Below are 144179 nucleotides of genomic sequence, written 5' to 3' on the forward strand. Positions count from 1 at the left end.
CATTGATTCCTGAGTTTACGGCTTTGCTTACAAAGACCAACAATAACCAGAAAACTCAGCCACATCAGAGGACAGATAGCGTACATAACAGGGGCTTTAGGAAAACAAATACCTACAATATTCTAAATTAAATGTAAGTTAAGTGAAAGTGATCAAAATCCCACAGCTCCAGTCTCAATTGAATGAATAACGTATGGAAATAGGCTTGTTTAACGGAACATGCTATATCTAAATAAGGGTTTACTTACATTTGTTGGTCTTCTCAGTCTATTTGATCGTTTCGGTATTTTATGATCAACTGACCAGGTCGGTTGGTTCTTTTATACTAAACTTTGGTCTCCTAGATTGTTTTGGAACATCCTTATCAGAGCCCACATTATGGTGAAGTTGGCCATTAGGCGTAGCCGACTTTTAATGTTGTGTCATCCCGTGTGATAAGTTTCCTGTGTGAGGAACTAAATAGATATCGGGCAGTTATTAATTTGTTTTCCCTTATAAGGTGTTTGGGTCTGTGGGACCTGTTTTCAGTTTTTAGCTTTATAAAAGTGATACAAATAATTAATTTTTTGAACTAAGATTCATTGGCTTTGGCTCATTTTCTGTGAGGAACATAAATCAGAAAACATTTTCAATGACCCCCCCCTGTATACCCCCCCATCACATTTATATTACACACAGGGTGTTCGGGTCCAGTGGACCCGGAGCTAGTTTAAGTGTGGAAATCATAGGTTCTGTGCACCCTCATTTTCCCTTCTTCCTCTATGTGTGTGTGTGTGTGTGTGTGTGTGTGTGTGTGTGTGTGTGTGTGTGTGTGTGTGTGTGTGTGTGTGTGTGTGTGTGTGTGTGTGTGAGAGAGAAGGAAAGAGTAAAGCAGGTGAATGGGCCCTTGGTGTGAGCACCCACAGTGTGCACCCACTGTTCCCGCACAAGGTTGCAAAATTGGAGCACCCAACACTATCTACACCCATATTCCCACACATTTCACCCTCTGTCTTGCGGGAACCAAGCTTGGGGACCTGACACTATAAAAAAGCTCTGTCAGCGTGGTTCCATACCACAACTGATCAAGATGGCAAAGCGATTCTCTGTTCAGACTGCCTTACAGTTGATATTTGAAGAGACAGAGGGTTTTGATGGTGATGCAGAGGAAATAGTTTCAGAAAGTGAGGATAACATTTCTGTGTCTGACACCGAGTTTGAAGAGGAGGATGAGCATCAGCCAGCTCCGAAACGTAAAAGAGCCTCAGGACTAGCCCTTCAGCAGCCAGGACAAGCCTGCGAGCAGCCAGCCCCAGGACCAGCCCGCGATTAGCCAGCCCCAGGACCAACCCGCGAGCAGCCAGGCCCAGAACCAACCCGCAAGCAGCCAGCCCCAGGACCAACCCGTAAGCAGCCAGCCCCAGGACCAACCCGCAAGCAGCCAGCCCCAGGACCAACCCGCAAGCAGCCAGCCCCAGGAACAACCCGCAAGCAGCCAGCCCCAGGACCAACCCCGCAAGCAGCCAGATGTAGGACCAGCCAGTCAGCCAAAAAGAAACGCGGTGAAGTGTGTGGACCCATGATGGAAAGAAAAACACAATATACATGCAACCAGTGCAAAAAATACATATGCAATACACACACAGTGAGACTCTGCCCCTCATGTGTGGTATAGACTGATATACGTATAATGGCCGTGTTCAAAGGCTTTAATGTGTTGTTCAGACAGATGTTATTGAGTATGTTACAATTTCTAATGATGTTGATTATTTCCCAGTTAGGCCTGTTTTATGAGGCATTTCCTTATTTTGTTGCATTTTAATACAAAAAGAAACAAAAACGAGTGGCACCACGATTCATAAATATGATTTAACAAAGGTAAAGTGAACAAATTTAACATATGTGTTGTTTATATTACTTGCAATTGGGATGAAGTAACCATCTGGTGAGTATTTAAAAAAAAAAGCTTGATTATGTTGAATTAAAAGGCAATGACCCAGCAGCACCTCCTGTGTAACAAAAAAACAAACACCCTATGAGGGTTAAAGTCTGCAATAGTAATCACATTTTGATAATGAGTGATTTGGCTTCACGTAACAATCTGGATGAAACATAAACAGAAAAACCTTAATCAAAACAAAGGTTAAAATCAAACCAACAGAGGAGGGCATCAGAGAGAAAGGATGACAAACCAGCAGAACAGTTCACCAAATAACATGACCATCCCGAGAGAGCAAGATCGTCAGTCTAAAAACAGTCATGGAATGAGGGAAACACCCCACCAGAAGCAGATTTTATGAGTCTAAGCAAGTAACTTTTAAATGTTTTAATGGAGAAAAAAAGACCAAATCGTTACACTGTGATATCAGAGGAATGACAGGAAACAGAGGATCAATTCTACAAACAGCACAAGGTAACAATATCACACTGTCATCCTTCAATGAAAACCTTTTTATTCAACACATCACATCTCATCAAGAACAGCATCAAGCACTCTGGCAGAGTTCTCAACAACATCCTCACCGAAACAAACCTGGTAATCATCAACAAACCCAACCCCCACCACAGCTCCTCCTCCACTGACATCCTGGCCCTCATGCTCTGTACCCCAGACCTCGGCAGCCAAACAGTCACTTTTTCTGAAGGCCAAGAAAACACGCCAACTACAACAGCTGTATCCATGTATCAATAAGTACACAAGGACACTGTATAGTGTGATATTGATATTAAAGATGCTTCGATGTGATTCTCCCGGCATGACGTTCCCGTGGCCACCAACGTCCTATGATATAAATGAGATTGAAGCAAAATCTAATTTCCTGGATAATAGATGCAAATGAAGAACCAAAACCTGCCTGTTATGTTGGTATTCCAGATGATATGAACCTTAGAATTACATCTATTTGTCAAGACATCATGTATCTTGAGTTGAGTTTTCAGGGTCTGAAACAGATACCTAAATCATTATGTCTTGGTCTTACCATTCGCCATTTGACAGTTTAATCACAAATTGTGTTACGTCTAAATAGACAAGGACATTGGGCAGCATGAGACACAGTTGTCGGTCTAGACCAGGGGTCACCAACCTTTTTGAACAAGAGAATTACTTGAAGGGTACTACCAAGTAATACGAAGGGCTACTTGTTTGATACAAACTTCCTGAAAGTTATTCAACATGACAAATGGTTAATGTTTAACAAGTTTCATGAATATTGTACCTTCCTAATGGTAATGGCAGCCTACCTATCTTTATAACTTTTGGTCCCAAATAATCCGGTAAAAATAAATAATAATAATAATAATAATAACACAAACAAACCCCCCTTAAGGGGGGTTTCCAACTTGCTGTGGTTGAAATTGTCCTGCGAGTGAGACGCAGCGACTGCAGTTACCAGAGGTTGGTTATCTCGGACACCAAACGTCTCTGGCCGGTGAATTGATATGATAAACTATAGAAGAATGTGTATATCCTTAATCTAAAAATTCAATCCCATGTCATAATTACATTGTGTATGATGTTTTAATCCCAAACCTCCAACCTGGGATTCATTACATTAAAGTTTATTAAATGGGCAGCATGATCAGGAGGTAGAGTGGGTTGGCTGGCAACCGGAAGGTTGTAACATTTTAACTAGCTTGTATCTTAACATGACCTGCTGACCGCTGCAATGCTGGCCAGACAGTATCTTACTATCTATGACCCTCCCAAAACCTCTCCCACACGTGCCACCCAGCCAGTCAAGATATGCTAGTTGACGTCACAGCGACACAGCCAGTTAGAGTGGACAGAACACTGTTATTGAGTTATTTCAATTCAGTGATGTGCAGGGTGAAGTAGGACGGGCCCAACAAGGAGAGAGTAAAGGATACCCTGACTTTTGTCTGGGTATCCTATACTCTTGCACCGGCCTATTTTATAAAAATATTGATTTTGCGGCATCCTCAGGAGTTGGAGCCGGTTGGCTGGTAAGCGGAAGGTTGCTAGTTCGATCCCCTAGCTCCTCTGAGGGTTGAGGTGGTCCCGAGCAAGACCCCTCTCCCTTACTGCTCCCGACGAGCTGGCTGTCGCCTTGCATGGCTGACACCGCCGTCGGTGAGTGAATGTGTGCAGAGATTGGTGAATTTTAGGCAATACTGTAAAGCGCTTTGACTGGCTACTAGTTAGAAAAGCGCTACATTAATGCAGTCCATTTACCATTTTTATTTTAGCACAATCAAAATCATTAAAAAACTTCTCGATTAGACTAGACTACTTGAAGAGATAAAACATTATACCATTATGTCCCTGTTATTATAAATTATAGAACAATGCATTTGTATGTGTATTAACAGCTAAAAGATGAAATAAACATTCTACAACAAAGAATGTATATTCAACATGACAAATGGTTAATGTTTAACAAGTTTCATGAATATTGTACCTTCCTAATGGTAATGGCAGCCTACCTATCTTTATAACTTTTGGTCCCAAATAATCCGGTAAAAATAAATAATAATATTAATAATAATAATAATAACATAAACAAACCCCCCTTAAGGGGGGTTTCCAACTTGCTGTGGTTGAAATTGTCCTGCGAGTGAGACGCAGCGACTGCAGTTACTAGAGGTTGGTTATCTCGGACACCAAACGTCTCTGGCCGGTGAATTGATATGATAAACTATAGAAGAATGTGTATATCCTTAATCTAAAAATTCAATCCCATGTCATAATTACATTGTGTATGATGTTTTAATCCCAAACCTCCAACCTGGGATTCATTACATTAAAGTTTATTAAATGGGCAGCATGATCAGGAGGTAGAGTGGGTTGGCTGGCAACCGGAAGGTTGTAACATTTTAACTAGCTTGTATCTTAACATGACCTGCTGACCGCTGCAATGCTGGCCAGACAGTATCTTACTATCTATGACCCTCCCAAAACCTCTCCCACACGTGCCACCCAGCCAGTCAAGATATGCTAGTTGACGTCACAGCGACACAGCCAGTTAGAGTGGACAGAACACTGTTATTGAGTTATTTCAATTCAGTGATGTGCAGGGTGAAGTAGGACGGGCCCAACAAGGAGAGAGTAAAGGATACCCTGACTTTTGTCTGGGTATCCTATACTCTTGCACCGGCCTATTTTATAAAAATATTGATTTTGCGGCATCCTCAGGAGTTGGAGCCGGTTGGCTGGTAAGCGGAAGGTTGCTAGTTCGATCCCCTAGCTCCTCTGAGGGTTGAGGTGGTCCTGAGCAAGACCCCTCTCCCTTACTGCTCCCGACGAGCTGGCTGTCGCCTTGCATGGCTGACACCGCCGTCGGTGAGTGAATGTGTGCAGAGATTGGTGAATTTTAGGCAATACTGTAAAGCGCTTTGACTGGCTACTAGTTAGAAAAGCGCTACATTAATGCAGTCCATTTACCATTTTTATTTTAGCACAATCAAAATCATTAAAAAACTTCTCGATTAGACTAGACTACTTGAAGAGATAAAACATTATACCATTATGTCCCTGTTATTATAAATTATAGAACAATGCATTTGTATGTGTATTAACAGCTAAAAGATGAAATAAACATTCTACAACAAAGGGGATCTCTATTTTATTGTTTCTTCCATGTGGAATAAATTCACGCTTATAAGGGAAAAACGTGAAAATGTCTCATAATATTTACATTTTAAAGTCCAACTTTATGCAGTCATTTTTTGACCTTGCATGAACGTATTTATATCAAATGAGAACGTGTGGCAGAGTGCTCAGTCATTATACAGCATTTGAAAGAAAAAAAGGTTTTATCCTTATTACTGTAGAGTGAGATAGACAGGTAGGTATGGTACCGGTATATATAAAAAGGTAAAAGAAATAGAGGGGAAGACCTGCAGCAAAGGACCACGGGCATGGTACGCACTCTACACAGAGAACCACGAGGAGGGGGACCCTGAAATACCCTTTTAAACCATAACAGTCATATTGATCATATTCCATTCAGTCCAACAGTCTGCTTCAGTCCACCTCCTCGATGGTGGGCCCCTGGGAGCCAGCTCTGGCCTGCTCTCCACAGCTGCCTGCTGGCACTCCCCCCTGGTACAGCCTGGAGATGATGGGTTACACAGCTTCTCCAACTCCTTCAGCTGGCGTTGGTACTCCTCTTTCTCCGCTAGCTGGTTGTTCTCCAGCCAGAGGATGGCCTGCTCACACTTCTCCTCCACCTTCTCCCTCTCCTCCTCACTCACTCTGTCCTTCAGGTTGTCCTCCCGCAGGCTGCTCTTCATGTTGAAGGTGTAGGACTCCAGGGCGTTCATGGCCGCTATATTCTCCCTCTGTTGCTCGTCTTCAGGGTATATAAAAATGTATATTAAAATAATCTGTTAGTCGATTATAATATTAGTCATAGAGCAGGTTATATCAGACACCAAAACAACTCTGGCCGGTGAATAGATATTATGATAAACAATGCAAGAATGTGTATATCCTTAATCAAACAGTTTAATCCCATGGCATAATTACATTGTGTATGATGTTTTAATCCCAAACCTCCAACCTGGAATTCATTACATTAAAGTTTATTAAATGGGCAGCATGATCAGGAGGTGGAGCGGGTTGGCTGGCAACCGGAAGGTTGTAACACTTTAACTAGCTTGTTTTTTAAAATGAGCTGGTGACCGCTGCAATGCTGGCCAGACTGTATCTTACCATCTATGACCCTCCCAAAACCTCTGCCACCCAGCCAGTCAAGATATGCTAGTTCACGTCACAGCGACACAAACAGTTAGAGTGGACAGAACACTGTTATTGAGTTATTTCAATTCAGTGATGTGAATGGTGAGGTAGGACGGGCCCAACAAGGACACATCTTCCACAGAGTAAAGGATACCCTGACTTTTGTCAGGGTACCCTTTACTCTTGCACCAGCCTATTTTATAAAAATATTGATATGGCGGCATCCTCAGGAGTTGGAGCCGGTTGGCTGGTTTTTGATTTGATTTGATTTGATTTAAATTTATTTCGAACATGTAAAAGAAAACAAAAAATATATATCATACACAAATTATTGATGTTAAACAAAATAGAAAGCATAATTCGATACATAAATGATAAATACTTGATAATTGTAACATGTTCGAAAAGGGGTGGGAAGAAGTTTACACTTATTTAATCCCATCCCTTCTCCGTAATTCATTGAAATTAACATTCCTTAGTCATAATAATTATTAACATTTTCATTTATTAATAAATATATATATATATATATATATATATATATATACATACACACATTATATATATATATATATATATATATATATATATATATATATTATTCCGTAACGTTGGCTTGTAAGCGGAGGGTTGCTAGTTCGATCCCCTAGCTCAGTCATACTCAAGTAGCGGCCCGCGGGCCTTTTGTGGCCCGCGGGGTGTCTATTAATGGCCCTCGAGCTGTTTTGAAAAGTTTTTTAATTATAAAAAAAAAAAAAAAATCGTACTGGGCGCTCTTATTTTGAAACCGCGCGCCGCGATCTCAATACGAGGCTGGGGGTTGCAACGATAAACAGATAGCACTCCAGCCCACAGACCGCTCCAGCCCTCCCAAACTCGAGGCAGACAGTCCATCTCAGCAGCAGTCAAGGCCGATTTAGGGTCGTTTTAGACGCAGAGACGTAAGCACGTAATTTACACAAGGGACTTGTTTTAGACAAGTTTTGATTTACGGTTCCTTTAAGGTTCCTTAAGGATTGCGCGTGTTGCAAGGGGATTCTCCGCCAGAACAGTAGGGGGAGCAACGAACGAATCTGTGGGCGTGGAAGTGGAAATCGCTGGCTTGTTTATATTTATAATTATCATAATTCGTTCTTGTGTTTTCTTCTTCTCCTTCTTCAAAATTCTTCATTCGCTTCTTTCACAGCCTTTTAAAAATGGCGCTATTATGCTGTAAAACCGGAAATGTGAGACTCCTGAAAGGATGTGGTTAGCTGGCCAATCACAGTCTTTGCGAGCTGCGTAGGGCCGTAGTGTTTTAGTCGCATAGTCAGGAATTTTGGCCGACGCACTTAAGCACGTAAGGGGGGATATTTTACCGCGCAAGGGGGGGTTATGTATCTTACGTGCTTACGCGTTACGTCTAAAACAGAGCATATATCGGCCTCAGTCACACGTATACCGACCGGCCCCTTGAGTCACTGAAAAAAAATTTTGTGGCCCCTCATCATTTCTACTTGAGTACCCCTGCCCTAGCTCCTCCTAGCTGAGGGTTGAGGTGGTCCTGAGCAAGACCCCTCTCTGTCTGTTGCCTTACATGGTTGACACCGCCGTCGGTGAGTGAATGTGTGCAGAGATTGGTGAATTTTAGACAATACTGTAAAGCGCTTTGACTGGCTACTAGTTAGAAAAGCGCTACATAAATGCAGTCCATTTACCATTTTATTTTAGCACAATCAAAATCATCATTATAAACTTCTCGATTAGACTAGACTACTTGAAGAGGTAAAACATTATACCATTATGTTCCTGTTATAATAAGTTATAGAACAATGAATTTGTATGTTTATTAACAGCTACAAGATAAAATAAACATTCTACAACAAAAGGGATCTCTATTTTATTGCTTCTGTAATGTGGAATAAATTCACGCTTATAAGGGAAAAACGGGAAAATGTCTCATAATCTATCCTTTTCTTTTTTTGCAATATTCCACTCAGTCCAACTTTATGCAGTCATTTTGTGACCTTGCATGAACGTATTTATTTTTACATAGCAAGGGCAAATCTGGTGTAAAATGGATTTGGGATATGTTTGGTATGATAACAAGTTGGACCGTTCGTTTAGGAGCACAAAAAACGTATGTAGAAGACGCATTCTTCAGTTGGCTGTTTTTAGCCGATTCTATCAAAACGCTATAAACTTGGAACGATAGGGGCATGTGTTATGGTAAAAACTAAATCGCTATTTTAAACCACTTAAAAGGCTAGAAGTAGAATATAGAAGTTAGATAACTTTGTAAGTGTACAGATTGTTTATTAAAAAGGACATTTTATACACACAATACTATCAGTAGATCATATAAAATGTCCTTTTTAATAAATATCTGTACACTTACAAAGTTACCAATGCCTCGTTTTAGATGTTTAGACCCTTATTATACTACCAAAGAAGTGTCGGGCTACTTCTAGCCTTTTAAATGGTTTATAATAGCGATTTAGTTTTTACCATAATGCCCCCATCGTTCCAAGTTTATAGTGTTTTGTTAGAATCGGCTAAAAACAGCCAACTGAAGAATGCCTCTATACACTTTTTTGCTCCCAAACGAACATCCCAACTCGTTACCATATTAAACATATCCCATATCCCAGATTTTACACCGGATTTGTCCTTTAATGGTACGTGCTCTACGCGGAGAACCACGGGGGCCCCAAGAAATACCATTTTAATCAGTCATATTGATCATATTCCATTCAGTCCAACAGTCTGCTTCAGTCCACCTCCTCGATGGTGGGCCCCTGGGGGCCAGCTCTGGCCTGCTCTCCACAGCTGGTGGGAGTGCCACAACGTGACACTGGGGATCAGAGTGAGCGCTACCTCGGGAGTCATCCTGCTGATGGTGGGAACGTCGTAGCCAGAGTTGATGAAGTTCCCCGTGTACTGCTCCAACTGGAACTCCCTCAGCCACAGGTAGATCGCCTCCGCATCCTGGGGGAGAGAGAGACAGACGCACAGGTTGAGAGCAAGACAGGCAGAAGGACATACAGATCGACAGATGACAAATGGAAAGGAAGGTGGGCGGACGGACAGACAGACAAGACAGACGCACAGAGAGGCATACAGACAGACATGCACATGGCGAGGCAGACGCAGACAGACAGATTGCTATGCAGACAGACAGACAGATTGAGAGGCAGCCAGACATGCAGAATATATATTAACAATCAATTATTACACAATATACACAATATTATTCTGTACACCTTATTACTTAGGCAATACTCAGTCGGGAGGTAACCAATACTTGACAAACTGCTGTGTGAAGCCCTGCTCTGGCGCCCTCTGGTGGTCCACAGGCTGCCTGCGTGGCGTTCCTGCTGCACTAAAGAACAATCCGTATTTTTAAATTTTTTTAATATTATTAGTCACACGCGCATTAGCAAACTGGAGCAGAAGTCTGTGGTAGCCGTTAACTGCTTTGAGTCAAGGCATCCTCAAGTGTGAAACACGTAACAAATAACAATGTCATTAAAATATACAGATAAAGGATATGCAGGGGATATAGATGAGCTATATGGGAGTTTACAGATACAATATAAGTGTTAGAAATTAGAGTTATGTCTTCATAATAGAAACATTAATAAAGAAATTAACATAATGTTGACAGTTGCAATAGTTACAACATTTAAATAATAATGTAATCTGTAAAAAAAAGTATGTTGAAGTCGAACACACACACACACACACACACACACACACACACACACACACACACACACACACACACACACACACACACACACACACACACACACACACACACACACACACACACACACACACACACACACACACACACACACATTGGCTCAGTCGAAGGGGCTGTTCCTGACCGAAACAAGAAACGTAACTTACTGAATGATATAGGCTCCATACGCCCTGTCACCATACAGGAAATTGAGAGATAACTGATAACTAGTCCTCCAGCGGCATAGGCCTACCAAGTTTAAAACAATGAACACACAAAGCATTTTTAATTTAAAGCAAACCCGTAAATAATATAAATAATATAACCATGACCAAAGTCACGAGGACGCCAGCGCGTGGTAGAGTTGAGGAAAGCCCTATTGACTATTTCCTTTAAGGGACGTTGTGGACTCATTTAAACTTTAGTGTAAAATGTGTATTTTGTGTATTTTAGTTAGTGTAAACATTTTAATGTCCTGATTGTTATTAATAAACTATTTCAACTTGCCCTTGGTTTCTGGCTCCTCCTTTGTTATTCACTGTTGCTTTCCACCCGATCAGAAGGAATCCTGTAGGTTGTCTTCGCCCCATTTTCCCCCAACCTCCTACATATGTTTCTCAGTTTTATTCAAAGGGAGTTATTAAATGGAGAACCCTATCCAGAAGGGTGTCGGGGGAATCCAGACGGAACAGCGCCTCCCCGAGTGCCCCCGAGGCAATGACCCCCTCATGTGTGGGAGGTTATTCTTCATGCTCAGTGTGTATGATCATGGCAAGCTGCATATTTATAGGCATAAGGAATAGAGAACCAGATCAATAGTTGTTTTATTTCTAAAGATGGAACTTGGAATCTACCTGATTTATCTTAAATATCAACCACATTGAGTGTGTGAGCAGACGGAAGTGTAATCTCTTTAAAGTGTGAGTTAATAACTAACAAACTCAAACGTCAAACCCCATTTTAATGCCGGATCAATGTAAACAAATTGCATTCCCACTGAGAATATGTCAGCCATGTTTGTTTTTGAAAACAGAAACTTGACAGTCACATGACGTGGACACAGGCCTATATAAAATAATGGGCCCAAAAAAATGACGCTGGATTAGTTATGTTATAATAACTCTAGTTCTATGATTGTAGGCATAGCCGTATAGGCTTCACCTTATGGGGCGTTTCCCATGCGCGTGCTCGCACATAAAACTAGTTATAATAACATAACTATTGTTTCCCGCTACCAACGTAGGACCTACATTTTGGTGTGAGGCGGGGTTATTAAAGCATGTTCCTAACTACATGGGCCTCATCCATCACCATCATCAAGTTAGTCTAAAATTACAAACACACAAAGTACATAATATCTATATAAAAAATGCTTTTATTGAGAGTGCCTTACTTGTGTGAAACGTGTGAAATCCTGAAACAATCTTAATTTGTCTTGGAAACTGCCAGGAGGGTCATGTTTTAAGCTGGTGGTATATGAAGGAGCGTTGAATGGATAGAATGTAAAACGGATACAATGATGATCAGAAAAAGTGACGGGGTTAATGGATGAAATTCTAACATCAATACCCCTAGTAAAAACTAAATCCAGCATATTTCCATTCTTATGGGTGGGACGTTTCACATGCCAATCAAAATCATCAAAAAGCCTGAGGAAATTTGGAGGGTGCCAGAATATAATTTCCCCGTCAACCCCAAATCGCTTTTTTGAAAAATTAAAATCCCCAACTATAATGATTTGAGCATATCTTCGACGTATAATGGTCAACATTTTTTCAAACTCATAATAGAAATCTAATCTACTAGCACGTGGCCGCCGATAGACAGTCACCATGAGTATGTTTTCAGGCTGTTTGATCAATGCTAAGTATTCAAAAGATGTAACAAACTTCCATTTACCTGTCTCCGATAATGAATATTTCTTAGAATAAATAACGGCGAGCCCACCCCTTGTGATACTCCCTTGTCTATTTTTGTGCTGAGAGATGAAACCAATTGGACAAGAGTCGTACAAGTCTTGGATATTTTTAACATCACGCCACGTTTCAGTTAAAAATATAATGCTAATATTTTTAGAAATCAAACATTTCAAACCAGAAATATCAATTATAGATCGAAGATTCAAAAGTGCCATTGTCATCGGTTTTGGTCTTTCCCCCCCCAGGAACAGCTTGGAGATGATGGGGTTACACAGCTTCTCAAACTCCTTCAGCTGGTGTTGGTACTCTTTCTCCGCTAGCTGGTTGTTCTCCAGCCTGAGGATGGCCTGCTCACACTTCTCATCCACCCTCTCCCTCTCCTCCTCACTCACTTTGTCCATCGGGTTGACCTCCCGCAGGCTGCTCTTCATGTTGAAGGCGTAGGACTCCAGGGCGTTCTTGGCTGCCATCATCTTCCTCTGTTGCTTGTCTTCTACTTTGTATTGGTCTGCTTCCTCCAGCATCTTCTCGATGTCTTCCTTTCTCAGGCGGCCCTTATTGGTGATGGTGATTGGTTCGCCCGTGCTCTTGTCCACAGCAGACACGTTCAGAGTGCCGTCTGCGTCGATGTCGAAGGTCACCTCGATCTGAGGTACCCCTCTCGAAGCGGGCGGGATCCTCGACAGCTCCAACATGCCCAGCAGGTTGTTGTCCTTGGTCATGGCTCTCTCTCCTTCAAAGACCTCGATCATGACCCTGTGCTGGTTGTTGTTGTAGATGATGAGGGCCATGGTCTGTTTGGTGGGGACGTTGGTGTTCCGTTGGATCAGGGGCGTCATGACTCCTCCGGCCGTCTCGACGCCCAGGGTTAGGGCTGTCTTGCCAGGGGATAGGACTCTCCTGCCAGGGTTGGGGTAGGCAGCCTGCATGGTGGCCTGCATGGCAGCACTGTAAGCCTTGGATGAGTATGGGAGTATGGGGATAGCTGTATGGGAGTTTACAGTTAAATGATAAGTGTTAGAAATTATTATTAGTTATGTCTTCATCATAGCAACATTTTTGAAGAAATAAAAATAAAGTTGACGATTCCAATAGTAGCAACATTTAAATAATAATGTAATCTGTAAAAAAGTATGTTATAATCTATAATCGAATAATGCAGTTTTATATGTCATTCAATATTATATATTAATATTTTTTTTTAAATAAAACGTTTCTTTACCTTTAAAGGCACCCAGTGCAACTTTCGAGGCTTAAAAATAAACATTCAATTTCTAGTCTTTTTTACACGTAGTAAGTTTCAATAACTCCATACCATTACATACCGACATTCAAGCAGCAAAGATGAGACGTCGTTGTGTGGTGAGAACTGATAGAAAATCGATAACAACAATGCCGCCATTTTCTTTATTTTTTGTAACCTACAATAAATAAAGCAGGCTTCCAGTCAATGGAAAAATGGCTTCTCCCCACTGGCGATTGTTGTTGTTTACGATTTTCTATCAGTTCTCACCACACAACGACGTCTCATCTTTGCTCCTTGAATGTCGATATGTAATGGTATGGAGTTATTGAAACTTACTACGTGTAAAAAAGACTAGAAATTGAATGTTTATTTTTCATTGAATGTTTACATAAAGTTGCACTGGGTGACTTTAACGTTTTCCATATTATTGTTGCGAGTTAGATGGAATATTTGTATATATATAACACATTGTTTATGTCACTTTAATTATCTGATCTAATAAAAGTATTTTCAGATGCTTGCAGAAATAGGTCTTATATGATATGTATAGAAACTGCGGATTTGAATCTGCCGAGATCGTTGGGAAGAAGAAATGTAAATTGAATGTTTTGAACTGAAATAAAATACAATCTTGTAAATTCATATTTTGTTTGTGTGGCCGAGGTTCTGCTTCAACAAAATGGGAATGGAGGAAATGTACAAACCTTACTGCATTATCACATTCAAAAACATTTTATAAAACCCACACACATTTGTAAACTAAAATATGTTGAGCAGTAGATCTCCCTTGAGACTTAATAATTCTAAAATGTGATGTTATTTCCCCACTTAGGGTTCATCTGACCCTTAATAAACTATGCTGTTAGGGATATGTGTGTTTTTGTGAAAAAGCAGGGCCTGGATAGTGGCTCAGAAGAATGACTGCGCCCTCATACAATATATAATAGGACTAAATTAAGAATTATATTTCCATGCTTTAGGTATGTGAAGTGTATAGGGCAATGTGGAGGATCACATTTTATTTTTGTTTCCAGTTTCTGGCAATAGTTGATGGTGTCTATAACGTTTGGCACGTCTTAGTCTTTTCTTTGATTTTTCAGTTTACTGCGGGAAATTATGCTGTGAATCCATATTGATTAAGTGGCAGTTATGGTATGGAAACTATGGTATGGGAATGGGACACAACCATAATAACTATGGTATTACTACTCTACTATGGGACCCGGCGATACAACGGCGGTGCGGTGAGAACGGTGGGAGAAAGAATACAAATGGGAGCTAAAATTTTACTTATTTTGTGTGTTTCTTTGTTGTCTTTTATTTTTTTATTTCATCTATTAATAATCAATTGATAATCATTAATTGATTAATAATCATGTTTTTTATTGCTTGCATGTTCGAAATAAGACAATCAATCAATCAATCAAAACTGTTGAACCCATTGGAGCCGATCACGAGCCTCACCAAGCCGCAGCAGTAGCCAACTGACATAACAGAGCGACGGGTGGTGGTCGTGGAGAGGCGGAGAAAGCGCTGATTTTCGGACAAGCGGAGGAGGGACTGACGAGAGCACGTCACCGAGGACGCCAGCGGAGTTTTGGAGTTCAGGCGAAGATTACCCTGTAGACTATTTCCTTTAAAGGACGTTGTGGACTTATTTTACATTTCGTATTTTAGTTGTTCCAAATATTTTAATATCCTCCTGATTATTAATTAACTGTTTAAACATGCCCGTGGTATCTGGCTCTTCCTTGGTTATTCACGTTGCTTTCCACCCGATCAGAAGGAATCCTTTAGGACTTCATCATCCCTTTTCCCCCCATCCTCCTTATATGTTTCTCGGTTTTACTCAAAGGGAGTTATTAAATGGAGAACCCTATCCAGAAAGGGGTCGGGGAAATCCAGACGGAACAGCGCCTCCCCGAGTGCCCCCGAGGCAATGACCCCCTCATGCGTGAGAGTTTATTCTTCATGCTCAGTGTGTATGATCATGGCAAGCTGCATATTTATAGGCATAAGGAATATTGAACCAGATCAATAGTTGTTTAATTTCTAAAAACAGAATGTGGAATCGTCCTGAATTGCCTCAATTATCAAACACATTGAGTGTGTGAGCAGTCGGAAGTGTATTCTCTTTAAAGTTTGTGTTAATAACTAACAAACTCAAACGTCAAGCACCATTCTGATGCTGGATCTACGTGAACAAATTTCATTTTCCACTGAGAATATGTCAGACATGTTTGCTTTTGCAAACAGAAACTTGACAGTCACTTGACGTGGACGCAATCCTATAGAAAATAATGGGCCAAAAAAAACATATAGGCGACTACGTTTGCCGCTGTGGACCAACAGTTATACCACATTGTGATGTGAGGCTGCCGGGTTGTTAAAGCTGGTTCCTATACATGGGCCTCATCCCTCACCATCGTCAGGAAGTGAGTCAAAAACATGTTAGACAAAGTAGAATATTTAAAACATTGTTGTGCTTCCTACTTTACAACTTTAAAACATGAAATGGGTGTAATATTTCAATGGTTTTATTCATTTATATTAATTATTGTATTTTTGTACACTTACAATGGTTCATTTTGTTGGAGAGAATGTGCTTCACAGAACGGTGCTTTGGTAAAATATGAAAACTAGAAATGTTAATGATTTATGGTAAAGGATGTGTACAAAACGTATTCAAAATTAAAAGTTGTATTTTTGATGGAAGAAACAAAATATGGTTACATTAGTTTACATTAATATTGAGGGCATTTAGCAGACTCTTTTATTCAAAGTGACGGACAATAAGTACATTTGTCAGAAGAAAACTGTTACTGTTTACTTTTCCTTCGTCGTCTCTCTGCTTCTTTCAAATGCTTTTAGAATCTTAAGCCTTGGAGAGTGCCAGCAAGGTCATCTGCAAAGCCTGTGGTGAATAGAGGAAGGGTATTTGGATTGGTGAAACAGATACAATGATGATCAGAAAAAGAGGCGTGGTCAATGGATGCAATTCTAACATCAATACCCCTAGTAAAAACTAAATTTAGTGTATTTCCTTTCTCGTAGGTGATCTTTCACATGCTGAAAACAATTTTGATCATTAAAAAGCTTCAGGAAGGTTCTGTTTGGACAGGAAAATTGAAATCTTAAACTAGAATGATTTGATCATATTTGGGACATAGAGTATATTGGACGACAGTTCTCTAAACTGCTATCCCCAAACTGGCATAGGGGATAGCAGTATGGGAGGTAACAGTTAAAAGGTAAGTGTTAGAAATTAGAGTTGTGTCTTCATAATAGCAACATTTATCAAGATTATTACAATTATTAAAATAATTTTGACAGTTGAAATAGTAACAGTTTGGGCTTACCAGGTTCGTACTGAGTCCCCCATTGCCAGATCCGACTCACCACCAGACGGTGGTCGGTGTTCAGTTCCGCCTCACTCTCCACCCGAGTGTACAAAACATGTGGCCTCAGATTGGATGATACGATCACGAAATCGGTCATCGATTTTTGGGTTGGGTTACCAGGCCTATTTTTATGGTACCAGGTATATTGGTCAGCACTCATATGTTGGAACATGGTGTTTGTTATAAACAATTCATTTTTGGCACAGAAGTCTAAAAACCGACGACCGCTTATGTCTTCCTCAGGGGGGCCGTACCCCCCAATCACGCCTGGCCATCGGGCAGCATTTCGGCCCACGTGGGCGTTGAAGTCTCCCAGCAGAACTACGTAGTCCCCTACTGGAACCGTACGCATGACTTCTTGCAGGGTCTCCAAGAAGGGTGGGTACTTTGTACCTTTGTACCGTCCATACGCACAAACAACTGTCAGAGTTCCCCCCCCCCATCACCCTTAGGCGTAGGGAGGCGACCCTCTCGTCCACCGGGATAAACTCCAACACCGTGGCTCTCAGCCGGGGATTTATGAGTATCCCCACACCCATGCAACTCACGCCCTCGGCGACTCCGGAGAAGAATAGAGTCCAACCCCTATTCAGGGTTTTGGAACCGCAGCTGCGATGGCGCGTAGAGGTAAGCCCAACCAGATCTAAATTGTAGCGCTCCACCTGCCTCACAAGCTCCTGTTCCTTTTCCCAGAGTGTCCTGACGTTCCACGTCCCCAGAGTCAGCTGCTGCCTCGGGTCCATTGGGCTCCAGAGTTGGGCAGGGTCTCTCCTCCTCATGCTCGATTGTTCATTTGTGAACTATTCTTAATCTAACAGGGGCAATAGGAAAACAAATACATCCAATATTCTAAATGAAATGTAAGTTCAGTGAATGTGATCAAAATCGCACAGCTCCAGTCTCAAGTGGATGAATAACGTATGGAAATAGGCTTGTTTAACAAAACATGGTATACATCGAAATAAGGGTTTACTTACATTTGTTGGTCTTCTCAGTCTTGTTGATCGTTTCGGTCTTCTTATGGTCAACTGACCTGGTTGGTTGGTTCTTTTATACTAAACTTTGGTCTCCTAGATTGTTTTGGAACATCCTTATCAGAGCCCACATTATGGTGAAGTTGGCCATTAGGCGTAGCCGTCTTTTAATGTTGTGTCATCCCGTGTGATAAGTTTCCTGTGTGAGGAACTAAATAGAGAGCAGGGCCGAGCTCTCTGAGTGGCCAACGACGTGCGTCGCGACCTAGGTCGCATTGGTCGCGACGTAGGTCGCATTGGTCGCCTCCCCGAGTGCCCCCGAGGCAATGACCCCCTCATGTTTGAGAGGTTATTCTTCATGCTCAGTGTGTATGATCATGCTGCATATTTATGGGAATAAAGAACCAGATCAATAGCTTTTTATTGTTTTAATAAAATCTGCGATATTTCAACGACAAGCTGGTGGAAGAGATACATTTAGCCGTCTAGCCCCATAGACCCCCATTCAATCTGCACTCATGCGATCACCCCCAGTGGAAGTATAATGGAACTGCAACGAAGTTCGATACAATGGGGCTCAATAGAGAGTGTCAAGTCTCTCCGTAGACGGGCTCTGGTTATGCTACATTTTGGTGAGGCGGGGTTGTTAAAGCAAGCAGTTTCCTAACTACATTGGCCTGATCCATCGCCATCGTCAGGAAGTTAGTCTAAAGCATTTTACACAAAGTATATAAAATATATTTAAAAAAGATTCAGCTTGAAAAGACTTTACAACTTTAAAACATAAAATGCTTGTAATCTTTTGATGGTTTGATTGTACTTTAATGCTTTACCCTGGTTAATTTTGTTGAGAATTTGCTTGAAATACTGGTTCTTGGGAACCAGATTTTTTTCTAAGTTAAGGTAAAAGATGTGTACAAAACGTAAAAAGCTATATTTTTGACAGGTTGTTTAATGTTATGTTATGTATGTATGTATGTTGCTTTAATTTATGAGAAGCACATTGTATTACCACTGTATGGAAGAATACACTTGCCCTTATCTAGAGCTGGTTTACCAGTACACAACGTTTAAAACTGAGCAAAGTTGATGCAAACAGATGGTTACAATGTCAATCAATAGTAAAATATGTGATATATGATGTTTGACTCATTTATATTGAGTAAAACTTTCATGTTCCGCCATGTTCATGTGCGTCACTACGTCACCAACTGGGAAACTGTTATCAAAATCTGGCCCCAGTTGCCTAACGTAAGTAGAATCATAATAGCGACATGAGGTGTCGTTCACAAGAACTGTCTATGTGTGTCTCCCTCTCTCTCGCTCTCGCTCTCGCTCTCGCTCTCGCTCTCTCTCTCTCTCTCTCTCTCTCGCGCTCTCGCTCTCGCTCTCTCTCTCTCTCTCTCTCTCTCGCTCTCGCTCTCGCTCTCGCTCTCTCTCTCTCGCTCTCGCTCTCGCTCTCGCTCTCTCGCTCTCTCTCTCTCTCCATCCCTCTCAATATTCCTTAAGTCCATTTCGCTGAATTGTTGAACTAAGGTTAAAGGGAGGGTATTCTGATTTTTGGTAAAATGGATGCACTTATGATCACAACGAGGGACGGGGTGAATGGATGTAATTCTTACATCAATACCCCTAGTAAAAACTAAATCCAGAGTATTTCCTTGTTTGTGGGTGGATTCTTTCACATGCTGCAAAAAATTTAGATCATCAAAAAGCTTCAGGAATGGTGCTACTTGTATAGGGAAATTAAAATCCCCGACTATAATGATCTTATCATGTTTGGGACATATGCTGGACAACATTTCTCTAAACTGAGAATAGAAGTCTAATCGACTGCCTTCGGGACGATAGACAGTCACAGTAAGTAGGTCTTCAGGCTGTTTGATCATCAATGCTAAGTATTCAAAAGTTGAAAAATCACCAAAGTCAAGTTGCTCCGATGCTGAAAATCTCTCCAAATGAATAACGGCGACCCCACCCCCTTGTTTAACTGGTCTATTGACGTAATGATAGGTGAAACCATTTGGACAAGACTTGCTCAACGTATTGTCAGCAGTAACTTTTTTAAGCCAGGTTTCAGTTAAAAACATAAAGCTAATATTATTTTTAGAAATCAAATCTTTCAAATGATCGATTTTATCAGAGAGGGATCGAATATTCAAAAGTGCAAACTTTATCATCATGGGAATGAGGGGTATACACAGCTTCTTCAATTCCTTCAGCTGGTGTTGGTACTCCTCCTTCTCCGCAAGCTGGTTGTTCTCCAGCCAGAGGATGGCCTGCTCACACTTCTCCTCCACCTTCTTCCTGTCCTCCTCACTCACTCTGTCCTTCAGGTTGCTATGCCTTCATAATAGCAACATTTTTGAAGAAATTAAAATAATGTTGACGGTTCCAATAGTAGCAACATTTAAATAATAATGTAACATGTTAAAAAGTATGTTATAATCTAATAATGCAGTTTTATATGTATTTTTTACGTCATTCAATATTTTTTTTTAAATAAAACGTTTCTTTACCTTTAAGCCTACAATAATCTTTCAAGATTGTCTGAAGATGGCCTGCTCACACTTCTCCTCGGCCTTCTTCCTGTCCTCCCTCACTCTGTCCTTCAGGTTGCTATGTCTTCCTAATAGCAACATTTTTGAAGAAATTAAAATAAAGTTGACGGTTCCAATAGTAGCAACATTTAAATAATAATGTAACATGTTAAAAAGTATGTTATAATCCATTATAATCTAATAATGCAGTTTTATATGTATGTTTTACGTCATTCAATAATTTTTTTTAGATAAAACGTTTCTTTACCTTTAAGCCTACAATAATCTTTCAAGATTGTCTGAAGATTAAAAGGACTTTATCGACATTGACATATTAGGCATACATTCAAATTGCCATTGCATAAAATGTCAAATAAGATACAGCATGAGATACAAAACAATACTATAAATTAATTTTCTTGATGAAAATCTTCATGTAACTATTAAGTAATCAATGTCCTTTTCCCCACAATCTCAATTTCTGTACCAGACAAGGCACTCCCATGTTAGGTATGTGTCATCTCTTTCATGACCGTGTGTGCCAGTAAGTTTCCACTCTTCTGTGTACATGTCCATTTAACTTCACTCTTATTTGTTGGCACTGAAACTCTCAGTGCCGGTTCTAAAGCTGTGGACGATAACTGTTTTGACTATTGAGTCTTCATGCCAGGGGCAGGATCTTCCCTTGAACAAACTGTATGTATGTATATATATTGTGTATCTAAATACTCTTTGAATCGTTCTGATACTGCCTTAAGTCACATTGATTCCTGAGCTTACGGCTTTGCTTACAAAGACCAACAATAACCAGAAAACTCGACCACATCAGAGGAAAGATTGCGTACGGCTATAGGAAAACAAATACCTCCACTATTCTAAATTAAATTTAAGTTAAGTGAAAGTGATCAAAATCCCACAGCTCCAGTCTCAATTGAATGAATAACGTATGGAAATAGGCTTGTTTAACGAAACACGGTATATCGAAATAAGGGTTTACTTACATTTGTTGGTCTGATGATGGTGGAGGCTTTGAAGTCTATTTGATCGTTTCGGTCTTCTTATGGTCAACTGACCTGGTTGGTTGGTTCTTTTATACTAAACCTTGGTCTTGGAAAATCCTAATTAGCGCCCACATAAGGGTGACGTAGTACATAAGGCGTAGCCGTCTTTTAATGCTGTGTCATCCCGTGTGATATGTTTCTCCCGTGTGAGGAACTAAATAGATATCGTGCAGTTATTAATTTGTTTCTTAAAGTCCGCGATAGTGATCACATTTTGATAATGAGTGATTTTGCTTCACGTAACAATCTGGATGAAACATAAACAGAATAACCTTAATCAAAATAAAGGTTAAAATCAAACCAACAGAGGAGAGCATCAGAGAGAAAGAATGACGAACCAGTAGAACAGGTTCACCACATCGCCTGACCATCCCAAGAAGGCCAGATCGTCGTCTAAAAACAGTCATGGAATGAGGGATAGACCGCACCAGCAACACATTTGACCTCTTTAAGCATGTTTAAAGAAACTTTTAAACGTTGTAATGGGGAAAAAAAAAACACATTTTTACACTGAGATATCAGAGGAATGACAGGAAACAGAGGATCAATTCCAAACAATACAAGAAAACAATATCACAATGTTATTCTTCAATGAAACCCTTTTTATTCAACATTTTAGCAGTGGAGGAGTGGTGGAAGTCCAAAAACAACATCACATTTTTCACTTATCATCCTCAATCTCACAGACAATGAATCAATAAACACACACACGAGCACAAACATTAATAACAATCATCATACAGCCACCATCTACTGCCCCCCTGGAACCGCCCCTCATCACATCTCATCAAGAACAGCACCAAGCCCTCTGGCAGAGTACTCAACAACATCCTCACCGAAACCAACCTGGTCATCATCAACAAACCCACCCTCCACCACAGCTCCTCCTCCACTGACATCCTATCCTGGCCCTCATGCTCTGTACCCCAGACCTCGGCAGAAAAATATTAACTTATTCTGTAGGCAAAGAAAACACGCTATAGTGCGGCATTGATATTAAAGATGCTTCTATGTTATTCTCCTGTCGTTCCCGTGGCCACCAACGTCCTATGATTTAAATGAGACTGCAGCAAAATCTCTTGTGCGACTTGAACTGTACAATCTGATTTCCTGGATAATAGATGCAAATGAAGAACCAAAACCTGCCTGTTATGTTGGTATTACAGATGATTTGAACCTTAAAGTGACATCTATTTGTCAATATATCATGTATCTTGAGTATAAGGGCCTGAGACAGACACCTAAATCCTTGTGTCTTGGTCTAACTGTTCGCCTTTTAACAGGTTCATCACAAATGGTGTCACGTCTAAATAGACAAGGACAGTGGGTAGCAAGAGACACAGTTATTGGTCTAGACCAGGGGTCACCAACCTCACCAAAAGCTGAGTAATACGAAGGGTTACTTGTTTGATACAAACTTCCTGAAAAACAAAGTTGCACGGTTCATCTTTAATGATAATAATATTAATAACAATACATTGAACATTTCTGAACATTAAAAATCGCATCTACGTCAATGCAAGTACTATTGCTTCAAACATCATAACAGTTGTGACTCCATGGTTACGAGTGCTATTTTTAGAACATGTCCTGCGGGTAGGGATGCACAGAAACCATCACCGATACCAAATGCAACCATTGGACTAGGGCCCGATACTGTGCTCATGTACTCGTAAAACTGCTCCGATATTACGCAACGTGACGTGAAGTTAAAGAGCCAGTGAACTCAAAACGTTTTTTGATTTTTTTAAGCGTAGTAATTTGCCCTATACGATCGTCAACATAGTAATATATGCCATCTTATCACTGTTACTGAAATAAGTCCCAAATTTAGAGAACAAAGGGTAACTGTCTGTGCAGCAGTTGACTGCAGCGTCCAAGCTTTTTGGGAACTTATTGCCTACCCACTACGGTGCGTGTGGATAGTAAAGCTCTGTTTGAGCAGCGATTTAATTAATACACGCGTGCGTCCGAGGGTTAGGCCTCCCGGTGTTACACCGTATCTGTAACCCACCGTAAAGTCTGACCCCTGGTCACTATTACACATTTCCTGCAACATGCACGAGTTTGACGGGTAGACAGGAATAAAGTCGTTCACGTGCGGAAACATGCACAAGCTTAAAATGTAACTTTTGCATCGCCATCGCTCACTTGGAATGGGTGCATTCGTTTCGTGACACCGGGCCATAGCACGTTGAGTGGCTGAAGCAAAACGATTGAAATCCCTCTGTAAATTTTTTTTTTTTCAAAGTCGGCAATAGTAATCATAATTCGATAAAGAGTGATTTGGCATCACGGACCAAACAAGCCGAGACACGCAACGACACACCAGCAGAACAGGTTCACCACATCACCTGACCATCCCGAGAGAGCGAGACCGTCAGTCTGATAACAGTCCTGGAATGAGTAGAACACCGCACCCCTGGAACCGCCCCCTCATCACATCTCATCAAGAACAGCACCAAGCACTCTGGCAGAGTACTCAACAACATCCTCACCGAAACAAACCTGGTCATCGTCAACGAACCCACCCTCCACCACAGCACCACCTCCTCCACTGACATCCTGGCCCTCATGCTCTGTACCCCAGACCTCTGAACAGCAAAATATTCACTTTATCTGTAGGCCAAGAAGGCCAGAACAGCTGTATCCATGTATCAATAAGGACACAAGGACACTTTATAGTGCGGCATTGATATTAAAGATGCTTCTATGTTATTCTCCCGGTATGACGTTCCCGTGGCCGCCAACGTCTGATGATTTAAATGAGACTGAAGCAAAATCTGTTGCGCGACTTAAACTATACAATCGTAGTTGATAACCTGGATAATAGATGCAGATGAAGAACCTAAACCTGCCTGTGATGTTGATATTCCAGATGATTTGAACCTTAAAGTGTTATCTATTTGTCAAGACATCTTGTATCTTGAGTATAAAGTCATGAGAGATTTAGACACCTTAATCGTGTCTTTGTCTAACCATTCGCCATTCAACAGGTTAATCACAAATTGTGTTACGCCTAAATAGACAAGGACATTGGCCAGCATGAGACACAGTTGTCGGTCTAGACCAGGGGTCACCAACCTTTTTTAACCTGAGAGCTACTTCAAGGGTACAGAGTAATACAAAGGGCTACTTGTTTGATACAATCTTCCTGAAAAAACGCACGGTTTAACTTTAATGATAATAATATTAATAATAATACATTTGAACATTTATGAACAATAGAAATCACATCTACATCAATGCAAGTGTTATTGGTTCGAACATCATAACAACTTTGACTCCATGGTTACGAGTGCTATTTTTAGAACATGCCCTGCGGGTAGGGATGCACCGAAACCATCACCGACACCAAATGCAATCCTTGGACTGGGGCCCGATACTGTGCTCAAGTACTGGTAAAACTCCAATACAACCACCTGATACCACTTTACACAACGTGCCGTGAGGTTGAAGAGCCGGTGAACCTGAATCTTTTTTTTTGATTTTTTTAAGCGTGGTAATTTGTCCTGTGTGATCTTCAACATAGTAATACATGCCTTTTTATCACTGCTACTGAAATATGTCCCAATTTAGAGAAAAAAAGGTAACTCTGTCTATGCAGCGGTTGACTGCAGCGTCCAAGCTTTTTGGGAAGTTATTGTATACCCACTACGGCGCGTGTGGATAGTAAAGCTCTGTTTGGGCAGTGATTTATTTAATACCCGCGTCCGAGGGTTAGGCTTCCCGGTGTTACACCGTATTCTGTAACTGTAACCCACCGTAAAGTGTGACCCCAGGGGTCACTATTGCACATTTTCTGCAACATGCACAAGTTTGAAGCGTAGACGGGAATGAAGTCGTTCACGTGCGGAAACATGCAAAAACTTAAAACTTAACATTTGTATCGCCATCGCTCCCTCGGAATGGGTGCATTTGTTTTGAGAAACTGGGCCATATCACGTTGAGTGGCTGAATCAAAACGATTGATTTGCCTCTGTGGTGACATGATGATGTTTGGTCTTTCTTTCTTGATACAAATGTTCATATCTAAGTAGTGTGGGTGAATTCTAAACATTTTACACAGTAGCCCATAATAGAAAAGGTTCAAAGGTAAAGCAACGTAATTATGATTGTTGCTTCTAATGGGGAAAGAAGCAATGGTGGTGGACCATACTAAAGGCCCCATCCATAGTATGGGTCTGTAAAATGCTAATCAAATCAAATGCATTTATGAAGCACATTCAATAACAAGGGGAGGGGAGAGATCTTTCTCAGTTACAAGCCCATCTCTCGTTGCTCAAACTGTGGTAATGTTTTGTTATAATGTCCACCATTTTTTCCTTGCTGCAGTTTATGAAATAAACGTTGAAGTAATGCCTGTGTAGGTGTGAAGGGTGTGCGTGTGTGTGTGTGTGTGTGTGTGTGTGTGTGTGTGTGTGTGTGTGTGTGTGTGTGTGTGTGTGTGTGTGTGTGTGTTGGTGAGAGAGCATAAAAGAGAAAGGATGACAAACCAGCAGAACAGGTTCACCACATCACCTGACCATCCCGAGAGAGCGTGATTGTCCGTCTGAAAACAGTCATGGAACGAGTAGAACACCGCACCCCTGGAACCGCCCCCTCATCACATCAAGAACAGCACCAAGCCCTCTGGCAGAGTACTCAACAACATCCTCACCGAAACAAACCTGGTCATCATCAACGAACCCACCCCCCACCACAGCTCCTCCTCCACTGACATCCTGGCCCTCATGCTCTGTACCCCAGACCTCTGAACAGCAAAATATTCACTTTATATGTAGGCTAAGAAGGCCAGGCCAACTACAACAGCTGTATCCATGTATCAATAAGGACACAAGGACACTTTGTAGTGCGGCATTGATATTAAAGATGCTTCTATGTTATTCTCCTGGTATGACGTTCCCGTGGCCGCCAACGTCTGATGATTTAATTGAGACTGAAGCAAAATCTGTTGTTTGACTTGAACTGTACAATTGTAGTTGATAACCTGGATAATAGATGCAGATGAAGAACCAAAACCTGCCTGTTATGTTGATATTCCAGATGATTTGAACCTTAAAGTGACATCTATTTGTCAAGAGATCGTGTATCTTGTGTATAAAGTCATAAGAGATTTAGACACCTTAATCGTGTCTTTGTCTAACCGTTCACCATTCAACAGGTTAATCACAAATTGTGTCACGTCTGAATAGACAAGGACATTGGGCAGCATGAGACACATTTGTCGGTCTAGACCAGGGGTCACCAACATTCAAGGGTACAGAGTAATACAAAGCGCTACTTGTTTGATACAAACTTCCTGAAAGTTGTTCATCATGATGAGTGGTGTATGTATAACAAGTTTCATGCATATTGCCCCTTCCTAGTGGTAATGGCAGCCTGCACATTTTTATAACTTTGGACCCAAAAAATCGGCTAATAAAATAAAATTATAATTATAAATATACTAACGAAAAATATTGTTCCTACGTCACAGTAGGCCCCCGAAATATAGTAGCAAGGAACTACATTCCTACTGTATGACGAGTATGGTGGATACCTAATAAATTCACAATGGTAGACATTATTGGATGTAATGACATGTCTCCCAGATTGGTTGGTTGAAGTTCGACTTGAACCAGCGACCCCAAAGCCATGAGGCCGACACAATGCCACTTCACTATGTAGATTTGAGACTATTTTGGTAACGGGTAAAAAACCAACCAACAGAGTAGAGAATCATAGAGAAAGGATGATAAACCAGCAGAACAGGTTCACCACATCAGAGCGAGATCGTAAGTCTAAAACAGTCATGGAATGAGTCTTGAACTATTGTCAAAGTCTGGCAGATCATTTTCTTTAATCAAGTGGTAAATGCCATAGGGATGACATTGGAATGTCACGCGATCTACCCGCACAACCTTTGCGATCGACCGGTAGATTGCGATCGACTCATTGGGCAGCCCTTCCCTAGCTGAACCCTTAAGGGGGGTTTCCAACTTGTTGTCATTGAAATTATCCTGCGAGGGAGACGCAGTGACTGCAGTTACTATGAGTCATTGCTTTGGAGTGAAGTTTGTCGGCCCTTGCGGGCCCCAAGCACTTCCCTGCTTTGCCTGTTCACAAGCTGCGCGCCTGTATAGCCCACGTAAAAGGCTGGACGAGGCTCCCTCTGTCACGCCGTCTTACTCTGCCACCTAGTGGGGCCCAGTCTCATCATCCATTCATCCTGCTCTACACACCTGCTGGCAATCCTCCATCAGCACCCAGTATATCAACCCCGGATCTCCAGACAATCATTACTAGATCGTTGTCTCACACGTAACAGCTAGTACCTCGTCCCTGGCCCTTCCTAGTGCCAAGATTACTGAGTCCTTGTGTTCCGTCACTCATCCTAACGATCTCCTCTCTGTCTCTAGTGTCGCAGAACCCTCGCCTGTCTGACTACCCTCCTGTCGCTGAACCCTCGCCTGTCCGACTACCCTCCTGCCATAAAGCCCCCAAACCCCGTCTTTACTTTTCTGTTGGTCCTCAGTAAAGGACCTTTAATTGACTCTCTGTGTCAGTCTCACTCTGTGTTGAGCTGCGAGCATTTGGGTCCACTCGCTCACTTCCCCATAACACCCTCTGTGTGTATGCTGCAGCAGGAAGAACTGGTGCTGTTGACAGGGGCCGGTCCCGCCACAGAGACCATGTGCAACTGTAACGAGGCGGCAGGGCAAGGTGTAATAAAATGATCTGTTAGTCGATCATACTGCTAGTCATAGAGGTTGGTTATTTCGGACACCAAACCGTCTCTGGCCGGTGAATTTGTATGATAAACAATAGAAGAATGTGTATAATCTAACAGTTTAATCCCATGGCATAATTACATTGTGTATGATGTTTTAATCCCAAACCTCCAACCAGGGATTCATTACATTAAAGTTTATTAAATGGGCAGCATGATCAGGAGGTAGAGTGGGTTGGCTGGCAACCGGAAGGTTGTAACATTTAAACTAGCTTGTATCTTAAAATGAGCTGCTGACCGCTGCAATGCTGGCCAGACTGTATCTTACTATCTATGACCCTCCCAAAACCTCTCCCACACGTGCCACCCAGCCAGTCAAGATATGCTAGTTCACGCCACAGCGACACAGCCAGTTAGAGTTGACAGAACACTGTTATTGAGTTATTTCAATTCAGTGATGTGCAAGGTGAGGTAGGACGGACCCAACAAGGACACATCTTCCACAGAGTAAAGGATACCCTGACATTTGTCAGGGTATCCTTTACTCTTGCACCGGCCTATTTTATAAAAATATTGATTTGGCGGCATCCTCAGGAGGTGGAGCCGGTCGGCTGGTAACCGGTAGGTTGCTAGTTCGATCCCCTAGCTCCTCCTAGCTGAGGGTTGAGCTGGTCCTGAGCAAGATGCCTCTCCCTTACTGCTCCCGACGAGCTGCCTTTGGCTTTTCCGACATGGCTGACACCGCCGTCGGTGAGTGAATGTGTGCAGAGATTGGTGAATTTTAGACAATACTGTAAAGCGCTTTGACTGGCTACTAGTTAGAAAAGCGCTACATAAATGCAGTCCATTTACCATTTTATTTTAGCACAATCAAAATCATCATTATAAAACTTCTCGATTAGACTAGACTACTTGAAGAGGTTAAACATTAAACCATTATGTTCCTGTTATAATAAATTATAGAACAATGAATTTGTATGTGTATTAACAGCTACAAGATAAAATAAACATTCTACAACAAAAGGGATCTCTATTTTATGGCTTCCGCAATGTGGAATAAATTCACGCTTAAAAGGGAAAAACTGGAAAATGTCTCATAATATTTACATTTTAAAGTCCAACTTTATGCAGTCATTTTGTGACCTTGCATGAACGTATTTACATCACATGTGAACATGTGGCAGAGTGCTTAGTCATTATACAGGATTTGAAAGAATAAAAAGGTTTTATCCTTATTACTGTAGAGTGATAGACAGGTAGGTATGGTATATAGAAAGGTAAAATAAATAGAGGGGAAGACCTGCAGCAAAGGACCTGGGGCTGGAATCAAACTCTTGTCGCTGTAGTAAGGACTGGGCCTTAATGGTACACTCTACGCGGTCAACCACGGGGGGCCCCAAGAAATACCCTTTTAATCCATAACAGTCATATTGATCATATTCCACTCAGTCCAACAGTCTGCTTTAGTCCACCTCCTCGATGGTGGGCCCCTGGGGGCCAGCTCTGGCGGATTGGATGTGTTTAGGGATGTTTAGGGACAGATCATTTGTGCTGATGACAGCGCATATGGTGGGAGACCAGCGGTGTACCATTTTGATTATTGTTTAAGCACAAAGATAATTATATTACTCTAAAACAACATCCAACATATTGATATATATTGATATAACAAACAACATATTGATATATTACGTGTCAGATACTTTTGTCATTGACCTTGACCAAGGCACCTCAGAATTGGAGTGGGTCCCCAGGCTGGCCTGGCTACCACTGCTTCTACATAGTAAGGGTAAAATACAGGACAAATTTTCCCACTGGGTGCAAGTGAAATTTCATACTCATGCTACCTATAAATCTATTGGAAATTAATTTATTAAATGTTGAAGCCTCTCAAGTCAAGTCAATTTTAATTCAAGTGCAAAAACTAATGGATTCAACAAATGTACCATTTACAAAATCTGAAAGACAAAAGACAAAAAAGGGGAAGCAATTGATTAATTAATTAATGTACATTTTCCGGGCTCTTCCATTCAGATCAGAATAGCTTCAATCATCAGAACTCAAAAATAACAGTTCTCCACTCTGGCATTCGCCATTAACGATTGGCTTGTCCAAGAGCTAGGTGTCGTCACAACAAGCTCACCTCAGACCCTTAACGCAGTGTGCTTCGTCTTTAAACGTGTGTGTACTGCGTCTTTAATGTCCGAGCCTTCCAGGGACGGTTCTAGGTAGGGGCCAGCAGGGGCAAGTGCCCCCGTAAAACTGAGCATGTACCCCCCAGTAGCCCCTCCTCCAAACGTTTTATTTTTCTATTTACCTTCGTCCGGATGGGGGGTCGATTACTTGCGATGGTGTGGCACTGTCGCACAAGGTGGAACTTGAGATTTATAATATATCACACTGACTCTAAGGCTGTTGGTGATGTATGATACTGAGTGGTTTGATGTCAGTGAAGGAAAGCAAAAGCTTTGTAATATTGACAATTGCTTTAAACAATGAAACATTTCAGTGTATAATATTGACAATTGCTGTAACTTAAGGAAACACTTAATACTATGCTACTGAAATAAATGCTGTAACGGGAAAAAGCCAAATACTGTATATTGTGTTTTTGAATGCCGTTACTTAACACCAGAGACGGTACAAAGTCACTGTTTGGCAAGTCCCAAGTAAGTCCCAAGTCTTAGCAGTCAAGTCCGAGTTGAGTCCAAAGTCAAGTCACACCAAAGCCAAGTCGAGTCCAAGTCCAAGTCACAAACTTTTTCAAGTCCTGAACAAGTCACCATGTATTTTTACATAATAATGTCATTATTAGGCTGTTGATCTTAATTTCAAATTATCAATCTAATGTACAGTGTCATTTCTTACAGTCATTTCAATACATTTATAATCCGTTCATTGTTTCTGTCTTCAAATGTGTTATATGCACATGCGCCCAAATCCTATGGTGTCTCAGAGGTGAAGTGAGAGTGGACGGTGGGTTTGAATTGTATTAGTAGGCTACGGAAGGCACCACTGTGACCCTAAAGTTGGTAAAGCTGCGCCTTGACTAGTGTTGCATATGAGCTATGTATGGATGTCTGAAAGGACTGCTTAAGTGGATGTCAGTTACAGAATGCTACAATTTTCCTCAAGGAAATTTTCAATACCACCCGCCTGTGTCTTCAGTAGTAGAAGCTGAAGAAGTAGTAGTAGTAGTAGCTGAAGTAGTAGAAGTAGCTTAAGTAGTAGTAGCAGCAGATGAGGTAGTAGTATAGTAGTAGCTGAAGTAGTAGTAGTAATAGCTGAAGTAGTAGCTGAATTTGTAGTACTAATGGTAGTAGTAGTACTGGTAGTAATGGTATTCTCTTTAAGAGAATGGCGTAGCCGGTGCGTGATTAAAAGTAGCCCAATAGGGTGGGAAAAACCGCCCAATCTGGCAACACTGCTGAACGTCCTCACGCTCCAGCGTCAACGTAAACTAAGCCGTTTTGAAAATTGAACTGTTATTGGGAAGAACGAATCAAATTTCCGTTTGGATATTATTGAAGATACAAGTGTAGGTTTGTCTTCGCTTGCTGTTTTTTTCATCTTCATGGAAGTGAATGCGTCTTGGTCTTGGGCAGGGGTGGACTGGGACAAAAATCGGGCCCAGCACTTTGGGATGGGCCCATCACATGCAAATATTTTAAGCAAATAAGCAACCCCTCGTTAAATCAAGGGTGAACATTTTCCAAATAGTGCAGATGGCTTTGCATAGGCAAAACATACTGAGCAGAACCGAGAGTTGTCTTTCTTACAGCATGTGAGCCACTTTCTGTTTATACCATCATTGGTTTCATAGATACACATAGCTTTTCTGGGGGGTTGTTGAGGCTGGAAGAATATACAAATCAATGCAATGAAATCCCTCATCTCGGTGTACAACTAGCTCAGCTTCCGCTTTGCTTGACCCTGAAGCTGCCTGTGTTGACGGTAGAGCTACATTTGCATGAAAATGACAAGCATCAATTAATTCTAATTTAGCAGGCCAATACTTTAAAGGGAATAGTGGATATTCTCTTAATTTTGGTTTTTAAGGCTAATATTAATGAGTTTAGGAGTTTAAGTCATTATTATATTGCCAAACATTCCCGTTAGTGCACCTGTCATATCTATGCTGCTGTGTCCTGTTCCTTTTCAACGTTTTCGTATCCCTCTGTGACTTCAGAGGGAGGTAAACGGGAAGATTTGGAAGTTATCGTTTCGCGCTGTTTGCGAATATCTAGCAGGCCAGCCGAAGTCACTTTTATATATTTTTATTTTCTTAAAAAAAAAATAATAATAAAAAAAGGACAAATGACGGCCGGCCGGCTCGGCCTGAAACCGTCTGGCCGTTCGGGAAATCTCCCGAACCTCCCGATGGCCTGTCCACCCCTGGTCTTGGGTGTCTAGACTAGCCCTCCAGGCGGGAAATATGTTAGATATCTAAAACAATAAATGTTTTTGACTTTTTTGTAGTTACAGGTCAAAGAGGCAAAGTCAGAGTCAAGTCTCAAGTCAATAACAGTCAAGTCTAAGTCGAGTCGCGTAATTTGTCGAGTCAAGCCTGAAGTCATCAAAATCATGACGAGTCTGACTCGAGTCCAAGTCATGTGACTCGAGTCCACATCTCTGCTTAGTACTAAACTAAATATTTTGCGTCCCGGGTTCAATGTGGCCCTCCGACAAAACAACTGGCCCCCCCATGAAAATTGGTCTAGAACCGCCCCTGGAGTTAACTTCGGAAACGCTCCGCCGCCCGCTGCCACACTACCCACGAAAAACCATGACCTTTTTTTTTTTCCTTTTTTAAATTTGTTTGCCTGCTGCAACATTCTGTTCACCAGAAAGGGATACATTTAGTTTATCTTCAGTGCGTATTGGCCAATGTGATCTGTCTTGACACAATTGCGATTCAGCCTACGCATAGCATGAACACAAACTCACAGCCAGACACAAGAACTCTTTAATGACATAGAAAATAAATATTAGAAAGAAAAGAAAACTGATCTGTTTTATTTTTTACATTGTGTTGTAATGCAAGCTGCATTGATAATTGCATTGGTAGAAAGTCATATTTTGGAATAAAGCTTTTTCTCTCATAAAATATTAGAAAAGGTTCATCTGTTGATGTCTTTAATGATCATCACAATAGTAGGAAGTGATTAGCAAACTCTGAGTAGAAAACTCGTATACTTTGAGCATATACTCACGTATATATTTAAAATCAGGCATGGAATTGTAAAAAAGAAAAGAAAATTGCATCAAGATGCATCGATAATCGAATAGTTGACCTCATAATCGGAATCAAATCGAATCATGAGGTGCCAAGAGATTCCCTACCCTAACCACCACCACCCCCCCTAAGCTCAAGAAGGCCTACGGCTTCATCAACTCCTTCAGCTGGTGTTGGTACTCCTCTTTCTCCGCGCGCTGGTTTTTCTCCAGCCAGAGGATGGCCTGCTCACACTTCTCCTCCACCTTCTTCCGGTCCTCCTCACTCACCCTCTCCTTCAGGTTGTCCTCCCGCAGGCTTCTCCTCATGTTGAAGGCATAGGACTCCAGGGCGTTCTTGGCCGCTATATTCTCCCTCTGTTGCTCGTCTTCTTCTTTGTATTGGTCTGCTTCCTGAACCATCCTCTCAATGTCTTCCATGCTCAGGCGGCCCTTGTCGTTGGTGATGGTGATCTTGTTCTGTTTGCCCGTGCTCTGTTCCACAGCAGACACGTTCAGAATACCGTCTGCGTCGATGTCGAAGGTGATCTCGATCTGAAGCACCCTTCTCGGAGCGAGCGGGAGTCCGAGCAGCTCGAACGTGCCCAGCAGGTTGTTGTCCTCGGTCATGGCTCTCTCTCCTTCAAAGACCTTGATCAGGACCCCGGGCTGGTTGTCAAAGATGGTGGTGAAGCCGGCCCGAGTCTGTTTGATGGGGATGGTGGTGTTCCGTTTGATCAGGGGATTCATGACTCCTTCGTCCGTCTCGACGCCCAGGGAAAGGGGCGTCACGTCCAGGAGCAGCAGGTCCTGGACGTTCGCCGACGTGTCGCCGCTGAGAATGGCGGCCTGCACCGCGGCGCCGTAAGCCACAGCCTCGTCTGGGTTGATGCTCTTGTTGAGCTCCCTGCCGTTGAATAAGTCCTGCAGGAGTTTCTGTATCTTGGGGATTCGCGTGGAGCCTCCCACCAGGACGATGTCGTGGACCTGGCCCTTGTCCATCAAGGCGTCCCTCAGGGCTTTCTCCACGGGTTCCAGGGTTCCCCTGAAGAGGTCTGAACACAAATCCTCGAAGCGTGCCCTGGTGACGGAGGTGCAGAAGTCGGTGCCCTCGTGCAGAGAATCGATCTCGATGCTGGCCTGGGAGCTGGACGATAGTGTTCTCTTGGCTCGCTCACAAGCCATGCGCAACCTTGTCAAAGCCTTCTTGTTCTGGCTGATGTCCTTCTTGAACTTCCGCTTGAACTCCTCCACAAAGTGGTCGACCAAGCGGTTGTCAAAGTCCTCTCCACCCAGATGAGTGTCTCCGGCCGTGGACTTCACCTTAAAGATGCCGTCTTTGATGGTCAGGATGGAGACGTCGAAGGTACCCCCACCCAGGTCAAAGATCAGGACGTTGCGCTCGCTGCTCTTGTCTTTGTCCAGACCGTAGGCAATGGCGGCTGCCGTGGGCTCACTGATGATCCTCAGGACGTTGAGGCCGGCGATCACTCCTGCGTCTTTGGTGGCCTGACGCTGGGAGTCGTTGAAGTAAGCTGGAACCGTGATGACGGCATTCAACACCTCCTGGCCCAGGTAGGCTTCGGCGATCTCCTTCATCTTCACCAGGACCATGGAGGAAACCTCCTCAGGGTAGAAGGACTTGTTCTCCCCCTTGTGCTCCACCTGGATTTTGGGCTTCCCCGCGTCGCTCATCACCGTGAATGGCCAATGCTTCATGTCCGCCTGCACCACCGCATCGTCAAACCTTCGGCCAATCAGGCGCTTGGCGTCGAACACGGTGTTGGTGGGGTTCATGGCCACCTGGTTCTTGGCTGCGTCTCCGATGAGTCTCTCCGTGTCTGTGAACGCCACGTAGCTGGGGGTGGTCCGGTTGCCCTGGTCGTTGGCGATGATCTCCACTTTGCCGTGCTGGAACACACCCACGCAGGAGAAGGTGGTGCCAAGGTCAATACCGACCGCTACACCATTAGCAGCAGACATCTTGCTGAGGATAGCTGTCAGGGAGTTAACAGTTAAAAGAAGCGTTAGAAGATATAATTGTGTACTTTAAATTAAAAAAGGGATTCTATAATCTATAGGTAGCATTGATTATATATATATTTATGTATAACATATCATTCATATAAAACTATATTTTGACATATGCAGGGTTGCCAACTTTGGGACTTTGGCTGGAATGAGACTCTGCAAAATATCAGTGGACGCGGGCGGACCGTGCGCCCGGCCTACATTTCTGATAACCCTAACCCTAATTATTTTTACAAAACAGTCCTTGTTCACTGAGTATAAACAAATTGAAGGACAGCTTATATAAAAGCCATTGGCTGTTGTTGACGTAGGACATTCAAAATGTGTTTAGATATTTTTTAATCATGCATTTAATCATGCATTGACATGGGAACATAGCTGTACACTGAGTCAGACACCTGCTGCTATAGATATGTGTTTAACCAAGACCTCAGAATTTATTCCCAGTCTGACCCAGAAAGAAGGAAATTAACAGAAGGTAACAGTGTGTCGTAGTAATAATAATAATAATAATAATAATAATAATAATAATAATAACAGAGGTAACAATAGTAACAGTGTGTCATGTCCTTTAATTAGTTTAGTAATTAGGTTATTGGTTGATAACACTGTGTAATTTTGTTTTGAGGAGGGCTGTCAAACCATGAGAAAACCTTTAGGGTCTATATTGCTAGGTTACTTGGACCCCTCTCATTGCCAAACGTGATTATTTAGCCTAATGACATATATTGAAAAGTAACAAGATGGAATTAATGTTAAATCAGAATTAAAATATTATATCCTGATTAAAATATTTGTAACTGTAACATAGCCTATGGATTATGTAGGCATTATAATTCCTACATTGACTTGTCCTTGCCGTGCTTAGCTCGAAAGGCACTTGCTAAGAGAGAGAGAGAGAGAGAGAGAGAGAGAGAGAGAGAGAGAGAGAGAGAGAGAGAGAGAGAGAGAGAGAGAGAGAGGTTAAATGTTCAGAATCATCAACTCATATATGTAAACATGTAGTGCAACAGCATACAGTTTATCTCATATACCATGCACGTACAAACGTTCTGTGTGACATGGAATACATGTTGTTACGTTACTGAACCCTGATTCAGAATACACAGAATAAAAAGTGGCCCAATTACATTTTGCTGTCTGGGCTTCTGTTGACTCAGATTCACAATGACTAACTGCATGACTCATATTGTACTTCTGGGAAAAAGGAAGTGAAGAAACCAGGTAGGTAGGTAGGTAGGTAGGTAGGTAGGTAGGTAGGTAGGTAGGTAGGTAGGTAGGTAGGTAGGTAGGTAGGTAGGTAGGTAGGTAGGTAGGTAGGTAGATAGGTAGGTAGATAGATAGATAGATAGATAGATAGATAGATAGATAGATAGATAGATAGATAGATAGATAGATAGATAGATAGATAGATAGATAGATAGATAGATAGATAGATAGATAGATAGATAGATAGATAGATAGATAGATAGATAGATAGATAGATAGATAGATAGATAGATAGATAGATAGATAGATAGATAGATAGATAGATAGATAGATCTAACGAGCCTGTTTCCTGTATATTATTTGGCTTAGTAGTGAGTGATCAACGGACGGAGAAAATGTTTTTTTTATTCATTTTTTAAAAATAGGCTATTTGGCGTGATGTTTCTTACGTAAGCTTGACATTGATGCTGAAAGCGTGTGAGTTCGCCACCCAACATATGTTAGCCTACATAATAACACTTTTGCTGAAACAAATGGCATAGCAAAAAGAATATCTCTCATATTCCAAAAATATAATAATCGTTGAATGTAATGTAATTCTGATAGTAAATGTTAAAATAATGATTTACTTACAGTTAGTAAGCGATGCACAGTAATCGTTAAGTACAGTCTATGCGAGTCTCGGGCTCCCCTCTCTGTAAGGGCGTCTTTCTATTCCGCTGCCGGTGTTTTTATGTCGCCTTCAAAGCAGCTCGGAGATTCGGAAGCTCTTACGTGTCTTTACCAAGCCCCAACCACAGCGAGTTCTACCAGAGCCCGTCTACGAAGAGCCTGGGCACTTCCTATACGCCCCATTCTATCGATCTTGGTTGTAGTTCCATCAGACATCCACTGGGGTTGATCGCGGGGGAGTCCAGAATGAATGGTAGTAAGGGGCTAGACGGCTAAATATGTCTCTTTCACGGCTAGGTATTCTCTTTAAGAGAATGGCGTAGCCGGTGCGTGATTAAAAGTAGCCCAATAGGGTGGGAAAAACCGCCCAATCTGGCAACACTGCTGAACGTCCTCACGCTCCAGCGTCAACGTAAACTAAGCCGTTTTGAAAATTGAACTGTTATTGGGAAGAACGAATCAAATTTCCGTTTGGATATTATTGAAGATACAAGTGTAGGTTTGTCTTCGCTTGCTGTTTTTTTCATCTTCATGGAAGTGAATGCGTCTTGGTCTTGGGCAGGGGTGGACTGGGACAAAAATCGGGCCCAGCACTTTGGGATGGGCCCATCACATGCAAATATTTTAAGCAAATAAGCAACCCCTCGTTAAATCAAGGGTGAACATTTTCCAAATAGTGCAGATGGCTTTGCATAGGCAAAACATACTGAGCAGAACCGAGAGTTGTCTTTCTTACAGCATGTGAGCCACTTTCTGTTTATACCATCATTGGTTTCATAGATACACATAGCTTTTCTGGGGGGTTGTTGAGGCTGGAAGAATATACAAATCAATGCAATGAAATCCCTCATCTCGGTGTACAACTAGCTCAGCTTCCGCTTTGCTTGACCCTGAAGCTGCCTGTGTTGACGGTAGAGCTACATTTGCATGAAAATGACAAGCATCAATTAATTCTAATTTAGCAGGCCAATACTTTAAAGGGAATAGTGGATATTCTCTTAATTTTGGTTTTTAAGGCTAATATTAATGAGTTTAGGAGTTTAAGTCATTATTATATTGCCAAACATTCCCGTTAGTGCACCTGTCATATCTATGCTGCTGTGTCCTGTTCCTTTTCAACGTTTTCGTATCCCTCTGTGACTTCAGAGGGAGGTAAACGGGAAGATTTGGAAGTTATCGTTTCGCGCTGTTTGCGAATATCTAGCAGGCCAGCCGAAGTCACTTTTATATATTTTTATTTTCTTAAAAAAAAATAATAATAAAAAAAGGACAAATGACGGCCGGCCGGCTCGGCCTGAAACCGTCTGGCCGTTCGGGAAATCTCCCGAACCTCCCGATGGCCTGTCCACCCCTGGTCTTGGGTGTCTAGACTAGCCCTCCAGGCGGGAAATATGTTAGATATCTAAAACAATAAATGTTTTTGACTTTTTTGTAGTTACAGGTCAAAGAGGCAAAGTCAGAGTCAAGTCTCAAGTCAATAACAGTCAAGTCTAAGTCGAGTCGCGTAATTTGTCGAGTCAAGCCTGAAGTCATCAAAATCATGACGAGTCTGACTCGAGTCCAAGTCATGTGACTCGAGTCCACATCTCTGCTTAGTACTAAACTAAATATTTTGCGTCCCGGGTTCAATGTGGCCCTCCGACAAAACAACTGGCCCCCCCATGAAAATTGGTCTAGAACCGCCCCTGGAGTTAACTTCGGAAACGCTCCGCCGCCCGCTGCCACACTACCCACGAAAAACCATGACCTTTTTTTTTTTCCTTTTTTAAATTTGTTTGCCTGCTGCAACATTCTGTTCGCCAGAAAGGGATACATTTAGTTTATCTTCAGTGCGTATTGGCCAATGTGATCTGTCTTGACACAATTGCGATTCAGCCTACGCATAGCATGAACGCAAACTCACAGCCAGACACAAGAACTCTTTAATGACATAGAAAATAAATATTAGAAAGAAAAGAAAACTGATCTGTTTTATTTTTTACATTGTGTTGTAATGCAAGCTGCATTGATAATTGCATTGGTAGAAAGTCATATTTTGGAATAAAGCTTTTTCTCTCATAAAATATTAGAAAAGGTTCATCTGTTGATGTCTTTAATGATCATCACAATAGTAGGAAGTGATTAGCAAACTCTGAGTAGAAAACTCGTATACTTTGAGCATATACTCACGTATATATTTAAAATCAGGCATGGAATTGTAAAAAAGAAAAGAAAATTGCATCAAGATGCATCGATAATCGAATAGTTGACCTCATAATCGGAATCAAATCGAATCATGAGGTGCCAAGAGATTCCCTACCCTAACCACCACCACCCCCCCTAAGCTCAAGAAGGCCTACGGCTTCATCAACTCCTTCAGCTGGTGTTGGTACTCCTCTTTCTCCGCGCGCTGGTTTTTCTCCAGCCAGAGGATGGCCTGCTCACACTTCTCCTCCACCTTCTTCCAGTCCTCCTCACTCACTCTCTCCTTCAGGTTGTCCTCCCGCAGGCTTCTCCTCATGTTGAAGGCATAGGACTCCAGGGCGTTCTTGGCCGCTATATTCTCCCTCTGTTGCTCGTCTTCTTCTTTGTATTGGTCTGCTTCCTGAACCATCCTCTCAATGTCTTCCATGCTCAGGCGGCCCTTGTCGTTGGTGATGGTGATCTTGTTCTGTTTGCCCGTGCTCTGTTCCACAGCAGACACGTTCAGAATACCGTCTGCGTCGATGTCGAAGGTGATCTCGATCTGAAGCACCCTTCTCGGAGCGAGCGGGAGTCCGAGCAGCTCGAACGTGCCCAGCAGGTTGTTGTCCTCGGTCATGGCTCTCTCTCCTTCAAAGACCTTGATCAGGACCCCGGGCTGGTTGTCAAAGATGGTGGTGAAGCCGGCCCGAGTCTGTTTGATGGGGATGGTGGTGTTCCGTTTGATCAGGGGATTCATGACTCCTTCGTCCGTCTCGACGCCCAGGGAAAGGGGCGTCACGTCCAGGAGCAGCAGGTCCTGGACGTTCGCCGACGTGTCGCCGCTGAGAATGGCGGCCTGCACCGCGGCGCCGTAAGCCACAGCCTCGTCTGGGTTGATGCTCTTGTTGAGCTCCCTGCCGTTGAATAAGTCCTGCAGGAGTTTCTGTATCTTGGGGATTCGCGTGGAGCCTCCCACCAGGACGATGTCGTGGACCTGGCCCTTGTCCATCAAGGCGTCCCTCAGGGCTTTCTCCACGGGTGCCAGGGTTCCCCTGAAGAGGTCTGAACACAAATCCTCGAAGCGTGCCCTGGTGACGGAGGTGCAGAAGTCGGTGCCCTCGTGCAGAGAATCGATCTCGATGCTGGCCTGGGAGCTGGACGATAGTGTTCTCTTGGCTCGCTCACAAGCCATGCGCAGCCTTGTCAAAGCCTTCTTGTTCTGGCTGATGTCCTTCTTGAACTTCCGCTTGAACTCCTCCACAAAGTGGTCGACCAAGCGGTTGTCAAAGTCCTCTCCACCCAGATGAGTGTCTCCGGCCGTGGACTTCACCTTAAAGATGCCGTCTTTGATGGTCAGGATGGAGACGTCGAAGGTACCCCCACCCAGGTCAAAGATCAGGACGTTGCGCTCGCTGCTCTTGTCTTTGTCCAGACCGTAGGCAATGGCGGCTGCCGTGGGCTCACTGATGATCCTCAGGACGTTGAGGCCGGCGATCACTCCTGCGTCTTTGGTGGCCTGACGCTGGGAGTCGTTGAAGTAAGCTGGAACCGTGATGACGGCATTCAACACCTCCTGGCCCAGGTAGGCTTCGGCGATCTCCTTCATCTTCACCAGGACCATGGAGGAAACCTCCTCAGGGTAGAAGGACTTGTTCTCCCCCTTGTGCTCCACCTGGATTTTGGGCTTCCCCGCGTCGCTCATCACCGTGAATGGCCAATGCTTCATGTCCGCCTGCACCACCGCATCGTCAAACCTTCGGCCAATCAGGCGCTTGGCGTCGAACACGGTGTTGGTGGGGTTCATGGCCACCTGGTTCTTGGCTGCGTCTCCGATGAGTCTCTCCGTGTCTGTGAACGCCACGTAGCTGGGGGTGGTCCGGTTGCCCTGGTCGTTGGCGATGATCTCCACTTTGCCGTGCTGGAACACACCCACGCAGGAGAAGGTGGTGCCAAGGTCAATACCGACCGCTACACCATTAGCAGCAGACATCTTGCTGAGGATAGCTGTCAGGGAGTTAACAGTTAAAAGAAGCGTTAGAAGATATAATTGTGTACTTTAAATTAAAAAAGGGATTCTATAATCTATAGGTAGCATTGATTATATATATATTTATGTATAACATATCATTCATATAAAACTATATTTTGACATATGCAGGGTTGCCAACTTTGGGACTTTGGCTGGAATGAGACTCTGCAAAATATCAGTGGACGCGGGCGGACCGTGCGCCCGGCCTACATTTCTGATAACCCTAACCCTAATTATTTTTACAAAACAGTCCTTGTTCACTGAGTATAAACAAATTGAAGGACAGCTTATATAAAAGCCATTGGCTGTTGTTGACGTAGGACATTCAAAATGTGTTTAGATATTTTTTAATCATGCATTTAATCATGCATTGACATGGGAACATAGCTGTACACTGAGTCAGACACCTGCTGCTATAGATATGTGTTTAACCAAGACCTCAGAATTTATTCCCAGTCTGACCCAGAAAGAAGGAAATTAACAGAAGGTAACAGTGTGTCGTAATAATAATAATAATAATAATAATAATAATAATAACAGAGGTAACAATAGTAACAGTGTGTCATGTCCTTTAATTAGTTTAGTAATTAGGTTATTGGTTGATAACACTGTGTAATTTTGTTTTGAGGAGGGCTGTCAAACCATGAGAAAACCTTTAGGGTCTATATTGCTAGGTTACTTGGACCCCTCTCATTGCCAAACGTGATTATTTAGCCTAATGACATATATTGAAAAGTAACAAGATGGAATTAATGTTAAATCAGAATTAAAATATTATATCCTGATTAAAATATTTGTAACTGTAACATAGCCTATGGATTATGTAGGCATTATAATTCCTACATTGACTTGTCCTTGCCGTGCTTAGCTCGAAAGGCACTTGCTAAGAGAGAGAGAGAGAGAGAGAGAGAGAGAGAGAGAGAGAGAGAGAGAGGTTAAATGTTCAGAATCATCAACTCATATATGTAAACATGTAGTGCAACAGCATACAGTTTATCTCATATACCATGCACGTACAAACGTTCTGTGTGACATGGAATACATGTTGTTACGTTACTGAACCCTGATTCAGAATACACAGAATAAAAAGTGGCCCAATTACATTTTGCTGTCTGGGCTTCTGTTGACTCAGATTCACAATGACTAACTGCATGACTCATATTGTACTTCTGGGAAAAAGGAAGTGAAGAAACCAGGTAGGTAGGTAGGTAGGTAGGTAGGTAGGTAGGTAGGTAGGTAGGTAGGTAGATAGGTAGATAGATAGATAGATAGATAGATAGATAGATAGATAGATAGATAGATAGATAGATAGATAGATAGATAGATAGATAGATAGATCTAACGAGCCTGTTTCCTGTATATTATTTGGCTTAGTAGTGAGTGATCAACGGACGGAGAAAATGTTTTTTTTATTCATTTTTTAAAAATAGGCTATTTGGCGTGATGTTTCTTACGTAAGCTTGACATTGATGCTGAAAGCGTGTGAGTTCGCCACCCAACATATGTTAGCCTACATAATAACACTTTTGCTGAAACAAATGGCATAGCAAAAAGAATATCTCTCATATTCCAAAAATATAATAATCGTTGAATGTAATGTAATTCTGATAGTAAATGTTAAAATAATGATTTACTTACAGTTAGTAAGCGATGCACAGTAATCGTTAAGTACAGTCTATGCGAGTCTCGGGCTCCCCTCTCTGTAAGGGCGTCTTTCTATTCCGCTGCCGGTGTTTTTATGTCGCCTTCAAAGCAGCTCGGAGATTCGGAAGCTCTTACGTGTCTTTACCAAGCCCCAACCACAGCGAGTTCTACCAGAGCCCGTCTACGAAGAGCCTGGGCACTTCCTATACGCCCCATTCTATCGATCTTGGTTGTAGTTCCATCAGACATCCACTGGGGTTGATCGCGGGGGAGTCCAGAATGAATGGTAGTAAGGGGCTAGACGGCTAAATATGTCTCTTTCACCTGCTTGTCGTTGAAATATCGCAAATTTTATTGTAGATTCCACAAGTTCAATATAGATTATAATTCAAAAATCGAATGAATGAGTACTTATGTCCTTTCGATTTCTTACAGTTTGGGCCGTTGTTGGCGTACACGCTAGCATTCTGCTAACTAATGCTGATTGGTCAGGGACGGATTGGCGACTGATAACGACCAGAGACCCCTCTTGATGGCATCTGAAGCTGAAGCACGATCAGAAACATTCGGTTGAAGTTCATTTTATGCGTACTGTATTTATATTTTCCTGCAGGCCCTTTTATTTTTTATATTGTTAAGTATGGTCAAAGTACATGGGCATAATGGAATTTCTTCAATTTCTTGTGTTCAATGTTCAATGTGTTATATACATGGTAGGTACGGTATGTATGACCACCTTAAATAATAGTCAATGTCCCGCTCAATATCATTTCATCTGTCATTGTCTATTTTTCGAAAATAAAGATAGTTTATTACGTATTTCTTCATGGAAGGAGGGGTCGAATCCAAAGGAATAGCTTTAAAGAGACTTTATTTGTATAAAGTATTTTCGGTATGGTAAACTGATGCTCTGAAGTAAAGAGAGATTGAAGATGTGTTCTAAGCACGTGCGAGTGTTCTCCTAGCTGATCCTAGCCACAAACCCACGCATGGTAATCGCTGCCGGGAGAGTTCTAATGTTTTCATGGCCAGGTGGGCTTCTTTATGGACTCAGCGAGGACCGGAAGACTTGGAGAGGAACCGGTGTGACGTAATCCTCGGTTTTCCTCGCCTGGTCTGTGATGCTGCCCTCTGTGGCTTAAGTATCTATTGCAGCCTTCACTAATGTCCTGCTTTCCCTTGTGGCTATGTGTAGTATTTACGGCTTATATAGTTGGTCCTACCCCCTATTGGTTAAGTGAGGGAAATACAGCTTGTGTTCCTAGAATACGTAACAGTCCCTCCTTGGTCATCTTAGATGACCATACAATAATATTTTAAATCATAAACACCATTTACCACACCGAAAACATAGTCAAAGTAGGATCAATCATCAACACCATCAACCGTCACGGAAAGACTGGAAAAACCACTACGCGTCCCCATAATACTGAGACGGCATTCACCTTGTGGGTCTTATTGGAAATACAGGTCATTATTTAACAATACAACAATGAACATAAATCTTGTTAACATACAATCACATGGCCAAACAGCACACAAACAAAACTATCCAAGAAATCCTGAGCTAATACTTTTGGTTATGTGCAACAAGGTCATAAAATATTCAACAGGTGCAAAAGTAACGTAAAAATTGGTGGTCATAATACAATTTTAAAATTTCAAAAGGATTGATAAGCTAACATGGATTTGGGGGGTTCAGGTGATCTTCGTGTATTGGTGCACCGGTTCATGTGGGTGGTTTGGGCATGGATTTGGGGGGGTTCAGGTGATCTTCGTGTATTGGTGCGCCGGTTCATGTGGGTGGTTTTGGGCGATGTTATTATTGTAGTCATTGTTTTTTCTGTCGCCGTCGGGTCTGTAATTCATGAACCCAAGACTCGTCCCTCCTTGTCAAGGGCTCAACTCAGAGAGGTTACTCCTACATCATGGGAATCTCCAAACAGGTTCTCCGTCGTCGTGTCAGCAACAGGTGGCCTGTAAACAACCGTCTCAAAGATGAACAGTACCATTATCAATGCAGCGATCCAGAAATAACGGGTTGCATTCGCAACACTATACAATAACAAACAGCCTGGTATGGTTGTAAGAAATGTGTTATTCAAGTAAATCCGGGATATTGATTATCTTATATACAGGCGCTTCTACTAGAATAGTAGAGGTGTTGACTATTCTACATATTACAGCTGGATATGGTCGGGCCCCTCAGGTGATGTATCATTCACTTTCATCGGATCATATCTGATCCCCATGTAAGCCTGAATGGCACTTGGCGCTTCTGTAGTGCCCACTGCTGTGGGGATCAGCAGATGCAGTAGCCCTCGTGCACAGGGAATACAACGGCAGCCGGTGACAATTACGGTCTCTGCATTTATTCCCGCAACGGGCACTTACTGGATCATGCTTTTCCACCTCCCAAACATATTCTCCATCCAACCTGTGAAAGGGTCATTAATGCCGGAGTTCTCTGCCAATTCTAACCTGTGGGATTGTAATTATGCCAGCAACCCATCCAGAGCTGTGTTATTGGGGATAAAGTACAACACGTTGTGCCTATCATTGCATTTATCCCTCCTTGCTCTGTCAATAACATTTCCATATCTATATATATTCCTTTTAACTTTATGTGTTAAACTGAACGAAGTGTTGCTGATTATGATACATGTAATTTATCTAAACAATATATATATACATAATTTTTATATGGTGGACAAGCAAAACAGAACCAATTCAACTCCTGCCGTTATTTGATCTCCTCATGTGACTGCTCCTTGCTCGGCGGAGGCAGTTTATCGGCTCTGGGTGTGTCTGCATCTGGTTCTGGAACTTTTGTTTCTATTGTAGAAATACAAACTCATGTACAGCAGTTAGTTGTTCAAAAACATTTCCTATAATTCTATTTTTAATTGTTCTAATGGAAGTCCATTATGGGACCCTAGAAATGTAAGTGTAAGCATGAATTTAACCGTAAGCATTACATGCAAAGTTAGCTGTGTCAGAGTGATACACTGTACTCACCTTGCTTCTGGAAACATAGGACCTGAAAATTGTATGCGTTTCGAAAATGTTTGTATTATAATTGATCTATTTAGTGCTTGTGCGGATTTTAAATTTTTGTTTTGAGTGTCCCATTCCTTATTCTGAGCTGATTTCAACCTTCATTTAATATTCACACTACATCCCTCCTTGCGCATTGCTTCAGCCATGCGCATTAGAATTAACCAATCCTAACAACGGTGTAGTGCAACCAAGTTGAAGTTCCTTTCCTTAATCATCTGTACTTAAACCAATCCATTATGAAGATATATGAAGACCAGTACATACAAAACCAAAGGTCGATAGTTGTGGGTCTATGCAGCCGTCTTGAGACCACGCTGTAGTTAAATGCAGTAAACCGTAAATGTTTCATGAGTCAGATGCGCCGTAACTTATCAGAGTAAAAATAAATATCAGACTATGAGACGCTGACGTTGTATCAAAGCGTTACAGCAGTAGCAGTGGCATTTGAAAGGTTAACCCTCTACTGCTGAATCTAAATTGAGCCTATGTTGTCCCTGGCGAGCAGATGTATTGCTAATCCCTTTCCTATCTTATAAACCTAAAAAGATGAAAAAAGGGAAATTAGAAAGTTAAAATTTGTATGTTCAATATCACTTCTTTGTAACCGTATCTGGTTCCAACAGCTACCTTTATTATACTATCCGATTGTCCTACACTATATGCACATCTGGGCATTAAATATAGGGTGATATTCTAAAACAAAACAAAACCTGAACCTAAAATAAAAATTCAGAAGTTATTGGATAAAGCAAAGTTATTGAAAGTTAATTATAATGAACCATTTTCTAATTATCTTAGTTTTATATGTGGTATGCTTTCAATATCCCCTTCAATATTAGGCATCATACTTCTGTTGTTACCGTAACCTTTTTTATAGTTTGTAATGAAATATATATTTTAATCGTTCTTATTTTGGTATTTTTGGACCTCGTCAGGTTTGTTGAACTATGCATTTCTACCGCTTGTCCTCAGGATCCTCTATTGGGGGGGACTCTTCTGCTCTCCTATGAGGCAGGTTATTCCAAAACTCTTCTAATAAGAATTCCCAGGCCTGGTTAATCCCCGGACTTCTGTGGACGAGCGGTATGCATGCTATGGACAACTTTAAAGGCTAACCGTTCATGATGCGGAGTTTAGATAATTATTCCTATCTTAAGATCACCGTGTAACTGTCGTATAGGGATCTGGTTTGATGCAAGACCCCTGGGTTGGGGTCCTTTTGTAGGACTTCTTTCAGTTCTGGAATCCGGCATTCCTAATTGTTGAATACAAGATATTGCATGCATATTGGTGGTATGATATTATATCTATTGCAATCGCTCCAATGGAAGCAATAGTTGACTTTTGAACACCTCACGCAGTGTTATTCAGTCTATTCGTAGTAGTAGCTGATTATAGTAGAATTTAACCCATGTACCTTTAATATTCGCAAAAAACGTATTGTAATTGTGTCTACCGCAGTTGAGCTAACTCCCTCCTTGGGCACCGTTTAAAACCATGTGCACCATTTATTAATTAGACATATTATTCTAGCAGTTGAACCCCGTGTCTATTTGAACCAGCCTGGTTCTCTACCTGTCTTGCTACACAAAACGCATGTTGAATAGACAGAAGCGCTCAGCAACCTGAAAAAAAATAATAATTACTGTCCGTGTTTGGCATTCGTTCTTATACTGCCATTTCCTGGAGAGAGAAAGAATTAAGATCAATGCAGAGAAGTAAAAAGATGAGTGTTTGGCAACTATAATGCTTGTGTTGCCACCTCCTAAAGAGAAAAGAGAATTAATATTTTATGCACAGAAGTAAAATGATGATCGTGGGCAACTGATCGTTGTGTTGCCATTCCCTATTAGAAAAGAGAATATTTGTAGTAATGTTAACGATTAAAAATGATGAATGTCGGGCATCCATTACTGCTCGGGTTGCCAAGGCCTGACGAAAAAAGAGAACAAATTTAGTACGAATGCAAGAGATCGGCTACTTGGAAAGCTGGGGGTCGTCTAGTTGGGACTCATAATAGTTATATATTTGTGGTACATTTGGAGATGTTGAGATGTAATTGGGAATAATCTCGTGTTAACGAGTAGGGGGCACTACCAAGAACTACAAATATGGCTGCGGTGCATACTACATACGTATCAGCCGACTACAGAAACTTCTCTGAGTTCTATCTGTCCGGCTGAAAACTGTGGTACCTTATGGCATAAGGCTACCACTTAACCGCATTTTGCGCTCTCAGTACACTTTCTCCGCGCTGTGTGTACATGTATATATACACAGATAGTCCTATGTGTTCCTTGGACGATAAGGTGAACTACAAATAAAAGTTATCGTTGTTAAAAATAGCGACAGAGAGAGATAGAGAGAGGTGATGTGGGAAGGGTGGGGGTTCATTCTATTCTCTGGGAAGGGGGGGGGGCTTTATGAGGGGGGGTGGGAGATAGGGACTAAAGGATGGGGGAGGAATTTAAGGGGTGAGGGATGGCCTACCTTTAGACAGGCAGGCAGACAGAGAGAAAGAGCGAGGAATTGGGAGTTACAAGATTGTACAACGTTAATTACTTTTCAATATCCCATATTGAAACTGGAACAACCTTCCTGGTTGCCCAAAAGTAATATGTCTGTACAAACAAAGTGGATTTACAGATTTATCACATGTATACATAAATATTGTTCTCCCATAGATGTTGAATTCTATTAGTTACAAAACTATAGCCAAAATATTATGCGTCAGAAACTATTGCTTTACCGATGGTTTTCAACTTATTGCTATGGATTTATTGATTCGTAGAGGATGAGGGCACTTAATGAGCGTGCGGAAACTGTAGTTATGAACTAGATATTGATATTTAAATCAAAATCAAACTAAATACCTCAAATATTGGAATGAAATATACAATATAATACTTCAAGCTATTGACTAGTGAAATGTGACAATTATATACCATTGGCTGAATAAGTAACTGCCAAAACATTGTTATCATTTGAAACAGATGGATTTTTAAGGGAATATTTTTATGGAGAGAGAACATATTTCTAGAGACAGACAGACAGCAGACAGAGCACACCGGGGGTCCTTTTGTGCAGGCTACCATTGCCTTATCAAAACACCCAGGTCAAAAATGACACTTGTTGCCTTCAATAAGTGTGTGCTTGGAGAGAGATGGAACATATCTCTAGAGAGAGGGAGCGAGATCTGCTGTTGTCCAGGTCAGAGGTCATGCAGTCTTAACAAAAGACTGACCATTCAGACCCTACTGACTTGCGAGAGAGAGAGCGAGAGAGAGAGGGGGGGGGGGGATGTAACACTTAAGTTGAGGCCCCCTGTTGCTCTTGAGGAGCAATGGCGTTTGTTTCAAAAAGGGCTCTGACTACAAAGACTGGAGGTACGAACAAAGGAAACGCACGTTTCCAAGACGCGTTGTCCCTTTAATGTACACCACGTGGTACATCCAAAATGCTGCAGAAACAAACTAGTTTTGGATCTCTATAAGAAGTATGAGATTCCTGCAAGTTTGTCCCCACGGCGGGTTAGCGAGGCACTTGATAGCAGATGGGTTGTACTGCGTAAATCTACCTCTACGGCTGCGTTCTATACTAACCAAAATTGCACATTAGATGTTACATGAACCGGGCTGTGAGGAATCAATTAGATTTGAACTCCTTGGCTAACGACGGCCAAGTTTAGAAGTTTATGGTCGGTAATAAATATACCTTATGGTGGCCCGGCTGAACTCGAAGCTTATCACCAAATAAATAACACTTAACCACAGGTAGTACGTCTCCCACGTTGGTACAAACATTTAGATCTAATCAGGATTGGATACAGTCTATCGACAAACCCATATAAAACACACTCCCAGCCCTTTACTTCGTGAGCTCGTTATTCAATTTCAATCTGTTAGCGTATCCTAGGCCGTTCGTCTAACCGGCTGTATGAATTTAAACCAGTCCGAGATTACACGTCCCCGCAACCAGTCGAAGGCAGTAGAAGCTATTCACCTAATGTTACTAATCTAACTATACAGAGTTTAGTCATTGACAACAGGTTCTGTTTACCTTTCTTGTGGCGCCTGTAAGTAGCTTGCACTGTTCCCGACGGCCTCGCGGTCGCAAGTCTCGGTCCGGGACCTTCCAGGAACGTCCGGGTCACCAATGTATTACGTATTTCTTCATGGAAGGAGGGGTCGAATCCAAAGGAATAGCTTTAAAGAGACTTTATTTGTATAAAGTATTTTCGGTATGGTAAACTGATGCTCTGAAGTAAAGAGAGATTGAAGATGTGTTCTAAGCAAGTGCGAGAGTGTTCTCCTAGCTGATCCTAGCCACAAACCCACGTATGGTAATCGCTGCCGGGAGAGTTCTAATTCTTTCATGGCCAGGTGGGCTTCTTTATGGACACAGCGAGGACCGGAAGACTTGGAGAGGAACCGGTGTGACGTAATCCTCGGTTTTCCTCGCCTGGTCTGTGATGCTGCCCTCTGTGGCTAAAGTATCTATTGCAGCCTTCAGTAATGTCCTGCTTTCCCTTGTGGCTATGTGTAGTATTTACGGCTTATATATTTGGTCCTACCCCCTATTGGTTAAGTGAGGGAAATACAGCTTGTGTTCCTAAAATACGTAACAAAGATAAAAATAAAAAGATAAAAAGATAAATGATTTAACAACATTGAACATACAAAACAGAGGCAGGGAAAAGGGACAGAGGAAGAAGACTTGTCCGTTGTCACAGCATCAATATCCAACTGTAGAGATCAAGAAAGGAAGAGGCATGAGGAGGAGTACAACAGAACACTGCTCTCTAGGAAATTGTTTACTGATGTAAACTTTGTTGATGCAGTCTTAAAATTATCTAATCCAGGTTTCTATTTCAGGAGAAAGAAATGGCTCATAATCGTTACTAAAAAAAAAGCTTTATCATCGGCACTAATATGTAAAACATTCGCGCATTTCTTTTTTTTACATTAGCTCACTAAAACTCTAACTAGTAAGCAAGAAAAAGCCTTACCTCCAACAGCTGGTATTATCGTTGCGGGAAATCAGAGAATGTCTAATATGAGGAGAACTGTCACTCGCGGGTTAGTTCCGGTTTTCTGGACTGGTTGCAGTAATAATCTTTGACCACGCGGGGCGCTCGTAGGCGAGTCCAGAATGAATGGGAGCCAACGGGGTTCTATTTTCATCCTTACTGATCGCCAGAGGCGTGCATTAAGCACTGGATTTATCCGTCTCGCGCATGCGCAGTTCGAGTACCTATACCAACAAGGTCACATGTGACCCTCGTGACACCGGATTGGCTATATAGCCCGGTGTCGACAGAGGATCTGTTCCTTTTCATCTTCTCGCAAAGACGCATGTTGTAGTACCGCTTGCGGATAGCGTATTCGCTTTTTGAAAAGGATCGCGCTCCAGACTGTGTGCAGCCTCGCGACCAAGGGTCGGAGCAACGGGTGAACTCGTCCTCCAGGGGCTGTTGGTCTGTACAGCGCTGAAGTAGAAGCTTCCAAGGTTTTGTTTAGTTTCAGTCACTTACCGGTGAAGGCAGCGCTCTCGCGTCCTCTCCCGGCAACACTGCTGGGGTTATTTTCACTACTGGGATTAATTTCGCTACTGATAGCTCCCTTATAGAAACAGTTCGGCTGTGTTCTGGGTTACCAAATTTATTTGGTAAAAGGTTTTTCCAGTCAGTCACTTACCGGTGAAGGCAGCGTTCTCGCGTCCTCTCCCTGTAACACTGTTGTTTATTTCTTTCGGTCACTTACCGGTGAAGGCAGCGCTCTCGCGCCCTCTCCCTGTAACACTGTTGGGGTTTATTTTTTAGTCACTTACCGGTGAAGGCAGCGCTCTCGCGCCCTCTCCCTGTAACACTTGTTTGTTTCTTTTCAGTCACTTACCGGTGAAGACAGCGCTCTCGCGTCCTCTCCCGAGAACACTGCTGTATATTTGAGTGTGTAATTATTTTTCCAGTCACTTGCTGGTGAAGACTGCGCTCTCGCGTCCTCTCCCGGTAACACTTTCTTGGCTCTTCTTGAATTAGTAGCTCTCTGGTGAAGGCAGTGCTCCCTCTCCCAGTGTTCTGCTGATGGCTCATGTGTGTGGCGCCTGTGTGGCCCTCCTTGAGCCTGACGATGGCCATGATCGCTGCCCCTCTTGCCTCGGCTTCGAGCATTTGAGGGAGGGCCTTACCGAGAGGGCCTGTATGAACTGCGGCTCCATGCCCTTGGCACTCAGGCTGGCTAGGCTCGCAGCGGTGGAACATCCGGCAGCTGTCGACCTACCATCAATGGCGCCACTTCCTCCTGCTCAGCCCGGCCATTCTTGGCGTCGGGGTAGAGCAGGCCCCCCCCCCAGGAAAAGGGCTAGGGACGAGCTAACATCCAAGGTGGATCGCTTGTCGTCCGATATGGAGAGGATACAGGAACTCCTCCTGACCCTGCAACCTGGGGCAGGTGGCGCGGTGGCTGACATCCGGCCTGACCCTTCCTTGGGGGATGTGCCGGGGACGGACGATGTCCTGTCGCTGGCGGCATCAGCCAACCTCTTCAGTGAGGGTGTCACGGGGGAGGAATCCTCAAACGCTTTTGGGGAGGCCTCCCGCTCCTCTACTCAGAGCTCTGGGCACAGCACAGAGGGTAACCCCATCGGGGCCGTCATCCGTACGGCCCTGGCTCGCCTGGGGCTCGATGCTCCTCAGGCAGACTTGGCCCAGCCTAGCGCCTTTTTCAGGCGCAGCCCTGCCACAGCCCCTTTCTCTGTCCCTCCTTCGGAGGAGTATTTAAAGGAGCTACACCTCTGCTGGAAGGACGCCAAGGCTCTCCCCCGTCCTTCTTCCAGTGCTCGGGCTTTGGCTGCCATGCGGGATCCAGCGCAGTATGGTTTGGGTTGCATGCCACCCGTTGAGCCCGCCATTGCCTCCCTCATTCTAACCCCCGATCAGGCCTTGCGGCCGGATGCCAGGTGTCCTCGGCCCCAGTGCAGGGTCACAGACGACCTGCTTTCGAAGGCCTATGACGCAGCAGCACGTATGGGGCGGATTGGCAACTCCCTCTCCCACCTAATGCTGGCGCTCTCGACCTCGCTGCAACAAGCTGCAGTTGAGCCGTCTACACAGGACCTGAGCGACGCGTCCCTACAGGCCTTTGCCCTCATGTCCAGGGAATTGGGACGTGTTATGTCCACCCTGGTCCAGACTCGCCGCCAGGTTTGGTTGGCTCAGTCGCCCCTGACGGAGGCGTGCAGGAAGGCCCTTAGAGCCGTGCCAGTGGTACCGGGGGAGCTGTTTGGGTCAGCTGCCCTGGAGACGCTGGAGCGAGCTGCCCAAGCTAGGCAAACCAACCTGCAGCTGTCAGGTCTTCACAGGAGTGTCTCCGCTCCTGGCAGGCCTAGAGCCCCCCCGGCTGCCCCCCGGGGCCGCTACCAGCCACCACGCTCTTACCCAGCAAGAGAGGAGGGCCTACGCAGGTCTCGGCGGTCCGCCCAGCAGCCCGCTGATAGCTTTCGCGCCCCCGCCCGCCCATCGCCCGGGCAGCCTCGGGCCGCGGAGCCTCACCGGTACCCCTCCAGAGCCGACAGAGGCCGGGGGGCCAGGCGCTAGGACCACGGGGCCGGTCGTCGGCTGTTTTTCCCAGCAGCAGATCAGCTATTGGGCTGCCTGTACTATAGACCCCTGGGTGGTTTCCACCTTAACCCGGGGGTACGAATTACAGTTCCGACGCCGGCCCCAGGCCTTTGGCCGGGTCAGGATGACAGTCGTCCGCGACCCGGCGAAGGCCGCAGCTCTGGCCCAGGAGCTATCCGCCCTCCTGGCCAAGGGTGCGATCGAGCCAGTGGACCCTCAGTTACAACCCGGGGGGTTCTACTCGGCGTACTTTCTGGTCACCAAGAAAGACGGCGGATTCAGGCCCATTCTAGACCTAAGGGGCCTGAACACGTTTTTAAAAATTTTACCATTTCACATGCTCACCTCGGCGGACACCCTGAGGGTAGTTGCCAGGGGGGAGTGGTTCACGACTATAGACCTAAAGGACGCCTATTTTCATGTGCCGGTTGCGGCACACCACAGGCGGTTCCTGAGGTTTGCCTATCGGGGCAGGCATTACCAATTCAGGGTACTTCCCTTCGGGCTTTCCCTCTCCCCGAGGGTTTTCACCAGGGTTGTGGCGGCAGCCCTCGCACCCCTGCAGACGCAGGGCATGAAGATCCTGCCGTATCTGGACGACTGGCTGGTCTGTGCGCCCTCCAGGTCCCAGGTGGCCCAGGACACGGCCCGCCTGCTGTCGCACGTCGCCCGGCTGGGCTTGACGGTGAATCAAACAAAGAGTTGCCTGGACCCTTCCCAACGGGTTACCTATCTGGGGTTGGTCCTGGACTCGGTCGCCATGAAGGCCTACCTTTCACCTCGACGGGTGAACGACATCCTCCGCCTCCTTCCTCTCTTCAGAGCCGGCAGGAGGCTGCTTTTTATTCTTTTTCTTCAGCTTCTGGGCAAGCTGGCAGCTGCTTCAGCTGTGGTGCCTCTGGGTTTACTGTCCCTGCGCCCACTCCAAATGTGGCTGAACAGCCTGCACCTAGATGCCAAGTGGCACAGGCAGAGGAGGGTCAAGGTGACCCTGCAGTGTCTTGTCTCTCTGGCCCCATGGAGAAGGAGAGCGTATCTGGAGGCAGGCGTGCCCATGGGCGCAATCCCGGCACGCCGGGAGTTGGTGACAACCGATGCCTGCCTCTCGGGATGGGGCGCAGTGTGGCAGGGCAGGACTGCGCAGGGACGGTGGTCTGGCCGGGACATGGCACAACACATCAATGTGCTGGAACTCCGGGCTGTGCAGCTGGCATTAGCCAGCTTTCTGCCCCATTTGACAGGCCGGCATGTCCTGGTCCGGTCGGACAACATGGCCACGGTTTCGCAGGTGAACCACCAGGGGGGCACCAGGTCAGCACGGCTACTCCGGGTATCCCAGAGCCTGTTGACTTGGGCTTCTCCCCGTCTGGCCAGCCTACGTGCAGTCTATTTGCCGGGGGCCCAGAATCGGGCGGCAGACTTCCTCTCCCGACGGAAGCCTCCACCGGGGGAATGGCGGCTTCACCCCGAGGTGGTGGAGTCAATGTGGGGCCTCTTCGGCAGGGCAGAGGTGGACCTCTTTGCCTCGGAGGAGTCGGCGCATTGCCCCCTCTGGTTCTCCTGGGCAGAAGCGTCCAGCCCTTTAGGGCAGGACGCGCTGGCGCACGATTGGCCGGACAGGCCTCTTTATGCCTACCCACCATTGCCTTTGATTCTGCCGACACTCCAGAGGGTCCTTTTGCAGGGCCACCGGCTCCTTCTGGTGGCCCCCTTTTGGCCGGGGAGGCTCTGGTATCCACTGCTGCTCAGGCTCTGCTGCAGCACGCCATGGCGCCTCCCCGACAGGAGGGATCTCCTGTCCCAGCTGGGGGGTCAGATCTGGCATCCCGACCCCTCTCGCCTACAGCTCTGGGCTTGGCCACTGCAGGGCCCGACCCACTGCTGAGGGAGTGCACTACGGCTGTCAGGGGTACGGTCATGAGTGCCAGGGCACCATCGACCAGGTTGCAGTACGGAAACAGGTGGAAGCTGTTCTCCAACTGGTGTGCGGCTAGGGCCGTGGATCCAGTGCATTGTGCTGTGACCACGGTGCTGGAATTTCTGCAGTCCCTCCTGGATAGTGGCCGGTCGCACTCTACCCTGAGGGTCTATGTCGCTGCCATCTCCTCCCTACATGATAGGGTTGACAGCGCCACGGTAGGGCGCCACAGATTAGTGTCCCTCTTTCTAAGAGGGGCTTTGAGGCTGCGTCCCCCTACAGCCATGCGGTCTCCAGCATGGGACCTGCCGCTGGTGCTGGAAGCCTTGTCATCTCCTCCCTTCGAGCCTTTGGGTCAAGGGGGTTTGAAGTGGCTGTCTATGAAGGCTGCCTTTTTACTCGCCATAACATCTGCCAAGCGGGTCGGGGAGTTGCATGCCCTATCAGTGAGTGATACATGCCTGAGGTGGAACTCTGATGGCTCGGGTGTCACTCTATGGCCGAACGTTGCGTTCCTGCCAAAGACCCTGCCACGCAATCACCTTAACCAGCCCATCCAGTTAGCACGCTTTGACCCCCCTTCTGGGGAGGGTGGGTCTGAGCTGCTGTGCCCGGTGCGGGCCCTTAGGGCTTATATTTCTGCTACCGCCGGTATTCGCCAGTCGGAGCAGCTTTTTGTTTGCCATGGTGGCCCTAACAGGGGTCATGCTTTAACAAAGCAGAGGCTGTCCCACTGGATTGTGGAGACCATAACACACGCCTACGGGGCCAGTGGCCGCCCCCCGCCATCCAGGGTGAGGTGTCACTCAACTAGGAGCGTCTCCACATCATGGGCTGCCCTGAGAGGGGTGCCCCTGGGGACCATCTGTGCCGCGGCGTCATGGGCGTCGCCTAGCACATTCTCCAGGTTCTACCGGGTCAACGTTGCCACTCCCCATCCAATGGGCGTGGCCCTGATGCCAAGCTCTGCTTTCTCTGATCAGTAGGTGAGCACCTTGACTCTTCGTGACGTTGTTGGTATTGGCCATCCAGTGCTTAATGCACCGCCTCTGGCGGTCAGTAAGGATGAAATAGAACGCAGAGTTACGTATGTAACTCCGGTTCTATGAATCCTGGATGACCGCCAGAGTTACAGGTCACTCAGAAGTCTCGTGGTTCGCGAGAAGATTCTGGGAACAGATCCTCTGTCGACACCGGGCTATATAGCCAATCCGGTGTCACGAGGGTCACATGTGACCTTGTTGGTATAGGTACTCGAACTGCGCATGCGCGAGACGGATAAATCCAGTGCTTAATGCACCGCCTCTGGCGGTCATCCAGGATTCATAGAACCGGAGTTACATACGTAACTCTGCGTTTTATCCTCAGAATCCACTTTTCTCACGATGTAATTTTTTGTCAAGTAATTTGAAAGTTGCTATCAAAGGTTGGGGCTAAGATAATAAACTCAGCTGAATATTGCATTTTTTAAGGTTGCGTATCTGTTCTAAAAAGGCGTTAAAAACATGCGATGACGTCACACACTGTCAGAGGTACTGCTTTACGGCAGTTTCTAAAGCACTTCCCTTTTCCGCAACGATAACACCGGCTGTTGGAGGTAAGGCTTTTTTTTGCTTAGTGAGTTTTAGTGAGCTAATGTAAAAAAAAGAAATGCGCGAATGTTTTACATATGTATGTTACTTACAGAGAGTGTTTTTTCTAATCCTCACTAGTGCCGATGATAAAGCTTTTTTTTTAGTAACGATTATGAGCCATTTCTTTCTCCTAAAATAGAAACCTGGATTAGAATCATAATTTTAAGACTGCATCAATCAGTAAACAATCTGCTAGAGAGCAGGGTTCTGTTGTTCTCCTCATGCCTCTTCCTTTCTTGATCTCTACAGTCGGACCTTGATGCTGTGACAACGGACAAGTCTTCTTCCTCTGTCCTTTTCCCCTGCCTCTGTTCAGCATGTTCAGTGTTGTTAAATCATTTCTCTTTTTTTGTATTAGTTTTATTAGTTACTGTTCTTATTGTGTTCTTGTTAGTGTGATGTTTGAATAAACTTGCAATGTTGGTATAATGTTTGTATAATTACTATTATACAACTGTTACTGTTTCAATGTGACCCAGACATTTAACAAACATGTAGCTTATAATGTGTTGCGTGGCAGAGCAATTATATTCAATGGCTTAAAACAAACCCATCTGTAAAGATCAGTGAATGCATAGAAATCAACGACAAGTGGTGTACATGGTTTTCCCTCTGTGCAAGGTCATTAGCCCAAGTCCTACAAAAAAATAACGACTGTAATAGCAGATGTTGAAGTTGTTAAATCGTTAACTAACCATGTGTATGGAACAATCGGTTAAGGTAAGTTAAGTGCTTGAGTCTCGACACTTTAGAGAATGTCTAGCGCGCAACTTGAATAAGCCATGTGCGATATTACTCGGGCTCCAGCGCAACTTTCCTTACCAGGTGAAGCCTCAGGTAGCCTAGGACCATTCATACAGGAGCAAGCAAGAACGTTACCTTTTTCTGTCCTTGGGAAACGAAAAGACGGACAATCCGTTTCCACTGTAAGTGCAGTTTATCATTGCACATTTACGAGGCATTTCTTTTTTAAACTATCTTTATTTTCGAAAAATAGACAATGACAGATTAAATGATATTGAGCGGGATATTGACTGTATTATTTAAGGCGGTCATACCGTACCTACCATGTATAACGCATTGAACATTGAACACAAGAAATGGAAGAAATTCCATTTATGCCCATGTACTTTCACCATACATACTATCTAAAAAATAAAAGGGCCTGCAGGAAAATATAAATACAGTACGCAAAAATTGAGTTAACACGTTTCTGATTGCTCTTCAGCTTCAGATGCCGTCAAGAGGGGTCTCTGGCGTAATCAGTCGCAAGTCCGCCCCTGACCAATCAGCATTCATTAGCAGAATGCTAGCGTGTATGGCCAACAACGGCCCAAACTGTAAGAAATCGAAAGGACATAAGTACTCACTCATTTGACTTTTGAACCATAATCTATATTGAATTTGCGGAATCTACAATAAAATTTGCGATATTTCAACGACAAGCAGGTGAAAGAGGCATAATTAGCCGTTTAGCCCCATAGACTCCCATTCAATCTGGACTCGCCCGCGATCACCCCCAGTGGATGTCTCATGGAACTACAACCGAAATCGGTACAATGGGGGCGTATAGGGAGTGCCCAGGCTCTTCGTAGACGGGCTCTGGGGAAATGCAGAAGTGCTTCAGAAACTGCCGTAAAGCAGTACCTCTGACAGTGTGACAATGTGTGACGTCATTGTATTTTTTGAACACCTTTTTAGAACAGATACGTGACCTTAAAAAATGCAATATTCAGATGAGTTTATTATTTTAGCCCCACCTTTTGAACGCAACTTTCAAATTACTTGACAAAAAATTACATCGTGAGAAAAGTGGATTCTGAGGATAAAACCCCATAGGCTCCCATTCATTCTGGATTCGCCTACGAGCGCCCCGCGTGGACAGAGATTATTACTGCAACCATTCCAGAAAACCGAAACTAAACAGCGAGTGCCCATTCTCTTCATATTAGATATTCTCTGGTTCTACCCATAGTATATGGTTCTACCAGCCTCCAATGCGGAAGTGACAAACATTGCAGTAGCAGCTGGTGGCCACTACGAGGTGGTACCAAAAGTGAGCAATTTTTCTTTGACTCACTTGTTAAACAGGCCATTTTCACAGTCTTATTAGACCTATTTACAGTCTGGTCCAAAAAAACGTTCTAGTCAGTATGTTTAGTTCATATCTCCATGACAACACTGTGGGGGGATACTTATCAGGAAAAAGTATGTAATGTGATCGAAATAGAACAAAAAATAATAACCAGCCACGACACCAAAACAGCAAACAGGCAAACGGGGACTAATACATGTGGGGTGCAAAGAACAAGAGGGGCAACAGAGGAAAACACAAGGACAACAACAACACACGTCACTCCCCTTCACATAAGAGCAATGGCTTGCGATACTGCGCACCAACATCACACACGAGGAAGGGCACCCGCACACACATTCTTGGAGTCCTTACGGACAACGGCACCTGCCAATATCCTTTAAAAACATCAAAGTTGGAACCACCAACTCATCTCCCTACTGTCCAACTCTTCACCCTACCGACCAACTCTTCATCCTACCGACCAACTCTTCACCCCACCAACCAACTCCTCACCCTACCGACCAACTCCTCACCCTACCGAACAACTCCTCACCTTACCGACCAACACAATGTCATGTTTCAAAACGGTGGTCACGGAGGGAACATCACTGAACAGACAAGGGAGGGCATGTATCTGGGTATCTATCAGTTTGAAGAAATGTTTGCTGGAATTGAGAAGTAAAACACTGCACCCATGGAACCGCCCCCTCATCAAGAACAGCACCAAGCACTCTGGCAGAGTACTCAAAAACACCCTCACTGAAACAAACCTGGTCATCATCGACAACAACAACCCCCCCCCCCACCACAGCCCCACCTCCACTGAAATCCTGGCCCTCATGCTCTGTACCCCAGACCTCGGCAGCAAAACAGGCACTTTTTCTGTAAGCCAATTTTGGATACTTTTTCCCTTTTTAGCAGATAAATGTAGCGACTGGCTCGACTAAAGTCTTGAACCGTTTGTCAAAGTCAGGCAGATTATTTTCTTCAATCAAGTGGTAAATGCTATAGGGATGATACTTATATATTTTTTGGAATGTCACGCAACCCTGCGCTACCAACGCATTGGGCAGCCCTTCCCTAGCTGATGGGGATGACCGGTTTCCATCTTGTTGAAATTGTCCTGCGAGGGAGATGCAGTCACTGCAGTTACTATGAGTCATTGCTGTGGAGTAAAGTTTGGCGGCCCTTGGGGGCCACAAACAGTTGCCTGCTTTGCCTGTTCACAAGCTGCACGTCTGCAAAGCAGAAGGCTGGACGAGGCTCCCTCTGTCACGCCGTCTAACTGCCACCTAGTGGGGCCCAGTCTCATCATCCATTGATATCCTGCTCTACACACCTGCTGGCAATCCTCCAACAGCACCCAGTATATCAACCCCGGTTCACCAGACAATCATCACTAGATCGTTGTCTCACACGTAACAGTTATTACCTCGTCCCTGGCCCTAACAAGTGCTAAGTCTGCTGAGTCCTTGTGTTCCGTCACTCATCCTAACGATCTCCTCTCTGCCTCTAGTGTCGCAGAACCCTCGCCTGTCTGACTACCCTCCTGTTGCCCAAGTCCAACCCTTGCCTATCTGACTACCCTCCTGCCGCCGAACCCTCGCCTGTCCGACTATCCCTCTGCCATAAAGCGCCCAAACCCTGTCTTTATTTAGCTGTTAATCCTCAGTAAATGCCCTTTAATTGACTCCCTGTGTCGGTCTCACTCTGTGTTGAGCTGCGAGCATTTGGGTCCACTCGCTCACTTCCCCATAACACCCTCTGTGTATATGCTGCAGCAGGAAGAACTGTTGCTGTTGACAGGGGCAGGTCCCACCACAGAGACCATGTGCAACTGTAACGAGGCGGCAGTGATGTGCAAGGTGGAGTAGGACAGACCCAACAAGGGACGCATCTTCCACAACTGCCGCCGGCCAATTGACAAGCAGCGTGACTTCTTGACTAAAATGTGCCTCCAGGTGAAGGATAGACCAGTGCACAAGTAAATGATAGACCGGTGCACAAGTAAAAAATAATCCTGTGCACTAGTAAATGATAGATTGGTTCAGAAGTAAACGATACCCTGACTTGTTCGCAAAAGTCAGGGTACATTAAAATGTATAATAAAATGATCTGTTAGTCGATTATACGGCTAGTCATTGAGGTTGGTTATTTCGGACATCAAATGTCTCTGGCCGGTGAATTTATAAAATAAACTATAGAAGAATGTGTATATCCTTAATCTAAAGATTTAATCCCATGTCATAATTACATTGTGTATGATGTTTTAATCCCAAACCTCCAACCAGGGATTCATTACATTAAAGTTTATTAAATGGGCAGCATGATCAGGAGGTAGAGCGGGTTGGCTGGCAACCGGAAGGTTGTAACATTTTAACTAGCTAGCCTGGCACCGCCCACCTACCTACTTCCGCTCAATTTACATTTCACTTTAGTCTTGGTCTGCTTCATATGCATGAGTTCCTTGGAAGCCAGATTTTTGGCGGTCCAATCAGCGAACAGAGGGAGTGGCTGAGAACGATGACGTTAAAGTCAGCTCTCGTTGACGGACATCTTCACGCACAGTGTCAGGATGAAGTAGGAGGACGGATCCAACAAGGACACATCTTCCACAGAGTAAAGGATACCCTGACTTTTGTCAGGGTATCCTATACTCTTGCACCGGCCTATTTTATAAAAATAAAGTTCGATCCCCTAGCTCCTCCTAGCTGAGGGTTGAGGTGGTCCTGAGCAAGACCCCTCTCACTTACTGCTCCCGACGAGCTGGCTGTCGCCTTGCATGGTTGACACCGCCGATGGTGAGTGAATGTGTGCATAGATTGGTGAATTTTAGGCAATACTGTAAAGTGCTTTGACTGGCTACTAGTTAGAAAAGCGCTACATAAATGCAGTACATTTACCATTTTTATTTTAGCACAATGAAAATCATCATTTAAAAACTTCTCGATTAGACTAGAATACTTGTAGAGATAAAACATTATACCATTATGTTCCTGTTATAATAAATTATTGAACAATGAATTTGTATGTGTGTTAACAGCTACAAGATAAAAATAAACATTCTACAACAAAAAGGATCTCTATTTTATTGCTAATAAGGGAAAAAACGGCGTGAATAAATTCACGCTAATAAGGGAAAAACGGGAAAATGTCTCATAATGTATCCTTTTCTTTTTTGCAAACATATTCTACTCAGTCCAACTTTATCCAGTCATTTTGTGACCTTGCATGAACGTATTTATATTTACATAGCAAGGACAAATCCGGTGTAAAATGGATTTGGGATATGTTTGGTATGATAACGAGTTGGAACGTTCGTATTGGAGCACAAAAACCGTGCTTAGACGCATTCTTCAGTTGGCTGTTTTTAGCCGATCCTATCAAAATGCTATAAACTTGGTACGATAGGGGCATGTGTTATGGTAAAAACCAAATCGCTATTTTAAACCACTTAAAAGGCTAGAAGTAAAATGTAGAAGATAGATAACTTTGTAAGTGTACAGATTGTCTATTAAAAAGGACATTTTATACCCACATTACCATCAGTAGATCATATAAAATATCCTTTTTAATAAACATCTGTACACTTACAAAGTTTCCAATGCGTCGTTTTATATGTTAAGACCCTTATTATACTACCCAAGAGGTGTCGGGCTACTTCTAGCCCATTAAGTGGTTTAAAATAGCGATTTCGTTTTTACTATTACAAATGCCCCCATCGTTCCAAGTTTATAGCGTTTTGGTAGATTCGGCTAAAAACAGCCAACTGAAGAATGCCTCTATACTCGCCTTTTGGCCCCCAAAGGAAAATTCCAACTCATTACCATGTTAAACATATCTCAGATCCATTTTACACCGGATTTGTCCTTTAATTTAATGGTACACGCTCTACGCAGAGAACCACGGGGGCCCCCCAAGAAATACCCTTTTAAATAATAACAGTCATATTGATCATATTCCACTCAGTCCAACAGTCTGCTTTAATCCACCTCCTCGATGGTGGGCCCCTGGGAGCCAGCTCTGGCCTGCTCTCCACAGCTGCCTGCTGGCACTCCCCCCTGGTACAGCCTGGAGATGATGGGGCTACACAGCTTCTCCAACTCCTTCAGCTGGTGTTGGTACTCCTCTTTCTCCGCTAGCTGGTTGTTCTCCAGCCAGAGGATGGCCTGCTCACACTTCTCCTCCACCTCCTTCCTGTCCTCCTCACTCACTCGGTCCTTCAGGTTGTCCTTCCGCAGGCTGCTCTTCATGTTGAAGGCGTAGGACTCCAGGGCGTTCTTGGCCGCTATATTCTCCCTCTGTTGCTCGTCTTCTACTTTGTATTGGTCTGCTTCCTGAACCATCCTCTCGATGTCTTCCTTGCTCAGGCGGCCCTTGTCGTTGGTGATGGTGATCTTGTTCTGTTTGCCCGTGCTCTTGTCCACAGTAGACACGTTCAGAATGCCGTCTGCGTCGATGTCGAAGGTCACCTCTATCTGAGGTACCCCTCTCGGAGTGGGCGGGATTCCCGACAGCTCGAACTTGCCCAGCAGGTTGTTGTCCTTGGTCATGGCTCTCTCTCCTTCCAAGACCTGGATCAGGACCCCGGGCTGGTTGTCGGCGTATGTGCTGAAGGTCTGAGTCTGTTTGGTGGGGATGGTGGTGTTCCGTTTGATCAGGGGCGTCATGACTCCTCCGGCCGTCTCGATGCCCAGGGAAAGGGGCGCCACGTCCAGGAGCAGCAGGTCCTGGACGTTCGCCGACGCTGCACCGCGGCGCCGTAAGCCACAGCCTCGTCTGGATTGATGCTCTTGTTGAGCTCCCTGCCGTTGAATAAGTCCTGCAGGAGTTTCTGGATCTTGGGGATTCGCGTGGAGCCTCCCACCAGAACGATGTCGTGGACCTGGCCCTTGTCCATCTTGGCGTCCCTCAGGGCTTTCTCCACGGGTTCCAGGGTTCCCCTGAAGAGGTCTGAGCACAACTCCTCGAAGCGTGCCCTGGTGACGGAGGTGTAGAAGTCGGTGCCCTCGTGCAGAGAATCGATCTCGATGCTGGCCTGGGAGCTGGACGACAGGGTTCTCTTGGCTCGCTCACAAGCCGTGCGCAGCCTCCTCAAAGCCCTCTTGTTCTGGCTGATGTCCTTCTTGAACTTTCTCTTGAACTCCTCCACAAAGTGGTCGACCAAGCGGTTGTCAAAGTCCTCTCCACCCAGATGAGTGTCTCCGGCCGTGGACTTCACCTCAAAGATGCCGTCTTCGATGGTCAGGATGGAGACGTCGAAGGTGCCCCCGCCCAGGTCAAAGATCAGGACGTTGTGCTCGCTGCTCTTGCCTTTGTCCAGACCGTAGGCAATGGCGGCCGCCGTGGGCTCGTTGATGATCCTCAGGACGTTGAGGCCGGCGATCACTCCTGCGTCCTTGGTGGCCTGACGCTGGGAGTCGTTGAAGTAAGCTGGAACCGTGATGACGGCGTTCGAAACCTTCTGGCCGAGGTAGGCTTCGGCAATCTCCTTCATCTTCACCAGGACCATGGAGGACACCTCCTCGGGGTAAAAGGACTTGTTCTCCCCCTTGTGCTCCACCTGGATTTTGGGCTTCCCCGCGTCGCTCATCACAGTGAATGGCCAGTGCTTCATGTCCGCCTGCACCACCACATCGTCAAACCTTCGGCCAATCAGGCGCTTGGCGTCGAACACGGGGTTGGTGGGGTTCATGGCCACCTGGTTCTTGGCTGCGTCTCCGATGAGTCTCTCCGTGTCTGTGAACGCCACGTAGCTGGGGGTGGTCCGGTTGCCCTGGTCGTTTGCGATGATCTCCACTTTGCCGTGCTGGAACACCCCCACGCAGGAGTAGGTGGTGCCCAGGGGCCGGTTGCACCAACTGGGCGTAACTAAGACTGGTCGTAACTGCTAAGTAGGTCTTAGTTACGACCTGGCGTTAGAATGGAACTAACGCCGGTTGCACCAACGGGACTTACGCCTGGTCTTAACTACGCCCGGTCTTAGCCATGCGCGGCCATGTGAATGTTCCATGGTATGCGCATATCACCGCGTTGCTAGGATACCTCGTGACAACAGCTGTATACTATTTTACTTGACATGCTGTTGGACACCGAAATAAATAATTCATTCGTTCACTCATTGTCATGCATCAATTGTGTTAATGCCTAACAATAAAACACTGCAAACGAATATAATTAAAATATGTATTTGTAATGTCTGGTTTACGACGAGCAGGCATTTAGACGGGAATGGTTCTGTAGGAGAGATTTGTTTAATGTGTCGGCCTATATAAAACATATAAACATAGTTAAAACAACATTCACAACTGATTATAAGTTGAGAACGGACTAATCGGCCAGCGATATCTTCCCGACAGGCAGTCGATCTGTGAACACTGATCATATCGCCGGCTGTGCTTTGAAATGCAGTTTAGCGAAGCGTTGCAAGGATGGTGGTAAAGCTGCATTGGATTGGATGTAATTGCTATAGAAACAGCCTGGAATTTCAACTCTACGCCTGCCCCTGACCAGGCGTAGGATTTACGCCTGGTCTTAGTGAAAAGAACGCTAAGCCCAGTTGGTGCAACCGGCGTAACGGTTAGGTTGGACTTAAGGCGGCTGCATGCTTCAGCGTTGGTGTTACGTTGTTGCGCAAAATTTACTCAAAGCAATTCATGCTCCCTTTTAGGTTGCGCGTGTTGCCAAGCAATTTACCGCCAGAACAGTAGGTGGAGTAATATGTGGAGTAAAGTTTTTCGTTGAAGACGACCTCGAGAATGACGTCTTTGTCTGTGGGAGTCGTTGGTTTGTTTATGTGCCAAAGTTTGATGATCTCCTTTCGCGAGTCATCCGATATCTTCCCGACTCTCACCAAAACCGGCCCTTGTCAGGGAGCAGCTGGCAGATTATTTTTTGTCAGATGCTGGCGTGTTTCCCCACCAGTACAATGTGCTACGATTGGGTATGCGCACTGACCAATAAATATATATACATTGGTCAGCATGACTTTTGATTCATTAGTTATGTTACACAAGTTACCTAATTTGGTTTACGTCAAACTCATTAATTCATATCCATATCAAATGTTTATATAACAGCTACTGCCTTGACAGATGAATGAATTATTTAAGTGTAGGCCTATAGCCAAAGGCTTTAAGCTATAGCGCATAATGTCCACATAAATTATATGGTAGGCAGCATTATTAGAGAAAAGGGGTTTATTTATCAAATACAGAAAATAGTCCCACCATACACGCACACATTTTTCATTCACTACACAGTACTCACGCTTTCAAATTTCATTCACTCAAAGAGGCTACTGAACTTATGTTTCACATAGAACGTGAACACAAAACATTAGGTAATTAATTCAAATAGGCTAACACTAAAACAAATAAGGCCAGTAGGCCTAATAGAACGAATATCGGGTGACAAGATCATTAAAATGGCTCACAATCCCGCATCAGCTGTTTGATGTCGCGCATCAAAATAGCACTTTGCCCCTGTGGAAGGGTTCGCATAAAGGGTTCGCATAATTATGTGCCAGATAGGGTGGAAGGTGGCGGTATGAAAACAGGAAATGTGATACTCCAGACAGGAAGTAGTAACCAGACGAGCAGACCAATCACAGCCTTGCAGGCTGCGCGGCTCACGTAAAAGCTTACGTAAAAAATGACGCAAGTCTAGAAAGATCGCCCGACGCACGCAAGACGTGAGAAGTCGCGCAAGGGGTGCGCAAGGGCGCGCAAGGGCCTCTTGCGCTTGCGCTTACGCTTACGTAACTGAGCATAAATCGGCCTTTAGAACGCCAAGTTACGACCAGGCGTAGTTACGACCAGGCTTACGCCCAGTTGGTGCAACCGGCCCCAGGTCAATACCGACCGCTACACCCTTTGCAGCAGACATCTTGCTGAGGATAGCTGTCAGGGAGTTAACAGTTAAACGACAAGCGTTAGAAATGATAATTATGTGTTCAAAAAACAAACACAAATTATAAAAGGGATTTTATAATCTACAATCGATTTTGTATCTATTTATACATAAAATATAAACAATATTTCGACGTGTTACATAGAATAACATGTTTGCTGTAACAAATGGCATTAAAAAGATACCTCTTATATTCTAAATCACAAAATAAATTTGTTGAATGCAATGTAAATCTGATGGGAAATGTTGAAATAATGGTTTACTTACTGTTAGTAAGCGATGAACAGTAATCGTATCGTAATCGTGGAGTACCTGGCTCTTCGCTCCTAAAGCGCGTCTTGCTATTTCAACTGTCCCCGCTGCCGGTGATTTTATGCTTACCATTGGTCTTCCCGTTGGTTCTGGTACATTCTGACCAATCAGCGTCCTCCTCTTGGTGACGTATGCGGTAGTTCGCTCTGAAGAAAGTTCTCCAAGGTTGGAGTGGCTTCTGGGTGCATTCGTGAAGCTTCCAGAACAAGACGCTTTTTCGCAAGCAGTCCCATTCATTTAATCCCTAACTATTATATATTTTGACGCATATTTATGATGTGTATATAAATGATTAATTCAAAAACCTTATTCCAACACAATTGCTCAAGTTCGAGGCAACTAATGAAAGCATTTTTCTCTACATTACCATTAAAAAAAATCTAAAAAAAAGGTTTCAAATTAGCCCACATAGATTCCAATTTATATTTTAATTAGAAGTATCATGGGCCAAAAGTCAGAAATGGAGTGGTAACAAACCGCGTTTGTTCAAAATGAATGTACACATTTGCAGTCGGAAGGTATGAGGACAATATTTTATGGATAAATTGTGAACAAATTACAGCAAAACCCTGCCTGAACACACACACACACACACACACACACACACACACACACACACACACACACACACACACACACACACACACACACACACACACACACACACACACACACACACACACACACACACACGTCTTTACCTTGGGTAAAGACACCTTGGGTGTCTTGAAAGGCGCCTCTAAATTAAATGTATTATTATTATTATTATTATTTAAAACAGCGGGGGTTTTCCTGAGCGGTAGGGTGGTGGAACACAACACTGGTGTAGAGTATCCCCGGTAATAGTCAAGCATCCAGGCGACAAACCGGTCTAGATGGTGAAGTCATTTAGTACAAAACGTTGGCAGGATAGACACCGCATTCGCCTTTCATAAACATACAAGTATCACTGTAGCATGCCATATAGGAAGTACTTTATGCACACACAGCAGTAATACGTTAAGCACTACTCCTTACAAGTAAGAACGTCAACATTAACCTCTTCTGGTTACACATAGGATTTCATTTTACATTTATACATATTAAACACACAATATCTTCAGTTTTACATGTTCTTGGGAATAAGAGATAATACAAGAAAATAGGAGACTTTGGTTGAATATAAATTTTCTCCTGTTTATACCTCTAGTATAAAATATACATATTTTGATTAATTTAAATAATAGAGTCAGACTACATTAAAATGAATACGTTCCCAAAAATAGTATGCATATAATTTGATATTTTACAGCGTTTTACAGCTGTAACCAGAATATAAAACTCTGGTGTTCAACTTAAAGTTAACATGCAGTCTAAGCTTAGTTAATATTCCCTTTGTATAAACAACATACTTTTACAGGTTTTACAAAGCGTCATAGGCCTACATAGAGTAATATCAAATGATTTGCTCTTTTAATAATGCAACATCGAATCCCATGGAATTCAATGGAATTCAATGACATCACATTGTTTGCAACGGATATTTCATTTCTTTCGCAACAGACAATAGGCTACTATAAAAGTTTAAGATGTGCAGAGTATCAAAATATGGCACACATCCTCCCGTGACATACAGTCGTCAAGATCGGCAGAGGGATGCTCTGGCACAGTGAGCCGGTTTGATAACGGTCCTACAACCAGATGGTCTTTTACACATATCTTTTACATGTGTGGTTACCGATAGTCTAAACGCAGGCCAACATGTTGCATCTACTGTACGTAGGCGTGGTCGAAATAAATTGCCGTCTAGGCATCCATATCGGCATCTTCGTGGTTGACGAGAAACGAGCAGCAACAAGGCACTCCGACGCATCGACGACCAGAGATATTGTGTCCTCTAGTGTTGACAGAGTGCTACTGCCAGAGATATTGTGCTATTCTGTCTTCTAGTGTTGACAGAATGAAAATGTCAGGTATATTATTCTATTCAGTTCTCCAGTGTTGACAGAGTCCAACTGTCAGGGATATTGTGCTATTCCACCCTCTGGTGTGGAGTCCAACTGTCAGGGAAATAGTGTTTAGTACAACTCTGTGACAAATACAAATTTAACTTAAACTGGTGTGCGCCCTCTAGTGTTCATTAGGCAGAACTGCCAGCGAGGGTGTCGTGGTAGGAGAGCGCCAGCAGAGCACGCGGGGCCACAGGAAGACATCATGAGATCATCTGGATATCTAGTACTCGCCCTGATGACATCGTAGGATCTTGATGGCATCGTTTGTTCTAGTCGCCGGGTCTAGATGACATAATGAGTTGTGGCCCCTGAGGGGTTCCCGAGGGTTCCTGACTCAGTCCAACATGGCGTCGAGTTGGTCGGCGAGGTCATCGAACATGTTGCCGATGTCGTCCAGGATAGTCCCGGCAGACTTCACTGTGTTGGCGCCGCTGGTGGAGACAACACACACACACACACACCACATACACAAACACACACACACACACAAAGACAAAACACAGATCAATACAAATAACAAACGACTCTGCAGAATGTCTATCTGGCTTAACTCAGTAAGTGACTAAACTAATCGGCTAAACCATTACTTTTCACTTAGGAAGAGTTTTCCTCTGCTAGTTTCCTCTTCGACTGATATATTAGGTTCTCCTATGCCGCTTGAATACTGGAAATGTCCTCGTCTTATTTAACTTCAATAATTGTTGGTCATCTTTATCCATGCGACATGGCATCATCATGATGGTTCTACTTGTGCTATAGAAACACAATGAACTTTGATTTGAACATCCGATTCAAAATCAAAGCGAGATATCTGGAGGTGTGAGTTCTCGTCCTACCCGTCCGAGACGTCATCCTGGGTCAGCTTCCTCTCCACCGCCTGCAGGGCAGCCTCCAGCGAGGAGCTGGTCTGGTCCAACCTCTGCTGGACCACCAGGGGCCCGGGGCCCGGGCCTGCCACGCAGACCTGGAGCTTGCCCGGCGGTGGAGGCAGGCTGGGGTGTAGGGTGCTGGGGGAGGCGTGGCTGGGGTAGGGGGTGCTGGGGGAGGCGTGGCTGGGTGTCGGGGGGGAGGTGAACGCCACACTCTGGACAGCGTTGAGGGTGACGCCCAGCGGGGGCGGGGCGCTGGCTGCAGCTGGAGGATGGGTCACATGGTAGAGTGATGACAAACCATGATATAACCTTATATTACCATATAACAACCTAATATCACAATATAAAAAGTTATATCACCATATAACAACCTAATATCACGATATAACAACCTAATATCACGATATAACAACCTCATATCACCATATAACAACCTAATATCACGATATAACAATCTCATATCACGATATAACAACCTCATATCACGATATAACTCCGTCATATCACCATATAACACCCTCATATCACCATATAACAACCTTATTTCACCATATAACAACCTTATATCATCATATAACAACCTTATCTCAAAGCACTTAAAAATGTTAGATTAACCCATCCCCCGCACAGAACAAAGATGGCTAGGATAAGAAGCTACACAGTGATATAATGACCTGGTATTACAATTGAATGACCTGGTATTACAATATAAACCTAATATCAAGACTGTTCGTGTGTGTGTCACGTGTATGACTGTAATGTGTGAGTGTATGAGTTTGGCCGTGTGTGTGTGTGATTGTGTGTGTGTGTGCGTCTGTGTGCGTCTGTATGTATGTGTGTGTGTGTGTGTGTCTGTATGTGTCTGTGTGTGCGTCTGTGTGTGCGTCTGTCTGTGTGTGTGTGTGCGTCTGTGTGTGCATCTGTGTGTGCAAGTGCGTGTGCGCGTGCGTGTGCGTCTGTGTGTGCGTGCGTGTGCGCGCGCCTGTGCACCGTACCCTGAGCGGCCAGCAGGCTGTGTCTGATGGGTTTCGGGGCGGTGGCGGGGGGCTTTGGGGACAGAGGGGGTCGGAGGACGGGGGTCTCCACCCTTGTCTCGCAGATCCTCCAGGCCTCCTCCTCCTCCTCCTCCTGGCTTTGGGGGGAGGGTCCGCTCCCTCGGTGCTCCCTGTTGGGCGAGCCTCCCTCCCCTCCCCCCTCCCCGCCCCCGTCCCCTCCCCCCTCCGCCCCCTTGGGCTTGTGTCGGCGCTTCACGGTGTCCGACTCCTTCAGGTTGAACTCGGGGAGGTCGGGGGGCTCCAGCACCGCGTCAGCCCGTGGCGGCCCCCCCAGCTTGGGCCGCTGCTTGATGGTCAGGTTGCCCTCCTCGGCGAAGGGGAGGCACTCGCTGGAGCTGTTCTGCGGGGAGGCGGAGCCGTCCTGGCCCCGCCCCCCCGACGACCCCGCCCCCGGCTCCTCCTCCTCAGAGTCAGACTTGACCCCGCGCTCCGGCTCCGCCCCCCCGACGGGGGCGGGCTCCGGGAGGTACTCGCTCTGGACCCGCCGCCGCGGGGGGTCCTCCCGCCGGAAGGGGTCCAGGCTGGGGACCGGGGGGGCCGGCCTCCTCTTCCCAGGGGAGGAGGAGCAGGAGGAGGAGCAGGAGGACGAGGACGAGGTGCTCTCCATGCAGGCGGCGATGCTCCTCACGCTGCCGGGGCTGTCCGTCACGACCCCCCCCGCCCCCCCGCCCTCCTCCATGCTGTGGGTGCTGCTGACGGAGCTCAGCCTCTTGGGCGGGGGCGGGGGCGGGCCCTTCCGGCGGGCGCGCACGGCGAACGACTGGCTCCGCCCCACGGGGCTGCCCTCCTTCTCGGGGCTGCTGTGGCAACGGGCCAGCTGGCTGCGTCCGGGCCGGCGGGTCAGCGTGGCGTAGGAGCCCAGGTGACCCGAGTGGTGGGGCGCGGACCCCCCCTCCTCGTCCTCCTCCTCGTCGTCCGGCTCGCCGTCCGACAGGGCGTAGCGCCGCCGGGGCCGGGTCAGGGAGAGCGAGGGGTCCCGGGGCTTTGCGGGCGATCGAGAGCCCAACTGGGTGGTCCCGCAGGAGGCGTGCAGGTAGCTGAAGCCCCTCTGGACCGGGGAGCCGTGGGGGGAGGGGCTGTGGGAGGAGGGCTTGGGCTTGGCCGGCACGGGGGGGTACTTGAAGACCGTGGCGGTGCCCAGAGGGGCGTGCTTGGGGCGGGGGTCCCAGCCCTCCGGGACGTTCCTCTCCCTGACGGGGCTGCCCTCCAGACTGGAGCCCCCCTCTCCCCCGAGGCTCTCCTGGGAGCGGCAGTGGGGGTTGCCGACGGAGGCGGAGGGGGGCTCCTGGGAGTGACCGGACCCCCGGGAGCGAGCGTCGATGCTCTCCTGGCTCTGGGAGAGGCCCCTGAGGGCCGGCCGCTCGTCGTCGGGGGCGTAGCGGCTGCACATGGCGCTCTGCAGCTCGGCGCTCAGCTCGCTGTCCTGGAAGCTGAGCATGGAGGGGGTGTGGGGGGAGGGGCAGTCCCCGGGGGGGTCGATGGCCACCAGGTGGAGGGCCCCGGGGGTCTTGCGGCGGTGCAGGGTCCCCTGGGCGCTGGAGGACTGGGCCTGCAGGCTGGACCGGTGGACGTCGCACAGCTTCCTCACCGCCAGCATCAGCTTCTTCTGGTGACCTGGGGGAGGAGACGGCCTGAATGGTTACCGAGGAGACGTCAAACAACAAACCCTTTACCGCTGCTAGCATAGCAAGATGCGGTGATGTCATGGGGTCCTTTGGCTGTGATGTCATGCCTTCATGATGTCATGTCGTTCCTCACCCAGCTTGGTGATGCCTATCTCCTGCAGGTCCTCCCAGGTCAGGTCCTGGACGATGGTGATGGAGTCGTAGCCTTTTTCCGCCAGCTTCTTGTGGTACTGAGGCAGAGCAATGGCACTTAGCCACTCCCCAAGGTCCGCCTACACCACAAAAGAAGCTCTGTCAGCTTTGACAAACGACATGCTCTGTATCCCTCTCTCTATGTATCCCTCTTTCCCTCTCTGTACCCTCTCTCTTTGCATTCCTCTTTCTCTCTCTATCTCCCTATCCATATATCTCTCTCCTTATCCCTCTCTTTATCACTATCAATATATCCCTCTCCATATGTCTCTTTCCCTATCCTTCTCTGTATCCACAGCGCTTCGCCTTGAATAAATGGGACAACGTTTGACCTGTCCAGTAGTTTGATGTGAGGCACTAGAACTACGATGTTGAAGGAATGCCTTGTTTGGTCTCAGCCTCACTTGAAAGTGGCTCGGGATAAAAGGATGAACTGCTAAATGACATCCGCAACAGCTGCACCTCTAGCCTTCTGAAGACCATACGCTCTGATGGATTCATGTTTGAGAAGAGGTGAAGCAGTGCCTTATGCCTAGTTAGTTAGGAAAATAACTGGTCTTACTGGGATGTACTCCGGCAGCCAATCAGGGATGTTGAGGTTGCCGATCTCCATGGAGATCTTCTTCCGGTGGCCTGGCTTGGTGACGCCGATGGCCGTCAGGTCCTGCAACACCACACAGGAAGTTTGACACCCAAGACAGGAAGTTCAACACGCCAGAAAGGAAGATCAACACCCCCGAATGGATATGAAGACTAGGCAGGAAGTACAGAACACCCTGACAGAAAGTTAACACACATTGACAGGAATCTCCACATAACTAGAAATGAAATATAGTGATAAGAAGTTGAGAGGGAACACAACAGACTTACACACTCATGATGCGTTCACAACGCAAGCAAAAGTGGCCCAAATCTGAACACTGTCAACAACATTGTGCAAAGTTTAATCAAAACTTTGCACAATGTTCAAACCACCTTATTTGTCAGCTACCGACTATGGAACCTGTCTGAAGACCTTTAGTCTACGTTGAAGCTCTGCTGTAACAGGGTCGGACTGGGACCCCTAAGTGGAGCCGAAAGCACCTGACGTCCACCAAGCCAAACCCACGTGATATCATAATTAAGCTTTTCCAACGTGACACTGGGGATCAGAGTGAGCGCTACCTCGGGAGTCATCCTGCTGATGGTGGGAACGTCGTAGCCAGAGTTGATGAAGTTCCCCGTGTACTGCTCCAACTGGAACTCCCTCAGCCACAGGTAGATCGCCTCCGCATCCTGGGAGAGAGAGAGACAGACGCACAGGTTGAGAGCAAGGCAGGCAGGAGGACATACAGATAGACAGATGACAAATGGAAAGGAAGGCGGGCAGACGGACAGACAGACAAGACAAACGCACAGAGAGGCATACAGATGAGACAGACATGCACATGGCGAGGCAGACACAAACAGACAGATTGAGAGGCAGCCAGACATGCAGACCATATATAAACAATCAATTAATACACAATATACACAATATTATTCTGTACACCTTATTACTTTTAGGCATACTCAGTCAGGGGGTAACCAATATACTATAGCAGTGGTCCCACCTTGCCAGTAGCTGCTGTTGGTGGACAAACTGCTGGGTGAAGCCCTTCTCTGGCGCCCTCTGGTGGTTCAAAGTTTGCCTGCGTGGCGCTCCTGCTGCAATACAGAACAATCCGTTTTGTTCATTTTTTTAATATTATTAGTCACACGCGCATTAGCGAACTGGAGCAGAAGTCTGTGGTAGCCGTGAACTGCTTTGAGTCAAGGCATCCTCAAGTGTGAAACAGGTAACAAATAACCATGTCATTAAAATATACAGATAAAGGATAGGCCTATGCAAGGGATAAAGATGTGCTATGGGAGTTTACAGATAAAATATAAGTGTTAGAATTGAGGATTACGTCTTCATAATAGCAATATTTATAAAGAAATTAACATAATGTTGACAAATCGGAACGTTACAACATTTAAACAATAATGTAATCTGAAAAAAATATATGTTGAAGTGGAACACACACACACACACACACACACACACACACACACACACACACGCTCAGTCCGCACTCCAAAACCAAACCAAATAAACAGATCAGTCCAAGGGGCTGATCCTGCTGCTGGGGTGCATGGCGCAGTTTAACGCTTCATATTTTAGTTTGCGCAAACATTTTAATGTCCTGATTGTTATAAACAATTAAAGCGTGCCCGTGGTGTCTGGCTCCTCCTTTGTTATTCACTGTTGCTGTCCACCACGACGCTGAAGTTGGCATCCGATTCGCAGCATCCGATTCGGCAGCTGGTCCACTTTAAATCGGTCCTGATTGAAAACCACTACACCTAGACTCTTCAAATCTGGACTAAATTTTCACAGTGAGGCTATACATTATATAAAACATAGTTACAGATTTGTGAAACCTTTTTTTTTATTTGTGAAAAATGCAATACAGGCTCATTTTAATGCATTTTAGGGGTCCAGACTGCATTAGAACGGGTCCTGATTGAAAACCACTACACCTAGACTCTTCAAATCTGGACTAAATGATCACAGTGAGGCTATACATTATGTAAAACATAGTTTCAGATTTGTGAAACCTTTACCCTATTTGTGAAAATGCAATAAAGGCACATTTTAATGCTTTTTAGGGGTCCAGACCGCATTAGAACTGATCCTGATTAAAAACCACTATACCTAGACTCTTCAAATCTGGACTAAATTATCACAGTGAGGCTATACATTATGTAAAACATATTTTCAGATTTGTGAAACCTTTACCCTATTGGTGAAAATGCAATACAGGCTCATTTAGGGGTCCAGACCGCATTGCATTTTCACAAATAGGGTAAAGGTTTCAAAAATCTGAAACTATGTTTTACATAATGTATAGCCTCACTGTGATAATGTAGTCGAGATTTGAAGAGTATAGGTGTAGTGGTTTTCAATCAGGACCGATTTGAAGATTCTAAGTGGTTTTCAAGCCGAATCGGATGCTGCGAATCGGATGCCAACTTCAGTGTCGTCTTTCCACCCGATCAGAAGGAATCCTGTAGGTTTTCTTCGCCCCATTTTCCCCCAACCTCCTTACATATGATTCCCAGTTTTACTCAAAGGGAGTTATTAAATGGAGAACCCTATCCAGAAAGGTGTCGGGGAAATCCAGACGGAACAGCGCCTCCCCGAGTGCCCCCGAGGCAATGACCCCCTCATGTGTGGGAGGTTATTCTTCATGCTCAGTGTGTATGATCATGGCAAGCTGCTTTATAGGAATAAGGAATAGAGAACCAGATCAAGGTTCTAATTTCTTAAGATGGAATGTGGGATCTACCTGAATTTTCCACATTGAGTGAGAGCAGACGGGAATGTATTCTCTTAAAATGTGTGCGTTGACCTTCGTAATAACAAACTCAAACGTCAAACCACATTTTAATGCTGGATCCATCTCAAACAATTGAATTCAACTGAGAATATGTCAGACATATTTGTTTTTTCAAACAGAAACAGTCACTTGACATAGACGCAGGCCTTTAAAAGACTTTACAACTTTAAACATAAAAGCTTGTGATGTTTTAATGGTTTTATTGTATTTTAATGCTTGTTTTTTTGTACGTTTAACACGGTTAATTTTGTTGAGACTTTGCTTCACAGATTGGTTCTCGGGTATAGAAACTAGAAATGTTTTTGAGTTATGGTAAAAGATGTGTTCAATTTTAAAAGTTATATTTTGGTTAGAACAAACAAAATTTGGTTACAACAGACAAAACAAACGGTCCTGAATAACGCCAGCACCCACCACCACGTGGTGGGCTGTGGGTGTGTGGACTCTTTCTGCGGAGCTGCATGCCAGGCCCTACTTTGTTAAATGTGTAGATGAACATGTCGTTTATATCTACATTTAGGGCATTTAGCAGACGCTTTTATTCAAAGCGACTTACAATAAGTACATTTGTCAGAAGAAAAGTCTGACTGTTTTCTTTTCCTTCATCGTCTCTCTGCTTCTGTAGCACACTTGAATAATTAAACTCAAGAGTGACTTGAAGAATAGTTTTTTTTACTGGGTTCTGTAAACATACAGAACAGACATTGCGACACATTTGTCAATGACGTTCTGTCCGCCATGTCTCAACAATGCTCTACAACATGTGTAGGTTTTACTATGTCTGTTTACATCCCAACTAATTATTAAACAGTTCACAAAAATACATATTAATGCGCATGGTAATTACTAACAATGGAAATACATAAAAGAAAAGTACATTGTGGCTCCTGATAATCAGTTCTTAACCTTGGTATACAAAGTAAACAAACACAATCTACATAACGCCCCGTGCCCACTACATGCGTCCGTTGCGTGATCCCCATTGACTTTAATGGGGACGGACGCGCAATGCATTGTGGATCCGTCCGTTCCGTTGGAGCCTTCGGCTCAGTCAAGAAGTTGAAAAATGTTCAACTTTTTCGGCAGCGACGGATCCGTCATCCAATCAGATCGCGTCTGCAAATGTAAGCACTGCGACGCGACTCGGGCTCTGACGATACTGGAAAGCAGGAAAGCGGGTCATCTTGCATCGCAACAAGCAGGAAGTAGCGGGAAGAACCCGGCGAAGCGATTTGATTGGCTGACGGATGCCTCTGCAAAGACTACTCCCCCATCAGTCAGCCACGCCTTCCCACGTCCGTTGATTGACTTTGAATGGGGACGGATGCGCAATGCATTGTGGATCCGTCCGTTCCGTTGGAGCCTTCGGCTCCGTCAAAAAGTTGAAAAATGTTCAACTTTTTCGGCAGCGACGGATCCGTCATCCAATCAGATCGCGTATGCAAATTTAAGCACTGTGACGCGACTCGGGCTCTGACGATACTGGAAAGCGGGAAAGCGGGTAATCTTGCCTCGCAACAAGCAGGAAGAAGCGGGAAGAATCCGGCGAACCGATTTGATTGGCTGACGGATGCATCTGCAAAGACTACTCCCCCATCCGTCAGCCACGCCTTCTGACGTCCGTTGACTGACGGTGCAGTGGGCACGAGGCGTCAGCCATGCCTTCCCACGTCCGTTGACTGACGGTGCAGTGGGCATGTAGCGCACCGGGAGAAGATTAGTTTAGCTGCTATCTAAGAAGTTGCTTATGACGGAATTGCGACCCTTTAATACAACATTCACGGCAGAGGTAACCAGCCAACTCTTCCCAAAATATTTGTATCCTTGCCAAGCTCATTCTTATGCAGATTTATTACTCTTATATTGCTTGCTTACCTGTAAACATACACAGACATTGCGACCCATTTGTTAATGACGCCATCTCTGAACACTGCTCTATTTCACCGGGCAGAAAGTGCACCAATGGGTCATAGCCACCCTGTGGCGGAAATGAGGTAGGCCTACTTCATGCATTACATTATGCCTGTGTAAGAGATAAGTGGAGCACAATGTCAACTTTAAGATGAAACAAATGACAAGAAGAATGACCATTAAACTAATGATGGCAAAAATAAGGATTTCACACAATAAAATAAAAAATATATATATGGGGGGTGTACTTATCTAATAGACACTATTCTAACACTTCCGTAAAATTGTTTTGCAAACTTAAGTCTTGGAGACTGCAAGCAAGTTCATCTCCTAAGCCGCTTGTGATTGGAGGGAGGGTATTTGGATTGGTGGTAAAAATGGATGCAATAATGATCAGAACCAGGGAAGGGGTCAATGGATGTAATACTTACATCAATACCCCTGGTAAAAACTAAATCCAGTGTACTTCCTGCATTCCTGTAGGTGGGTTCTTTCACATGCTGACGAAAATTTCGATCATTAAAAAGCTCCAGGAAAGGTTTTGTTTGGACAGAGAAATTAAAATCCCCAACTATAATTATTTTATCATGGTTGGGACATATCATGTTCAACATTTGTCTAAACTGGGAATAAAATGGTGTTACTGGATTATTGGGCGGCCGATAGACAGTCACAGTAAGTAGGTCTTCAGGCTGTTTGATCCTCAATGCTACATATTCAAACGATGGAAAATCAACAAGGTCAAGTTGGTCCGATACTGAATATCTCTCAGAATAAATAACGGCGACCCCACCCCCTTTTCCCTGTCTATTGACGTGATGAAAGGTGAAACCCTTTGGACAAGACTCTCTCAACGTATCGTCATCAAGCCAGGTTTCAGTTAAAAACATAAAGCTAATATTTCTTTCAGAAATCAAGTCTTTCAAACTATATATTTTTTTAGAGAGGGAATTAAGATTCAAAAGTGCAAAGTTTATCATCATGGGAATGAGGGGTATACACAGCTTCTTCAATTCGTTCAGCTGGTGTTGGTACTCCTCTTTCTCCGCTAGCTGGTTGTTCTCCATCCAGAGGATGGCCTGCTCACACTTCTCCTCCACCTTCTTCCTGTCCTCTTCACTCACTCTGTACTTCAGGTTGTCCTCCCGCAGGCTGCTCTTCATGTTGAAGGCGTAGGACCCAAGGGCGTTCTTGGCCTCTATATTCTCCCTCTGTTGCTCGTCTTCTACTTTGTATTGGTCTGCTTCCTGCACCATCCTCTCGATGTCTTCCTTGCTCAGGCAGCCCTTGCTCAGGGGGCCCTTGTTGGTGATGGTGATTTGTTTTCCCGTGCTCTTGTCCACAGCAGACACGTTCAGAATGCCGTCTGCGTCGATGTCGAAGGTGACCTCGAGCCGATGTACTACTCTCCGAGCGGGCTGGATTCCCGACAGCTCAAATTCGCCCAGCAGGTGGTTGTCCTGGGTCATGGCTCTCTCTCCTTCAAAGACGTTGATCAGGACCCCGGGCTTGTAGTCGGTGTAGGTGCCAAAGGTCTGAGTCTGTTTGGTGGGGATGATGGTGCCCCGTTTGATCAGGGGCTCCATGACTCCTCCGTCCGTCTCGATGCCCAGGGATAGGGCTGTCCGGTTACAGCGGATGAGGGCAACCCGCGTGCTGGCCTGCATGGTGGCACCATAAGCCTTGGATGAGTATGGGAGTATGGGAATAGCTGTATGGGAGTTGAAAGTTAAAAGATAAGTGTTAGAAATAATTATTAGATATGTCTTCATGATACCAACATTTATAAAGAAATTAAAATAATGTTGACAGTTCCAATAGTTACAGCATTTAAATAATAATTTAATCTGTAAAAAAAAAAGTATGTTATAATAATCTATAGGGTTAATCTAGTAATACAGTTTTATATGTTAAATAATTTTTTAAATCTCATTATACATCTATCTTATTATATAGATTACCTGTCTTTTAAATGGAGAAAACTTGCTAGAGGGAGGTAGAGACGCATAGTGTCATACTGTTAATAATATTTATGGAGCTGATTAAAGACAAGTCTTTCAATGGCAGGTCTTTCAAAATGTACTTTTAATTTAAAATAAAACATTTCTATACCTTTAAACCCACAGTAATCTTTCAAGATTGTCTAAAGATTCAAAGGACTTTTTTGGCATTGACATATTAGGCCTGTATTCACATTGCCAAAGCACAAAATGTCAAATATGATACAGCAACAAAACAATAGTACAAAATTAATCTTCTAGAAGAAAATCCTCATGTAACTTATAACTAATCAATGTCCTTGACCGGACATTCTCAACTTCTGTACCAGACACGTCACTCTTATATCACACGTATGTGTCTCTTTCATGACCGTGTGTGCCAGTATATTTCAACACTTCTGTGTACATGTCAATTTAACTTCCCTCTTATTTGTTGGCACTGAAACTCTCAGTGCCAGTTCTAAAGCTTTAGACGATAATTTATTTATTTATATTATATTATATTTATATTTATATTGTATATTTATATTTATATTTATATATATTTATATTTAGTATATTTATTTAGTATATTATATTTAGTGTATATTTATGTTATAATATTGCTTATGTTTATTTATTTTTACACAATGACTTTTTTTAAAAAAATGTATGATGACTATATGCTCTGTAAGGTGACCTTTGGTGTCTTGAAAGGCGCCTCTAAATTAAATGTATTATTATTATTATTATTATTATTATTATTATAACTGTTTAGAGTCTAAACAGTTATCGTCCACAGCTTTAGAACAGGCAGGGGCTAGTCTTCATGGCAGGGGCGGGATCTTCCCTTGAACAAACTGTATACATGCTTTGTGTATCTAAATACACTTTGAATCTTTCTGATACTGCCTTATGTCACATTGATGATGACAATCATCAATCATCAATATTCTAAATTAAATGTAAGTTCAGTGAATGTAATCAAAATTGCATAGCTCCAGGCTCAAGTGGATAAATGACATATAGAAATAGGCTTGTTTAACAAAACATGGAACATAGAAATAAGGGTTTGCTTACATTTGTCGGTCTTCTCAGTCTTTTTGATCGTTTCAGGCTTCTTGTGGTAAGCTGACGGTACTGTGGGTTCTTTTATACTAAACCTTTGTCCTCTAGATCGTCCTCATTACATCCAAGTAAGTGCCCACATTAGGGTGACGTAGGCCATAAGGTGAAGCCGTCTTTTAATGCTGTGTCATCCCGTGTGATTAGTTTCTCCCATGTGAGAAACTAAATAGATATTGTGAAGTTATTCATTTGTATTTTAAGTATGCAATAGTAATCATAGTTCGATAATGAGTGGTTCGGCTTCACGGAACAATCTGGGCGAGACATAACCGGAATAACCTTAGTCAGAACAAAAGGTAAAATTACCAACCAACAGAGGAGAGCATCAAAGAGAAAGGATGACAAACTAGCAGAACAGGTTCACCACATCACCTGACCAACCCGAGAGAGCGCGAGTGTCCGTCTGAAAACAGTCATGAAATGAGTAGAACACTGCACCCCTGGAACCGCCCCCTCATCTCATCAAGAACAGCACCTAGCACTCTGGCAGAGTACTCAACAACATCCTCACCGAAACGAACCTGGTCATCATCAACGAACCCACCCCCCACCACAGTACCACCTCCACTGAAATCCTGGACCTCATGCTCTGTACCCCAGACCTCGGCAGAAAAACATTAACTTATTCTGTAGGCCAAGAAAACACGCCAACTACAACGGCTGTATCCATGTATCAATAAGGACACAAGGACACTTTATAGTGCGGCATTGATATTAAAGATGCTTCTATGTGATTCTCCCAGTATGACGTTCTCGTGGCCGCCAACGTCGGATGATTTCTGTTCAAAATCTGTTGCGCGACTTGAACTGTAAAATCATAGTTGATAACCTGGATAATAGATGCAGATGAAGAACCTAAACCTGCCTGTTATGTTGATATTCCAGATGATTTGAACCTTAAAGTGTTATCTATTTGTCAAGACATTGTGTATCTTGAGTATAAAATCATGAGAGATTTAGACACCTTAATCGTGTCTTTGTCTAACCGTTCGCCATTAAACAAGGGTTAGTTAATCACAAATTGTGTTACGTCTAAATAGACAAGGACATTGGCCAGCATGAGACACCGTTGTCGGTCTAGACCAGGGGCCACCAACCTTTTTAAGCCTGAGAGATACTTCAAGGGTACAGAGTAATACAAAGGGCTACTAAAACTTCCTGAAAAAACGCAGGGTTTATCTTTGATGATAATAATATTAATGATAATACATTTGAACATTTATGAACAATAAAAATCACATCTACATCAATGCAAGTGTTATTGGTTCGAACATCATAACAAATTTGACTCCATGGTTACAAGTGCTATTTTTAGAACATGCCCTGCGGGTAGGGATGCACCGAAACCATCACCGACACTAAATGCAAACCTCGGACTGGGGCCCGATACTGTGCTCAAGTACTGGTAAAACTCCAATGCAACCACCTGATACCACTTTACACAACGTGCCGTGAGGTTGAAGAGCCGGTGAACCCAAATGTTTTTTTTGGATTTTTTAAGGTTGGTAATTTGTCCTGTGTGATCTTCGACATAGTAATATATGCCATTTTATCACTGCTACTGAAATATGTCCCAATTTAGAGAAAAAAGAGTAACTCTGTCATTGCAGCGGTTGACTGCAGCGTCCAAGCTTTTTGGGAAGTTATTGTATACCCACTACGGCGCGTGTGGATAGTAAAGCTATGTTTGAGCAGCGATTTATTTAATACCCGCATCCGAGGGTTAGGCTTCTCGGGTTTTACACAGTTTTCTGTAACCCACCGTAAAGTGTGACCCTAGGGGTTACTATTGCACATTTTCTGCAACATGCACAAGTTTGAGGCGTAAAACAGATATGAAGTCATTCACGTGCGGGATCATGCAAAAGCTTAAAACTTAACATTTGTATCGCCTTCGCTCACTCGGAATGGGTGCATTCGTTTTGTGACACCGGGCCATAGCACGTTGAGTAGCTGAAGCAAAACGATAGATTTGCCTCTGTGGTGACATGATGATGTTGGGTGTTTCTTTCTTGATACAAACGTACATATATAAGTGGTGTTGGTCAATTCTAAACAGCATTTTACACAGTAGCCTATAATAGAAAAGGCTCAAAGGTAAATAAAAGTAATTATGATTGTTGCTTCTGATGGGGAGAGATGCAACGGTGGTGGACCATACTAAAGGCCCAATCCATAGTATGGCTGTGTAAAATGCTAATTAAATCAAATATATTCATAACATCTACTGATGCACAGGCTTGGACACATCATCAGTGTTCTTTCCTGGAGTCACTGGGTGTTTCGGGTCTTACAACAGACACCCTCCTCCAGGCGCCCCAACCAGGGCTGATCAGACCCCGGCCTGTGTCCAAGCGGCACAGGCCGGGGGGACAGACACTGTCCCCACTGCTCTCCCCTCTTCTACCAGAGCCATCTGGTAGAAGATAGCTTACAGATGGAGCTTACAGTCACCTTACAGATGACTATATGTTCTGTAAGGTGACCTTGGGTGTCTTGAAAGGCGCCTCTAAATTAAATGTATTATTATTATTATTATCATCATCTGGAGGCTTTTTTCCGCTGCCACCACGTTGTTTCCTATGGCTCTTCTTCGGCATACACCTGCACTTCCACCTGTGTCTCTGACAATCCTCCACCAGCTCCTGGTACTTCTCCTACTTTCTTTCTTGAGCATCCTCCATCCTCTCCTCCCATGGAACTGTCAGCTCCAGCAAGAGTAGTTGTTTTGTCCCCTCTGAGACCAAGATGATGTCAGGTCTCAATCTCGTCTGGGTGATGTGTGGTGGAATTTTCAGCTGCCTCTCCAGGTCAACTGACATCACCCAGTCACGGGCCGTGGGGAAAATAAAAAGGGGAGGGGGTAGAGCTCTTTCTCAGTTACAAGCCCGCTCTGATGGCTCAAACTGTGGTCAAGAAAACACGGCAACTACAACAGCTGTATCCATGTATCAATAAGTACACAAGGACACTTTATAGTGTGATATTGATATTAAAGATGCTTCTATGTCATTCTCCCGGCATGACGTCCCCGTGGCCCCCACATCCTATGATATAAATGAGATTGAAGCAAAATCTGTTGTGCGACTTGAAAAGTACAATCTAATTTCCTGGATAATAGATGCAAATGAAGAACCAAAACCTGCCTGTTATGTTGGCATTCCAGATTATTTGAACCTTAAAGTGACATCTATTTGTCAAGACATCATGTAACTTGAGTTGAGTTTTCAAGATTCAAGATTCAAGTATATATTTGTCACATGCTTAATTTGAGAAACAAAAAGCAGTGAAATGGGGATTGCGACTGCAACTTCAGGGTCTGAAGCAGATACCTAAATCATTATGTCTTGGTCTTACCGTTCGCCATTTGACAGGTTAATCACAAATTGTGTTACATCTAAATAGACAAGGACATTGGGCAGCATGAGACACAGTTGTCGGCCTAGACCAGGGGAGTTACTTAAAGGGAACAGAGTAATACGAAGGGCTACTTTATTGTTTATTATGGATTTGTTTGATACAAACTTCCTGAAAGTTATTCAACATGACAAATGGTTAATGTTTAACAAGTTTCATGAATATTGTACCTTCCTAATGGTAATGGCAGCCTACCAATCTTTATAACTTTTGGTCCCAAATAATCCGGTAAAAATAAATAATAATAATAATACAAACAAACCCCCCTTAAGGGGGGTTTCCAACTTGTTGTGGTTGAAATTGTACTGCGAGTGAGACGCAGTCAATGCAGTTACTATGAGTCATATGTTTGGAGTGAAGTTTGTCGGCCCTTGCGGGCCCCAAGCAGTTGCCTGCTTTGCCTGTTCACAAGCTGCGCGCCTGTATAGCACACGTAAAAGGACGAGGCTCCCTCTGTCACGCCGTCTTACTCTGCCACCTAGTGGGGCCCAGTCTCATCATCCATTCATCCTGCTCTACACACCTGCTGGCAATCCTCCATCAGCACCCAGTATATCAACCCCGGATCTCCAGACAATCATTACTAGATCGTTGTCTCACACGTAACAGCTAGTACCTTGTCCCTGGCCCTTCCTAGTGCCAAGATTACTGAGTCCTTGGGTTCCGTCACTCATCCTAACGATCTCCTCTGTCTCTAGTTTCTCAGAGCCCTCGCCTGTCTGACTACCCTCCTGTCGCCCAACCCTCGCCTGTCAGACTACCCTTCTGCCATAAAGCCCCCAAACCCCGTCTTTACTTATCTGTTGGTCCTCAGTAAAGGAGGACTCTTTGTGTCAGTGTCACTCTGTGTTGAGCTGCGAGCATTTGGGTCCACTCGCTCACTTCCCCATAACACCCTCTGCGTATATGCTGCAGCAGGAAGAACTGGTGCTGTTGACAGGGGTAGGTCCCGCCACAGAGACCATGTGCAACTGTAACGAGGCGGCAGTGATGTGCAAGGTGACGTAGGACGGACCCAACGAGACGTGGCATCTTCCACAACTGCCGCCGGCCAATTGACAAGCAGCGTGATTTCTTGACTAAAATGTGCCTCCAGGTGAAGGATAGAACAGTGCACAAGTAAATGATAGACCGGTGCACAGGTAAAAAGTAAACCTGTGCACTAGTAAATGATAGATTGGTTCAGAAGTAAACGATACCCTGACTTGTTTGCAAAAGTCAGGGTATATTAAAATGCATAATAAAATGATCTGTTAGTCGATTATACTGCTAGTCATTGAGGTTGGTTATTTTCGACACCAAACGTCTCTGGCCGGTGAAATTATATGATAAACTATAGAAGAATGTGTATATCCTTAATCTAACAATTCAATCCCATGTCAGAATTACATTGTGTATGATTTTTTAATTCCAAACCTCCAACCTGGGATTCATCACGTCAAAGTTTATTAAATGGGCAGCATGATCAGGAGGTGGAGCAGGTTCGCTGGTAACCGGTAGGTTGTAACATTTTAACTAGCTTGTAGCTTAAAATGAGCTGCTGACCGCTGCAATGCTGGCTAGACTGTATCTTACTATCTATGACCCTCCCAAAACCTCTCCCACACGTGCCACCCAGCCAGTAAGGATATGCTAGTTCACGTCACAGCGACAGAGCCAGTTGGAGTGGACAGAACCCTGTTATTGAGTTATTTCAATTCAGTGATGTGCAGGGTGAAGTAGGACGGGCCCAACAAGGACACATTTTCCACAGAGTAAAGGATACCCTGACTTTTGTCAAGGTATCCTTTACTCTTGCACCGGCCTATAGTATAAAAATATTGATTTTGCAGCATGCTCAGGAGGTGGAGCCGGTTGGCTGGTAAGCAGAAGGTTGCTAAACCCTGCTAAACCCTACTCCTCACCTACTCCTCACCTACAAAGCTCTCCACAACCTAGCCCCCAGTAATCTCTGCGACCTCCTCCAAGAATACACTCCCTCCCGCTCCCTCCGCTCAACCTCTGCTGGACTACTATGTATCCCCACATCACGACTCACTTCAATGGGTGCCCGGTCATTCAGCTGTTCAGCACCCAGGCTCTGGAACTCCCTCCCCCCACACATAAAACAGTCAGACACCATTTCAACCTTCAAGTCACAACTCAAAACTCACCTGTTCAAACTCGCACACAACGTCTAACTGATCACTGTTTTGATTGTTTTTTTGTTTTGTTTTGTCTTGTTTTTGTTTTATTTATTTCTTATTGCTTATGTTTATTTATTTTTACACAATGTCTTGTTTTTTTTAAAAAATGTATGATGACTATATGCTCTGTAAGGTGACCTTGGGTGTCTTGAAAGGCGCCTCTAAATTAAATGTATTATTATTATTATTATTAGTTCGATCCCCTAGCTCCTCCTAGCTGAGGGTTGAGGTGGTCCTGAGCAAGACCCCTCTCACTTACTGCTCCCGATGAGCTGGCTGTCGCCTTGCATGGTTGACACCGCCGTCGGTGAGTGAATGTGTGCAGAGATGGTGAATTTTATACAATACTGTAAAGTGCTTTGACTGGCTACTAGCTGGAAAAGCGCTACATAAATGCAGTCCATTTACCATTTTATTTTAGCACAATCAAAATCATCATTATAAAACTTCTCGATTAGACTAGACAACTTGAAGAGGAAAAACATTATACCATTATGTTCCTGTTATAATAAGTTATAGAACAATGAATGTGTATGTGTATTAACAGCTACAAGATAAAATAAACATTCTACAACAAAAGGGATCTCTATTTTATTGCTTCTGCAATGTGGAATAAATTCACGCTTATAAGGGAAAAACTGGAAAATGTCTCATAATGTATCCTTTTCTTTTTTGCAAACATATTCCACTAAGTCCAACTTTATGCAGTCATTTTGTGACCTTGCATGAACGTATTTATATTTACATAGCAAGGACAAATCCGGTGTAAAATGGATTTGGGATATGTTTGGTATGATAACGAGTTGGAACGTTCGTTTTGGAGCACAAAAACCGTGTATAGACGCATTCTTCAGTTGGCTGTTTTTAGCTGATTCTATCAAAACGCTATAAACTTGGAACGATAGGGGCATGTGTTATGGTAAAAACTAAATCGCTATTTTAAACCGCTTAAGAGGCTAGAAGTAGAATATAGAAGTTAGATGACTTTGTAAGTGTACAGATTGTTTATTAAAAATGATTTTTTTACACACAATACCATCAGTAGATCATATAAAATGTCCTTTTTAATAAATATCTGTACACTTACAAAGTTACCAATGCCTCGTTTTTTATGTTAAGACCCTTATTATACTACCAAGAAGAGTCGGGCTACTTCTAGCCTTTTAAATGGTTTATAATAGCGATTTAGTTTTTACCATAATGCCCCCATCGTTCCAAGTTTATAGCGTTTTGTTAGAATCGGTTAAAAACAGCCAACTGAAGAATGGCTCTATACGCGCTTTTATGCTCCCAAACGAACATACCAACTCGTTACCATATTAAACGCTAAAGGCCAATTTCCACTGGAATCGGCACGGAAGCGGCACGGCAGCGAATCGCTCGCCGAAAATAATTGAAAGCATTAAAGTCAACGTAGGCTATTCCACTGGATACGGCACCGGCACGGCACGGAACCGTCCCCAAACCGGCACTTCGTTTACGATACTTGCCTCTTCTATTTCCGAAAGTTGCCGGTTCGCTGCCGTGTCTCAGAACACGACTACAGCCAATCAGTTTGCCTTTGCTCATGAATATTCATGAGCTCACATCGATCCCTATACAATTCACGGGGTATAAAGAAGAAATGAAAGTCTGCGTCGATGCCTCGCAAGTCCAGTGTCGCGAGAAGACGTTGCCATGACATCTAGAAATCATAGGTCTACCGTATTTAATGGGTTATAATATTGATGCATATATTTTATGTAGGGTTTGAATATAACTAAACCCCGAATATAACTATTGTATGAATAATTATTATAATTATGCACGTCTTGATCCATAGTCGGAACGTGTCCGTGCCGCTTCCAGTGGGGATTGCAGTACGGAACACAGCCGGTTCGCTGCCGTGCCGCTGCCGTGCCGATTCCAGTGGAAATTGGCCTTAAGACGCTAACGCTCTACGCTAAGAACCACGGGGGCCCCCAAGAAATACCCTTTTAATCAATAACAGTCATATTGATCATATTCCATTAAGTCCAACAGTCTGCTTTAGTCCACCTCTTCGATGGTGGGCCCCTGGGAGCCAGCTCTGGCCTGCTCTCCACAGCTGCCTGCTGGCACTCCCCCCCGGTGGGAGTGCAACAACGTGACACTGGGGATCAGAGTGAGCGCTACCTCGGGAGTCATCCTGCTGATGGTGGGAACGTCGTAGCCAGAGTTGATGAAGTTCCCCGTGTACTGCTCCAACTGGAACTCCCTCAGCCACAGGTAGATCGCCTCCGCATCCTGGGGGAGAGAGAGACAGACACACAGGTTGAGAGCAAGACAGGCAGGAGGACATACAGATCGACAGATGAGAGATGGAAAGGAAGGCGGGCCTCAGACAAGACAGACGCACAGAGAGGCATACACAGACATGCACATGGCGAGGCAGACGCAAACAGACAGATTGCTAGGCAGACGGACGGACAGATTGCTATGCAGACAGACAGACAGACAGATTGAGAGGCAGCCAGACATGCAGACCATCTATAAAAAATCAATTAATACACAATATACACAATATTATTCTGTACACCTCATTACTTTTAGGCATACTCAGTCGGGGGGTAACCAATATACTATAGCGGTGGTCCCACCTTGCCAGTAGCTGCTGTTGGTGGACAAACTGCTGGGTGAAGCCCTGCTCTGGCGCCCTCTGGTGGTCCACAGGCTGCCTGCGTGGCGTTCCTGTTGCAATACAGAACAATCTGAGGGGTGTTCCACGAACGGAGGTTTAACAAACACTGAGTTAACGCTGAACTCTAGGTTGATTGACCCTGTGCCGACCAACCCAGAGTTTTCGGTTCCACAGCAGCGGCTATGCATTAGTTCAATCAACTCGGGGTTGGTTAACACAGGGTTGTGCGCGTCCACGCCAAACTTAAAAAGATGTGTTGTATGGATCATGGAAACCCTGATCGATATGGCGAAACGGGCCGCTTATTTCAATGAAATGGAACTCCAGGTTCTCCTGGAGAGCTATGACGAGGAGAAGGACATTATCACAAGAAAAGGGAACGCTAAAACCTCTGGAACCCGGAGAACCAAAGCCTGGCAGCGGATCGCTGACCGCGTAAATGCGTTAGTTACACGTCAAAAGCATGATCCTTAATATTTGAGCCATGAATATATAAATATCCCAGTTAAGCATTCTTAAAGATCCTACCACTTTCTTCTAAAACAATATGTAGGCCTACTCCGATTGCTTCCAAGCGGTCAGAGGATCAAGTATAAAAATGAAGTATAAAAAACATACAAACTGGTAAGCTTTTCCCACCATCGTATTGGTATAAATTTAAATAAGCCATTTTTTTAAGCCAATCGTGAAAAGGCCGACAGTCGGCAGACTGGATCTGGCCCTTTAATTGTCTTGACCCCGGTGGAGGAGCTGTTATTAAACATAAATTCAGGGCGCCCTGGCATGGAGGGGGTAGCCTACCTGGAGGTACCTCCTCAGAGAGTCAGGGGCCATACCCCACTGGTTGAATGTAGGTTTTTGTGTTTTCTTGTTTTTTAGATTTTTTTTGCCTTCGAAGTAACACATGCAAACCGTGTGCTTGCCACAGCGCATACTATTCCAAATGTTTCTTTTTTTGGTAACTGGGTAGAAAACCTAAAAGTGACAATTCATCAACTTCACAGATAAACAGGGGTTGACACTAAGGTTTCAAAAGCACTTGCCCATCGGGCAAGTACAGGTCAGGTTCAACTTGCCCGAATGTAATGTTCACTTGCCCAAATTATAATCAGAATCGTGAACGGGCCTCTTTTTGCCAGGCACCCGGCCTGGTTTTGGGGGGGCTCAGAAAAATCATCCTAGCTCAGACTGAAGCTGAATGTTAGCTTCCACACATGTGTTTAAAAAATAACAAACTTCTCTTTGTTTACTTATTTATCGAGCGGTCACATCGTGCCATGAAGTGATTTCAGTCCACAGTTGCAACCTATTAAAGCTATCGCCAAGTTATATGTAGACCTGCATGATTTGATGCAAATGTACATAACTAAATGTCAGAGGTAGTAGCAAAGATATGTCTTTTTTAACTTTCAAGTTTCTTGTAGCTCTAACTGAATAATCACAATCGCGTTTCTAGTAGGGTTGTCAGTCACGATACTGGATTTTCTAACTTCAACACTATTCCTGGAAAAAGATCGATATTCTATACCATTTTCGATATCAGGGGAAACGTCTTTTTCAGGAAAGAACATACCCAAAGTAAAGAGATTATATCTCCACAACTTCAAGGGCGATAATGTCATCTTTGGGCCAAAAGAAAGAATGTTGTGCAAGTGAAATATTCAATGGGGATAATACTTGGTTAAAGTGACTAAAGCCATGGAACACAGCATAAGTGGAAGATAACATTTCCACCTGAAATAATTATCAGTTGGTCGTTATCAGTTGGGAGCGCTGTCTTACTATGAGACACAAATAAGGTAGATATCTTACAATTTTGACACTTGACACCTCTATTTAAAGTTCAGGGCAATCGAATGCACCAAGCCAAACACTCGCAAATAAATATATGGCCACTAGATTGCGCTGAAGAATATGTTTTCTGATTGAAGGCAATTTACCTATTTCCTAAGAAACCTTCTCTTATTCATTGATTAAAAACACCATGTTAAGTTGCAAAATTTGGCCCAGATACTGGATAATCTGTTTATGGTGGTTTTATTCGATCAGAATCAACTTTGTGGACAAAAATCACAAAGGTAATACTTCATTTTTGGTTGTTAAAAGAAAAGGGGACGTTTCTTCTTAAGTTGTTATTTGCGAGTTTTAGTCACAGAATGATATGGTTTGGACTGTTGGAATAAGTGGAGGCTCAGCTTTCATGTAATATATACAGCAGTTTGTGAGGGTCCAATTTCGTGAAAAAGATCGCTATTGCTGTGCGCATGTGCACAGTTATGAAACACAAAACCGTGTTCTTGACTTTCCTTGATAATTTGCCTCAAGCCAAAGTACTTCCAAACTGCACTCCTCCATCACTACTCCATTTAACTTCTACCTAAACCGTTCGCGGAGGTGCTGCACTTGAGATGCTAGCTGTGTTGGCTAACCTTTAGCGAATCACTGCCAGAGACCGCACTGCGAGTGAGTGACAGAAGGCGGGGCTATATTCGCACTGAAGCGATGCGTGTCTGTTAACTCGCTTTCCGAGAGAAGAGAAGACAGCGCGCTGATCAATTGCAAATACTTCTATTTTGTGTGGTTTTGCGGAACAAAAGGTTGTTCTGCTGTTTCTAAAAACATTTGAATAAATAGCTTTTATATTAACATCCACCCAAAATCCACTTGCCCGTTCGGGCAACCAGAAAAAATCTCAACTTGCCCAAACATTTTTTTTACTTGCCCCGGGCAAGCGGGCAACCGTTAGTGTCAACCCCTGATAAAGATGGATTAATGCTTGTAATGAAGCCGCCGGCTACGATCGAACATTCTCTGGTGGATGCAAGTCCATTAGGACCATAGGCGTCGATTACGGGGGGACATGTCCCCCCCACTATTTGAAATACGAATTTTGTCCCCACCACTTAGAGTCGTAGAGTCTAAAATCATGCGATAGGTGCGCACGAAGACATCATTTATTAGATAGGCCTACCTAATAAACCGTTGGAACACACAAGACCGGAACCCATAGCAACGCCGGTAAACAAACCCCGACTCCCGAGAAGCCCAATCCCTATGAGCTCCCCGCGCTACGGCCACCCGGGTCGCACAGAGCTATTTGCCGTGATATTATATTTAAGCAATAGATCACGCCAGGCTGTGGTATGTATGGCGACACATTAGTGCCTTAAAGCACTCATGTGATAAAAGATTCATTCGGGCGTATTATATTATTCCACACGCGTAGATATTAACTGCGGGCGCGCAAATGATCTCTGCGCGCGCGCAAATTACCTCTGCGCGCGCAAAACAGCCTCTCGCGTGCGCAAATTACCTCTGCGCGCGCAAAACAGCCTCTCGCGCGAAACAGCCTCTCGCGAATGATGTTCTATTTCATGTAGGCTACGCCGTCTAGGCTTCGCCTTATGGGCTTGTCCCATGTAGGTTTTTGTGTTTTCTGAAAATTCAAACTATGCACCTATCAGCGTGGGCACCGCCCACATTTCCCACGGTATCGTGTATATAGCGCGTTGAATACCGTCGCTCATCCTCCCTTTTCTTTCAGCACTTGTGCTTATCAGCAAGAAATTGAGAACTACTATTAAGAAGAAGATGAAGACTTAAACACGGATCTCCCGAGCCGGTGGCAGCGGCTCGGGCGAGGCCGCGGACAAACGGCCCCTTTTCAGGGCCACCTGAGAGCGCTCCTGGAGCTAGGTCCTTTTCAGGACTCCTATGCGCCTCCTGTCCCGCCTCCCTGGCACCGGGTGACGGGCACTTGGCGTGCTCTGTGTGCCTCGGCACCGACCACGCCGAGGCTGCTATGGCGGCCCCCGTCTCCTGTGTCGCCTGCCGGGAGCTGCCTGAAGAGGGGATCCTCTCCAGGCATCTCTTCTTTTCCCCTGCGGTGGACCTGACGCGATGGCATCATCGACGCCGACGACGACGCCTCCATGGACGGCGACTCTGCGTCCGGTTTTTCCCGCTCTCGGGTTACAACCGCCACCGTCGCGGGGAGATCATGGGAGAGGCGGCGGCCATCAAAGGGTTTCCCATGCCGGCCCCGCCTCTCGCCCCCGTATCTGACGATATGCAGGGCGAGTGCTTTCGGACCCCGATCTGCTTCCTGGCGGGTTACCCCTTGTTCCCGCCTGTGCAGCACTGCTGCAGGTGGGGACCCTTCTACCCTGAAGGCTCCGGTAAGCGAGGGGGATCCCTCGCCTGGAGCCTCCACTGGCAGCGCTTCTCTGTCCGGGCGCCGGATGGCGCCCTAACGAAAAGCCGCTGCCCCCCGACCGCCTCCAGAAGCAGATTGTCGGCCTAACGGACGTTAGGCCGACAATCCGCGGCGGCGGTCAACAACATCGCCCTGCTCTCCTCTGCCATGGTCTCCTTGTTGGCTGACAGGGAGGCCTACGGCCCGGAGGAAGCCGCGAGATGGCTGGCGGTTTCCCGCTTTTTCCAGCGCCATCCTCCAGCTATGCCAGCCGATAGCCGTTTCGGCCGGCCGGCATATGGCGTGGGCTACCATGATTCAAGGGTCATATGGCTCTCCCACACTGCGGTGCAGGAACGAGAGCGGGCCAGCCTCGTCCAGGGTCCACTAGCGCCTGATGGCCTATTTGGTCCCCGGTTCTCCGAGGTGCTCGCGTACCAGCAGTCATTCCGTGAGAATCGTTCCCGGTTCGGGGCGATTCTCACGGGCTCCTCCCACCAGCAGGCTGGGAGGAGGCGGGGTCCGGGCCGATCCCAGCGTTCCAGGGGGCCGCCTCCGACTCCAGCCCCGGTGCCGCCGCAGACGGGTAGAGCAGCGCCACGGACCGGTAAGTTCCGGAAGCTTGCTCCTACTTTTTCTTTCCCTATTAAAGAATAAGTAAAGACCGTTCGGCCGAACAGCGGTACATGGTACCTAGGAGCGATATTCCTCAGGCCACCTAGGTCCTACGCTTGTGGTGCGTTCCTCCATGTTGCCTCTTCCCCCCTCTCAGCCCTGTGGCTGTAGGGTGGCGACCGTATGACGGCGTGTTCACATGGCCTCTGGTTCACCTGCTTCTAAGAAGCGGCGTCCCTTGGAGCCTCGTGGACGGATCAGAGACTCGTTGCACGAGCCCGTGGATACGGCCGCTTGTACCGGTCTCCCAGTTCCCCACATTATAGGTGAGGAGACGGGTCCGCGCGCTGTGGCTACAGCCTGCGGCGGCCGGACGGCTAGCTCCCTGTTCAGCGGGCACGAGCGCGACGTCTAGACAGCTCGTTGTTTTTACAGCGGCTGGATCTGGTACGTCTCCTACGCTCGCTGAGCCTCCTCCCGTTCATGGGAAGCCCCCCTTGGCTCACACGCAGTGTGGAGGCAGTAGGGGCAGAGGAATACGGGTTATTCCTGGACGGTCTTCCTCAGCTGTCGGCTCGCCGACCGCTATGCGTGTTGGCAAGAGCGATGCGTTCTGCCATCGTGGTTGGACACCACGTTGAGATGGGGCCATCCCATACAGTTCAAGCGTCGTCCCCCACCCTTTATGGGGTTGGTGGAGACCACGCTACGGGACCCGGCTGCGAGCAGGGCTCTGGCAGCAGAGGTGACACGTCTCTTGGTAAAGGGGGCCATCACTGTCGTTCCCCCCCACGAGTCTCACCTAGGGTTTTATTCCCGCTACTTCCTGGTTTCCAAGAAGCCAGGGGAAAAGATACCAATTCTGGATCTTTGGGTGTTCAACAGATCCGTTGCCACGAGGAAGTTCAGAATGCTCACTGTCGGATTGTTCCGGTGTGTGAGAGAGGGGGACACTTAAATGTCGCCCTCTCTCACTTAAATGTCGCCCTGTTAAATGTCGGAGCTCGACGCTGTGAGGAAAATGCTGTTGCATTTCTTTCACCTGGTGCGCGGCCGCTCCCCTGCTCTCCACCGAAAGGCGGTCGAGCTCTGGCTTTGGGCTCATCAGTATCTACTCAGTCTGAGAGCCCTGCATATCGCGGGCGCTCAGAACTTTGGGGCGGACCTCATGTCTCGAGGCGGTCCCCGCCGAGACGAGTGGCGGTTACATCCCGACATTGTCAGACTGATCTGGCAGAAGTTCGGGACAGCACAGGTGGACCTCTTCGCGTCCAGGGAGAACACGCACTGCAGGTGGTGGTTCTCCCTCAGCCCTCGGGATCTTCCCCCGTTGGGGATAGATGCGTTGGCACACACACCTTGGCCGCGGGCTCTCTTGTATGCGTTTCCTCCGCTCCAGCTGATCCTTCCTCTTCTGGAACGGGTCAGACAGGAGAGTGTCCCTGATATTAGTGGCCCCGGAGAACCGTTCAGCTCTGTGATTTCCAGAGCTGGGCGCGCTCTCGCGGTCAGCGCCGTGGCCAGTACCGTTCAGGCGGATGCGCTCTCACAGGCCCACGGGACGGTGCACCACCCGCCCGATGTCTCGGGACGGCTGTTGGTTTGGCTCCTGAGAGGTTGATTCTGCAGGGCAAAGGTTTGCCTGAGACGGTTATCAACACTATTCAGAGCGCTCGTGCGCCTTCTACTTCTTCCCTCTATGCGGCGAAGTGGTGCGCCTTTCTCTAATTGGTGTGAGAGGAACCACGCTGTCCCATCTCAATGCGAGATGGGAAGCGTGCTTTCGTTTCTGCAAAACGTATTGAAAAAAGGTTTGGCCTTCTCCACTATCAAGGTCTATGCGGCAGCCGTTTCGGCTGGCCATGCAGGCTGTGATGGTGGACCGATCTTCAGCCATCCACTGGTCAAGAGATTCTTGCGTGGGGCTAGACGGGTAGGCCTGTTTTCACGCGTGCTTACACCACGCTGGGATCTCCCCACCGTGTTGCGCGGATTGTCCAGGGATCCTTTCGAGCCTCTTTCTCAGGCCCCCCTGGATGCCTTGTCATTTAAGACGGCACACTTGTTGGCCTTGGTTTCTGCCAAGCGGGCCGGTGAGCTAACCGCTCTGTCTGTCAGCCCGAGTTGCTTGTTGCTAAACGAGGACAGCTCCTTTGCGTTGCTCAGACCTAATCCTGCGTTCCTCCCGAAGAACATTAATAGTTCTTTTCGGTCGAGGGATATTGTGCTTAAGGCTTTTCACCCCCCGCCTCATTCTGATGAGGCGGAGGCGGAGTTGCATCTCCTATGCCCGGTTCGGGCGTTCAACGGCTCTACTCAAGGGCGTTTCGGTGGAAGACATCTGCGCGGCTGCGTCTTGGTCTTCCCCCGGCCCCTTTGTCCGTTTGTACATGACATGTCCAGGGGCTCACTCTGCAACTCTGCGCTAGAGTCCGGGACCCCTTTTACGGCTTAAGAATATAGACATGTTCTTTAAAGCGGCGTGGTTAGATTTCCTCTCGCCGGCTGGCGAGTTGGACTTGATTAACAGTCTCACTCTCCCACCTTTTTTCAAATGAAAAACAGGCTAGGGAGGTTTTTTTCCATTGGCTCGCCAATTGTCAGGTGGCTTTGTTTGCCAGTGTGGCACTCCCGCCGTTTTTTCTTCTAAAAACGGCCGAGAGAGTCCCCTTATTGGAGAGCCGGATTCTGTGGCTCCGCCCCCGGTAGTAGCGGACCTAATGGAAGCCGTGTTGCTCTGGTTTTTCTTTTCCTTTTCATGGGTTCCATGAAGCACGGAGTAGAGCCGGAGTCTTTACAGACTCACTTTTTTCTCCCTTGATCATTGCCTTGCTTGATCTAGGAGGAATTCGTTTTTTATTAAGCTGTTGTGTTTTACACTTCCCTGGCTTTTTTGAGTCTTAAAGGTTGGGTAGGTGATTTGCGAAACGCCAGCAGATTTTGAAAATACACAACTCAAATGGTCCTACCCCCTCTCCTTCAACGCTGACTCTGACTCCACCCATTCCAAGTACCTGGACGCGCAATCATGCACGAGCGCGAACAGAGATGCGCGAGAGCGAGCCAGGCTAGCTTAGGTTTTCGTTTAACAACATGGCACTACATTCAGCTGTAAATTGCACCCAGTACCGCGGGAAGTAGGAGTGCTGGAGGTGCTGCAACACCCCCTGTCCGAGGCCCTGTCTTATCACAGAAAACGATCATTTCTAAAAACTCCGGCCAAAGTGGAGATTTCTGAAAACGCCGGTTATGTGTTGTCGTGTCAACGGGGAGAAACGGGATTTTAGGTTCTGAAGCGTCACATTATGCACCAGGAAATGCTTAACGTCATGTGAGCGCCCGCTGTACCGTATTGGTCCGAATATAAACACAAACCCCATTGTAAGACGACCTATATTTGGAAAAAAGATTTGAAGACCAGATCCGTTTTTTATGAATAAATAAATTGTATTCATTGAAATAATATACGAAAATAAAAAGGCATCGAATAAAACACTGCATTGCCACTAAACAGTAGTGCAAATAGGCCGTACTGATGTGTACACCAAAGACTATTCCTGACACTCCTCTGCCCCGCTGTGTTCGCTCTGGCTGTGGTCGCTCCGAACTGTTTTGGCCCGTGGCAAAGCGAGTCATCCTCGCGCTGTCCAAGGCATTTTGAGACGCAGCATTTATTTAATGCTCATATGACCTAGTGCTGAAAAAAGGTTATATGAAAAAGTGTGAGGGTAGCGGTGGTGCGCTAAACTTGTTCTGTGAGCAGCTGGATGTGAACGATCGATTTTCAACTGTCCGCGCATGCACTGGTGTAATTGAGCTGCGCTGCTATACATCTTTTTTTATCAATGTAACGAGTTGCGAGTCTAGTGCAGGCTGAGGTTTTTTTTTCCCCAGCACCCCCTGCTGAGAATACGTTCTCGCTGCAATGGTTGGACCAGATGTTATAAACATTAAACGGTCACATAAATCATTACTATTTTTAGAAAATGTATGTTTGTTTCATATAATTGTATTGGAAGTCCTGGTTTTCACTAGGGTTGCCGCGGTGTGGACATTTTCACACCGAGTAATACACTCGTCTCCACACCGGTATTACCGAGTATAAACGGTATAAACTTTGAAACTAGGTCAACCGCCACACAAGCATCGGTTTTTAGACCCTTCTCGTCCTTCAGTTGCCGCCAACGTTCGAAAGCAGCGCCTAGGATTATTCTTGATTTCAGTTTTTCTCTTTCAGCGTTTTTATTATCAATTACTCTCTGAAAAAGAGTTTTCCTTCTCTTTGCTGCTGGTGGTGGTGGTGGTGGTGGTGGTGGTGGTGGTGGGGATGGTGGCGTCTTGTCTGCCATGGAAATTGTCTTCTACTGCTAGGTCCAAATGTGGATTAACTAGTTCCAGTAGCTACCGCAGGATAACAACAAACAGGAGCTTGCTCTGGGTCACGAGCTCTGGGTCACGAGTACTGCACGAAGGGGTCGCGCGCGGGGCGCGGGGGAGGGGGAGTGCAGTACGACCGTTTGATTGACGTACTTACTGTCCAATGCAACTCGGTGGCAATGGAAATGATTGGCTGGAGTTTTTCGAGCCCTGCCCGTTCCACAGATGATTGACTTGTTTAATTTTCATGTCAGTACTTCTAACTCAGTGGCTGTAAGCGGGTTATGATAAGGATTTCAAGTAATTTTGCAAAAATGGCCAAAAAAGCAAATCACCTATACAACCTTTAATGTGTTCTGGTGACTTAGGTCGTTTTGACTGGGGTCCAGCAGGAGTACATTGATCGGGCTCCGCTCGCAGCTTCACCTTAGCCCATAAGGCGAAGCCTAGACGGCGTAGCCTACATGAAATAGAACGATAGTTATGTTATTATAACTCTAGTTCTATGATTGTAGGCGTAGCCGTCTAGTTTCCCACCTGCTGTACCCTCCAAATGCTGAAAGAAAAGCGTGGAGGATGAGCGACGGTATTCACCGCGCTATATACACGATACCGTGGGAAATGTGGGCGGTGCCCACGCTGATAGGTGCATAGTTTGAATTTTCAGCAATTCTCCAGCTATGCCAGCCGATAGCCGTTTCGGCCGGCCGGCATATGGCGTGGGCTACCATGATTCAAGGGTCATATGGCTCTCCCACACTGCGGTGCAGGAACGAGAGCGGGCCAGCCTCGTCCAGGGTCCACTAGCGCCTGATGGCCTATTTGGTCCCCGGTTCTCCGAGGTGCTCGCGTACCAGCAGTCATTCCGTGAGAATCGTTCCCGGTTCGGGGCGATTCTCACGGGCTCCTCCCACCAGCAGGCTGGGAGGAGGCGGGGTCCGGGCCGATCCCAGCGTTCCAGGGGGCCGCCTCCGACTCCAGCCCCGGTGCCGCCGCAGACGGGTAGAGCAGCGCCACGGACCGGTAAGTTCCGGAAGCTTGCTCCTACTTTTTCTTTCCCTATTAAAGAATAAGTAAAGACCGTTCGGCCGAACAGCGGTACATGGTACCTAGGAGCGATATTCCTCAGGCCACCTAGGTCCTACGCTTGTGGTGCGTTCCTCCATGTTGCCTCTTCCCCCCTCTCAGCCCTGTGGCTGTAGGGTGGCGACCGTATGACGGCGTGTTCACATGGCCTCTGGTTCACCTGCTTCTAAGAAGCGGCGTCCCTTGGAGCCTCGTGGACGGATCAGAGACTCGTTGCACGAGCCCGTGGATACGGCCGCTTGTACCGGTCTCCCAGTTCCCCACATTATAGGTGAGGAGACGGGTCCGCGCGCTGTGGCTACAGCCTGCGGCGGCCGGACGGCTAGCTCCCTGTTCAGCGGGCACGAGCGCGACGTCTAGACAGCTCGTTGTTTTTACAGCGGCTGGAGGACAGCTCCTTTGCGTTGCTCAGACCTAATCCTGCGTTCCTCCCGAAGAACATTAATAGTTCTTTTCGGTCGAGGGATATTGTGCTTAAGGCTTTTCACCCCCCGCCTCATTCTGATGAGGCGGAGGCGGAGTTGCATCTCCTATGCCCGGTTCGGGCGTTCAACGGCTCTACTCAAGGGCGTTTCGGTGGAAGACATCTGCGCGGCTGCGTCTTGGTCTTCCCCCGGCCCCTTTGTCCGTTTGTACATGACATGTCCAGGGGCTCACTCTGCAACTCTGCGCTAGAGTCCGGGACCCCTTTTACGGCTTAAGAATATAGACATGTTCTTTAAAGCGGCGTGGTTAGATTTCCTCTCGCCGGCTGGCGAGTTGGACTTGATTAACAGTCTCACTCTCCCACCTTTTTTCAAATGAAAAACAGGCTAGGGAGGTTTTTTTCCATTGGCTCGCCAATTGTCAGGTGGCTTTGTTTGCCAGTGTGGCACTCCCGCCGTTTTTTCTTCTAAAAACGGCCGAGAGAGTCCCCTTATTGGAGAGCCGGATTCTGTGGCTCCGCCCCCGGTAGTAGCGGACCTAATGGAAGCCGTGTTGCTCTGGTTTTTCTTTTCCTTTTCATGGGTTCCATGAAGCACGGAGTAGAGCCGGAGTCTTTACAGACTCACTTTTTTCTCCCTTGATCATTGCCTTGCTTGATCTAGGAGGAATTCGTTTTTTATTAAGCTGTTGTGTTTTACACTTCCTTGGCTTTTTTGAGTCTTAATGTGTTCTGGTGACTTAGGTCGTTTTGACTGGGGTCCAGCAGGAGTACATTGATCGGGCTCCGCTCGCAGCTTCACCTTAGCCCATAAGGCGAAGCCTAGACGGCGTAGCCTACATGAAATAGAACGATAGTTATGTTATTATAACTCTAGTTCTATGATTGTAGGCGTAGCCGTCTAGTTTCCCACCTGCTGTACCCTCCAAATGCTGAAAGAAAAGCGTGGAGGATGAGCGACGGTATTCACCGCGCTATATACACGATACCGTGGGAAATGTGGGCGGTGCCCACGCTGATAGGTGCATAGTTTGAATTTTCAGCGCGCGCAAGCGCGCGCACGGGACAAGCCCATAAGGCGAAGCCCAGACGGCTACGCCTACAAACATAGAACTAGAGTTATAATAACATAACTGTCGTTCTGCTCTCGCGCGAACTTAGTTTTGGCACTATGGGGGAGGGAACCAAGGCAGGGCGGGCTTGGCCGTTTCTGAAGCGCGATATTTGATTGACAGCCCTCCTCAGCCCTCCTCTCATTCAATTCTGAATTGTACAGTAAATGGCTGAGACGATAGTTACTATTGTAACTCTAGATTCTGGTTCCTGATGGCGAACAGGACGTGAGGGAGTAGCTGGTCCCAGTTCTTTCCATCGACCTCCATCACCTTTTTCAGCATGCGTTTTAAGGTCTGATTAAACCTCTCTACCAGTCCGTCGGTCTGGGGGTGGTAGACGGAGGTCCAGAGGTGGCGGATCTGTAACAGACTGAGTAGGTCCTTTACAGAGGCGGACAGAGTACACAGATTCCTTACTTGAGTAAAAGTACAGATACCCCTTGCTAAATTTTACTCAAGTACAAGTAAAAGTACTACAGTCAGATGTCTACTTAAGTAAAAGTACTAAAGTACTTGTTTTTAAAAGTACTTGAGTATCATGAGTACAAGAGTCAATTTTCTAAATATTGCATTACTACTGCCACGGTGCTTACAGTACATTTATGTATAGAAATGTCCTACATGGAGTTATGAAAAATGTTTAAGTTAATACCTTGGAGAATGTAAAAGGAATTGAAAGTAAAATCAAGTCATTTATCTTTTTACGCTTTATTGAGCATCTCACTTGCCTAACAAGTGCGTAACACAAGGCTTCACATGTTGTGACAAAGGATAATGCGTGGTGTCTACTCGCACTATATCTCATCGGACACAATAATTGGCTCACCACATGGGAATGACACTCATTTCAAACACAGCAACTCATGACTCAATGACTACTCATGCTACAGTGTCAACATATCAAAGATATACAGCACAGTACTGCATTCAACATACCTCTCAAGTACTGCTCACTGAAAAATAACTATGTTACTTACCCAAGAAACAATTCCAAAACAATGTAATTAAGTAAATGATTTCAGTTATGAGAACAGCATGGGCATAGTTCTATAACACTGTACACTGATATATGAAAAGTAATATATAAATGATTGGTATGAAAAACTAATTAGGCTGAAAATTAGGAAAAACTGCCGTCATTCAAATCAAATAATTTTCAACACTAGTATAATTCACAATGACATAGTATGCTTTAAAAGTGGAAAGGCTAACATCCACACCTCCAAATTATTTGTATTATTATTTGTGTGTGTGTGTGTGTGTGTGTGTGTGTGTGTGTGTGTGTGTGTGTGTGTGTGTGTGTGTGTGTGTGTGTGTGTGTGTGTGTGTGTGTGTGTGTGTGTGTGTGTGTTGTACTTCAGTTCAATCAAATTTCATGAACTCCTTGTTCAACTTGAGGAGAAGTTGGTTCTCAAAATTCTGTGAATGAATTGATCCCCTTCTTGGGGTGAAAAGCAAACCGGCAATGCTAAAAAGCCTTTCACACGCTGCTGAAGCTGGCAGGGCTGTGTTGAGCTTTAGTGAGAGGTTACGCACAGCTGGATAGGGGGCCAGTGTATTCACTCCATCAGCTGTAGCGGCTAGGTATCCATCAAGTTGCTGACTTATCTCATTGGAATGTGTCGGCTTGACATTGGAGAAGAAGTCATCATCTTCAGAAGAGGATGCTGTGGTATCAGGAGACCGAAGACCTTCATCATGTTCTGGCAGATGTGTCTTGATGTAACTAAGGCCTTGATTAGAAACAGCAGAATCACACCAACAAACACACATTTTTGTTATTATTACTCTGTAAGTAAGCAACTGCATAGAATCATTGTTGGATGTAAAGGTTTTTGAAAAAACAAGCAAACAAACAAAAATAAAACGTTTTCCTTACCAAGCTGTAGGACTGTGTCATTGCTGGTCCAGGAGGTTTTGAACCTTGGAACAAGTATGGCTGCTGCAATTAGCTCTGGCTCTGACATCATGCTCTCAAACCGCTTCCTCAAACCTTCAAGAAGAGCATCAACAAGTGGCTTGCAAAATCTGAGTGACGGTCTGGACTTTTCAAGCTTGGTTGTGAGGGTGGTGATTGTCGGGAGCAGCCAGCCCATCTGAATGTTGACTTCACCTTGTAGTATGTTCAAGGACTTCGCAACTGGACTCATGGTGGTGACATATTCCCCTGAAAAGGCTATGTCAGCCGGACTGTACCTAATAGAAACAGAAGAAAATAAACAAACACATATTTCCACAAAATGTATACAGAACCACTGTGCAATGCTGGACATTTATTAATTTGTTTATGTACCTACAGCAGATAATGTGGTAAGCATTATTCTAACAAATTAAGAACACAATTATACATTAACATAAGCTACTTACATTGGAACATTGAGTGCAGCACAGACCGTTCTCACAGACCCCTGTCCTTGGTCTTTAATGATTCTGACCACACGTTCCACGGCCATGAAAGACGAGTTCCATCGAGTTGAATTAGGCTGTACCAAGTGAAGCTTACAGTGTTCCTCTATAAGCTCAGCATTTTGAGGAGACCTTGATGCTTTATTCCAGAGTGCCTGACACTTAGAAAAGGCTGATCTGGACAATTTCTTGTAAGCTTCTGTCGTATTAGCCTTATCAACATCGACTGTGGAAACTAAATTTAGTAAATGACATGCACACCGATGATGTTTCGGCAGCTGATACTGAAGCCCATCATCTTCCTCCAGAATGGCTTCCACATCAATGAGTTCCACCTCCTCTTCACCATCAGATGCATCACAATCTTCTCCTACTTCTTCGATTGTGCCTTCTGCAACTAACTCTTCATTGTTATTTTCGTCCTGCTGACCAAAGACACGGAACGCTTTGACGAAATTCGACCCGTTGTCTGTTGTAGTTCTAACAACCTTTAGACTTATTTCATACTCGGCATGAATGTCGGTCAAAACAGCTGCCAAGGCATCGAATGTGTGGGAGCCTCTTAGTTGACGGCAAGCAAGGGCAGCTGAACGGCGTTCAAAACTGCAAGGATCGAGCCAGTGGGCTGTTACACCTATAAAGCTTCTTCTCCTGGCCGTCCAACAATCAGTAGTGGTGGCAATGTATGGTACCTCTTTCATTACGTTCTTGAGACTTTCTTTCATTTTAGATGTAGCTGAATCAATCTTACGCCGCACAGTTGTGCGGGACATGACAGCACTTCTCGGTTGCAATTCTACAATAAGGTCTTGAAAGGATGGTTTCTCAACCAGGGAGAAGGGCTGGAGACCTTGAACGATGAAGCGGAGGATAGCCTGATCAACCGTCTTCTGAGACACCTGCTTGGTCTCCAACAGCTTAATTTGCTTCCCCTTGAAGCCTGTTCCACCATCCGATGGCCTCTTGCAGGCTGTTGAAGTCAGTTTGGAGTATTTCTCCATATGTGTCTCATGCCTTCTCTGTAAAACAAAGTATAATATTTCAGTTTACACTATATAAAACTAATAAATATTAGGAAAGATTCCCATCATATAGTCTACATAGCAGTATTATTAATTATGAAGTGCTGGTTGTTCATAATTTTCCAATGGTTCCAGACTAACTTTTTAATTGGTTTTACTGGTGCAACTAACTTTAATTTACGGGGATCAGCAAACAGGGATGCAAACACATGTATAGTCAAAAACGAGAGAGGTAATTGAAGCCCTCGCCCCGCAGATATCCATATAATCAGGATGCTACTGAGGCACACATGCACACTGCCTCACACACGCACAGTCTCTAGGTCCCTCTCCCTTGTGCGCGCGCTACACAAATGCTAAAGCAAATATAATGAGCATACTGAGCCAATTTTCATACGGTTAAATCAATTAAAATTAGATGATATCTACATAATACAGTGCCTGAAATTCTACCACAAGTTCTTAAACAAAAACCTTCCTGCTTATTTCCTGAACATGTTCACTCAAAATGCATCCCGTCATGACTATAACACAGGGCACCATCTTAGACTTAACACCCCTACTTACAGGACTGCTGCCTACAAACATTGTATTAGAAATCATATTCCTTATTTACTGACACACTTAGACACATGCATGACAGACAAACTCACTCCACATAGCCTGGAAGGATTAACCCGGTATTAAAAAAAAAAATGCTAACGCGGTTTGGACCACGTCTGTTTCGTGTGCGCGGTCTTGCTAGCTCGCTGTAGATTCCGGTAGAGCAAAGTATTTAGGTGCTTCTGTCTTTCTAACAAGTCCTGCAATATTAGGTCAGGCAAATACAAGACTTTGGGTAACATATCTCTCATGTATTCAAACACTTTTGTAATCCTGTCTGTACGTACCTTGACATGCTTCCGCAAGTTGGATGTGGAATTTTTGTAGGCAGTGATGAAATTCTGCTTCGGTAAACATAGCAAACACTTAAAACGAAAACTATCACCGACTTGTTCGGAAAATGTGAATAGGCTGGCGAGGTGGGGCCACGGGTTTACAAATCCCTGGGATGGACCTGCTCCGGCTTCTTCCATTGTTTAGTCCATGGTTATAACGTCTCTCATCTAATCTGACGGTTGACTTTGGCAGAAAACTGAAGGTGATTGCTGATTGGCTGTCCCAATCAGTGGTGCCTGCACAATCCAATCACGTTTGAGAGGGAAACGACAAATTGAGGATTTAAATTTTTATTTTTTTATTTGAAGTAACGGCTACTCACGGTTATGGATAGAAATGTAGCGGAGTAAAGAGTACAATATTTGCCTCTCAAATGTACTTGAGTAAAGTCGTGAGTACTCCCCAAGAATGATACTCGAGTAAAGTACAGATCCCTCAAAATTGTACTTAAGTACCGTACTCAAGTAAATGTACTCCGTTACTGTCCGGCCCTGGTCACTGGTGAACACTGTGGAGGAATACAAGTACCTACCTGGGGGTGTACTTTAATAATAAGTTGGACTGGACTAGAAACGCTGAGGCTGTCTACAAAAAAGGCCAAAGCCGACTCTTTTTACTCAGGAGGCTGAGGTCCTTTAACATCTGCCGGACGATGCTGAGGATGTTTAATGAGTCTGTTGTAGCCAGTGCAATCTTCGCTGTCACATGCTGGGGCAGTGGGATGAAGGTTGCAGACACCGACAGACTTGACAAACTGATCAGGAAGGCCGGTGATGTTGTGGGGGAGGAACTGGACACCCTGACGACGATGGCAGAGAGGAGGATGCTGTCCAGGCTTCAGTCCATCTTGGACAATTACTCACACTCTCTCTACGACACACTGGCACAGCAGAGGAGCACCTTCAGCAGAAGATTCCTCTCACCCAGATGCACCACAGAGCGCCACAGGAAATCATTCCTGCCTGTGGTCATTAAACTTTACGCCTCCCTTAGAAAGTCAGACAGCCCCTCTCTGTAATCTCTGACCTGACTGTACAATACTTTAGCACAGTGCTGTCTTTTATATATGTATGTATGTGTATATATATATGTATATATATATGTATATATATGTATAGATATATATATATGTATATATATATATATATATATATATATATATATATATATATATATATATATATATATATATATGTGTGTGTGTGTGTATGTGTGTATATATAGTGTTATATATATATATATATATATTTATATTGTCCTTAAATGTATGTTGTTTGTATATTTGTATTTCTTAGGTTGTATCTTTTATCTTTTATGTATGTATACATTATATTTTATATTATATTTTATTCTTAATATTTGTGTATGTATATCTGGAGTTCGTGACAAAAATAATTTCCCCCTGGGATTATTAAAGTATTAATCAATCAATCAATCAATCAATCAATCAATCAATCAATCAATCAAGATGGCTGAGCACATTCTTTGAAATGGAGCATAGTATGTGCAGCTATGTATGATTTCATGTGTGCTAGCTTAAATGTGTGATGCATGTTAAGATGGCTGAGCACATGTGTGCTGGCTTAAATGTGTGATATATGTTACGATAGCTAGACTGCTAGTAAAACGAATTAAGCTTCACTGTATTTATATTAAAAAACAATGATTATTTAGGGTTAGGGTAACCCTAGGCTAACCCTAACCCTAATCATAATTTGTCTCTCCATCATTTGTCTTCTCCTGGTCCCAGGGCTGAGTGGCCTAAATCATTATTTGTCTGGGGGCAGTTCAGGCCCCGTCCACACGAAGCCGATTTCATGGCGAAACCGCAAAGGTCTTGTACGGTTCGGCCTTCCGTCCACACGAAGCCGGCGAATCCGCTGACCGAAACCGCAAACTTCTGAAACCACCCTCGGAGGTGGTTTCAAATCTATCCGGTTTCGTTTTGGTTTCGTGTGGACGCCTGAAACCGACTGAAACCGCAAACCATGACGTCATCGCCCCACCCCTCGACCTCCTAGCCAATGGCTCTTAAGCCCGCGGAGTCTCAGAAATCACAACAAAAAAGATGATGGCGGACTACAAGCTTGTAATCGTTCTGCAGCATATCATGTCCCTTGTTGGGTTGCTAAGCCATTATTTATTGAGAATCTAGTTCACCATCATAGAAGAGCTGTTTGTTTGTGTTGTTAGTGGTTCGGGGGGCAGCCTTTATACGCATGCTCGCCTCTTCTTCTTCTGGATTTGTGTACCAGAAGCAGCGCCCCTTATGGGCCTGGAATGTTTACTACAGCGTTTCTACAGATCTATCCGGTTTCGCTTGGCTTCGTCTTTACGGAGATACTTCGAAACCGGATAGATCGAAACCGTAACGGTTTCGCCCGTTTCGGCTTCGTGTGGACGGGGCCTTAGTCTCTTCTGGGCCCAGGGCTGAGTGGCCTAAATCATTATTTGTCTGGGGACAGTTTGGTCTCTTCTGGGCCCAGGGCTGAGTGGCCTAAATCATTATTTGTCTTTGGGCAGACAAACATTTTAATGCATTAATTTTAAAGAGACAGATTTGCCATTTAAAATGTATCATTAAGGTTCCTGTCAACATTTTTCCAAATTGAATTGTGCTATTTTAGTGCTTTATCAGTTGGAATGAGGTAGATAGAAAAATATGATAGAAAAAAATAAATAATAATAGTGTATACTTTAAATCTCAAGTTCACCTGCAACCGCACCTGCAACTGATCACCTCCAAGAGAAATGGTGGCGGACTACAAGAGGACTGAGCCACCTGTGTGCCAGTCTCCATTGAGAGGGAACAATGTGGAGAGGGTCATCATGCACATACTAATACCTGAGAATACACTTGGACAATAAACTCGACTGGGAAGCCAACACAGATGCACAAGCCGGCTGTACAAAGGGGCTGTGGTCCTTCAATGTCTGCAAATGCCTCAGGATGTTTTGCCAGTCTGTCATTGTTCTCTCCTATATGCTGTGTGCATCACTTCAATAGCCGAGAAAAGAAGACTGAACTGGATGATGGCAATCCTGGATAATGACTCCCACTGTACAAAACATTAAACTAACAGCCGAGCATTTTCAGTATAAGACTTCTGTCAACACCGTGCGAAACGGGCAGGCTGGGGAGGTCCTTTGTCCCCTGGGCGCACCCACCTGTTCAACACCACACAAAAGGGAAGGAGAGAAAATTGACTTTCCAGCATGAGTCGTTCTCTATTTGCCCCTTCCACCATTTCACCTCATCGATAGGGTACTATCCACTGACAAAGTGGTAACCTACTCCTACTCTGTGGCTCTAGCAGCCATAGCAGGTAGGCTAAAGAGTCAGGCTCTGAGGCTCGCTGAAATGGCTACGGAAAAGAAAACAACCAGGTCTAGGAGGATCATGTTATTGCATTGCCCCTGGCTGCAGTAATGAATTATATAGGGCCAAGGCAGCTGGGGTAATCATACATTTCCACAGGCTATGTTTTAATGGAGAAAAAAACACCAAATCTTTACACTGTGATATCAGAGGAATGACAGGAAACAGAGGATCAATTCTACAAACAGCACAAGGTAACAATATCACACTGTCATCCTTCAATAAAAACCTTTTCATTCACATCTCTGAACGTCCTCTTCTTTTCATTCAGGATGGCCTTAATGTCCTTGGTGATCCACGGCTTATTGTTGGCATAACAGTCCGAGCAGGGACATTGCAGTCCACACAGAAGTTGATATAGTCCGTGATGCACTCTGTGAGCCCAATAATGTCCTCCCCGTGAGGCTCACAGAGTGCAGGCCAGTCAGTCACCTCAAAGCAGCCCTGCAGTGCCTCATAAGCCTCCCCCGACCACCTCCTCACAGTCCTTGTGGTCGTAGGCTTCCTCTTCACCAGAGGCACATAGCAGGGTTTGAGGTGAACACATCACATCTCATCAAGAACATCACCAAGCACTCTGGCAGAGTTCTCAACAACATCCTCACCGAAACAAACCTGGTCATCATCAACCGCGACAAACCCCCCCTCCACCACAGCTCCTCCTCCACTGACATCCTGGCCCTCATGCTCTGTACCCCAGACCTCGGCAGAAAAATATTCACTTTTTCTGTAGGCAAAGAAAACACGCCAACTACAACAGCTGTATCCATGTATCAATAAGTACACAAGGACACTTTATAGTGCGACATTGATATTAAAGATGCTTCTATGTGATTCTCCCGGCATGACGTTCCCGTGGCCACCAACGTCCTGTGATATAAATGAGATTGAAGCAAAATCTGTTGTGCGACTTGAAATGTACAATCTAATTTCCTGGATAATAGATGCAAATGAAGAACCAAAACCTGCCTGTTATGTTGGTATTCCAGATGATATGAACTTTAAAGTGACATCTATTTGTCAAGACATCGTGTATCTTGAGTTGAGTTTTCAGGGTCTGAAACAGATACCTAAATTATTATGTCTTGGTCTTACCGTTCGCCATTTGACAGGTTAATCACAAATTGTGTTACATCTAAATAGACAAGGACATTGGGCAGCATAAGACACAGTTGTCGGTCTAGACCAGGGGTCACCAACCTTTTTGAACAAGAGAGTTACTTAAAGGGTACTACCAAGTAATACGAAGGGCTACTTGTTTGACACAAACTTCCTGAAAGTTATTCAACATGACAAATGGTTAATGTTTAACAAGTTTCATGAATATTGTACCTTCCTAATGGTAATGGCAGCCTACCTATCTTTATAACTTTTGGTCCCAAATAATCCAGTAAAAATAAATAATAATAATAATAATAATAATAATAATAATAATAATAATAATAATAATAATAATAATAATAATAATAATAATAATAATACTAACAAACCCCCCTTAAGGGGGGTTTCCAACTTGTTGTGGTTGAAATTGTCCTGCGAGTGAGACGCAGCGAATGCAGTTACTATGAGTGATTTTTTTGGAGTGAAGTTTGTCGGATTACTGAGTCCTTGTGTTCCGTCACTCATCCTAACGATCTCCTCTCTGCCTCTAGTGTCGCAGAGCCCTCGCCTGTCTGACTACCCTCCTGTTGCCCAACCCTCGCCTGTCAGACTACCCTCCTGCCATAAAGCCCCCAAACCCCGTCTTTACTTATCTGTTGGTCCTCAGTAAAGGACCTTTAATTGACTCTCTGTGTCAGTCTCACTCTGTGTTGAGCTGCGAGCATTTGGGTCCACTCGCTCACTTCCCCATAACTGCGTATATACTGCAGCAGGAACTGGTGCTGTTGACAGGGCCAGGTCCCGCCACAGAGACCATGTGCAACTGTAACGAGGCGGCAGGGCAATGTGTAATAAAATGATCTGTTAGTCGATTATAGTCATAGAGGTTGGTTATCTGGTTATCTCGGAGACCAAACGTCTCTGGCCGGTGAATTGATATGATAAATATAGAAGAATGTGTATATCCTTAATCTAAAAATTCAATCCCATGTCATAATTACATTGTGTATGATGTTTTAATCCCAAACCTCCAACCTGGAATTCATTACATTAAAGTTTATTAAATGGGCAGCATGATCAGGAGGTGGAGCGGGTTGGCTGGCAACTGGAAGGTTGTAACATTTAAACTAGCTTGTTTCTTAAAATCAGCTGCTGACCGCTGCAATGCTAAGTCCCAAGTCTTAGCAGTCAAGTCCGAGTTGAGTCCAAAGTCAAGACAGGGAAAGGCAAGTCGAGTCCAAGTCAGAGTCACACCAAAGCCAAGTCGAGTCCAAGTCCAAGTCACAAACTTTTTCAAGTCCTGAACAAGTCACCATGTATTTTTACTTAATAATGTCATTATTAGGCTGTTGATCATAATTTCAATTAATCAATCTAATGTAGTGTCATTTCTTATCAATACAGTTATAATCTGTTCATTGTTTCTGTCTTCAAATGTGTTATATGCACATGCGCCGAAATCCTATGTCGTCTCAGAAGAGATGTGAGAGTGGATGGTGGGTTTGAATTGTATTAGTAGGCTACGGAAGGCACCACTGTGACCCTAAAGTTGGTAAAGCTGCGCCTTGTGTTGCATATGAGCTATGTATCTGGATGTCTGAAAGGACTGCTTGAGTGGATTTCAGTTACAGTATGCCACAATTTTCCTTAAGGAAATTTTCATTACCACCCGCCTGTGTCTTCAGTAGTAGTAGTACTACTAGTAGCTGATGTAGTAGTAGTAGTAGCTGAAGTAGTAGTAGTAGCTGAAGTAGTAGTAGTAGTAGCTTAAGTAGTAGTAGGCTAGTAGTAGATGAGGTAGTAGTATAGTAGTAGCTGAAGTAGTAGTAGTAATAGCTGAAGTAGTAGCTGAATTTGTAGTACTAATGGTAGTAGGGGTGGACTGGCCATCTGGCATACCGGGCGTCATCCCGGTGGGCCGTTGACCCAATGTGGGCCGGTCCGGTCCGCTATGTTTTGTTTTTTTCTCTCTCTCTAAATTCCCTCCAATTGGGCCGGCCAATGGGCAACAGAGGGCTAGCAGTGTGTGGCCAGCATCGACACATATTATTGGTCTATGTTTGTCATTGTCAATCAATCATGGGCTGACAGGCTCAGAGAGCCCTGACAGTGCTGTCAATCACAACAGAAACCAGGGTGGGCTGGACCTCATGGCATGGGCCGGAGTCGTTGGAGTCGGGACGGAGCTGAAAATGGATAAGCGTAAGAAACGCCCGGGTGGCGCTGAAAGACTGCGACTCTCTGGAGGTGGAAGCTGCTAAATGTTCAAAATGTACAGATCTATTAGGTGCCAGGGTCAACACCCCAGCTGGTGCTGCTGCACCGGGAGACGAGCGAGTGGAGGCATATATGCTAAGTAACGTTAGCCTGGGGCTAGCTAGGCTACATTTTGAGACATGTCCAAAACAAAACGTTTTTACATTGAATGTGATGTGACCTAATTAACTGCATACTTGTGACAACATATTAGCCCAGAGTTGAAGGGCTGTGACTGTTGGTAGTTGTGGTTGATTTTGTTTAAATATGTCATAATAATGTCATTATTAGGCTGTTGATCATAATTTCAATTAATCAATCTAATGTAGTGTCATTTCTTATCAATACAGTTATAATCTGTTCATTGTTTCTGTCTTCAAATGTGTTATATGCACATGCGCCGAAATCCTATGTCGTCTCAGAAGAGATGTGAGAGTGGATGGTGGGTTTGAATTGTATTAGTAGGCTACGGAAGGCACCACTGTGACCCTAAAGTTGGTAAAGCTGCGCCTTGTGTTGCATATGAGCTATGTATCTGGATGTCTGAAAGGACTGCTTGAGTGGATTTCAGTTACAGTATGCCACAATTTTCCTTAAGGAAATTTTCATTACCACCCGCCTGTGTCTTCAGTAGTAGTAGTACTACTAGTAGCTGATGTAGTAGTAGTAGTAGCTGAAGTAGTAGTAGTAGCTGAAGTAGTAGTAGTAGTAGCTTAAGTAGTAGTAGGCTAGTAGTAGATGAGGTAGTAGTATAGTAGTAGCTGAAGTAGTAGTAGTAATAGCTGAAGTAGTGGATAAGCGTAAGAAACGCCCGGGTGGCGCTGAAAGACTGCGACTCTCTGGAGGTGGAAGCTGCTAAATGTTCAAAATGTACAGATCTATTAGGTGCCAGGGTCAACACCCCAGCTGGTGCTGCTGCACCGGGAGACGAGCGAGTGGAGGCATATATGCTAAGTAACGTTAGCCTGGGGCTAGCTAGGCTACATTTTGAGACATGTCCAAAACAAAACGTTTTTACATTGAATGTGATGTGACCTAATTAACTGCATACTTGTGACAACATATTAGCCCAGAGTTGAAGGGCTGTGACTGTTGGTAGTTGTGGTTGATTTTGTTTAAATATGTCATAATAATGTCATTATTAGGCTGTTGATCATAATTTCAATTAATCAATCTAATGTAGTGTCATTTCTTATCAATACAGTTATAATCTGTTCATTGTTTCTGTCTTCAAATGTGTTATATGCACATGCGCCGAAATCCTATGTCGTCTCAGAAGAGATGTGAGAGTGGATGGTGGGTTTGAATTGTATTAGTAGGCTACGGAAGGCACCACTGTGACCCTAAAGTTGGTAAAGCTGCGCCTTGTGTTGCATATGAGCTATGTATCTGGATGTCTGAAAGGACTGCTTGAGTGGATTTCAGTTACAGTATGCCACAATTTTCCTTAAGGAAATTTTCATTACCACCCGCCTGTGTCTTCAGTAGTGATATTATGAATTGTGATATTATGGGTTATTATTGTTCTTATGATTTAGCTAAGCTATAACAGCTTCTAACGTCAGCAGTCTCTTGTTGCCACAGCATCAGTAAACATTGAAATGGACTAATGAGCTGTAAATGGAGATGCAGAATCATGCTGCATTGTAAATACAGATGAGATACTTTGAATTTTAGCACAAAATACAAGTAAAAATAAATAATTTGTTTAATTTGCAATATTTGCCATTGAATTTATTGTAATCTTTCAATTCATTCATTGTTTAATGAGGTGATGACTGTTTCATGTGGTGAGAGGAATGCAATATGTGTATGTTTAAAGGTTCATGTGAAGAAACATACTATATGTGTGATAAAATGACAATTGGTAATTCATAAATGTCTCTTTATATTCTCTGCTACATCATCTCCTGTCAAACCTGTTTTCCTGACCTAATAGAAGTTATTCTACGATGAGAGAGAGAGAGAGAGAGAGAGAGAGAGAGAGAGAGAGAGAGAGAGAGAGAGAGAGAGAGAGAGAGAGAGAGAGAGATTCGTCTTGACTTTGCGAGTTTACTATGCAACTTGTTTCGTCTCAGATTGAAACAAAGGTTTATTTCCTGGTTGAAGATTTTCATATTGATGATTTTAATTTCAAACTGCATTTCTTTTAAGTTCAACTAACAGTTATGCAGGTAGGCCTTAGGGCTCTTTTGAGACTTAAGTCATCCTTCATGACAGATAAATTGTGTCATATACTTGTCACTCAGTACACAGATACTGAGTACAAGTTCTGTTTGCTGTTTCTTGCAGGTCATGAATTTGGTGAGGAGTGTAGCTGGCAGGCTGCAGACGAGGAAGTAGGGCAAAATATAATATTGCCCTAAATATAACCATAAATAGAGAATTGATATTCTTTGTTTTTATCTATAGCTGTGTGAAAAAGTCTAATGTCTAATATGTTTCTATTTAGATTATTTTCCAGGATATTTTGTTATAATTGTCAGAGTCTGATTTTAACTAATGCTGGGCTTACACCGAAAGATTTTCACATTCACAGACTAAAGGCTGCAAGAGAGAATTTAGCATTGGATCAAGTGTGATATTTAACAAGGGTTTTTAGATATGGGGGTTGGAGATGCAGCGACCACAGGATGTCTGTTAACTTCCTGTTCAGGTTTTACACCTTTCAGCACAAGAGACACAAACTTGAAAAACAAAAACCAAAAAACAACAACTGCTATTTGCAGAGCTGTACTATTATTCGGATGCATGCACTTATAAATATTTTATAAGCAAATAAGCAACCCCTCGGTAAATCAAGCGTGAAAAGTTTCCAAATAGTGCAGATGGCTTTGCATAGGCAAAACATACTGAGCAGAACAGAGAGTTGTCTTTCTTACAGCATGTGCGCCACTTTCTGTTCATACCATCATTGGTTTCATGATACACATACCTTTTCTGGGGGGTTGTTGAGGCTGGAAGAATATACAAATCAATGCAATAGAGTGGCGAAGTCACGCCCCTTCCGGTAGAGCTCATGGGACCTATGAGATCGAAAAATATGAATGGGTGTCAATGGAGAGAAAATAATTATTTTCTGGCCCCGGTCTTTACATCGTAGAAGTTCTTCTACGATGAGAGAGAGAGAGAGAGAGAGAGAGAGAGAGAGAGAGAGAGAGAGAGAGAGAGAGAGAGAGAGAGAGAGAGAGAGAGAGAGAGAGAGAGAGAGAGAGAGAGAGAGAGAGAGAGAGAGAGAGAGAGAGAGAGAGAGAGAGAGAGAGAGAGAGAGAGAGAGAGAGAGAGAGAGAGAGAGAGAGAGAGAGAGAGAGAGAGAGAGAGAGAGAGAGAGAGAGATTCGTCTTGACTTTGCGAGTTTACTATGCAACTTGTTTCGTCTCAGATTGAAACAAAGGTTTATTTCCTGGTTGAAGATTTTCATATTGATGATTTTAATTTCAAACATCTGCATTTCTTTTAAGTTCAATTAACAGTTATGCAGGTAGGCCTTAGGGCTCTTTTGAGACTTAAGTCATCCTTCATGACAGATAAATTGTGTCATATACTTGTCACTCAGTACACAGATACTGAGTACAAGTTCTGTTTGCTGTTTATTGCAGGTCATGAATTTGGTGAGGAGTGTAGCTGGCAGGCTGCGGACGAGGAAGTAGGGCAAAATATATATTGCCCTAAATATAACCATAAATAGAGAATTGATATTCTTTGTTTTTATCTATAGCTGTGTGAAAAAGTCTAATGTCTAATATGAGAATGCATAGCTGTTCAGACCTGTAATTCATGTCTTAGACTTTATCTCGCAGCTACAGATAAAAAAATTCAATTCTCTATTTATGGTTTCACAATGACTGAGTCACAGTTGAAACAAATGAGTTTCGGATTTAATGCTGCTACTGTCTGTAATATGTTTCTATTTAGATTATTTGCCAGGATATTTTGTTATAATTGTCAGAGTCTGATTTTAACTAATGCTGGGCTTACACCGAAAGATTTTCACATTCACAGACTAAAAGCTGCAAGAGAGGATTTAGCGCTGGATCAAGTGTGATATTTAACAAGGGTTTTGTAGATATGGGGGTTGGAGATGCAGCAACCACAGGATGTCTGTTAACTTCCTGTTCAGGTTTCACACCTTTCAGCACAAGAGACACAAACTTGAAAAACAAAAAACAAAAAACAACTGCTATTTGCAGAGCTGTACTATTATTCGGATGCATGTACTTGATTAAATTGTTTTAATTAAGTACATACAGGGTTCTTCCCGTTCGTCTCGTCCCACCCCTAGTGCTGATAATGTAGTAGGCTGGTCTGGGCAGAAAATGCCAGGGCTGAATTTTTGTCCCAGTCCACCCGTAGTAGTAATGATAGTTATGGTATTCTATTTAAAGGCACCCAGTGCAACTTTCGAGGCTTAAAAATAAACATTCAATTTCTAGTCTTTTTTACACGTAGTAAGTTTCAATAACTCCATACCATTACATACCGACATTCAAGCAGCAAAGATAAGACGTCGTTGTGTGGTGAGAAGTGATAGAAAATCGATAACAACAACAATGCCGCCATTTTCTTTATTTTTTGTAACCTACAATAAATAAAGCAGGCTTCCAGTCAATGGAAAAATGGCTTCTCCCCACCGGCGATTGTTGTTGTTTACGATTTTCTATCAGTTCTCACCACACAACGACGTCTCATCTTTGCTCCTTGAATGTCGATATGTAATGGTATGGAGTTATGGAAACTTACTAAGTGTAAAAAAGACTAGAAATTGAATGTTTATTTTTCATTGAATGTTTACATAAAGTTGCACTGGGTGCCTTTAAGAGAATAGCGTAGCCGATGCGTGATTAAAAGCCCAATAGGGTGGGAAAAAACGCCCAATCTGGCAACACTGTCTGAACTTCCTCATAATGTAGCCCAATATGGCGGGGAAAACCGCCCAATCAGGCAACACTGCTGAACGTCCTCACGCTCCAGCGTCAACGTAAACGAAGCCGATATGAAACTTAAACTGTTATTGTGAAGAACGCATAAATTATACCAAATTTCCGTTTGGATATTATTGAAGATAGAAGTGTAGGTTTGTCTTCGCTCGCTGTTTTCTTTTTCATTCTCATGGAAGTGAATGCGTCTTGGTCTTGGGCAGGGATGGACTGGGACAAAAATCTGGCCCAGCACTTTGGGATGGAGAGGTCTTTCATGAGACCGCGTGAATAGCACGTGCAGAATTTTGCCACTGTGTAAAATAAAAGAAACTAGCCTCAACCCTGGATTCTTTTCATTGCAAATACATATCAATGTTGGGATGTGTGTGTGGTTAGAATTGTGTGAGGATCACATGCAAATATTTTATAAGCAAATAAGCAACCCCTCGGTAAATCAAGGGTGAAAAGTTTCCAAATAGTGCAGATGGCTTTGCATAGGCAAAACACACTGAGCAGAACAGAGAGTTGTCTTTCTTACAGCATGTGCGCCACTTTCTGTTCATACCATCATTGGTTTCATGATACACATACCTTTTCTGGGGGGTTGTTGAGGCTGGAAGAATATACAAATCAATGCTATACAAAATCCCCCTACAAATAGCTCAGCTTCCGCTTTGCTTGACCCTGAAGCTGCCTGTGTTGACGGTAGAGCTACATTTGCATGAAAATGACAAGCATAAATTAATTCTAATTTAGCAGGCCAATAGGGAATAGTGGATATTCTCTTGATTTATGTGTTTTTTTTTAAGGCTAATATTAATGAGTTTAGGAGTTTAAGTCATTATTATATTGCCAAACATTCCCATTAGTGCACCTGTCATATCTATGCTGCTGTGTCCTGTTCCTTTTCAAAGTTTTCGTATCCCTCTGTGACTTCAGAGGGAGGTAAACGGGAAGATTTGACAGAACGCGGAGCAGTCCGATTTGGGAGGGCCGTTCGGCCGCTCGCTTTGCCCGGATACACTGTTTAAAAGTAATAACACCTCTAAATGTAGGTTATCGTTTCGCGCTGTTTGCGAATATCTAGCAGGCCAGCCGAAGTCACTTTCATATTTTTTTATTTTCTTAAAAAAAAGAAAAGAAAAAAAAAAGGACAAATGACGGCCGGTCGGCTCGTATGGAAGCATTTATGTAGCAAAATTAAAATGGCAACACAATTTGCAACTTGCAATTCAATAAGTAATTACGTTATGCAATTGACAATGCATTATGCAATTTCATAATGTAATCTGTATATACGTTATTCAAAGTGTATTTTAATATGCAAAGTGACAATGCAATCCTCAATTAAATTTGCAAAAGTTATAACAATAAAAATACAATAACATTTTGTCAAATTCTTTGAGTTCCTTTATTCAAATTGAAAAGCTATAGCGTCCCCGTGATTGCAATCCACTTCGCCACGCTCCGTGTGTTGCAATATTCAAATGACATTTCAATCCGCAAAACGAACGCTTTGCAAAAGATTTGGCAAAACGGAATCCAAAAAGTCAATATGCAAAGTGGCAAACGTATCAGCCAATCAGCGTCTGGGTGGGAACTCCGTCACTTTCTATTCTCTCCAAGGGTATTGTCACGTTAAAATTGTACCGGGGGCGAAAATTGTACCGGCCTACGTCATCAGTTGTTGACAAATTCCAAACCTGCCTGGCAACAGACAACGCGATCGTTGTCTGTTGGTTCTTGAACAATTGCGCGTCGAATGACGTGAGAAGGTCATTGCACTCCTTCATAGAGTGGCGAAGTCACGCCTCTTCCGGTAGAGCTCATGGGACCTATGAGATCGAAAAATATGAATGGGTGTCAATGGGGAGAAAATAATTATTTTCTGGTCCCAGTCTTTATATGACCTGGATTACACATATGTTGTTTGTGGATTTGAATGATAACTTTTCATGCAAAGAAGACTAAAAATTTTCGTGAAGAAGATTGATAATTTTAGGTTTTATGTGAGGCCGCTTTGTGAACTATGCTCTTCGCTGCTCTCGACGCATATGATATACGTCACAACACACGCACTTGGAACTCGGCACAGAGATGGCGATCTCTCTGCCCCACTTCACCGCTGTTTCCAAGGGGAGGATAAAAGCATCGAAAGAGGTGAAAACCATCATAAATCGGGGCACGTGCAGAGTTTCAGTTATGCCGATGGGAAGATTGACGGTCTTCTCCACGCCAGTCGCAGGGAGCGTGACGTCACATACGAGCCGTGTAGTCTTTCTCGTTGTGTTTTCTCTACAGCCTTTATCTGAACAATTGCACAATAAACGGTTGAACTCTTTGCAAGAAAAATTATCATTTAAATCCACAAACAACATATGTGTAATCCAGGGCATATAAAGAACGGGACCAGAAAATAATTATTTTCTCTCCATTGACACCCATTCATATTTTTCGATCTCATAGGTCCCATGAGCTATACCGGAAGGGGCGTGACTTCGCCACTCTATTGAGCGTGACAAGACAGGTTTTTGAAACCTGCTTTAAACACTCAGTTTACTTGCTAAATTCGATTAAACAATTCAATACAATACAAATATAAAGTAAAAACAAGTGGTATCTAGCGATCCGTTATTATCTGTATTATGTTATTTGGTGTTCGGCAACATGAGCCCGAATGGTTTTTGAAACCTGCCCGGCAACGGACAACCCAATCAAATCAGTTGTCAAGTTGTCAACAACTGATGACGTAGGCCGGTACAATTTTCGCCCCCGGTACAATTTTAACGTGACAGTATCTCCACGGTAATAATAATAATAATAATACATTTAATTTAAAGGGCGCCTTTCAAGACACCCAAGGTCACCTTACAGAGCATAAAGTTATCATAAATCGTTTAAAAACAAGACATTGTGGAAAAATAATAATAATAAATAAATAAAACAAAAACAAGACAAAACAAACAAACAATCAAGACAGTGATCAGTTAGACGTTGTGTGCGAGTTTGAACAGGTGAGTTTTGAGTGGTGACTTGAAGGTTGTAATGGTGTCTGACTGTTTTATGTGTGGGGGGAGGGAGTTCCAGAGCCTGGGTGCTGAACAGCTGAATGACCGGGCACCCATTCGTAATGAGTCGTGATGTGGGGATACATAGTAGTCCAGCAGAGGTTGAGCGGAGGGAGCGGGAGGGAGTGTATTCTTGAAGGAGGTCCCAGAGGTAACTGGGGGCTAGGTTGTGGAGAGCTTTGTAGGTGAGGAGTGGGTGGAGACGGTGGGTCTCCCGACCCTATGTTTCGCACCCAGTGCCTGTAGCACTTGGGAAATCTTTGTGTTTACCACACTGGCGTCAAAACGTACCAGTGAGGATAAGTCGTCTATCCTATCTCCCGGAACACGCACTCTATCTACTGCATCTGTGTCTTCAACACGATTGTTCTCCACATCATCGGCCAAACTTCGGAGCGTATCAATAATCTCCATTGGTGACCATGGACCTGACACATACGAACTAGAAGTGAACGTGAACAAGGAAATTACGAGCAAGTGACGTAGTTCCCGCCCAGACGCTGATTGGCTGATACGTTTGCCACTTTGCATATTGACTTTTTCGATTCCGCTTTGGATTCCGTTTTGGATTCCGTTTTGCCAAATCTTTTGCAAAGCGTTCGTTTTGCGGATTGAAATGTCATTTGAATATCGCAACACACGGAGCGTGGCGAAGTTGATTGCAATCACGGGGATGCTATAGCTTTTCAATTTGTATAAAGGAACTCAAAGAATTTGACAAAATGTTATTCTATTTGTATTGTTATAACTTTTGCAAATTTAATTGAGGATTGCATTGTCACTTTGCATGTTACAATACACTTTGAATAACGTATTTACAAATTACATTATAAAATTGCATAATGAATTGTCAAATGTAATTGCAAATTGCATTGCCATTTGAATTTTGCTACATATGCTTCCATAGGCTCGGCCTGAAACCGTCTGGCCATTCGGGAAATCTCCCGAACCTCCCGATGGCCTGTCCACCCCTGGTCTTGGGTGTCTAGACTAGCCCTCCAGGCGGGAAATATGTTAGATATCTAAAACAATAAATGTTTTTGACTTTTTTGTAGTTACAGGTCAAAGAGGCCAAGTCAGGGTCAAGTCTCAAGTCAATAGCAGTCAAATCTAAGTCGAGTCGCAAGTCATGCGTAATTTTGTCGAGTCAAGCCTGAAGTCATCAAAATCATGACTCGAGTCTGACTCGAGTCCAATTTATGTGACTCGAGTCCACATCTCTGCTTAGTACTAAACTAAATATTTTGCGTCCCGGGTTCAATGTGGCCCTCCAACAAAACAACTGGCCCCAGTCTGGCCCCCCCATGAAAATTGGTCTAGAACCGCCCCTGGAGTTAACTCCGGAAACGCTCCGCCGCCCGCTGCCACACTACCCACGAAAAACCATGACCTTTTTTTTTCCTTTTTTTAATTTGTTTGCCTGCTGCAACATTCTGTTCGCCAGAAAGGGATACATTTAGTTTATCTTCAGTGCGTATTGGCCAATGTGATCTGTCTTGACACGATTGCGATTCAGCCTACGCATAGCATGAACGCAAACTCACAGCCAGACACAAGAACTCTTTAATGACATAGAAAAAAAAGAAAACTGATCTGTTTTATTTTTTACATTGTGTTGTAATGCAAGCTGCATTGATAATTGCATTGTTCATAGAAAGTCATATTTTGGAACAAAGCTTTTTCTCTCATACAATATTAGATAAGGTTCATCTGTTGATGTCTTTAATGATGATCACAATAGTAGGAAGTGATTAGCAAACTGAGTAGAAAACTTGTATACTTTGAGCATATACTCACGTATATATTTAAAATCACGCATGGAACTGTAAAAAAGAAAAGAAAATTGCATCAAGATGCATCGATAATCGAATAGTTGACCTCATAATCGGAATCGAATCGTGAGGTGCCAAGAGATTCCCTCCCCTAACCACCACCACCCCCCCTAAGCTCAAGAAGACCTACAGCTTCTCCAACTCCTTCAGCTGGTGTTGGTACTCCTCTTTCTCCGCTAGCTGGTTGTTCTCCAGCCAGAGGATGGCCTGCTCACACTTCTCCTCCACCTTCTTCCTGTCCTCCTCACTCACTCTGTCCTTCAGGTTGTCCTCCCGCAGGCTGCTCTTCATGTTGAAGGCGTAGGACTCCAGGGCGTTCTTGGCCGCTATTTTCTCCCTCTGTTCCTCGTCTTCTACCTTGTATTGGTCTGCTTCCTGAACCATCCTCTCAATGTCTTCCGTGCTCAGGCGGCCCTTGTCGTTGGTGATGGTGATCTTGTTCTGTTTGCCTGTGCTCTGTTCCACAGCAGACACGTTCAGAATACCGTCTGCGTCGATGTCGAAGGTCACCTCGATCTGAAGCTCCCCTCTCGGAGCGAGCGGGATTCCCGACAGCTCGAACTTGCCCAGCAGGTTGTTGTCCTTGGTCATGGCTCTCTCTCCTTCAAAGACCTGGATCAGGACCCCGGGCTGGTAGCCGGTGATGTTTCTGAAGGTCTGAGTCTGTTTGGTGGGGATGGTGGTGTTCCGTATGATCAGGGGCGTCATGACTCCTCCGTCCGTCTCGATGCCCAGGGAAAGGGGCGTCACGTCCAGGAGCAGCAGGTCCTGGACGTTCGCCGACGTGTCTCCGCTGAGAATGGCGGCCTGCACCGCGGCGCCGTAAGCCACAGCCTCGTCTGGGTTGATGCTCTTGTTGAGCTCCCTGCCGTTGAATAAGTCCTGTAGGAGTTTCTGGATCTTGGGGATTCGCGTGGAGCCTCCCACCACGACAATTTCGTGGACCTGGCTCTTGTCCATCTTGGCGTCCATCAGGGCTTTCTCCACGGGTTCCAGGGTTCCCCTGAAGAGGTCTGAGCACAAATCCTCGAAGCGTGCCCTGGTGATGGAGGTTCGGAAGTCGGTGCCCTCATGCAGAGAATCGATCTCGATGCTGGTCTGGGTGATGCACGACAGATATCTCTTGGCTTGCTCACAATCCGTGCGCAGCCTCCCCAAAGCCTTCTTGTTCTTGCTGATGTCCTTCTTGAACTTTCTCTTGAACTCCTCCACACAGTGTTTGACCAAGCGGTTGTCAAAGTCCTCTCCACCCAGATGAGTGTCTCCGGCCGTGGACTTCACCTTAAAGATGCCGTCTTTGATGGTCAGGATGGAGACGTCGAAGGTGCCCCCGCCCAGGTCAAAGATCAGGACGTTGCGCTCGCTGCTCTTGCCTTTGTCCAGACCGTAGGCAATGGCGGCCGCCGTGGGCTCGCTGATGATCCTCAGGACGTTGAGGCCGGCGATCACTCCTGCGTCCTTGGTGGCCTGACGCTGAGAGTCGTTGAAGTGAGCTGGAACCGTGATGACGGCGTTCGACACCTTCTGGCCCAGGTAGGCTTCGGCGATCTCCTTCATCTTCACCAGGATCATGGATGACACCTCCTCAGGCCAGAAGGACTTGTTCTCCCCCTTGTGCTCCACCTGGATTTTGGGCTTCCTCGCGTCGCTCAGCACCGTGAATGGCCAGAGCTCCATGTCCGCCTGCACCACCGCATCGTCAAACCTTCGGCCAATCAGGCGCTTGGCGCCGAACACGGTGTTGGTGGGGTTCATGGCCACCTGGTTCTTGGCTGCTCCTCCGATGAGTCTCTCCGTGTCATTGAACGCCACGTAGCTGGGGGTGGTCCGGTTGCCCTGGTCGTTAGTGATGATCTCCACTTTGCCGTGCTGGAACACCCCCACGCAGCTGTAGGTGGTGCCCAGGTCAATACCGATTGCTACACCCTTAGCAGCAGACATCTTGCTGAGGATAGCTGTCAGGGAGTTAACAGTTAAAAGACAAGCGTTCAAAATTATAATTGTTTTAAAAAAACAACTTCAAATTAAAAAAGGGATTTTATAATCTATAGAGAGAACCAATTTTATATATTTTTATAGATAAAATATAATTCATATGAAACTAGATTTCGACATATGCAGGGTTGACAACTTTGGGACTTTGGCTGTAGTGAGACTTTGCAAAATATCAGTGGACGCACATTTTTGATAACCGTAACCCTTTTCTTTTTTTTGCAAAACAGTCCTCGCTTAGTATAAACAAATTGAAGGACGCTTATATAAAAGCCATTGGCTGTTGTTGGCGTACGACATTCAAAATGTGTTCAGATATTTTTCAATCATGCATTTAATCATGCATTGACATGGGAACATAGCTGTATACTGAGTCAGACACCTGCTGCTATAGATATGTGTTTAACCAAGACCTCAGAATTTATTCCCAGTCTGATCCAGAAAGAAGGAATGGAACCGAAGGCAACAGTGTGTCATGTCCTTTAATTCGTTTAGTAATGTAGCTATTGGTTGATTACACCTTGTAATTTTGTTTTGAGGAGGGCTGTCAAACCATGAGAAAACCATTAGGGTCTATATTGCGAGAATAGGTTACTTGGACCCCGATCATTGCCAAACATGACTTTATTTAGCCTAATGACAGATATTGAAAAGAAACAACATGGCATTAATGTTAAATCAGAATTAAAATACTATATCCTAATTAAAATATTTGAAATTGTAACATAGCCCTTCATGTAGCCCTTATAATGCTGCCTATATTGATTTGTTCTTGCCGTGCTCAATTCGAAAGGCGCTTGTATAGTATGAATCAAATATAGGCTAAGTATAACCAAACCAACAAGTTCTATTTGAATTCCAACCAGGTCCACAATCCACACACGGATCAGATGTGCCATGTAAACGCGGCTAGTGAGGTAGAGAGACAGTATACTGTATAATGTCTAGACATGGAAGGAGGGAGGGAGAGAGACTGGACGAGTTTTTGAAAAGGGTATCTTTTCGCCATCTTTCTCTCTTGTTCAGATGTTGGGAATTACATAAAAATTTACATTCGATGTTCTTGTTCATTTTGATATCCTGGCCGTAATTGTAGGGTAAGTATTGAGCAGTAGCCTACGCTCTAATAAGTAAATTAAACTAAATAGCGGATTAACCATTGCGTTAAATAAACAATAGTAATAAAACAACGTAACGTTATTTAAAAATTACAGCACTAGTGTGAGGCAATTACTTGCGCTCTCAGACCTTAACCAACACTTTATTTTCTTCTTCCAAAACGCGCGTCTTTCACTCAAATTTTCACGCGCAACTAAAAGACGCAAGGGAACGGCGAATCAACGGAGAAAGGTGCGCCCCTTGGCATAGGGGCGAAAGACAAATAGAATCATCCTTCAAGATCGATCGATATAGATAGATGAATGGATGAATCTAACGAGCATGTTTCCTGTATTTTATATGTTCTATGCGATGCGTTGGCAACCCTGCATATGTTAACTTATATAACAAAACTTTTGCTGAAACAAATGGCATAGCAAAAATAATACCTCTTATATTCCAAAAATATAATAGGCCTAATCAGTAAATGTAATGTAAATCTGATAGTAAATGTTGAATTAATTATTTACTTACAGTTAGTAAGCGATGAACAGTAATCGTTAAGCACACTCAATGCGAGTCTCAAGCTCCTCTCTCTGCAAGCTCTTCTTTCTATTTCAACAGTCACCGCTGCCGGTGATTTTATGACGCCTTCAAAGCAGCTCGGAGGTCGGAAGCTCTTACGTGTCTTTACGTAACCTTTCCCTTATTCCGAAATAAGAGTGTTCATGAACAGCCCCTCAGAAGTTCGTAGGCTATGATATAAAACCGGAAGAAAATGATAGTTTGTGCGACTAGAACTACAAGTACTGATGCCTGCAGGGTCCTCTTTGCGCTTCTTGGCTGAAGGCCTATTCACAGAGAACTGATGAGTCGGTTATTAGAACTGCTTGCGATGGTTGATCAAAATGAATGTACATTCCTCATTTACAGTCTGCAGGTATAAGGACAATATTTTATGGATACATTTTGAACAAGTAAATCCTTGCAAGCACACACACACACACACACACACACACACACACACACACACACACACACACACACACACACACACACACACACACACACACACACACACACACACACACACACACACACACACACACACGTTGGTCTTTAAAACAGCGGGGTTTTTCCTGAGCGGTAGGGAGGTGGAACACAACACTGGTGTAGAGTATCCCCGGTAATAGTCAAGCATCCAGGCGACAAACCGGTCTAGATGGTGAAGTCATTTAGTACAAAACGTTGGCAGGAGAGACACCGCATTCGCCTTTCATAAACATACAAGTATCACTGTAGCATGCCATATAGGAAGTACTTTATGCACACACAGCAGTAATACGTTAAGCACTACTCCTTACAAGTAAGAACGTCAACATTAACCTCTTCTGGTTACACATAGGATTTCATTTTACATTTATACATATTAAACACACAATATCTTCAGTTTTACATGTTCTTGGGAATAAGAGATAATACAAGAAAATAGGAGACTTTGGTTGAATATAAATTTTCTCCTGTTTATACCTCTAGTATAAAATATACATATTTAGATTAATTTAAATAATAGAGTCAGACTACATTAAAATGAATACGTTCCCAAAAATAGTATGCATATAATTTGATATTTTACAGCGTTTTACAGCTGTAACCAGAATATAAAACTCTGGTGTTCAACTTAAAGTTAACATGCAGTCTAAGCTTAGTTAATATTCCCTTTGTATAAACAACATACTTTTACAGGTTTTACAAAGCGTCATAGGCCTACATAGAGTAATATCAAACGATTTGCTCTTTTAATAATGCAACATCGAATCCCATGGAATTCAATGGAATTCAATGACATCACATTGTTTGCAACGGATATTTCATTTCTTTCGCAACAGACAATAGGCTACTATAAAAGTTTAAGATGTGCAGAGTATCAAAATATGGCACACATCCTCCCGTGACATACAGTCATCAAGATCGGCAGAGGGATGCTCTGGCACAGTGAGCCGGTTTGATAACGGTCCTACAACCAGATGGTCTTTTACACATATCTTTTACATGTGTGGTTACCGATAGTCTAAACGCAGGCCAACATGTTACATCTACTGTACGTAGGCGTGGCCGAAATAAATTGCCGTCTAGGCATCCATATCGGCATCTTCGTGGTTGACGAGAAACGAGCAGCAACAAGGCACTCCGACGCATCGACGACCAGAGATATTGTGTCCTCTAGTGTTGACAGAGTGCTACTGCCAGAGACATTGTGCTATTCTGTCTTCTAGTGTTGACAGAATGAAAAATGTCAGGTATATTAATCTATTCAGTTCTCCAGTGTTGACAGAGTCCAACTGTCAGGGAAATAGTGTTTAGTACAACTCTGTGACAAATACAAATTTAACTTAAACTGGTGTGCGCCCTCTAGTGTTCATTATGCAGAACTGCCAGCGAGGGTGTCTGGTAGGAGAGCGCCAGCAGTGCACGCGGGGCCACAGGAAGACATCATGAGATCATCTGGATATCTAGTACTCGCCCTGATGACATCGTAGGATCTTGATGGCATTGTTTGTTCTAGTCGCCGGGTCTAGATGACATAATGAGTTGTGGCCCCTGAGGGGTTCCCGAGGGTTCCTGACTCAGTCCAACATGGCGTCGAGTTGGTCGGCGAGGTCATCGAACATGTTGCCGATGTCGTCCAGGATAGTCCCGGCAGACTTCACCGTGTTGGCGCCGCTGGTGGAGACAACACACACACACACACACAGACACACACACACACACACACACACACACACACACACACACACACACACACACACACACACACACACACACACACACACACACACACACACACACACACACACACACACACACACAAAGACAAAACACAGATCAATACAGATAACATCAAACGACTCTGCAGAATGTCTATCTGGCTTAACTCAGTAAGTGACTAAACTAATCGGCTAAACCATTCCTTTTCATTTATGAAGAGTTTTTCTCTGCTAGTTTCCTCTACTGATATATTAGGTTCTCCTATGCCGTTTGAATACTGGAAATGTCCTCATCCTATTTAACTTCAATAATTGTTGGTCATCTTTATCCATGCGACATGGCATCATCATGATGGTTCTACTTGTGCTATAGAAACACAATGAACTTTGATTTGAACATCCGATTCAAAATCAAAGCGAGATATCTGGAGGTGTGAGTTCTCGTCCTACCCGTCCGAGACGTCATCCTGGGTCAGCTTCCTCTCCACCGCCTGCAGGGCAGCCTCCAGCGAGGAGCTGGTCTGGTCCAATCTCTGCTGGACCACCAGGGGCCCGGGGCCCGGGCCTGCCACGCAGACCTGGAGCTTGCCCGGCGGAGGTGGCTGGCTGGGGTGTAGGGTGCTGGGGGAGGCGTGGCTGGGGTAGGGGGTGCTGGGGGAGGCGCGGCTGGGTGTCGGGGGGGAGGTGAACGCCACACTCTGGACAGCGTTGAGGGTGACGCCCAGCGGGGGCGGGGCGCTGGCTGCAGCTGGAGGGTGGGTCACATGGTAGAGTGATGACAAACCATGATATAACTCCCCTATATCACCATATAACGACCTCATATCACCATATAACGACCTCATATCACAATAACAACTTAAAATCACTTAATATAACCTTATATCAACATATAACAAGTTATATCACCATATAACAACCTAATATCACAATATAACTCCCTTATATCACCATATAACGACCTCATATCACCATATAACGACCTCATATCACCATAACACCTTAATATCACTTAATATAGCCTTATATCACCATATAACAACCTTATATCACCATATAACAACCCTATCCCACCATATAACGACCTCATATCACCATATAACAACCTTATATCACCATATAACAACCTTATATCACCATATAACAACCTCAGATCATGATATAACAAGCTTATATCACCATATAACAACCTTTTATCACCATATAACAACCTAATATCACAATCTAACAACCTTATATCACGATAACAACCTAATATCACCATGAAACAACCTTTTATCACCATATAACGACCTCAGATAACCATATAACGACCTCATATCACGATATAATGGTGATGTCCATCAGAGGAACACAGTTCTGGAATATATTACCATCTCAGGTTAGAGACTGTGCCACTTACACTACCTTTAAAAAGGCCCTTAAACAGTGGTTAGTAGCAAGCCCGACCTGCTCTCATATGTAACCTTTGGTCAATATACTTTTTGCTACATGGACTCTTGATGTGAATTGGGACCTATTTTGTGTGTAAAAGTGTTTTTTATCTATTTTGTATACTGGTATGTTGTTTTTATGTTTTTGACTTGCCTTAGGACAACGGATGTAAATTAGCAACTAAGCTAACTCCGGCATATTTATATTGATGCTCTGGCTGACTAATGTTGATTAATGTGCGTAATGTCCTAATCAAATAAATGAATAATAATAATAATAATAATAATAATAACCACCTAATATCACAATATTACAACCTAAAATCACAATCTAACAACCTTATATCACAATATAACAACCTATATCACAAAATAACAACCTCATATCAAATATAACAACCTTATACCACAATCTAACAAACTTATATCCCATATAACAACATAATATTGCGATATAACAACCTCATATCATAATATGACCTAGTATCATGATGTAAAAAGCTAATCTAACAAATTAACGACCTATTGTCAACGCTTTTAGCCAAAGCGACTCACAATAAGTACATTTGTCAGAATAAAGAGAAACCAATATATCGCTGTCGGTACAGTAAAGATATTCATAGATACAAGTGCAAAGCACTTAAAAATTTTAGATTAACCCATCCCCCGCACAGAACAAAGATGGCTAGGATAAGAAGCTACACAATGATATAATGACCTGGTATTACAATTGAATGACCTGGTATTACAATAGAAACCTAATATCAAGACTGTGCGTGTGTGTGTCACGTGTATGACTGTAATGTGTGAGTGTATGAGTTTGGCCGTGTGTGTGTGTGTGTGTGTGTGTGTGTGTGTGTGTGTGTGTGTGTGTGTGTGTGTGTGTGTGTGTGTGTGTGTGTGTGTGTGTGTGTGTGTGTGTGTGTGTGTGCCTGTTCACCGTACCCTGAGCGGCCAGCAGGCTGTGTCTGATGGGTTTCGGGGCGGTGGCGGGGGGCTTTGGGGACAGAGGGGGTCGGAGGACGGGGGTCTCCACCCTTGTCTCGCAGATCCTCCAGGCCTCCTCCTCCTCCTCCTCCTGGCTTTGGGGGGAGGGTCCGCTCCCTCGGGGCTCCCTGTTGGGCGAGCCTCCCTCCCCTCCCCCCTCCCCGCCCCCGTCCCCTCCCCCCTCCGCCCCCTTGGGCTTGTGTCGGCGCTTCACGGTGTCCGACTCCTTCAGGTTGAACTCGGGGAGGTCGGGGGGCTCCAGCACCGCGTCAGCCCGCGGCGGCCCCCCCAGCTTGGGCCGCTGCTTGATGGTCAGGTTGCCCTCCTCGGCGAAGGGGAGGCACTCGCTGGAGCTGTTCTGCGGGGAGGCGGAGCCGTCCTGGCCCCGCCCCCCCGACGACCCCGCCCCCGGCTCCTCCTCCTCCGAGTCGGACTTGACCCCGCGCTCCGGCTCCGCCCCCCCGACGGGGGCGGGCTCCGGGAGGTACTCGCTCTGGACCCGCCGCCGCGGGGGGTCCTCCCGCCGGAAGGGGTCCAGGCTGGGGACCGGGGGGGCCGGCCTCCTCTTCCCCGGGGAGGAGGAGCAGGAGGAGGAGCAGGAGGACGAGGACGAGGTGCTCTCCATGCAGGCGGCGATGCTCCTCACGCTGCCGGGGCTGTCCGTCACGACCCCCCCCGCCCCGCCCTCCTCCATGCTGTGGGTGCTGCTGACGGAGCTCAGCCTCTTGGGCGGGGGCGGGGGCGGGCCCTTCCGGCGGGCGCGCACGGCGAACGACTGGCTCCGCCCCACGGGGCCGCCCTCCTTCTCGGGGCTGCCGTGGCAACGGGCCAGCTGGCTGCGTCCGGGCCGGCGGGTCAGCGTGGCGTAGGAGCCCAGGTGACCCGAGTGGTGGGGCGCGGACCCCCCCTCCTCGTCCTCGTCCTCGTCGTCCGGCTCGCCGTCCGACAGGGCGTAGCGCCGCCGGGGCCGGGTCAGGGAGAGCGAGGGGTCCCGGGGCTTTGCGGGCGACCGAGAGCCCAACTGGGTGGTCCCGCAGGAGGCGTGCAGGTAGCTGAAGCCCCTCTGGACCGGGGAGCCGTGGGGGGAGGGGCTGTGGGAGGAGGGCTTGGGCGGCACGGGGGGGTACTTGAAGACCGTGGCGGTGCCCAGAGGAACCTGCTTTGGCCGGGGGTCCCAGCCCTCCGGGACGTTCCTCTCCCTGACGGGGCTGCCCTCCAGACTGGAGCCCCCCTCTCCCCCGAGGCTCTCCTGGGAGCGGCAGTGGGGGTTGCTGATGGAGGCGGAGGGGGGCTCCTGGGAGCGACCGGACCCCCGGGAGCGAGCGTCGATGCTCTCCTGGCTCTGGGAGAGGCCCCTGAGGGCCGGCCGCTCGTCGGGGGCGTAGCGGCTGCACATGGCGCTCTGCAGCTCGGCGCTCAGCTCGCTGTCCTGGAAGCTGAGCATGGAGGGGGTGTGGGGGGAGGGGCAGTCCCCGGGGGGGTCGATGGCCACCAGGTGGAGGGCCCCGGGGGTCTTGCGGCGGTGCAGGGTCCCCTGGGCGCTGGAGGACTGGGCCTGCAGGCTGGACCGGTGGACGTCGCACAGCTTCCTCACCGCCAGCATCAGCTTCTTCTGGTGACCTGGGGGGAGGAGACGGCCTGAATGGTTACCGAGGAGACGTCAAACAACAAACCCTTTACCGCCGCTACAATAGGGGTCCCCTGAGGTAGTGATGTCATGCCTTCATGATGTCATGTCGTTCCTCACCCAGCTTGGTGATGCCTATCTCCTGCAGGTCCTCCCAGGTCAGGTCCCGGACGATGGTGATGGAGTCGTAGCCATTTTCCGCCAGCTTCTTGTGGTACTGAGGCAGAGCAATGGCACTTAGCCACTCCCCAAGGTCCGCCTACACCACAAAAAAAAGCTCTGTCAGCTTTGACAAACGACATGATCTGTATCCCTCTCTCTATGTATCCCTCTTTCCCTCTCTGTACCCTCTCTCTTTGCATTCCTCTTTCTCTATCTCCCTATCCATATATCTCTCTCCTTATCCCTCTCTTTATCACTATCAATATATCCCTCTCCATATGTCTCTTTCCCTATCCTTCTCTGTATCCACAGCGCTTCGCCTTGAATAAATGGGACAACGTTTGACCTGTCCAGTAGTTTGATGTGAGGCACTAGAACTACGATGTTGAAGGTATGCTTTGTTTGGTCTCAGCCTCACTTGAAAGTGGCTCGGGATAAAAGAATGAACTGCTAAATGACATCCGCAACAGCTGCACCTCTAGCCTTCTGAAGACCATACGCTCTGATGGATTCATGTTTGAGAAGAGGTGAGGCAGTGCCTTATGCCTAGTTAGTTAGGAAAATAACTGGTCTTACTGGGATGTACTCCGGCAGCCAATCAGGGATGTTGAGGTTGCCGATCTCCATGGAGATCTTCTTCCGGTGGCCTGGCTTGGTGACGCCGATGGCAGTCAGGTCCTGCAACACCACACAGGAAGTTTGACACCCAAGACAGGAAGTTCAACACGCCAGAAAGGAAGATCAACACCCCCGAATGGATATGAAGACTACTAGGCAGGAAGTACAGAACACCCTGACAGGAAGTTAACACACATCGACAGGAATCTCCACATAACTAGAAATGAAATATAGTGATAAGAAGTTGAGAGGGAACACAACAGACTTACACACTCATGATGCGTTCACAACGCAAGCAAAAGTGGCCCAAATCTGAACACTGTCAACAACATTGTGCAAAGTTTAATCAAAACTTTGCACAATGTTCAAACCATCTTATTTGTCAGCTACCGACTATGGAACCTGTCTGAAGACCTTTAGTCTACGTTGAAGCTCTGCTGTAACAGGGTCGGACTGGGACCGGTCGGTGGAGCCGAAAGCCCATGACGTCCACCAAGCCAAACCCACGTGATATCATAATTAAGCTTTTCCAACGTGACGCTGGGGATCAGAGTGAGCGCTACCTCGGGAGTCATCCTGCTGATGGTGGGAACGTCGTAGCCAGAGTTGATGAAGTTCCCCGTGTACTGCTCCAACTGGAACTCCCTCAGCCACAGGTAGATCGCCTCCGCATCCTGGGGGAGAGAGAGACAGACACACAGGTTGAGAGCAAGACAGTCAGGAAATACAGATGGACAGATGACAGATGGAAAGGAAGACAGACGGATGGAGAGGCTAAAGACAGACATGCAGATGGTGAGGCAGACACAGACAGACAGATTCCTTGGCAGACAGACAGACAGATTGAGAGGCAGCTAGACAGGCAGACAGTGGGATCCATATACGCATTCAATGAATACACAATACAGACACTATTATTCTTTACACTACATTACTTTTAGGTATACTCAGTCGGGAGGTAACTAATACTACAGCGGTGGTCCTACCTTGCCCTCCAGGAGCTGCTGTGGGTGGACAAACTGCTGGGTGAAGCCCTGCTCTGGCGCCCTCTGGTGGTTCACAGGCTGCCTGCGTGGCGTTCCTGCTGCAACACAGCACAATCAGTTTTTTTTTATTAGTCACACGTGCATTAGAGAACTGGAGCAGAAGTCTGTCGTGGCATCCTCAAGTGTGAAACGTGTAACAAATAACCATGTCATTGAAATATACAGATAAGGATATGAACCGAGGTATACCAGTTGGTCTGTCCGGCTGTTGGTTAGACTCAAGGGGTCCAGAATCACCAGGATGGGGCGCCGACTGGGCAGAAAGACGTTTAAAACACAGTTGAGTGAAACTCTAGTCAAGGTTAAGGCTGACTATTTATAATGCATTTGGGTCCGGGTCGTGTCCCTTTCTATCAACGCGAGTCCCGGGTCTGTTTATTATTTTGTGTAATACCGGTGATCAGCGCTGGGTCACGAGAGTAACCCATGAAAGTGCCGTTTAACTTGTGTGATGGCAAGGCTGACCATGAGGATCAGATTGAAAGAGCAGCAAATAAGGTGGAGTAGCGCAAGTTGAGTCAGCGAAACCATAGCCTATTCACGTTCACTTCTGTTCTTCCCATCTAATTTGTGAGGCTACCATGTGTCGTAACGGAGACGATTGACGTTTTGAGAAGTAGAACTGCATTTTTTGTAGCCAATCAATTACCGGGTATGTCGGGTCCTTAGAATACCCTACCCTGTCCCGGAGCCCGGGTGTCTCTCCGCTCAGACATGCATCGGGTCGGGAGCTTGCCGCTACCCGGCGCACGTCCTTACCCGGCGCCATTATCGCCTGGGGTCGAATTTCCCTGGTCCAATAGGGTTGGGGTCCGTCATTATTGACCCGTGAGGGGGGGTGTGTACCTTGGTGGCGTGGCGGTCGGGCGTCCCAGGCGTCCCGGGGGTGTGGTGGGACCCGGGGGCGTGGTGGGTCGCGGGGGGGTGGTGCAGGCCGTTGGGGGGCGCGGAGGCGGCGGTGCTCTCGGTGCTCTGCCCGCTGCCAGCGCTGCGGATGCTGCCGACGCTGCCGGTGCTCCCTACACTGTTACGGTCCCCCGCTGGGAGAGAGAGGTAGGGAGACACACAGGAGAGAGAGAGAGAGAGCGAGAGAGAGAGAGCGATTCATCACAACACTAGTCTAAGTACTTTAGCCATGCGCCACTATGCTACCGTAGAGTACGTTGTGCTGGTGTCTCCATTTGTAGAGGCCATTGGGCAGGTCTTTCCAACTTTAGAAGACGTTGTGCTGGTCTCATCTGCTGTAGATTACGTTGTGCCGGTGTCTCCTGCTGTAGAGGACATTGTGCTGGTCTCTCTTGCTGTAGAGAACATTGTGTTGGTCTCTCCAACTGTAGAGGACGATGTGCTCGTCTTTCCTGTTGCAGAGGATGCTGTGCTGGTCTCTCTGACTCTAGAGAAAATTGTGCTGGTCTCTTCTGCAGAGGACGTTGTGCTGGTCCCTCCTGTAGAGTACGTTGTGCTGTTCTCTCCTTCTGGAGAGGACGTTGTGCTGGTCTCTCCTTCTGGAGAGGAAGTTGTGCTGGTCCCTCCTACTGAAGAGGACGTTTTGCTGGTCTCTCCTACTGAAGAGGACGTTGTGCTGGTCTCTCCTTCTGTAGTGGACGTTGTGCTGGTCTCTCCTACTGAAGAGGACGTTGTGCTGGTCTCTCCTTCTGTAGTGGACGTTGTGCTGGTCTCTCCTACTGAAGAGGACGTTGTGCTGGTCTCTCATACTGAAGAGGACGTTGTTCTGGTCTCTCCTTCTGTAGTGGACGTTGTGCTGGTCTCTCCTACTGAAGAGGACGTTGTGCTGGTCTCTCCTTCTGTAGTGGACGTTGTGCTGGTCTCTCATTCTGTAGAGGATGTTGTGCTGGTCTCTCCTTCTGTAGAGGACGTTGTGCTGGTCCCTCCTACTGAAGAGGATGTTTTGCTGGTCTCTCCTGTAGAGTACGTTGTGCTGGTCTCTCCTTCTGTAGAGGACGTTGGGCTGGTCTGTCCTACGGAAGAGGACTTTGTGCTTGTCTCTCCTACTGAAGAGGACGTTGTGCTGGACTCTCCTTCTGGAGAGGACGTTGTGCTGGTCCCTCTAACTGTATAGGATGTTGGCTGGTCTGTCCTACTGTAGTGGACGTTGTGCTGGTTTCTCCTTTATTGGACGTTGTGCTGGTCTCTCCTACTGAAGAGGACGTTGTACTGGTCTCTCCTACTGAAGAGGAGGACGTGCTGGTCTCTCCTACTGAAGAGGACGTTGTGCTGGTCTCTCCTTCTGTAGTGGACGTTGTGCTGGTCTCTCCTACTGAAGAGGACGTTGTGCTGGTCTCTCCTTCTGTAGTGGACGTTGTGCTGGTCTCTAATTCTGTAGAGGACGTTGTGCTGGTCTCTCCTTCTGTAGAGGACGTTGTGCTGGTCTCTCCTACTGAAGAGGACATTGTGCTGTTCCCTCCTAGTGAAGAGGACCTTGTGCCGGTCTCTCCTACTGAAGAGGATGTTGTGCTGGTCTCTCCTACTGAAGAGGACGTTGTGCTGGCCTCTCCTACTGAAGAGGACGTGCGTGACGCTACAGGAAGCATCAGCCTCTAGCCAGTCAACCAGCAAGGGGGAGGGGAGGAGGGGGGTCTACGGGGGATCTTGGGGTGCCTTGCTAGCTGCTGTTGAAGCGATGCAGTAGAGGCCTTCAATGTCGCTAACACAGCTATGCTACGCTAATGCAGCTATGCTAACGCAGCTGCGCTGAGGCAGCTACGCTAAAGCGGCTAAGCTAAAGCAACTACGCAAACACAGCCTAGGTAGCGTGCCGTCGCGGGGCAGGGGTAGCAGGGTGGGGTTAGGGTGGTGGGGTATCAGGGGGTATTAGGGCGCAGGCGGCGAGGGTCGGGTGTCGGGGGGCTTACCGACACACGGGTCCCTGAGCACCCAGACGTCCTGCAGGGAGCAGGTAGACGGGGGCCTCGCGGGGGTACCTGGCACACACAAACACTAGCATGGTCGCTACGGTAACGCTGGGCTAGGGTTTCATGGGCGGAAGGCGAGATCGAACGCGGACCAGTGTGTGTGTGTGTGTGTGTGTGTGCGTGTGTGAGTTAGTACTAGGGTTAATACCTGCGTTGTCGCGGAGACCGTTGACGTGCACATGCACAGGGGCATAGAGCGTGTAGGAGTCGTCGGTCTGGGGGGCGGAGCTCAGGCTGGAGGTGAGGGGGGGTCGGGGGAGGAGCTGCTGGCGCTGCGCTGGCAGGGAGGCATGGCGGGAGAGAGTACCCCCTGAAGGGAGGGAGGGAGGGAGGGAGGGGAGGAGGAGGTGAGGAGAGGGAGGGAGAGGTTAGGAAGCCGATGGAGGGATGGAGTAATGTCAGTGGTTACCTGGAATAATGGAGGGATGGAGGCATGACAGAGAGCATGAGAGAGCGAGAGAGAGAGAGAGAGCGAGAGCGAGAGCGAGAGCGAGAGCGAGAGCGAGAGAGAGAGAGAGAGAGAGAGAGAGACAGAGAGAGAGAGAGAGAGAGAGAGCGAGACAGAGACAGAGACAGAGACAGACAGAGAGCGAGCGAGTAAGAGAGACAGAGAGAGAGGGACAGACGGAGTGACAGAGAGAGAGCGAAACAGTGTGTCTGCAAGATACCCTATAGTCAGAATTCAAACCCTCTTTCACTCAGTAGAACCTCTCATTCTGCTACACAGGTGGGTGTAGAACCTAGCACCTTTCATTCTCCTGAGCAGGTGGGTGTAGAACCTAGAACCTTTCATTCTCCTGAGCAGGTGGGTGTAGAACCTAGAACCTTTCTTTCTCCTGAGCAGGTGGTGTAGACCCTAGAACCTTTCATTCTGCTAGGTGTGTTAAGAACCTCAATACTTCCAGACCAGCGGGCACACAGAGAGAGCAGGGGGAGTTACTAAGCGATGGTGCCGTCAGTTACCCAACCCCCTCCCCCCGTAGTCAGACGTTAGTTACGGTTAGTCACCGTGAGTCACGGTTAGTTTACGAGACCGCTAGAGCTACTGCTGCTGTTCTGTAATCGTAGGCTAGGTGTGTGTGTGTGTGTGCGTGTGTGGGAGTGTGTGTGTGTGTGTGTGTGTGTGTGTGTGTGTGTGTGTGTGTGTGTGTGTGTGTGTACTAGGGCTTTGACTCTGAACTTCGTGATTCGAATATAATTTGAATATCAAAAAATAAATCAAAATTCGAACAAATATTAGGCAGCCCTTAATATTCGAACCTGTTATGGGCAGGCCAAGAGGGAGAGACTTCGGAGGACCCGACGCAGTCTATTCATAATATTGTAATGACCACGGAAGAGGCAGTGAATGAAGTATTGATTAGACAGCGATTTATTAGAAACCTAATAAACCGTTGGAACACGCAAGACCAGTAACCATAGCAACGCCGGTAAACAAACCTTGCAAAGCCCAATCCAGGGCTGAATCCGAATACTCATACTTTTTTGTAGTATGCCACAAATATAGCGCGTCCGAATGCTCAGTACGCATTGTGTAGTACGGAAAACGTTTCCGAATGCGTACTACCCACAATGCAACCGGAGTCTGGTAACGAACGAAGAAGAGATGGCTGACCCGACACTACCAACCATATCTATGCTACCAACAGCGGCTTAGAAAGACATCGTAGAAAGCGGCGAAAAAAAGAGACATTAAAAAGAGTAAAAAAGTAAAGTAAGTAATTAAGTAAAGAGAGACATTTTTAATTTAATAGCAACGATGACAAGAGGGAAAACAGGTAATTTATCAAGGTTATTTTGCCGGCATCACCCGTTGGAGTTTCGCCGGTGTTCAGAAGCGTTCAGAGGCGTTCTACGCATAGCTGTAGACCGTACTACACTGAACAGAAATAGTATGTACAAAGTATTCGGATTCAGCCCAGGTGAACAGAAATAGTATGTACTAAGTATTCGGATTCAGCCCAGGTCTTACTGAAGGCATTTAATGGGCAAAATATTTTTAATAAATATTTGAATATATTCGAATATTAATAAACAAACGAACTTCGAATATGATTTTTGGGCAAAAGTCAAAGCCCTAGTGTGTGCGCGTGTTTGGTTGGTGTTTGAGAGTGAGTGTCAATTATACCGCACTGACATGAATAATCCTCTAGGGGGCACTCTGACATATGTAGAGGATCACTGGAGTATGAGAGAGTGCACTTGTGTTTGTCTGTATAAAGTTGTGAGTCAGCAGCTGCTAGAAGTGGATTAAGACAAACCAGTGAAACACACACACACTCACACACACACACACACACACACACACACACACACACCATCTCAAGTCAGACGGTAGCAGTGACGTCACACTGCCTCTTCATGCCAGTGAGTAAGGCAGGTGTGTGTTCATGTGTGTGCACGTGTGTCTCCACGTGTATGTTTGTGTGAATGCATGCATGTGTGTGTGCGTGTGCATGTGCGTGTGTGTACGTGTGGCCTGCGTGCGCGTACCAGATCTTCTGCTGATGACCTCCACTATGGAGGGGGGGAAGAAGCCCACGCGGTCCGTCCCTCGCTGGACGTCGTGGATGTGGCCCTTCCAGCGCCCGTCCAGATGTTGCTCCAGGACCTGGAGACCCATTAGGAACACACGCCCGGCGTCAGCAACCAATCACAGCAGAGAACAGAACATGATCCACGTCAGGGACAGGCACTATGTGCAATGACAATAAAGAGAGTTATATTCTATTATAGGTCATTAAGGAGCAGGAAGGGGTTGGACAGTACAGAGACAGGTCATTAAGGAGCAGGTAGGGGTTAGACAGTACAGAGACAGGTCATTAAGGAGCAGGTAGGGGTTGGACAGTACAGAGACAGGTCATTAAGGAGCAGGTAGGGTTAGACAGTACAGAGACAGGTCATTAAGGAGCAGGTAGGGTTAGACAGTACAGAGACAGGTCATTAAGGAGCAGGTAGGGTTAGACAGTACAGAGACAGGTCATTAAGGAGCAGGAAGGGGTTAGACCAGGGGTACTCAAGTAGAAATGATGAGGGGCCACAAACATTTTTTTCAGTGACTCAAGGGGCCGGTCGGTATACGTGTGACTGAGGCCGATATATGCTCTGTTTTAGACGTAACGCGTAAGCACGTAAGATACATAACCCCCCCTTGCGCGGTAAAATATTCCCCCTTACGTGCTTAAGTGCGTCGGCCAAAATTCCTGACTATGCGACTAAAACACTACGGCCCTACGCAGCTCGCAAAGACTGTGATTGGCCAGCTAACCACATCCTTTCAGGAGTCCCACATTTCCGGTTTTACAGCATAATAGCGCCATTTTTAAAAGGCCGTGACAGAAGCGAATGAAGAATTTTGAAGAAGGAGAAGAAGAAAACACAAGAACGAATTATGATAATTATAAATATAAACAAGCCAGCGATTTCCACTTCCACGCCCACAGATTCGTTCGTTGCTCCCCCTACTGTTCTGGCGGAGAATCCCCTTGCAACACGCGCAATCCTTAAGGAACCTTAAAGGAACCGTAAATCAAAACTTGTCTAAAACAAGTCCCTTGTGTAAATTACGTGCTTACGTCTCTGCGTCTAAAACGATCCTAAATCGGCCTTGACTGCTGCTGAGATGGACTGTCTGCCTCGAGTTTGGGAGGGCTGGAGCGGTCTGTGGGCTGGAGTGCTATCTGTTTATCGTTGCAACCCCCAGCCTCGTATTGAGATCGCGGCGCGCGGTTTCAAAATAAGAGCGCCCAGCATTTTTTTTTTTTTATATAATTAAAAAAACTTTTCAAAACAGCTCGAGGGCCATTAATAGACACCCCGCCGGCCACAAAAGGCCCGCGGGCCGCTACTTGAGTATGACTGGGTTAGACAGTACAGAGACAGGTCATTAAGGAGCAGGTAGGGGTTGGACAGTACAGAGACAGGTCATTAAGGAGCAGGTAGGGGTTAGACAGTACAGAGACAGGTCATTAAAGAGCAGGTAGGGGTTAGACAGACGAGATGATATCTGCCTCTAGGATGCCTACCAATAGCCGGAGGACACTGGGGATCTAACCCAGATCCTATCTAAGACCCTAACCAGTAGACAACCCTGATTTCTGGAAGGAACAGGTCAACCGTGGGGGAAATAGTAGAGGTTTCCATCTTCCTATGGAAATGATGCCTGCCTTACATCATCCATTTCCATTAAAAATGTTGGAATGTTTACGAGTAGAGAAAATAAATCTCTCTGTGTACTTCCTCTCAGTGTTGAATCTCTACATGTTGAGTCTATACATTTTGAAAATCGGTATGTTATAATTCAACATGTTGATTCTCTATATGTTGATTCTCTATATGTTGAAGCGCTATACATTGAAGCGCTGCATGTTGAATCTCTACGTGTTGAGTCTCCTCATGCTGAATCTCTAGATGTGTGTGCAGTAGCCGTCTCACCATGATGACATCCCCGGCACGGATGTTGAGTGCGGTGGGATCGTGGAGGTTCCAGTAGTCCTTCAGAGCCCTCACCTGTAGAACACCTGTAGCATCTGGGAGACACACACACACACACACACACACACACACACACACACACACACACACACACACACACACACACACACACACACACACACACACACACACACACACACACACACACACACACACACACACACAAGTCAGTCACCTGCATGACCAGTAACATCAGGTACAGGCATGTAGACAGACAGACGGGTAGATAGACGTCGACAGACAAACAGGGACACACACCGTTACAGACAGACGGGTTCAGGTACAGACAGGTAGGCCGACTGATGGGTAAACCGACAAAGAAACGCCAACAAACATACAGTTAGGAAGAGGGACTGAACACAGACAACTAATCTCTAAAGCCAACAGAGAGCGAGGACCAGGACTGCGCTGAGGCTACGCTCACCGCTACGTTAGTACACTGCCCCTGAAGCGGACGGCTGGAGGCCTGGCTTATTTCATGCTAGCCGCGTGAAATCTCTCTGGGCTACCGTACACGCCACATCACAGCAGAACACAGCAGGCACCAGGCACCGCGTCAAGCTGTTTACAAACAGACTCATCATCGCTCCGTGAGCAGATAAACAGCAGGCAGTCCTCCTGAGACCCCCGTGTTAAGGTGTTGGTACCCGCCGGTCCCCACAAGCACTCATTACACACAAACACACTCTCTCACACACTGTCCGGGTTCCCAGGCATACGGGGACATGAAAGCCTCAAGCCGGCTGGATTACAGAGTAGATAACACAAACAGAGGAGACCAACTTCACAAGAAACTTTAAGCACACACACACACACACACAATGCGTTTTAGATGGGAGTCTGCGGCTCCTGAGGTCACAGCTGTTATGCTGTGATTACAGCTCTCTCTCTCTCTCTCTCTCGCGCACTGTTGTGAAGGGCTCCATTGGCATAACAGATCGTTTCCTGGTAGCATAATACTAGCCATCGTTTCTCTCTCTATTCTTATGTCTTTCTCTCTCTCTCTACCTCGTCAGTTGAAAGAGGGATGTGATGCGTCGTCCGACTCCCTGATTGGTCAGTTCAAGCCCTTAAGCTGTATTTCAACCAAGTGTGATGTAAAGAAAATACTGTATTCTGAAATCACACTTTTTGACATCACACCAATTAAAGTACGAACCAAATCGTATTTGGTTCATGGTAGAGACTAGCATGTAGCTCCTCTAATAGCCTTTAGGTGGTTCAGGGTAGACACTAGCATGTAGCTCCTAATAGCCTTTAGGTGGTTCAGGGTAGAAAATAGCATGTAGCTCCTCTAATAGCATTTAGGTGGTTCATGGCGGTTGTAAAAAAAGACCCACCACCATTCTAAGCCAACAGGAAAAATATGACAGAATTCGTGTCGGAAAAAAATAAAAGAAATTTTCCCTTTGTTCGGTTCGTAAGGCACCAGGACTGAAAACAGAAATGCGGGATGATGGTCCCAGGTGAGTATCGGTGGGTCATGTGACCATGTTCACCTCGGAGCAGCTGTTTAATGTCCTTGCTGGCGTGCGAGGTGGTGAACTGGTTGACGATGTCCAGTGCTGTCTGGTTGTACGTGTTGCGGATGTTGACGTCCACTCCGGCCTGCAGGACCACAAACCACAGGGCTGTTAGCACATCGCCAACGTATGTTAGCACACCGCTAATGTACGTTAGCACACCGTTAACGTATATTAGCACATGCCTAACGTATGTTAGCAGGGAGAGCAATATGTCGCTTATGTATGGTTGCAGGGAGGGCTCTAGGTTTGCTTTAAGCCCAGGATGTTAGCTTGTAGTGCTGTACGCTGGCGTAGCAAACACGGAGCCCTCCCTGCTAACACACTGGAGTCCTAGGGTACCCTGCTCTTAGCTAAGAGTGTTTATAGCTTATATACTGGATTCCAAGATAGCAAATTGGATATCTATCTAGCGTACAGCAGTCATACCCAATGTACTGTGCTCTTGCAAAGACATTATCTCTTCCAATACACCGGGGTCCGAGTTGGATTATATATTTCATAATGTGTCCTGGATGTTACCGTTACGGAAGCCATACACCACCAAATGGTATGGTTCTACCAGCGCTAACGCGCAACGACGCTAGCTAG

At 45.2% G+C, this 144179-nt stretch overlaps 9 protein-coding genes and 1 pseudogene across 13 annotated transcripts in view; all 10 read right to left on the minus strand.

Annotated features, from left to right (window-relative positions):
- Positions 1-2290: 2290 nt before the first annotated feature.
- Positions 2291-20001, minus strand: LOC115561101 (heat shock 70 kDa protein-like). The gene is given in 6 exon segments (XM_030380902.1): positions 2291-6069; positions 6072-6213; positions 12739-13313; positions 16934-17097; positions 17642-17786; positions 17953-20001. Coding segments are annotated over 5 exon segments (1098 nt in total). The 5' UTR covers positions 17755-17786; positions 17953-20001; the 3' UTR covers positions 2291-5965.
- A 13243-nt stretch (positions 20002-33244) lies between these two features.
- Positions 33245-37560, minus strand: LOC115561003 (heat shock 70 kDa protein 1-like). Its single transcript, XM_030380777.1, has 2 exons — positions 37350-37560; positions 33245-35473 (listed from the first exon to the last, which is right to left on the minus strand). The coding sequence occupies exon 2, from the start codon at positions 35457-35459 to the stop codon at positions 33642-33644; it is 1818 nt and encodes a 605-aa protein (XP_030236637.1). The 5' UTR covers positions 35460-35473; positions 37350-37560; the 3' UTR covers positions 33245-33641.
- Positions 37561-39326: 1766 nt separating this feature from the next.
- LOC115560999 (heat shock 70 kDa protein 1-like) lies at positions 39327-43431 on the minus strand. Its single transcript, XM_030380764.1, has 2 exons — positions 43219-43431; positions 39327-41555 (listed from the first exon to the last, which is right to left on the minus strand). Exon 2 carries the CDS (start codon positions 41539-41541, stop codon positions 39724-39726), a length of 1818 nt encoding a protein of 605 aa, XP_030236624.1. The 5' UTR covers positions 41542-41555; positions 43219-43431; the 3' UTR covers positions 39327-39723.
- A 19852-nt stretch (positions 43432-63283) lies between these two features.
- Positions 63284-65425, minus strand: LOC115561045 (heat shock 70 kDa protein 1-like; annotated as a pseudogene).
- Positions 65426-70008: 4583 nt separating this feature from the next.
- LOC115532933 (caskin-2) lies at positions 70009-75649 on the minus strand (the record flags this gene model as incomplete). The annotated part of the gene is made up of 8 exons (XM_030343027.1): positions 70009-70176; positions 70582-70879; positions 71613-73286; positions 73431-73569; positions 74052-74153; positions 74654-74764; positions 75082-75175; positions 75600-75649. Coding segments are annotated over 8 exons (2565 nt in total), but the record flags the coding sequence as incomplete, so codon positions are not given.
- Positions 75650-78910: 3261 nt separating this feature from the next.
- Positions 78911-80597, minus strand: LOC115532941 (heat shock 70 kDa protein-like). Its single transcript, XM_030343041.1, has 2 exons — positions 79773-80597; positions 78911-78916 (listed from the first exon to the last, which is right to left on the minus strand). The coding sequence occupies exons 1-2, from the start codon at positions 80574-80576 to the stop codon at positions 78911-78913; spliced, it is 810 nt and encodes a 269-aa protein (XP_030198901.1). The 5' UTR covers positions 80577-80597.
- Positions 80598-89476: 8879 nt separating this feature from the next.
- Positions 89477-95056, minus strand: LOC115532946 (caskin-2-like). Its single transcript, XM_030343051.1, has 3 exons — positions 95034-95056; positions 90133-90223; positions 89477-89779 (listed from the first exon to the last, which is right to left on the minus strand). Exons 1-3 carry the CDS (start codon positions 95054-95056, stop codon positions 89543-89545), a joined length of 351 nt encoding a protein of 116 aa, XP_030198911.1. The 3' UTR covers positions 89477-89542.
- Positions 95057-103251: 8195 nt separating this feature from the next.
- On the minus strand, positions 103252-105639 carry LOC115561039 (uncharacterized). Its single transcript, XM_030380822.1, has 3 exons — positions 104353-105639; positions 103865-104181; positions 103252-103718 (listed from the first exon to the last, which is right to left on the minus strand). The coding sequence occupies exons 1-3, from the start codon at positions 105390-105392 to the stop codon at positions 103348-103350; spliced, it is 1728 nt and encodes a 575-aa protein (XP_030236682.1). The 5' UTR covers positions 105393-105639; the 3' UTR covers positions 103252-103347.
- A 17008-nt stretch (positions 105640-122647) lies between these two features.
- LOC115561011 (heat shock 70 kDa protein-like) lies at positions 122648-126750 on the minus strand. Its single transcript, XM_030380787.1, has 2 exons — positions 126532-126750; positions 122648-124862 (listed from the first exon to the last, which is right to left on the minus strand). Exon 2 carries the CDS (start codon positions 124846-124848, stop codon positions 123034-123036), a length of 1815 nt encoding a protein of 604 aa, XP_030236647.1. The 5' UTR covers positions 124849-124862; positions 126532-126750; the 3' UTR covers positions 122648-123033.
- Positions 126751-127214: 464 nt separating this feature from the next.
- The window catches only part of caskin2 (CASK interacting protein 2), a 49654-nt gene continuing 32689 nt past the window's right edge, over positions 127215-144179 (minus strand). The window contains exons 9-22 of one of the 5 annotated variants that reach the window (XM_030380722.1): positions 143565-143673; positions 142006-142100; positions 140065-140182; positions 137720-137881; positions 137512-137580; positions 135485-135678; positions 134828-134891; positions 134579-134673; positions 134156-134266; positions 133551-133652; positions 132933-133071; positions 131144-132805; positions 129216-129513; positions 127215-128721 (exon numbers count right to left, since the gene is read on the minus strand). In XM_030380722.1, coding sequence (XP_030236582.1) covers positions 128625-128721; positions 129216-129513; positions 131144-132805; positions 132933-133071; positions 133551-133652; positions 134156-134266; positions 134579-134673; positions 134828-134891; positions 135485-135678; positions 137512-137580; positions 137720-137881; positions 140065-140182; positions 142006-142100; positions 143565-143673 — 3315 coding nt within the window. In that variant the 3' untranslated portion in view covers positions 127215-128624. Of the gene's footprint in view, positions 128722-129215; positions 129514-131143; positions 132806-132932; positions 133072-133550; positions 133653-134155; positions 134267-134578; positions 134677-134827; positions 134892-135484; positions 135679-137511; positions 137581-137719; positions 137882-140064; positions 140183-142005; positions 142101-143564; positions 143674-144179 lie in introns of all 5 variants that reach the window. The other 4 variants (XM_030380713.1, XM_030380741.1, XM_030380730.1 and 1 more) reach the window with 4 other exon arrangements.

The sequence above is a fragment of the Gadus morhua genome, chromosome 2, assembly GCF_902167405.1.
Source record: "Gadus morhua chromosome 2, gadMor3.0, whole genome shotgun sequence".
Taxonomy (NCBI): Eukaryota; Metazoa; Chordata; class Actinopteri; order Gadiformes; family Gadidae; genus Gadus; species Gadus morhua.

Coding starts and splice junctions, on each gene's coding strand:
- LOC115561011 (XM_030380787.1), bottom strand. CDS start 124,848: ATGTCTGCTGCTAAGGGTGTAGCAATCGGTATTGACCTGGGCACCACC.
- LOC115532941 (XM_030343041.1), bottom strand. CDS start 80,576: ATGAAGACATATCTAATAATTATTTCTAACACTTATCTTTTAACTTTC.
- LOC115561003 (XM_030380777.1), bottom strand. CDS start 35,459: ATGTCTGCTGCTAATGGTGTAGCGGTCGGTATTGACCTTGGCACCACC.
- LOC115561039 (XM_030380822.1), bottom strand. CDS start 105,392: ATGGAGAAATACTCCAAACTGACTTCAACAGCCTGCAAGAGGCCATCG. Junction 104,182..104,352: donor GCTGCACTCAATGTTCCAAT/GTAAGTAGCTTA, acceptor TGTTTCTATTAG/GTACAGTCCGGCTGACATAG. Junction 103,719..103,864: donor TGACACAGTCCTACAGCTTG/GTAAGGAAAACG, acceptor TTTCTAATCAAG/GCCTTAGTTACATCAAGACA.
- LOC115532946 (XM_030343051.1), bottom strand. CDS start 95,056: ATGTACCGCTGTTCGGCCGAACG. Junction 90,224..95,033: donor TACCGCTGTTCGGCCGAACG/GTCTTTACTTAT, acceptor GTATTGCAACAG/GAACGCCACGCAGGCAGCCT. Junction 89,780..90,132: donor CAACAGCAGCTACTGGCAAG/GTGGGACCACCG, acceptor TCTCTCCCCCAG/GATGCGGAGGCGATCTACCT.
- LOC115560999 (XM_030380764.1), bottom strand. CDS start 41,541: ATGTCTGCTGCTAATGGTGTAGCGGTCGGTATTGACCTTGGCACCACC.